This window comes from Coregonus lavaretus (assembly GCF_964263955.1).
Source record: "Coregonus lavaretus genome assembly, chromosome: 13".
Lineage (NCBI taxonomy): Eukaryota > Metazoa > Chordata > Actinopteri > Salmoniformes > Salmonidae > Coregonus > Coregonus lavaretus.
The window spans coordinates 36980728-37124906 of NC_140000.1; the positions used below are offsets into that span (position 1 = coordinate 36980728).

General features: G+C 45.1%; 3 protein-coding genes across 3 annotated transcripts; all 3 read left to right on the forward strand.

Annotated features, from left to right (window-relative positions):
* Positions 1–19489: 19489 nt before the first annotated feature.
* On the forward strand, positions 19490–21568 carry LOC311139451 (arg8-vasotocin receptor-like; the record flags this gene model as incomplete). The annotated part of the gene is made up of 2 exons (XM_084174327.1): positions 19490–20420; positions 21264–21568. The coding sequence occupies 2 exons, from the start codon at positions 19490–19492 to the stop codon at positions 21566–21568; spliced, it is 1236 nt and encodes a 411-aa protein (XP_084030453.1).
* Positions 21569–32400: 10832 nt separating this feature from the next.
* Positions 32401–36296, forward strand: LOC311140301 (peroxisomal succinyl-coenzyme A thioesterase-like). The gene is made up of 10 exons (XM_084175291.1): positions 32401–32775; positions 32932–33134; positions 33907–34006; positions 34118–34475; positions 34662–34781; positions 34944–35026; positions 35173–35266; positions 35330–35410; positions 35492–35633; positions 35740–36296. Exons 2-10 carry the CDS (start codon positions 32945–32947, stop codon positions 35868–35870), a joined length of 1299 nt encoding a protein of 432 aa, XP_084031417.1. The 5' UTR covers positions 32401–32775; positions 32932–32944; the 3' UTR covers positions 35871–36296.
* A 1098-nt stretch (positions 36297–37394) lies between these two features.
* Positions 37395–82349, forward strand: LOC311139529 (laminin subunit beta-1-like; the record flags this gene model as incomplete). The annotated part of the gene is made up of 34 exons (XM_084174414.1): positions 37395–37425; positions 37643–37672; positions 38177–38349; positions 46402–46540; positions 55475–55548; positions 55937–56125; positions 56280–56343; positions 56968–57170; positions 57393–57513; positions 57836–58024; positions 58331–58507; positions 58627–58739; positions 58823–58902; positions 59139–59274; positions 59371–59529; positions 59705–59841; positions 60022–60142; positions 60361–60547; positions 60893–61036; positions 61271–61502; positions 61681–61844; positions 62313–62537; positions 62626–62843; positions 65175–65271; positions 71448–71817; positions 71995–72179; positions 72308–72549; positions 72666–72872; positions 73119–73263; positions 73476–73683; positions 73895–74036; positions 80832–81008; positions 81188–81347; positions 81504–82349. The coding sequence occupies 34 exons, from the start codon at positions 37395–37397 to the stop codon at positions 81638–81640; spliced, it is 5376 nt and encodes a 1791-aa protein (XP_084030540.1). The 3' UTR covers positions 81641–82349.
* Positions 82350–144179: the final 61830 nt, after the last annotated feature.

The window sequence follows — 144179 nt, forward strand, 5'->3', positions numbered from 1 at the left end:
CCATGGGCGCTTTTGCCTCTTTCCCTTATCTCATTATATTGGTGGCATGGCTCAGACACTTTAAAAAAATAAAATACATACATTCATCAAAGCTATATTCCTTATTTAGACATGCATCTGGACTTATAAAATGTCAATCATGTTTACTATATTTTATCTTTGACATTTCCCAACATTTTCCTTAATGATACATAAAATATTACCATATAATCTACATTCCACCTCCGTCACTCGGTCACGTCGTTGCCATTGTTATCAACGTTCTACAGATGCCGTAGCCATATTGATGCTCAAAACTAGGACAGGGACTAATGACTTTAAACCAGGACTACTGACTGTTTCATTGAAATTACACTATAGGCACATATTTAGTAGGAAACAACTTTGACATCATCATCATGTTGTCAAATTTATTTTAGACGGATAGCAATGTTGTCATTAGCTAGCAAAGTTCGTCAAAAATAGCTAGCAATGCTAACATTAGCTAGCTAAAATCTGGAGGTCTCCCCTCAATCTTAGCTAGCTAGCTAACATTATACTGTAACTAAAGTCAATCTGGCAACATCAAAATGATGACAAAAGGTTTTGCTACTAATTATTTGCCTTCTTTAGAAATGTCATCGTGTTTTCAAGCTCCAGTAATGCACTTTAGACCAAATCTTCATCAGCGCCCAATGAGGATACATTGAGTAGAATGCACAGTTGGGCATCAGTCCATAAATGAACGTTCAAAACAATATTGTGAAGCAACGTGCAACCCATGAATATGTGTTTGCTATATAAATCCAATTTGATTCCATTTAATCAACTCCACTTTGGGACTGTTGGGGTTATATTACTGTCTCTGTATGAGGATGGGTTTGCAACCACACAAGACTCATCTTCACAATATGAAGGGAGGGAGAAGTAGGGATGGAAGGAGAGAGGGATAGGGTGAAGGGTCTGTTTATTGTCTTTGACCCTTCCATTTCTACCTCTGATTCAGGGTCAGATCAAAGGGTTAGACACCAAGGGGGAATAGGAAATAGGGAAGTTCAATGCTGATCTCAGCAGTGGATGGCCTATATTCTCTTCACTGTACATCAATTGAAAATTGTAATGACTTATTATGTGGTAATATTACAGAGGGTTACTACAGTGTATGTGTGTGTGTGTGTGTGTGTGTGTGTGTGTGTGTGTGTGTGTGTGTGTGTGTGTGTGCGCCAGTCCATAAAGATGATTTGGCTTTGACTGAGAGCAGGGCCGATCTGTTTGTACATATTTAGTGCTTAACAGCTCACCTGACTAACAGCTACCAGCTCCTCTTCATGGGCTAATGCACTCTCGCTCTAATTTCAAAAGTCACTGTGAAATGCCATGCAGTAAAACACACACATAAGAGTGCACACATGCACAGGCATACACACACAAGGGCGCACACACCCAAGCACACATATACACAAACACACACACACACACACAGTGACATCATCACGGAGTGATGATAAACTTCATTGGGGCCATATTTGCGAACATTAGAAACAGTTTAAACAGTTTCTCCGTCTCAAAATGCGAATCAGCCAATTAAAATCTTTGATTTACCTGCACGTGATAGAACGCTACATTGTAGCTGGTCCCATCAGATAACCTGGCACACATTAGCCCTATGCTAACCCCTGGAACAAAATTCCACATCAGCCTATCAAAGATCTTAAACTTCATATCCATCAACCAATGGCATTTCTTAAAATAAGTCAATCCTTGCCACCAGAGGGATATTTTAAAAAGGTCCAATGCAGCTGTTTGTATCTCAATATCAAATCATTTCTGCGTAACAATTAAGTACCTTACTTAGCAAAGGGCCATTTTTCTTGAGCAAGAACTTTGTCAGGATTGTCTGCGAGTGGTCTGAGTGGGGAGGGGAAAACTGAAAATTAGCTGTTATTGACAGAGAGGTTTGGACTTCTCTTTCTTATTGATCTATGAACTTATTTATCACATGGTGATGTCACCATGGAAGGCCAAAACTCCATCCCACCAAAACATGCAAAAATTTCAGGGGGTCTTTTCAAACAGCTCTTACACTAAAAGGGTATTCTCATAATTTTCACAATTTCACAGTATTATTACAACCTCATAGTGTGTAAATATATAAAAAACTAATTTTTGTTCTTTTGGTCTTTGGTCTGTAACAAAATGTAATGTGCCAATGTTGCATTGATGCATCCTTGACTAGGCTAATAGTACTAACGTTAGACAAAATGTTCACATTGCCGCATATATGACAAAATCCCACGTTTTTGTCTATCTGCTTCACACACATTTGTTTGCTTTCACAGCAATAAAGATGTAGGAGGATTATACAATATGTACATTTATATTCATACATCGTTTAAAACAAATGGTGGTCTTGTCAAATAGCTTTAAGTTACCTTTACCGCTATCACTAATTGGTGGCGTGATCCAATAATGTGGTAAGCCCAAAGACAGCATGGTACGATGGCTGTGAGTTCAAATCACCCTCTGGGCATTATCATTCGAGGATAAATGCTCCACTGCTGGTCCTCAAGTCAAATAATGCATATGTGACAAAGTAGATGATTATAAAAATGCATATAAAACGTAATCATTAGGGTAGCTTTTCAAACTGTGTGCCTGTGGGGACTGGTAGCGCAGCCTCGGTGTCACGATTGTTCATCGACGGGACGGACCAAGGCGCAGCGTGATATGCATACATGTTTATTATATAGAATAAACACCACGACAAAACAACAAATGAAACGAAACGTGAAGTCCAAGGTAGACAAATAACATACCTCACACGGAACAAGATCCCACAACTAACTCGTGCCAAAAGGCTGCCTAAGTATGGTCCCCAATCAGAGACAACGAGCGACAGCTGCCTCTGATTGGGAACCACACCGGCCAACATAGAAATAGACATACTAGAATATCACCATAGAAATATACAACATAGAATATACACACCCTGACTCAACAAATAAACGTCCCCTGAGTCAGGGCGTGACAGTACCCACCCCCAAAGGTGCGGACTCCGACCGCGCCACATAAACATAACAGAGTAGGGGCCGGGTGGGCATTCCGCCTCGGAGGCGGATCCGGCTCCGGGCGTGACCACCACCTATTCTCCGCCTCCCTGTTGCGCCCCTGGTCAGGTCTGGACCTCGGCGCGCTGCTTCCCCTCTCCTTCCTCCCACGAAGTACCAAGCCCTGTCTGGACCCTGGTGTGGGAGACCCCGAACCTGGAGAGAGGCTGACGTCTGGGTCTGGACTGGAACCGCTGACTGGAGCTGGACACGACGAAGGTGGAGCGAACTGCTCTGGCTCCGGAGTGGAGCCGCTGACCGGAGCTGGATCAGGCACCGGTGGAGCGGACTGCTCTGGCTCCGGAGTGGAGCCGCTGACCGGAGCTGGACTGGACCCCGGTGGAGCGGATTGCTCTGGCTCCGGAGTGGAGCAGCTGACCGGAGCTGAACTGGGCACCGGTGGAGCGGACTGCTCTGGCTCCGGAGTGGATCCGCTGACCGGAGCTGGACTGACCCCGGTGGAGCGGATTGCTCTGGCTCCGGAGTGGAGCAGCTGACCGGAGCTGAACTGGGCACCGGTGGAGCGGACTGCTCTGGCTCCGGAGTGGAGCAGCACGGGCCGTGCCGGACTGGACACACGCACCACTGGCTTGGTGCGGGGAGCAGGAACGGGCCGGACCGGGCTGACGACGCGCACCAATGGCTTGGTGCGGGGAGCAGGAACGGGCCGGACCGGGCTGACGACGCGCACCAATGGCTTGGTGCGGGGAGCAGGAACGGGCCGTACCGGACTGGCGACGTGCACCACTGGCCTGGTGCGGGGAGCAGACACAGGCCGGGCTGGCGACGCGCACCACTGGCTTGGTGCGAGGGGCAGGAACAGGCCGGGCCGGGCTGGCGACGCGCACCACTGGCTTGGTGCGAGGGGCAGGAACAGGCCGGGCCGGGCTGGTGACGCGCACCACTGGCTTGGTGCGAGGGGCAGGAACAGGCCGGGCCGGGCTGGCGACGCGCACCACTGGCTTGGTGCGAGGAGCAGAAACAGGCCGGACCGGGCTGGCGATGCGCACCACTGGCTTGGTGCGAGGAGCAGGAACAGGCCGGGCCGGGCTGGGAACACGCACCACTGGTTTGGTGCGAGGAGCAGGAACGGGCCGGACCGGACTGTGAAGGCGGACTGGAGGTCTGGAGCGGAGAGCTGGCACAACCCGTCCTGGCTGGCTGCCCACTTTCGCACTACACATGCGGGGCGCTGGCACAGGACGCACTGGGCTGTGCACGCGCACTGGCGATACAGCTCATAGAACAGGCGCAGGATATGCGGGACCGAGGAGGCGTACTGGAGACCAGGAGCATTGAGCCGGCACACCCCGTCCTGGCTGAATGCCCATCTTCACACGACACGTGCGTGGTGCTAGCACAGGACGTACAGGACTGTGCCGGCACACTGGCGACACAGTACGTAGCTCCGCATAACACAGAGCCTGCCCAGTCACACGCTTCCTCGCGTGAGTACGGGGAGTTGTCTCTGCTCTAACACTAGGCTCCGCCAACCACCCTTTTAGCCCCCCCCAAAAAAAAGTTTTATTGGGGCTGTCTCTCGGGCTTCTTCCTCGGCCGGCACCTTCTGCGTTGCCACTGCTCCTCTCTATACCGCACCTCCACTGTCTCCTCCCAAGGACGGCGATCCATCCCGGCCTGAATCTCCTCCCAAGTCCAGGATCCCTTACCGTCCAGGATCTCCTCCCAGGTCCAGGCTGTCTGCTCCTGGACACGCTGCTTGGTCCTCGTTTGGTGGGATCTTCTGTCACGATCGTTCATCGACAGGACGGACCAAGGCGCAGCGTGATATGCATACATGTTTATTATATAGAATAAACACCACGACAAAACAACAAATGAAACGAAACGTGAAGTCCAAGGTAGACAAATAACATACCTCACACGGAACAAGATCCCACAACTAACTCGTGCCAAAAGGCTGCCTAAGTATGGTCCCCAATCAGAGACAACGATCGACAGCTGCTTCTGATTGGGAACCACACCGGCCAACATAGAAATAGACATACTAGAATATCACCATAGAAATATACAACATAGAATATACACACCCTGACTCAACAAATAAACGTCCCCTGAGTCAGGGCGTGACACTCGGGCGCGCAGACAGTGTAGGCTACCTGGGATTTCGTTATCTGATTTTTTTTTTTTTATATTTCGCTGTGTTAGACCTAGACTTTATATGTAGGTGTCTTTCCCCATGCTGAACAAATTTGCCTCAAGGACCCATAAGGTCCATCAGGATAGATTTTCCTCCATCTTGGAAAACCTTTAAAAAACATATTGTCCAAATAACACAAAATTCGGTACAGTGAGGGAAAAAGGTATTTGATCCCCTGCTGATTTTGTACGTTTGCCCACTGACAAAGACATGATCAGTCTATAATTTTAATGGTAGGTTTATTTGAACAGTGAGAGACAGAATAACAACAACAAAAATCCAGAAAAACGCATGTCAAAAATGTTAGAAATTGATTTGCATTTTAATGAGGGAAATAAGTATTTGACCCCTCTGCAAAACATGACTTAGTACTTGGTGGCAAAACCCTTGTTGGCAATCACAGAGGTCAGATGTTTCTTGTAGTTGGCCACCAGGTTTGCACACATCTCAGGAGGGATTTTGTTCCACTCCTCTTTGCAGATCTTCTCCAAGTCATTAAGGTTTCGAGGCTGACATTTGGCAACTCGAACCTTCAGCTCCCTCCACAGATTTTCTATGGGATTAAGGTCTGGAGACTGGCTAGGCCACTCCAGGACCTTAATGTGCTTCTTCTTGAGCCACTCCTTTGTTGCCTTGGCCGTGTGTTTTGGGTCATTGTCATGCTGCAATACACATCCACAACCCATTTTCAATGCCCTGGCTGAGGGAGCTGAAGGTTCTCACCCAAGATTTGACGGTACATGGCGCCGTCCATCGTCCCTTTGATGCAGTGTTGTCCTGTCCCCTTAGCAGAAAAACACCCCCAAAGCATAATGTTTCCACCTCCATGTTTGACGGTGGGGATGGTGTTCTTGGGGTCATAGGCAGCATTCCTCCTCCTCCAAACACGGCGAGTTGAGTTGATGCCTTCAGACGGGCCTGTATATGTGCTTTCTTGAGCAGGGGGACCTTGCGGGCGCTGCAGGATTTCAGTCCTTCACGGCGTAGTGTGTTACCAATTGTTTTCTTGGTGACTATGGTTCCAGCTGCCTTGAGATCATTGACAAGATCCTCCCGTGTAGTTCTGGGCTGATTCCTCACCGTTCTCATGATCATTGCAACTCCACGAGGTGAGATCTTGCATGGAGCCCCAGGCCGAGGGAGATTGACAGTTCTTTTGTGTTTCTTCCATTTGCGAATAATCACACCAACTGTTGTCACCTTCTCACCAAGCTGCTTGGCGATGGTCTTGTAGCACATTCCAATCTTGTCCCTGACATCCTTGGAGAGCTCTTTGGTCTTGGCCAAGGTGGAGAGTTTGGAATCTGATTGATTGATTGCTTCTGTGGACAGGTGTCTTTTTATACAGGTAACAAGCTGAGATTAGGAGCACTCCCTTTAAGAGTGTGCTCCTAATCTCAGCTCGTTACCTGTATAAAAGACACCTGGGAGCCAGAAATCTTTCTGATTGAGAGGGGGTCAAATACTTCTTTCCCTCATTAAAATGCAAATCAATTTATAACATTTTTGACATGCTTTTTACTGAATTTATTTATTTATTCTGTCTCTCATGTTCAACTAAACCTACCATTAAAATTATAGACGAATCATTTCTTTGTCAGTGGGCAAACGTACAAAATCAGCAGGGGATCAAATACTTTTTACCCTCACTGTATGTAGGCCCATGGTACATCTCGTAACTTAGTTTGACAAAAGCTAAAGGATTGGTTAAGAGGTGGCTGATAAAAAGTGCAGATGAGATCCTCCCGACAGTTTTTGTTCTCTTGTCAGGACTAGAAAGAAAGAAACGCCGCTCAGGCATTTATTTTACACCTGCTACGTTAGGTTACCACCTTATTAATAGGCCTACAGCGTGCCATAGGATGTGTTGATCAGTTGATTGACAGGTGTACTGTAGAATGATAAACAATAAACTTTCCTCTAGTATGGATGCTCGCCAACGTGGGTTCGAGTCCGGACTTGCAATAAACTTCTTTAAAATAACTAACACTAGTACTGCAATACTGCCATCTGTAGGATGTTAACGAGAGTGTTTGACTTTGTTAAGGATGCTCTTATGGAAAGGTTTTTGTTCACGTCCATCTACGTCAACATTTGTGCAGAACTTATTCCAAGAAATAATCACTGTCATCTGGTGAGGTAAGTACGGAAGTCCGGAGAGGATAAATAAATAAATAAAAATAGTTCCCTCGTTATGTTGAGAGCACGACTTATTTATCTCATGATCACGACATAACAAAAGTTGTTTTGTCGAGATCACGAGATAATCAAAAGTACCACGCATTATCCATTTGTTTGTTCAGATGCACGATAACCACTTAATCAAGGAGTCCTGTGGATGCGTTGAGCACATTGCGCGCATTTAAGCCATGAACGATGCCTGACAGGCAACCCTTTCTCCCAGGCTGCGTGCCGCCAACAAGACCAAAGCCAATTGCCTGCAAGGAACCACACAGCTAAGTTGGCTAGTCTTGTGAGCTAGCTAGTTAGCTAGGTAGTCTTGTTAACTAGCTAGCAAGCTAGCTTGTTATCTATGCTGGTTGTTAGCTTGCATAACTGATATGTGTATAATTATAAGGGACACTTCATGTTTTATGGATAATATTTACATTTACAGTGGGTTAGCTCCATTCCTGACAGGCTGATCAGATTCAATTTCAGCCCCAGAGGCTGAGAAGTCAGAATGCTGCATTGTAGGCTTTTTCATATGTAAGGCTCCTTGCAGACAGCCTACAAGGCAGCATCCTGACTTATCAGCCTCTGAGGCTGATATTGAATCTGATCAGCCTGTCAGGAATGGAGCTCACCCGCTCTGTAAATTTAAATATTATCCATAAAACATGAAGTGTCCCTTACAATTATACACATATCAGCTATGCAAGCTAACAACCAGCATAGATAACTAGCTAGCTAACAAGACTACCTAGCTAACTAGCTAGCTCACTCACTCACAAGACTAGCCAAGCTAGCTGTGTTGTTGCTTGCATGTGATTGGCTGTGGTCTTGGGGGTGGCACACAGCCAGGGAGACAGTGTTGCCTGTCAGGCATCGTTCAGGGCTTAAATGCCCCACGAGGGCTTAGATGCCCCAAGAACTCTTAGCTCAAGGTAAGGGACATTTAGCTTGCTAAAATTCTAACTTATAAACTGATCATGCGCTCCAAACACAAATGAAAGCATGACGTTAGCATGAAATGTACCATCCCTTAGTGTAGCAATCAATAAAAACATATGCGCTGATCCACCGTGGGCTCTGCCACCTCAGCCATACTGTCAATCTATCATCACTACGTGCACTCCTATTTATAGAGTTTACCTCGTGATCTCGACAAAACAACTTTTGTTATGTCGTGATCATGAAACAAATAAGTTGTGATCTCGACATAATGAGGGAATTACTTTTCTATTCATATGTCCTCTCTGGACTTCCGTAGGTAAGCATAGGGCTAACCAATGATTTATATATGCACTAGATGACTGACAGTGGGCTCTGAAGCCACCACGCCTCCAATTTGGCACTCCCTCACCATTGTAAAAAATATTTTGGAAGCTATAGAAATTAATTTATTAATACCTACATTTGTTTTTGCCACGTTTATTTTATTACAGACACCTTAATGCATACTTTTAAATTATATTATGTGAGCTAAACATAACAATAAAAAATGAAAAAATATATTAAAACATTTTCCTTAAAGTATAGTTCTAATGTTACTGTCCCCTCTCCAACACAAAAATACTTAAATACATGTAATTTTGTCCATGAAACAATTAATACAAATATTCCTATGGAGGACTGCTTCTTCTGGGGAGTGCCAATATGGCCAAAATGTTGCTTCAGAGCCTCTTATTGGCCAATATATAGCACCTGGCTAATGTGTTCCAGGTGTTCTGATGGGACAAGCTACAATGTAGCGTTCTATCACGTGCAAGTAAATCAACGATTTTAATTGGCTGATGCGCATTTTGAGACAGAGGAACTGTTTAAATGTAAACTGTTTCTAATGTTCGCAAGTATGGTCCCAAAGTGTTTACATAATGGCATGTTCCTACACATGTAAGATTGTACAGGGTTTGCTAAAAGTATATACAATCTGATAGGGTACGCAATGATTCCCGAGTCTTGGTATGGGTGACAAATAACACTAACATGGAACCACGCTACACGCATAACGGAAATACATGCAAAAATACAAAAATACACACACAGTCACAAACACACGATCATGACACTAATAACTACAGCAACACCACACTGGCAGTGAGACTGATGGCAAACTGTTCTTTCACATTCTTCACTCATTAGAACACACTATTCAAACATCAAAACACACACAATACAGGAACTCCACACAAACAAAACATTAATTCACTAAGATCTCTCTAAAAACAAATGCACCCACATGATATGCAATGCAACAGACAGAATCATTAGGAGACCCTGCCTATTCCCCCTACAGAATAGGCTCTCTCATACTCCAGGACCAACCGTCAGCTATCAGTAAGTATTTTGTAAATACAAACCAGCTCATAACATCTCAAATAGTTCCCAGACTCGAGGAATGACAGCTCATGAGTGTGCACAGGGGAATGACACCTAGATATGTTCTCATTAGAACACTTTTGTTTTGGAGAAAACTCCAGTTGGCCGAAATTCCAACCAATCAAACTTAATTCCCTTCATACCCCTTATCTCTGCCTGGAAACTGTCACCATGACAACAGCATTGATAAAATGGCTTTGATGTTTTGCGGACACACACATATCATTCCAACCAGACAGTGAGTACATGTGTCTATGTATGTGTGTGTGTGTGTGTGTGTGTGTGTGTGTGTGTGTGTGTGTGTGTGTGTGTGTGTGTGTGTGTGTGTGTGTGTGTGTGTGCGTGTGCGCATACGTGCACTAGTGGGGTCCGCGGACCCCTGGGGTGAGTGAGGAGAGTAAGGAATGAGGGCAGATAGTCTTAAACGGGATGAGTGGAGAAAAAATAACTATTATTTTAAATGTGTCAGAGTTGTGCAGGATTGTCTGTCTGATGGATATGACTTAGGGCACAAGAGGAGAGGAGAAAGGAGAGGAAAGGGAGGAAGAGAACAATACAATAGAATACAACTTTATTGTCTAGTGTAAAACAGGAACTTGTCTTATCATTCCCAGAGAGAGAGGAAAGGAGAAAAGGAGAGGAGAGGAGGATGAAAAGGTGAGAGAGGATAAAGGTGAGGTGAGTTGAAGGAGAGGCTGTAACCTAACCTGGGGGGAAGCATCTGGAACCATAACCTAATACACGTCACAATGCTGGGAGGTATGGCTGGCGTCTGTCATACTATAAGAGACATGAAATGCTGTCATTACCTCATACAATGTGTGGCCTCTACTGTAGGCTGACTGACTACAAAACCATCTCATGATCATCTGTATTCCCCAGCAGAACATCTCAAAGACCTGTTCTGTCTACAGACCACTGGGCAATGTTGAGGCAACAGGGAGACTCTCCTCTCTCACTTTCACACACACACACACACACACACCCTGGTGAATTAAAACATTCAAAACATTTTTGTTTAACTTCCTTCCCGGAACATTGGTTCAAATATAGTTACGTCTGGGTTTGTTTTCAGTTCAGATTCAGATTCAGATTCAAGTGGAATGCAGTATTAATCTTTCTGAGCTTTGAGGAGTTTTTATATATTTTTTTAATTGAATAGGCTTTTATATCAGCCTTCTAGGTAGCTAGCCTCTCCTTCCCCCCAGACAAGCTCATTTACTCAGCTATTGTTCAGTGGATTCTGAGCCAAAAAAAACAGAACTATAGCTTCATATTGCATTGGTCTGACAGACCCAGACCTCTCTGCTAAACAAACGCACACACAACCCCATACACACACCACTGTCCCTCCTTGATTCAACAGTCTTCCACTGGGCTGTGCTCACTCACACAAAGGCCCGGTAATTTATTTGACACTGGTGGCGACTTAGGGATAAATACAGTGCATTCGGAAAGTATTCAGACCCATTGACTTTTTTCCACATTTTGTTACGTTACAGCCGTATTCTGAAATTGATTAAATAAATAAAAATCCTCATCAATCTACACACAATACCCCATAAAACTATTTTTTTGAAATTTTTTCAAATGTATTAAAAATAAAAAACATAAATACCCCATAATGACAAAGGAAAAAATGGTTTTTAGAAATTGTAGCAAATGTATATACACCACCAGTCAAAAGTTTGGACACACCTACTCAATCAACAGTTTTTCTTTATTTTTCACTATTTTTTACATTGTAGAATAATAGTGAAGACATCAAAACTATGAAACAACACATATGGAATCATGTAGTAACCCAAAAAGTGTTAAACAAATCAAAATATATTTTATATTTGAGATTCTTCAAATAGCCACCCATTGCCTTGATGACAGCTTTGCACACTCTTGGCATTCTCTCAACCAGCTTCATGAGGTAGTCACCTGGAATGCATGTCAATTAACAGGTGTGCCTTCTTAAAAGTTAATTTGTGGAATTTCTTTCCATCTTAATGCGTTTGAACCATTCAGTTGTGTTGTGACAAGGTGGGGGGGTATACAGAAGATAGCCCTATTTGGTAAAAGACCAAGTCCATATTATGGCAAGAACAGCTCAAATAAGCAAAGAGAAACGACAGTCCATCATTACTTTAAGACATGAAGGTCAGTCAATACGGAAAATGTCAAGAACTTTCAAAGTTTCTTCAAGTGCAGTCGCAAAAATCATCAAGAGGTATGATGAAACTTGCTATCATGAGGACCGCCACAGGAATGGAAGACCCAGAGTTACCTCTGCTGCAGAGGATAAGTTAATTAGAGTTACCAGCCTCAGAAATTGCAGCCCAAATAAATGCTTCACAGAGTTCAAGAAACAGACACATCTCAACCAACTGTTCAGAGGAGACTGTGTGAATCAGGCCTTCATGGTCTAATTGCTACTAAAGGACACCAATAAGAAGAAGAGACCTGCTTGGGCCAATAAACACGAGCAATGGACCGGTGGAAATTTGTCATTTGGTCTGGAGTCCAAATTGGAGATTTTTGGTTCCAACCGCGGTGTCTTTGTGAGACGCGGTGTGGTTAAACGGATGATCTCTGCATGTGTATTTCCCACCGTAAAGCATGGAGGAGGAGGTGTTATGGTGTGGGGGTGCTTTGCTGGTGACACTGTCTGTGATTTATTTAGAATTCAAGGCACACTTAACCAACATGGCTACCACAGCATTCTGCAGCGATACGCCATCCCATCTGGTTTGGGCTTAGTGGGACTATCATTTGTTTTTCAACAGGACAATGACCCAACACACCTACAGGCTGTTTAAGGGCTATTTTACCAAGAATGAGAGTGATTGAGTGCTGCATCAGATGACCTGGACTCCACAATCCCCTGACCTCAACCCAATTGAGATGGTTTGGGATGAGTCGGACCACAGAGTGAAGGAAAAGCATCCAACAAGTGCTCAGCATATGTGGGAACTCCTTCAAGACTGTTGGAAAAACATTCCAGGTAAAGCTGGTTGAGAGAATGCCAAGAGTGTGCAAAGCTGTCATCATGGCAAAGGGTGGATATTTGAAGAATCTCATAAAATATATTTTGATTTGTTTAACACTTTTTTGGTTACTACATGATTCCATATGTGTTATTTGATAGTTTTGATGCATTCACTATTATTCTACAATGTAGAAAATAGTAAAAATAAAGAAAAACCCTTGAATGAGTAGGTGTGTTCAAACTTTTGACTGGTACTGTATCTAAAAAAAACGTTAATATCACATCTACATAAGCATTCAGACCCTTTACTCAGTACTTTGTTGAAGCACTTTTTGCAGCGATTACAGCCTCAAGTCTTCTTGGGTATGACGCTACAAGCTTGGCACACCTGTATTTTATTTTTATTTATTTTTATTCTCTGCAGATCCTCTCAAGCTCTGTCAGGTTGGATGGGAAGCATCGCTGCACAGCTATTTTCAGGTCTCTCCAGAGATGTTCGATCGGGTTCAAGTCCGGGCTCTGGCTGGGCCACTCAAGGACATTCAGATACTTGTTCTGAAGCCACTCCTGCGTTGTCTTGGCTGTGTGCTTAGGGTCGTTGTCCTGTTGAAAGGTGAGCACTCTGGAGCAGGTTTTCATCAAGGATCTCTCTGTACTTTGCTCCGTTCATCTTTCCCTCGATCCTGACTAGTCTCCCAGTCCCTGCCGCTGAAAGACATCCCCTCAGCATGATGCTGCCACCACCATGCTTCACCGTAGGGATGGTGCCAGGTTTCCTCCAGACGTGACGCTTGGCATTCAGGCCAAATAGTTCAATCTTGGTTTCATCAGACTAGAGACTCCTTTAGGTGCCTTTTGGCAAACACCAAGCGGGCTGTCATGTGCCTTTTACTAAGGAGTGGCTTCCGTCTGGCCACCCTACCATAAAGGCCTGATTGGTGGAGTGCTGCCGAGATGGTTGTCCTTCTGGAAGCTTCTCCCATCTCCACAGAGGAACTCTGGAGCTTGGGTTCTTGGTCACCCCCCTGAACAAGGCCCTTCTCCCCCGATTGCTCAGTTTGGCCAGGCGGCCAGTACTAGGAAGAGTCTTGGTGGTTCTAAACTTCTTCCATTTAAAAATGATGGAGGCCACTGTGATCTTGGGGACCTTCAATGCTGCAGAATTGTTTTGGTACCCTTCCCCAGATCTGTGCCTCGACACAATCCTGTCTCGGAGCTCTACGGACAAGTCCTTCGACCTCATGGCTTGGTTTTTGCTCTGACATGCACTGTCAACTGTGGGACCTTATATAGACAGGTGTGTGCTTTTACAAATCATGTCCAATTAATTGAATATACCACTGGTGGACTCTAATCAAGTTGTAGAAACATCTCAAGGATGATCAATGGAAAAAGGATGTACCTGAGCTCCATTTCGAGTCTCATAGCAAAGGGTATACACAACAAAAATATAAACGCAACATGTAAAGTGTTGGTCCCATGCTTCATGATGTGAAATAAAAGCTCCCCAAAATTTTCCATACGCACAAAAAGCTTATTTCTCTCAAAGTTTGTGCACAAATGTGTTTACATCCATGTTAGTGAGCATTTCTCCTTTGCCAAGACAATCCATCCACCTGACAGGTGTGGCATATCAAGAAACTGATTAAACAGCATGATCATTACACAGGTGTACCTTGTGCTGGGGACAATAAAAGCCCACTCTAAAATGTGCAGTTTTGTCACTTAACACAATGCCACAGATATCTCAAGTTTTAGGGAGCGTGCAATTGGCCTGCTGACTGCAGGAATGTCCACCAGAGCTGTTGCCAGAGAATTTAATATACATTTTTCTACCATAATCTACCTCCAACATCGTTTTAGAGAATTTGGCAGTACATCCAACCAGCCTCACAACCGCAGACCATGTGTAACCACGCAGGCCCAGGAGCTCCACATACGACTTATTCACCTGGGGGATCGTCTGAGACCAGCAACCCGCACAGCTGATGAAACTGAGGAGTGTGTCTGTCTGTAATAAAGCCCTTTTATGGGATGGCTGCTCCATTGAAGGTCCCCAAGGCCTATGCCCTTCCAGGCCCACCGATGGCTGCGTCCCTGCCCAGTCATGTGAAATCCATAGATTAGGGCCTAATTTATTTATTTAAATTGACCGATTTCCTTATATGAACTGTAACTCAGTAAACTCGTTGAAATTGTTGCATGTTGCATTTATATTTTTGTTAAGTATATATTTATACTCCGGACTCTGACATTGCTCATCCTAATATTTCTATATTTCTTAATTCCATTCTTTTACTTTTAGATTTGTGTGTAATGTAGTGTATTGTTAGATACTAATGCACTGTTGGAGCTAAGAACACAAGCATTTCACTACACCCGCAATACCATCTGCTAAATATGTGTATGCGACCAATAAAATTTGATTGGATTTTGATTTGATACATGGAGTTGAATGGTGTATCACTGCCTACAGTGAGAGTCTGACATGCCTAGTGACTGGCCGGCTTCATAAATCCATATACTCTGACATTCCCATTACCCTCCATTGCTTGTAATCTAACAACACGTTACGTAACTCACCATCTGCAATCCGGTCTTCTCTCTCCGGTTCCGACTCTTTGACATGAGAAACACGTTCTTCCGTGAGAGCCACATCGCATCCTTCTCTGCTGGTTTTCAATCTCAGCATATAGATTGAACATTAGAGTTGTTGTAAAGGCCTTGTAAGGTTACAGGGAGAGCTCAGCGAGGAGAGGAGTGTTTAACACAACTCACACACGTTGTATCTTACGTTAGAAGACAAGAGAGGTGGACGAACTGACCAGGGATCATTTTCAGAAGTCAGAGGGAGACAGTGCCATGGGTGGGCAGGTAGAAAGATAGACATTTTAATATTTGAGAGGAGATAAGATGACACAATCTCCCTGCCCTGTGTGTCTCTACTGTAATGTGGAAACAATGCTCTTCTATTGCTCCACAAAAAGGTGTATGAATTACATTTACATTTGAGTCATTTAGCAGACGCTCTTATCCAGAGCAACTTACAGTTAGTGCATTAATCTTAATGAGGCAATCAGCAATTGCTACATCCATTTTTGTACTTATAAATGAAGAATATGTACAGTGAGGGAAAAAGTATTTGATCCCCTGCTGATTTTGTACGTTTGCCCACTGACAAAGAAATGATCAGTCTATAATTTTAATGGTATGTTTAGTTGAACAGTGAGAGACAGAATAACAACAAAAAAATCCAGAAAAACGCATGTCAAAAATGTTATAAATTGATTTGCATTTTAATGAGGGAAATAAGTATTTGACCCCCTCTCAATCAGAAAGATTTCTGGCTCCCAGGTGTCTTTTATACAGGTAACGAGCTGAGATTAGGAGCACACACTTAAAGGGAGTGCTCCTAATCTCAGTTTGTTACCTGTATAAAAGACACCTGTCCACAGAAGCAATCAATCAATCAGATTCCAAACTCTCCACCATGGCCAAGACCAAAGAGCTCTCCAAGGATGTCAGGGACAAGATTGTAGACCTACACAAGGCTGGAATTTCAGTCCTTCACGGCGTAGTGTGTTACCAATTGTTTTCTTACTCAAGAAAGCACATATACAGGCCCGTCTGAAGTTTGTCAATGAACATCTGAATGATTCAGAGGAGAACTGGGTGAAAGTGTTGGGGTCAGATGAGACCAAAATTGAGCTCTTTGTCATCAACTCAACTCGCCGTGTTTGGAGGAGGAGGAATGCTGCCTATGACCCCAAGAACACCATCCCCACCGTCAAACATGGAGGTGGAAACATTATGCTTTGGGGGTGTTTTTCTGCTAAGGGGACAGGACAACACTGCATCAAAGGGACGATGGACGGCGCCATGTACCGTCAAATCTTGGGTGAGAACCTCCTTCCCTCAGCCAGGTTATTGAAAATGGGTCGTGGATGGGTATTCCAGCATGACAATGACCCAAAACACACGGCCAAGGCAACAAAGGAGTGGCTCAAGAAGAAGCACATTAAGGTCCTGGAGTGGCCTAGCCAGTCTCCAGACCTTAATCCCATAGAAAATCTGTGGAGGGAGCTGAAGGTTCGAGTTGCCAAACGTCAGCCTCGAAACCTTAATGACTTGGAGAAGATCTGCAAAGAGGAGTGGGACAAAATCCCTCCTGAGATGTGTGCAAACCTGGTGGCCAACTACAAAAAATGTTTGACCTCTGTGATTGCCAACAAGGGTTTTGCCACCAAGTACTAAGTAATGTTTTGCAGAGGGGTCAAATACTTATTTCCCTCATTAAAATGCAAATCAATTTATAACATTTTTGACATGCGTTTTTCTGGATTGTTTTGTTGTTATTCTGTCTCTCGCTGTTCAAATAAACCTACCATTAAAATGATAGACTGATCATGTCTTTGTCAGTGGGCAAACGTACAAAATCAGCAGGGGATCAAATACTATTTTCCCTCACTGTACCTATTGATTATTGAAGAATATAACCCATAAATGCCTTATGAGCTTAGTTCAACTATTGTACCACATCATAATCCAAAATATACACTTGTTTTACTCCAATGTTTGTAAACAAAGTAAATGTAAACAAATACTGTATAGCCTAAAAACATGGTTAAAACGATGTGTTTGATATCATGTATGGTCAGTCCTTGCATCCATAGCTCTGTCTTTGAATTTGAGATTGGTTACATTTCTCCAGGCCCCCCCCCCCCCCCGACCCCCCCGCTTGTTACCGAAACAGTGGTGGAGAGTATGCTTTGTTATTGTTTCAACTCCTGATTGCCGCTTTAAGATAGCTACAGTAGGTGAGACAACCACATATCACAGTCCTAGTAAGTACATATTTCATCAATAACGTAGGCATCAGCAAAGTCAGAGCTAGTATGGGGGGGAAAAAGTCAAGTCAGAGTGTTAGTTCACGAAATCATTAAAAAATAAATATATATATATTATTAGAAGAGTCTTTCCAAACTTCACAATTACTGGATCTTCACCCCTGATTCAACTAATCATGGACTTGATGATTAGTAGATCAGGTGTGCTTACTGGAATAGAAGAAATAAATTGAACTGGCTGGGGGTACTGGAGGAGAGGTCTGAAACCCTGAACTAGCCCGTTCTTACAAATTTCTAAGCCCTCTATTACAGCTGTAACTAATCTCTAACTAATCTCTATCGCTGGGTCACAGTGATGAAATCTGAGCAATACTGGAGCTACAGGTTATCATCAGAGAACATCTACCTCATCAATCCCACAAATTCACGCAGACACACACCCTACTTCCCTCCACATCTGTGTGTATGCGCAAACATACACACACCAACACACACACAAACACACACACATTGTGTCATCTCCAGGAATAGATCACAATAAGTATAAATTGGACCCCTCGGGTGGGGGGTCAGATCTGGGTGGGGTCAGGAACATTTAGATCCGAGAACATAGGAGCCAACGATGTTACTGTAGCTAGCGAATTCATCTACACTCCCAATTTGACCTATATAGTAGCCTACTCACACATGTGTGACGCACAAGGCTTTGCTGCATTGTGTTGTGGACACCTAGTGCACGTGCAATCTGCCTGGGATTCTCACACATTCCCCAGGGTCCCAGGGGAGATGAGAGTAGTAGTGTGGTATTCCAGAAACTCCATACAGTCCATAGAGTTCACCATGCAGGAGAAAATGCTAAAACAGGCTTTGCATACACACATGCACACATACAGAGAGGGAGAGAGGGAGCCTGAGAGCGAGACCGAGAGTGAGAGAGAGAGTGAGTGCTCCTAATCTATTGTGCATAAAACATGAAAAAGTGATGTCATATGTCAGAATGTAATATAATATAAATAATTGTATTGTCCACACAATGTGGGAAAGTCCCTCTGGCTTCACAGTAGTATGATAAACATTACAGAAAAACAACATTGCATGACATCAGAACATCATCATCAAGATCATATTTACATTTTAGTCATTTAGTAGAGGCTCTTATCCAGAGCGACTTACAGTTAGTGAGTGCATACATTTTCATACTGGCCCCCCATTGAAAACGAACCCACAACCCTGTATATCAAAGACAAAAATGGGTCACCTTAGAAGTTTTTGTAATTTTTCTTGTTACCTTTTCAAAAAGGATTCTTAGAGGCATGATAAGTAAATGGATATGGATCATGGACCAGTAGCTCGCATAGTGAATATTTTTGCACTGATTGCACCATTAGTTATTTGGGTTTGCAGTACAGAATCTGGAGACATTTACATGGGAAAACATCAGTGTATTCCCTATTTACTTGCGAGTGGTAACGAGTCTTCTGAAGAAATTCCACCCATGCTAACTATTATGTTTTCCATACATGCTCTTTCTCTCTGCTGTTTTTGTGTCCAAGGCTGTTTAGCGGCGGTTAGCGATGTGGGGGCGGTCTCAGCAGTATAAGGGGATTTAAAAAGGGTTGGGGGCGACTGCGCACAGATACAGTTCCACACCATGAAGTGCTCCACATCTTTGCCAAGCCAACACATCTGTCGGTCTGTGCGCAATGAGCGGGTTTATGTAGACGATAGACTCTAAGAAATGGCTTGAATTAAAACAAACTCACACGTTCTCAATGCAGCCAGGTGGCAGCAGGTGATCGTGCGCGCGGAGGGGTTCAGGACAGCCATGCACTTCTCCGGAGACGCACTCTTCCCTTCAGAGAGCTCACTCAACCTCATGGATGACAATTTGAAGATAGGCTTCGACCCCACGAGCAAGCCGGGAATGATGGAGCCCCCTGGGAACTCCACCGGCGCTCTTGGGAACTCCAGCGACCCGTTTGGCCGGAACGAGGAGGTCGCCAAGATCGAGATCACGGTGCTTAGCGTGACCTTCGTCGTGGCTGTGGTGGGGAACCTGAGCGTGTTGCTGGCCATGTACATGAGCCGACGGAAGCCCTCGCGTATGCACTTGTTCATGAAGCACCTGAGCCTCGCGGACTTGGTGGTGGCCTTTTTCCAGGTGTTGCCACAGCTCTGTTGGGAGATCACCTTCCGCTTTTTCGGGCCTGACTTCCTGTGCCGCATCGTCAAGCACCTGCAGGTGCTAGGAATGTTCGCGTCCACCTACATGATGTTGATGATGACGCTGGACCGCTACATCGCCATCTGTCACCCGATGCAGACCCTTCACCAGCCCATGCAGCGCGCCTATATGATGATCGGGGCCACCTGGGTGTGTAGTCTTGCCCTGAGCATGCCCCAGTATTTTATCTTCTCCCTGAGCGAGGTCCACCCGGGCTCGGCGGTGTATGACTGTTGGGGACACTTCATCCAACCGTGGGGCGTGCGCGCCTACATCACCTGGATCACCGTGGGCATCTTCCTCGTGCCCGTGGCCGTGCTCATGCTCTGCTACGGCTTAATCTGCCGATCCATCTGGCAGAACATTAAGTACAAGACCCAGAAGGGCACGAGCGCGATGGCACTTGCGACCAAGAATGGGCTGATCGGAAAGAGTTCAGTCAGCAGCGTCACCACCATCTCACGCGCCAAGCTGCGCACAGTGAAGATGACTTTCGTGATCGTGCTGGCGTACGTGGTGTGCTGGGCTCCGTTTTTCACCGTGCAGATGTGGTCGGTGTGGGATGAGAGCTTCTCGTGGGATGGTAAGTGTTATACTTGGGTTCTGAGCCATGAGTCACTGGCAGCACACGCTGGTGCCATGTCTCCGTTCATTGTGTGACGCATGAAGTCTTTTTAAACATTCCATTATTGCTTAGGCCTACTTACTCAATAATACGTTGGTAATAGTGCACAGCTTCAGCACATATTTTATGCATTACCCCAGGGGCTTCCCTAAGAGCTGCTTCACCACTCTCCGAATATGGATAGCTTTTACGCAGCAGTTTACCACGGATGTAGTGAGACAACAACTGTATAACTCCTTCTCAGATACATAGACCAAACTGAAACAAATAAGCTATACAGACAGTGAAGACGTATTACTTAGGCTATAGACTGTGCAAACTGGAGGCCTGGTGTACATTGCGACCACAATGGAATAACTGCGCACAAAAATATATTATTGGAAGTAATTTGATTATCAGTTCTGTGCATGTGTTAACTCATAATTCATAGCCTTGATGACGTGTGAATGTAGCTGATGTTATTCCTTCTGCTTTGGCTTGAATTAACAGACAGTGCGCAATATTGAAAACCAACAGAATCACCTAAAGGGCATACATAAGTGTTAAACACGTGCCATATAACGCAACCATTGTGCAGGCGTAAACAGACAGTTGTGAAAACAACCATCGGTCTCCAAAAGTTAATTAAATATTTTGCTGGCGAGTCAGTGACCCTTCAGACCCAGTGGCTTGCAGAGACTCCCTCGAGAATACGCATAAATTGGGTGTGCCACTGCTAGTAGATAAACAGAACAAGCTTGAATGTTTTCTCCTTCACTGACTGACCAACACCCCCTCTTCCCCATTTCTCTCTCTCTCCAGACTCCGAGAACACCACAGTCACCCTCTCTGCTCTGCTGGCCAGTCTGAATAGCTGCTGTAACCCGTGGATCTACATGATCTTCAGCGGCCATCTCCTCTCTGACATGGTCCACTGTCTGCCGTGCTGCCGGAGGCTGCTCCACAAGTTCGGCCATCAGGACTCGAACAGCAGCATCCGCCGCACAACACTCCTGACCCGGGTACCGCCCCCGGCCCTACCCCAGCAGAGCTTGGAGCAAAGCTCTTGCAAAAATAGCATCCACCACTCCCACAGGAACTGTCAATCAATCCCAGTGGAGTCTTGACCGTGCACTCACACTGTCCATATACAGTACCAGTCAAAAGTTTGGACACACCTACTCATTCAAGGGTTTTTCTTTATTTTTACTATTTTCTACATTGTAGAATAATAGTGAAGACATAGTAACCAAAAAACTGTTAAACAAATCAAAATACATTTTATGAGATTCTTCAAATATCCACCCTTTGCCATGATGACAGCTTTGCACACTCTTGGCTTTCTCTCAACCAGCTTCACTTGGAATGCTTTTCCAACAGTCTTGAAGGAGTTCCCACATTTGCTTAGCACTTTTGGCTGATTTCCCTTCACTCTGCTGTCCGACTCATCCCAAACCATCTCAGTTGGGTTGAGGTTGGGGGATTGTGGAGGCCAGGTCATCTGATGCAGCACTCAATCACTCTCCTTCTTGGTAAAATAGACCTTAGACAGCCTGGAGGTGTGTTGGGTCATTGTCCTGTTGAAAAACAAATGATAGTCCCACTAAGCCCAAACCAGATGGGATGGTGTATCGCGTCAGAATGCTGTGGTAGCCATGCTGGTTAAGTGTGCCTTGAATTCTAAATAAATCACAGACAGTGTCACCAGCAAAGCACCCACACACCATAACACCTCCATACTTTACGGTGGGAACTACAGATGCGGAGATCATCCGTTTAACCACACCGCGTCTCACAAAGACACAGCGGTTGGAACTAAAAATCTCAGATTTGGACTCCAAACCAAAGGACACATTTCCACCGGTCTAATGTCCATTGCTCGTGTTTCTTGGCCCAATCAGGTCTCTTCTTCTTATTGGTGTCCTTTAGTAGCAATTAGACCATGAAGGCCTGATTCACACAGTCTCCTCTGAACAGTTGATGTTGAGATGTGTCTGTTACTTGAACTCTGTGAAGCATTTATTTGGGCTGCAATTTCTGAGGCTGGTAACTCTAATGAACTTATCCTCTGCAGAAGAGGTAACTCTGGGTCTTCCATTCCTGTGGCGGTCCTCATGAGAGCCAGTTTCATCATAGCGCTTGATGGTTTTTGCGACTGCACGTGAAGAAACTTTCAAACTTCTTGAAATGTTCCATATTGACTGACCTTCATGTCTTAAAGTAGTGATGGACTGTCATTTCTCTTTGCTTATTTGTCACAACACAACTGATTGCCTCAAACGCAATAAGAAGGAAAGAAATTCCACAAATTAACTTTTAAGAAGGCACACCTGTTAATTGAAATGCATTCCAGGTGACTACCTCATGAAGCTGGTTGAGAGGATGCCAAGAGTGTGCAAAGCTGTCATCAAGGCAAATGGTGGCTATTTGAAGAATCTCAAATGTAAAATATATTTTGATTTCTTTAACACTTTTTGGGTTACTACATGATTGCATATGTATTCTTTCATAGTTTTGATGTATTCATTATTATTCTACAATGTAAACAATTGTAAAAATAAAGAAAAACCCTTGAATGAGTAGGTGTGTCCAAACTTTTGACTGGTATTGTATATCTGTTTTTTGTGCATGTGGTTCCTGCGCCACACCACAGCGACGACGACTATCGTAAGTTTAGGGTGAGGCTTAATGGAAACAATGTGAACAGAGTCAGTGCATCCATCTCTCCTGGAGCTTGTGTTTCTGCTCAGAGAGGCATTCAACACACATCAATCCGTAAGTGGAAATGTGGTAGGCTATAGGTATAACTAGGCTATAACTAGGTTATCCTGTATCTTCTTGCTAAATGTGAACTGACTCAGTCAGGAGGCATCTAAAACCCAGACAGTGCTAATATTTATGCTCTTACAGGCTCTTATGGGCCCAGACTCATGCAGCGATCAGAATCATTGCCATTAACCGGTCATTCCAAATGAACCAAGAGGACAGGCCTGTCGGTATGTGTTGTTCAATATCTCATCATATGCCTAATATGCCTAATATATGGTAATTGCACTTTTTATATGACAGGTTGACTGTGACTTGATGATTGTTTGGTTATGTTTAGGTTTACAGTACATTGCCCCAGTAAATGGTTATGAAATGTTTATAAAAGGTTTAATAAGAAACAATAATATATTGGCACACATCACTCTTCTCTCCCCCAGTGGACCGCTCTCTACCCCTCTCCCCATCAAGCCCTTCACTCCATCTTTGTGAAGTATGGTGTTGTTTCCTTCATTGACTCTCCATCATCCCTTAGGGGTTTTCAGTCTGTGAGAGTTGATAAGCTTGAAATTAGTCAGTTTGTTGTTGAGTATTCTGTAGGGAGTGTCAGAGACTGGCCCCTAGTTTCCATTCCATTCTAAATACATTTAGATAAAAGCCACGCATTGACGTTTGATGTTGTTGCAAACATATATTAAATGCACAGTGTATACCAAAACAAACATCACTATTTCCTTTGTACTTTGAGTATTTTATGGTGCCATCTCAATGTGACCTCTTTCACCTGTACATTTACATTTTTAGTCATTTAGCAGACGCTCTTATCCAGAGCGACTTACAGTTAGTGAGTGCATACATTTTTATACTGTACATATTGTGTCTGAGATTGCAGGACATTATGCTGTAAAGATATGGAATATATAATGCGATCCGGCATGGGACTGTATGTTTTCATATGTCACAAGAGCTCCACACCTAAACCTTATACCAGTTATTCTAAACACGTACATACACAATAACGGATGTTTATATTCTTGGACTTATTACATATCAAGTACATATTCAACAGAGAGGGAGAGTGTGTGTGTGTGCTTGTGTGACATTAAGAGCAGATACAAACCATACACAGCCATGTTACAGAACCAGGCTGACTTTGTATTGATATCACATCCCAGTCCTCTCCTCATCCCAAGCCACAGCCACATGCGATGTTACAACACGTTACTCCTCTCAGTTAACACTTGGATCACAAGGCTCCCCCACAGGATCCCTCCCATCTGGATGCAGTATGCCGGGTTTGGGATGCCGTCCCTCTCATTTCTGGTGAGGAGTGAGAGATTTCCACAAGCTCATCCTGATCTGGCTGAAATGAGAGTTTGGATCAAACCGTAATCACAACCTAACGTAACGGATAAGATAAGATAGGCAGGGGAGGCGGGACTAGGGGTACGGGCATATAGCACAGCCTATCAGTGCTGAGGGTGGTGCTCTAAAAGTTCTAAAAGGCCCTGAAGTCATCTAGCACCAAGTAGTTCCCAAGGTGAAGGCCACACAGTACTCTGCAGGGGTTCCCAAACTTTTTCACTGGGGGGAACATCTCGTGCGTGTGCACGCCACATCTATTTCTATGGGCACAAGCACTGTTCATGACACAAACAGTTTACACCCCTCTTGTTTGTGGTTTTAAGGTTTTGCAGTTTTAAAGCTCATTTTCTTGCAATTGTATGCATTTTGCCATGTCTAATGTGCATTCATGTGATATTTGAGTGACTCAAACATTACAACAAAATCTATGGGCTAAAAAACGTATCTAAAAAAACATTAGCTGACATGGACTAGTTGATCTGGACATTTCTGACAAGTTATAAATAGCTATCTACTGTATGCAATGACTGACATGACAAGAGGAAAACTGATCTATAGAGACATGTCCTGCTGGGGGGCATATCCGAATTCAGTCAGAAGGTGTGATGGGTGGGGTGTGGAAGGGTGGGGGCAAGGATGCAGAGGGGGCTCTCATTTCCCCTGGGGTGATCTGATTAGTTTGGCCAGGGATGCACTATGGTTCACTGAGTTCTCCCTGTCCTTATGTTGCCCTGTGCCCTCAGGTGTGTAAGACTGTGTGTCTGCCTTCTCCCTTTCTAGGGTCAAGTTCACATTCTCAAAACGTGCTGCTGTGTCTGTGTTTCTTAAAAGACACACACACACACGACCCTTGGTGGAAGGTAGCCTAGCAGTTAGAGCATTGAGCCAGTAACCGCTAGGTTGCTTTTGAATTCCCGAGCCGACAAGGTGAAAAATCTGCGATGTGCCCTTGAACCAGGCACGTAACCCTAATTGCACCAGGGTTGCTGTTGATAATAGCAGACCTTGGCCGTGACCCCACTCTCAAAACACTTTTCCAATTCACACATGAATATAATACACACTGTTTTTTCTTTTGTACTTTAACTACATCTAATTGGTAGTTAGTCTTTTCCCATGCTTCAACTCCCCTATGGACTCGGGAAGGGCGAAGGTCGAGAGGCAAGCGAGCTGCACCAATGTGTCGGAGGAAACACTGTCCAGCTGGCAACCGAAGTCAGCTTGCAGGCTCCCGGCCCGCCACAAGGAGTCGCTAGAGTGCGATAGGACAAGGAAATCCCGGCCGGCAAACCCGGGTCTGTCGTGACGCCTCAAGCACTGCGATGCAGTGCCTTAGACCGCTGCACCACTCGGGAGGCCCCATATAATACACACTTTTACATGTGTGAAATAGGACAAATATAAGCACCCACCAAATTATTATTATCATTATCAGTAGCCTAGCGGTTAAGAGCGTTGTGCCAGTAACTGAAAGGTAGCTGGTAAAGAATCACAGAGCCAACCAGGTGAAAAATATGCCTTGCCCTTGAGCAAGGCACTTTACCCTAATTGCTCCTGTAAGTCACTCTGGATAAGAGCATCTGATAAATGACTAAAATGTCAATGTACATTTTTTTATCAGGATGTGGGGACTGTAGGCGCCAAAGGGAGGAGGGGGTCTGTTCTCCCGCTTGGTTATTTTCTGTTGTGTGTGAGAGAGAGAGAGAGAGAGAGAGAGAGAGAGAGAGAGAAGAGAGAGAGAGAGAGAGAGAGAGAGAGAGAGAGAGAGAGAGAGAGAGAGAGAGAGAGAGAGAGAGAGAGAGAGAGAGAGAGAGAGAGAGAGAGAGAGAGAGAGAGAGAGAGAGAGAGAGAGAGAGAGAGAGAGAGAGAGAGAGACGTGACGTGACGTGACGTGACGTGACGTGACGTGACGTGACGTGACGTGACGTGACGTGACGTGACGTGACGTGACGTGACGTGACGTGACGTGACGTGACGTGACGTGGCGACGCGACGCGACGCGACGCGACGCGACGCGACGTGACGTGACGTGACTCCAGTCTCTGGGGTCGAGGGCGTACAGCAGTACTGCGGCTAGGCGAGCTGGCGGTCTCCTGGGAATGGACGCTACGTCCCACTAGGAGGGCCGAACAGGCCAGGAAGAGGAACTACATTGTTTTGGAGGCAGGAAGTAAAAAAATGGCAGTGGAGATGGATTGGACCTAAGTGTCACACCTGGCTCTGGGGACTCTATATGTTGAGCCAGGGTGTGTAGATTCCATGTGTTTATGTTCTGTGTGGGAGTTCTAGTTGTTGCTTTTCTATGTTGGCCAGAGTGGCTCCCAATCAGAGGCAACGAGTGTCAGCTGTTGCTGGTTGTCTCTGATTGGGAGCCATATTTAAACAGTCTGTTTCCCTTAGTGTTTGTGGGATCTTGTTTCCGTTTGGTTTGTTTCCGTTTGGTTTGTTTCTGTGTTAACCGTAGGACTGCACGTTTCGTTTATTGTTTTGTTGTTATATTATCACTAAAGATAATAAAGTTAAGTATGTTTGCAACTAACGCTGCGCATTGGTCTACTCTCTACGACGATCGTGACACTAAGACTTTAAAATGGAAACACTTTCATTGTAAAAACGTTAGGGTAGAGTCACATTCTGCCTAAGACCAAAGTGGCATATACAGTTTCTAAACTATACATCATACTCAGTCCGTCTTTTATCGGTCTATCAATCTCGCTCGCTCTCTCCATACCCCTCTATTTGTCCCTCTCAGTTTACCCTACGTTATTTTGCTCACTCTCCCTCTTACCCTCCTCCCCCTTCTCTCTACAGTTTGCCTTTTTTTATAACAATTCCAGACTGTTTTTCTCTTTTCCTCCATTTTTCCTTCCCTCACTCATTGTTGTTTTGGATAAGGAGGCCTGTAAATCAGTCAGCACCTGGCATTGCATTGATTAGGAACAAGCTATGGCCAAAACAGATACCTTAAAAAAAAACAGCAAATCTACCATCACAAGGCCAATACTGCCAGTCAGTTGGTCTAGTCGTTTTAGCTCGACTGGTTTGGGGGGGGGGATTACTTATATGACGTATTTAGTCAAGTATTTTCTGCCTTATAAGAACATTGAGCTTTTGTCAGGAGAGCGCACAGTATAGCGGAGATTGGGTAAGAGTCTCACATGTGCTAGACATATTGCAGTGTAATGGTGCGTGTGAGTAAGGTTGAGAGAGAGAGAGAGAGAGAGAGAGAGAGAGAGAGAGAGGTTTTCATCTATGCATCTCTGGGAAAAGACTAGTGCTTTAGGAGGAATGGCAAAGAAGAGGAGGGCTAATCAGATACAGTGCTGCCTTTGGCTGCCCAGTCCCACAGAAGCTCTTCATCCTCTCATGAGGACAAACAGTACCTATCATATTGGCTATAGTACATCTGATTATATAAAGTTGACATCAAACACATTCTCATCTTCAACAATAACTAAGAAACCTATTCTGACAGACATATAATCTCATAGAACATCGGATTATCAACAACAATCTATTTATCCTCTACCAAGGATTTTTTATTTTGTTTATTTTTTATTTAACCTTCATTTAACCAGGTAAACCAGTTGAGAACAAGTTCTCATTTACAACTGCGACCTGGCCAAGATAAAGCAAAGCAGTGCGATAAAAACAAAAACAACACAGAGTTACATATGGGATAAACAAAAAAACGTACAGTCAAAAACACAATATAAAAATCTATATACAGTGTGTGCAAATGTAGTAAGTTATGGAGGAAGGCAATAAATAGGCCATAGTGCAAAAATAATTACAATTTAGTATTAACACTGGAGTGATAGATGTGCAAAAGATGATGTTCAAATAGAGATACTGGGGTGCAAATGAGCAAAATAAATAACAATATGGGGATGAGGTAGTTGGGTGGGCTAATTACAGATGGGCTGTGTACAGGTGCAGTGATCGGTAAGCTGCTCTGACAACTGATGCTTAAAGTTAGTGAGGGAGATAAGAGTCTCCAGCTTCAGAGATTTTTGCAGTTCGTTCCAGTCATTGGCAGCAGAGAACTGGAAGGAATGGCGGCCAAAGGAGGTGTTGGCTTTGGGGATGACCAGTGAGATATACCTGCTGGAGCGCATACTACGGGTGGGTGTTGCTATGGTGACCAATGAGCTAAGATAAGGCGGGGATTTGCCTAGCAGTAATTTATAGATGACCTGGAGCCAGTGGGTTTGGCGACGAATATGTAGTGAGGGCCAGCCTACGAGAGCATACGATCACAATGGTGGGTAGTATATGGGGCTTTGGTGACAAAACGGATGGCACTGTGATAGACTACATCCAATTTGCTGAGTAGAGTGTTGGAGGCTATTTTGTAAATTACTTCGCCAAAGTCAAGGATCGGTAGGATAGTCAGTTTTATGATGGCATGTTTGGCAGCATGAGTGAAGGAGGCTTTGTTGCGAAATAGGAAGCCGATTCTAGATTTAACTTTGGATTGGAGATGCTTAATGTGAGTCTGGAAGGAGAGTTTACGGTCTAACCGCAAATCTGAATATTGAGAGCTGCTAGAAAACGAATTATCAACAACACCTGTACACCCTATTACAAGAGAACAAGGGAGAGATGTCCAGTGATCAGACTAGTGACGGATCAGACTGATTGCTTCCTGTGTGGGTGTCAATCACCATCAGATGAGGCTGCCAATGAGACATCATCATAGGGGTTACCTATTACCTGTTCACTAATGAACTTCAACTCAGAGGGTCCTGGAAGGATACAGGCCATCTCCAAACCATGTCCTAACAATGAACTCATGTAACACTGCCACCAACACCCCAAAGGGGTCACATAGGTATGAGTTGTGTCTCTGCAGACTGACCGGACCAAGGTCAACTACCGCTATATAACATGTACTAATGGGGTACAGGATTCGATAGGATGCTCATTGCTCATAACAGAACATACTTAGAGTTAACAATGCAACATTTCTAGAGTAAGAAGAGAACCTGTCACCCTGGGAGAGACAGTTGTCATCTCCCAGGGCAGGTGAAGTCAGTGGGATAACTTTCAGTCAGATACTAGCATGCCTGCCTCTGCTCCATGTAACGTGAGAACACCTACAGCAATGTTATTTACAAGAACATACTGTACTGCAGGGTCCCCCAACAGGTAGCCCTCAATGTAATTTTTATCTAGTGGATGATCCCTGCTGTACTGCATCCTTCCCTTTTGAAATATGACCTTTAAACCACCTCCAGAAGGTGTTTGATGTGTCTGAATGAACTTTACCCACATTCTTCAATTATGAAAAGTTTAATGTTTCCACAGTAATACAAGACTTCTCTGCACTTACATAAGAGAAAATAAAGTGTCTGAAATGAAAGCTATGAGGGAGAGGGATTCATAGGATGTGAATCGCAGTGTTGGCAGACTTCTCTGTGCAGGCATAAAAAAACAGACAGGTCCTACATTAACAGCAGCCACATAAATCTGCAAAAACACAAGAAGATTTGTTTGATCATAATGTACAATTTTTCCAGGGTAAGCCTTTTGATGCTGGGGCTCATAACTCCTGTATTGTGTGTGTGTGTGTGGTTTTGTTTTGTATGTGGAGGGTGATTGTTCTTAGTTCCCTCTGATAAGGGATGTATGTGCGTATATGGGTGTACAGACCTGCAACTGTGATAGAATTAAAAGTGCCTTAATAATAAGAAAAGAATAATAAAGAATCATAATGTGTACCAGTAAGTAGTATGATGTTAATTTATCTAAATGCTGATTATACGATCTGTTTGCTCTATTGATGTCTGATCTGAGTTTGATTGGTTATACCTAGGAATTCCTATAGGGGCACACCTCACCCATTTATTTATATATTTCCTCCTTTCAGGTATAATTGCGATTTCGAATGTATTTGTTCATGTCAGAATGTTACAGATGTTACTGTGTGTTATTTAGTCAGCAGCAAAGATGTTTAAACCATTACATGTGTTATTTGTATGTTTAGACCACTTCGAAATTAGCCGTTTTGCTAGTTAGCTTGCTTGAAGGCTGCTCACTTTCACGAGGTGACTTCGTGATCAGAGCGTGCCCGAGAGAGACCGCGCGCACAGCTGCTGTGTGTGTGGGTGAATAGCAACGATGGAAAACTTTTGGGAAATGTGAACGTTGTTGTAATCTAAAGCACTACAGACGAATTAATACAAGGTTATACATGTTTGTGTTATTAGGATGAGTTTGCATACTGATAGGAATTAATACATACAGTATGAAATAAATATAGGAACAGTATATACCAGGATAATTAATGCTGATAATAAATAGTGGGATACGTGATGCGTTTAAAAAGGTTAAAAGGTTTGTCATTGCATTTCATAGTGTCAATTTAAAGAGGGATAATAAAGGATTCATTTTGCCATTGTCATGTATAAATGAGACAATACTGGGTTATTGAACAATTGTAACAGCTATGTATTTTGTGTGAATATATTTTGTGCATTTGTGAAACATTATATTTTGTACCTATGTAAATGGTTGATGATTTTATATGAAAGACTCATTACAAGTGACTTGAAGCCTAACCTACATCTCCTTGTGATTGATTTCTATATTTCCCCCTTTCGGGGGTCACCTTTACATTTTTGTCACAAATACACTTTTAATTTCATGCATCTAGAAATAAAATGGTACTTAAATATAGGTATACAGACACTTTCTCTAAACATAGACGTGTGCGTTACTGAAAGGACTGTGCTGCATATTTATAAAACATGAATGTATAGAGAGCTGCTGTGTGCTGATTTACATTTACATTTTTAGTCATTTAGCAGACGCTCTTATACTGGCCACCCGTGTGAATCGAACCCACAACCCTGGCGTTGCAAGCGCCATGCTCTACCAACTGAGCTACAGGAGGCGTGTGCCACTGTACCCCCATTGTCCTAACAGCAGCACAACAGCTTCACAGCACCCTCTGGTGGTTATTCAGAATGGACATAAAAGGTTGAATTGGAGATTCAGTAAAATAAAAATATTGTTTTATTTAACAGAAAATGGAAGACAAAACATTCAGGCATTGTTAATTTTTTGCCCTTTTGCCCCTTTTTTGCCCAATTGCATGCTCCCTCAAAACTTGAGACATCTGTGGCATTGTGTTATGTGACAAAACTGCTCATTTGAGTGGCATTTTACTGTCCCCAGCACAAGGTGCACCTGTGTAATGATCTGCTGTTCTTCTTGATACATTTGAGAGAAAAAATATTTGTGTGTATGGAACATTTCTGGGATCTTTATTTCAGCTCATGACACATGGGACCAACACTTTAAATGTTGCATTTATATTTTTGTTCAGTATAATATGACCCCACTATAGAAAGAGGAGACTCTCACGAACACAATATTTTTCTCCGTTTTGCTGTATGACCCCCACAAGTGTCATGGGACTCATCTGAAGGTAAACATATACAAATGAATGGAAGTATGGAGGTAGTTTTTTGGCCAAAAAAATAAGGAGTTAAATATGTGTCCAAAAAAACTACAATATTTCCTGAGCTTTCTTATATCTCCTAGATATAGGACAGACACTTCAAAACCTTATGATACATTTTTTGACTGTCCTTTTTGCCAATGCGTTTCTATGGGCTATAGTAGTAAAGGCCAAATTCAATATTTTATCAAATAATTTTTAGGGATACCTAAAGGTAAATAAAATAGCTAACTGATCCATGGTACGACCATACTAAAACAAGTCCATATGTGAGCCCCCCCCCCCCCCTTACACTTTTGTACTATTACGTGGGGGACTTTTATTTTGTTAATGTCCGAAATTCCATAACCCGGAAGTACCGTTTTAGTGTTGCTGACGACACGCTGATTAAGCGGACCCTCTAACCAAACAATGTATAAGCCCCTTAATTGTTGTGGATTTCATCGACCTTTGGACCGCTGCATCGTAGCCTACCGTCTATGTCGCTGTTATTAACCGGTTAAGTAACTGACCTTTGAGAAAAATCTTGCCGCCTTTATGAAGGTGAATAATGCATAGGCCTACAGTTCACCGCTATGGGTTTCTAGTTGCTCTAACTTTGTGAGCAGTGCTGCACGGACTTTGTACTTTCCTGCACGAGTAAACGTGTCTGCTCGCACATGAATCAAGTAGCCACACGAAGCGGTAACCAATGTCAAAATGTCTCTGACAGCTGTCATTATCGAATAACTCAGTGTAAGTAAATTTGGAGACGAAGTTTGAAGGGAATGTGACTCGTAGCCAATTTGTTCTGTCGCTAACCAGTTTTCATAAATTGAAGGTAGGACAAATGGAATGTCAATCCCACCATCTTTAGCAATGTTCGGTTGTTTCTGTCATGTCTTTGTACAGGTCTTCGTTCACCATGGTTGGGACTTTCCCGCTTCTAGCAGTGCAGCCCACGCGGGGGCTCGTGGATGAGAAGATCCAGGTGGTTGTGAGGAATTTACCTCCGGCGCTCTCGGTGACACTACGTTCCCTTCATCGCTCCGAGGATAAGGACTTTTGGGAGGCGTTCGGCCATTACACCAGCGACGACCAAGGCACGGTGACGGGTAAGGTTTGTGACGGCCGACCGGGCTGACAGACCGGGTTCTTCGATGTAGCCTTGGACTAATTTATGTGTGAAACCCATATATACTGTAGAATTCAATTACACTTGTCGCCAATAAGATCAGTGTCCCTGCGTGCTGAAACCTCAGATGTTGGCCAATGTTTTTGCCTGCTATTACTATGAAGTTAGTACAATATCACACTGTACAACACAGCAAAACTTGAGTAAATTATACTACAATAACGTTATTAAAACAACTATGGTTGTTGTAAAGGTCATGCAGTGGATATATAGTCGCAAGTAGGATAATCTTTATAATGCAACACACTTTGAAAGGCGTGACCAACGTTGGTCAACATCTTGACAAAAGTCATCCACTCTAACATGCCCAAGCATATGAATGCCAAGTTCAAAACAACTGGGAAATTGGAAATCTTCGAGTTCAGTGTGTTCAAGACAACCGGGATGAGCTCGACTAGGACAAAATTAGTTTTAAACGGTCATCTAACTCGGAATTCCAAGTCGGGAACTCAGCCTCTTTCTAGAGCTCAGACTTTCCTACCAGAAGATCACTGACATCATTATTTGACCTTGTTTTTTCAGAGTTCCCAGTTGTTTTGAAAGCACCATTCAGTGCGTTCATGACAACTGGGAACTCTGAAAAATGAGCTCCGACTAGGAAAAATCGTTTTGAATGGTCATCCAACTGCGAAGTCCAAATTGGGAACTCAAGCCTCTTTCTCTTTCTGCTATTTTTATTGTTGTTTATGTAGTTGCTAAGGATGCCAGTCTTGGAGGAACATATGAAGGCACAGAGCCCATGGGTCTACTGTGGAGCATGCAGCCTGTGCCAGGCAGTCGGACAGGCCTCAGGTAACACACCTATGGAATTAAATATTTGTGGTCAATTTTATATAGGAAAAACACATAATTTAGTGTGACCAGGCCCGGCTGGTCAAGTCAAATAAACTCTCTGTCTCTCAGGTTGAGAAAGATGGATGTCCTCACTCCTATGGTGGTGCACATCTCTGTGTACAGTGGGCACATGACAGAGGGCTTCAGCAAGCAGTCTCCCCTAGTGACCGTTGTCACAGAACGATGGTACATGGCACCAGGTGTGTGCAGAATTGACATCAGGGAACACGGGGTCCGAGGGACCCTCTTTTTACCCCCAGGTCCTGGACCCTTCCCTGGGGTGTTGGATATGTGGGGAGGGGGTGGGGGGCTGGTGGAGTACCGCTCCGGCCTCCTGGCGTCACATGGTTTTGTTTCCATGGCGCTAGAGTACCTTTTCCATGACAAGCACAGAACTTCAGACATCGACTCAAAAACCTACTTTGAGGTGATTCTAATACTGTATATGTGCCCGTGCAACCTGCATGTGTGTGTGTGTGTGCCTACATGCTTGTGCATATCTTAATATTCAGAGAGGGCAGAGTCCACTCCTGTGACCTTTTATTCAGACTCACTGTTAAAATACATCACCTCAAGGTATATTACCTCACATTGCATCCACTTGAATTTGTAGAAAGCGTTCAGGATTGTGCAGGAGCACCCCCTAGTGTTGAAGGACAGAGTTGCTCTGTTTGGTCTCTGCTTAGGCACATCAGTCACCCTCAACATGGCAGCCTACTCCAAAGCCATCAGCGTGAGTCTCTCCCTCACACTCTCCTCTTTTTCCTCCAGATTGGAGCTTTGTATGTATAGTGTGAATTCAGATTCAGAAAGCTTTATTGTCCCAACACTGACCATGTGTATAAGCTTATGAGCTTGTTTAGTGTGTAAACAATAAATATTGTGTGTATTCCAGCCCAGATGCTGTGTGTGTGTCAGTGGGAGTCACGTCCAACAGGTCAACAAGTCCATCCACGAAGTGTTTACGAAGATGAATGAGTGAGTGACAACCATCATGTGTGAATGAAAAATAAACACAAATCTGTTCAAAGTGAAGCTGTAAAGTACCGTGATTATGAAACTTGTGACATACAGACCAAATTAAGAAATATAGACTAAAAACATGATCATTATTTTATTGCAAGGGACAGATCTAAGACCCGATTTGATGAAGAGGGCTGTGTGATCTCGAGAGACATCATTCTGCCTATCCCAACCGACCCTGGAGAGAAAGTGGATGTAAGTCAACACACACAAACACACACAGTGGGTTTGTTTACTCATTGCTGAGTCTTCTGACAGATGGGGAGGATAAAGTGTCCATTGATGTTGGTCGTCGGGGAGGATGATCAGAACTGGGCGACAGTAGAATCTGCCAAGGACGTGAGTACACACACAAACACGATTAAAAGCTTATGAAATCAATCATTGTCATTGACGCTGAATGTGACCTCTGACCTGCAGATGTCCCAGATGATGCGTGCAGCGGGTAACGAGCACCTACTGACCATTCTACAATACCCTGATGCTGGACACCTCATTGAGCCGCCCTACACACCCCACTTGAGAGCCAGCAACTTCATAGTGCCTCAAATACAACAGAAAGGTACTGTACACACAGCTCACACCTATAGTATACACACTTGAACTAAGATATATGTATAACCAATTCTTTACTCGCAAAGTAACTAATGATTGTGTGTGTGTTCCAGTGATCATGTTATGGGGAGGGTACCCAAAGCCGCACGCCGATGCTCAAGAAGACTCCTGGGAAAAGAGCCTTGGCTTTCTACGGCAACACCTGTACCCCAATCATGACTCTGTCGCTAAGGCCAAGCTGTGATGTCACACCCGAGGAGCCTCCAGGACCTAGTATAATTGACTAAGCTATAACTTTATATACTATTTTATATGTTCATTTATTTAATTTGTGACAAGACTGAATGCTTGAATGAGAAAGTCGTCAGACCAGTGGACACAGCTGTAGAATATAAATTGAGGGCTGATGACCTGTAAGTCGCTTTGGATAAAAGCGTCTGCTAAATGGCATATTATTATTATTATTATATTATGATGTGTCCACAGTAGTGAGTCTCTCATTCACTGTACTGTATGAGTTTCAACCTGCCAATAGTATTAACACCTGTGCCTCTAACCTAACTGCCATAGTACACAGATGACTGATTCTATTTTTTGATTCATGAGGAAATAATAGGAAATGTATTGTTGATGATGTTTATAATAAATCAGAGGAAGAATATTAACAATATCTGTTGTTATGAAGAGCATGAGAGCTATTTGGTATGTCTCTTGCAGTTCTTCAATATACCACACGAGGGTGATGTATGCACATAGCACATGTGTATTGGTGGGCAATGGATTGGGGCTATATTTCAAATGTCTCAGAGTAGGAGTGTTGATCTAGTATAAGGATCCCCCTGTCCATTTAATCTTATTCATTATGATCTGAAATCCAGAACTGATCCTAGATCAGCACTCCTGCTTTGAGATGTTTCATACATAAGCTGCAGTCTAAACCAGGGTTTCCAAAACTCTGTGCATGTTTTGGTTTTGACCTAGCACTACACAGCTGATTCAAATAACCAACTCATCATCAAGCTTAGATTATTTGAATCAGCTGTGTAGTTTTAGGGCAAAAACTAAAATGTGCACCCAGATGGGGCCCCAACACCGAGTTTGGGAAATCCTGGTCACCCATCTCTCAATCTGTGCCCACCTGCTAAATAAACACTCCACTACAAGCACAGAAAATGGCCCGTGTGTCTGTCCCTCTGTCCGCCAGAGATGGATAATGTGGAGTTCTATGTTTGACATTGTAAAGTATCCAACTCTGGTAAAGTACCCAACTCTCCTTCTGAGGTCAGTCAGAAGAACAGTGAAGTTGATAGTGTAAAACATGGCAGGTACTGTATGTGCAGCTGTGCCTTCCAGAGCTACACATGTCTGTCTGACCTAGAGACCGACTGACATGTTCTTATGATCTCAGTAGCCTAAGCATACGGACCACAACTTTGAGTTGACAACACACCTAGAGCAGTCTATTGACTTTTATCTTGAGATTAAAATTAAAGTTATATACTTAAATGATTTAATCAAAGAAAGGCCTGGCTGAATCTGGTGCTCCAAGGGGGCGCGTTTATCTTCGTTAGCACGCTGCGCTGCATACCCAGCCAGGAGGGTTGGGACTCCGGAGCGAGTGGGGTGCATAGTTGGGGGCTCGCCACGACCTCTGAGAACAGAGTCAGAGACCACTCTTTCACACACAGAGACACACTCACGCACACAACTGCATCAGGACTTGCTGACAACACCCCGAGGAATAATTATCAATGTTTCACACTCGAAAATGTTGATATTACATATCGCATCACTTTTGAGTAAGTATTGTTTTTACATGGAACTGTTTCGTTTTATAGAGTGAATTTCCTAATGCGCAGGTAGCTATTCTCAATGACTTTTGAGGAGTAGCATAAAGCCAAGTATGTATTGTCTGAATAGAAAAAGAAAAACGTGAAGAGTTCCAATAGAGGATTTTATTTTCGGTTGCCAACAAAAGTTTCATTCCAGTGTTACTTTTCACTCTCACTTATCCAGGACCATGGGGACATTTAATGAGGAACACATGTAAGCCATTATTTAAACATTTAAAATGTGTTCAACAGCTTATAGATGTCAGATGTCTCAGTCCACTATGGTTGTTTAAAGATGTTTTGGGCACATTATTTTCCACTAGCTATCGTTTACAGAAGCTGTTTTGTACACTCAATAACTGTTTCCCACAGTCGATGTTGTTCCCGAACATAACAGCCTGTTTTCATAAACAGTCCCCCCACATGGGATCGATTGGAAAGCTAGTCCATGTGATTTCAATTGAATTAACCGAAGAGAAGCCTATCTTGTGACCATTATGTTTTTATACCCAGTGATGAATTAGACTAAAGGGAGACTGTGATCGCAATGGAGAGACACGCCTCTTAAGTCTAAAATAAAAATGTTCATCCAGATTTTTAACTGTGGGATACGATTAGTTCTATAGCATAATAGTTGCATGGGGAGATATATTCCAGACATGTTTTGCGCGCCAGTGCGCCATCATCACCTACACTCACCGCTTTTTCTGTCCCGCAGCCCTCGGGTGGCGCTCCTTTGCGCAGCTGCCGGAGTTTGGGGATGTGTGCACTGAGGGGAGCTGCTACCCCGCCACCGGGGACCTTCTGATCGGCCGCGCACACCAGCTCACCGCCTCATCCACTTGCGGCATTGAGAAGCCTGAGCGCTTTTGCATCGTTGGTCACCTGGAGGTAAGACACCTCACACCTGGGGCACAAATAGGTGCACTACACCTAGACAGGGACGGCCATCAGCATAAGCGAGATAAGCGGTCTTAGGGCCCCCAGCCACTAGGGGCCCCGACATAAGCGGTATTTATGAATTCAGTCGAGGTCTCAACTGTTCAGAGTTTGAATAGTAGAATACACAAGGTGCAATAGCATTGTATGTCAAAAACTTGACCAGGATGTTTTTTGGGGGGGTTGTAGAGTTGTATGGTTGTTTAAGGTTCCACAAATATGTCATTTTCTTAACCCATCTAGTGACTAAATGAAAACAGACTGTAGGTTTCAAGTATCATGCTAGCTAGTCTTGTGTGTTAGCCTGGGTGAAGTAACACAATGTTAACTGATGACCTGGAATAAAATAAAATAAATGTTTAAGCACAGGCCATTGTCTCCTCTAGTTCATATTGCTTTTATAATGTTAGAAAAATATCAACAAGTGACTGAATGTTTGAAAATTATACTGTATATGACATCCTTAGCATTATGCCTTAATCAATTGAATTGTTGGATCAGCTTCTCACGTAAGCTTTTATCGACAGGTTAGTGGTAAAAAATATCTTTATGATTCCGGGGGTCAATTACCTTGTGTCAAGCCATGAAAATGTGATTAGCATGATGAGTTTGCCGTTTGTGAAGAGAATAACAACTTTTATTCTATCAAGACATGAGGAGTGCGCATGACAAGGACAGCTGGAGCTAAGCATTGAAAATGGTGAAAAACATCTTCTACTACATTCCCATTAAAGTGAGATGAGAAGATTATGCCTTCGAAAAGTATTCAGAACCCCTTGACTTTTTCCACATTTTGATACGTTACAGCCTTATTCTAAAATGGATTAAATAAAACAATTTCCTCAGCAATCTATACACAATTCCCCATAATGACAAAGCGAAAACAGGTTTTTATACATTTTGCAAATGTATTAAAATAAAAAACCAGAAATACCTTATTTACATAAGTATTCAGACCCTTTGCTATGAGACTCGAAATTGAGCTCATGTGCATCCTGTTTCCATTGATCATCCTTGAGATGTTTCTACAACTTGATTGGAGTCCACCTGTGTTAAATTCAATTGATTGGACATGATTTGGAAAGGCACACACCTGTCTATATAAGGTCCCACAGTTGACAGTGCATGTCAGAGCAAAAACCAAGCCATGAGGTCGAAGGAATTGTCCGTAGAGCTCCGAGACAGGATTGTGTCAAGGCACAGATCTGGGGAAGGGTACCAAAACATTTCTGCAGCATTGAAGGTCCCAAAGAACACAGTGGCCTCCATCATTCTTAAATGGAATTAGTTTGGAACCACCAAGACCCTTAGATTTTAGGAGACGCTCTTATCCAGAGTGACTTACAGGAGCAATTAGGGTTAAGTGCCTTGCTCAAGGTTACATCGACAGATTTTTCACCTAGTCGGCTCGGGGATTAGAACCAGTGACCTTTCGGTTACTGGCACAAAGCTCTTAACCACTAAGCTACCTGCCGCCCCAACTCTTCCTAGAGCTGGCCGCCCCAACTCTTCCTAGAGCTGGCCGCCCTGCCAAACTGAGCAATCTGGGGGAGAAGAGCCATGGCCAGGGAGGTAACCAAGAACCCGATGGTCACTCTGACAAAGCTCTAGAGTTCCTCTGTGGAGATGGGAGAGCCTTCCAGAAGGACAACCATCTCTGCAGCACTCCACCTATTAGGCCTTTATGGTAGAGTGGCCAGACGGAAGCCACTCCTCAGTAAAAGGCACATGACAGCCAAAATGAACCTAAAGACTCTCAGACAATAAGAAACACGATTCTCTGGTCTGATGAAACCAAGATTGAACTCTTTGGCCTGAATGCCAAGTGTCACGTCTGTAGGAAACCTGGCACCATCTCTACGGTGAAGCATGGTGGTGACAGCATCATGCTGTGGGGATGTTTTTCAGCAGCAGGGACTGGGAGACTAGTCAGGATCGAGGCAAAGATGAAGTACAGAGAGATCCTTGATGAAAACCTTCTCCAGAGCGCTCAGGACCTCAGACTGGGGCAAAGGTTCACCTTCCAACAGGACAATGACCCTAAGCACACAGCCAAGACAATGCAGGAGTGGCTTCGGGACAAGTCTCTGAATGTCCTTGAGTGGCCCAGCCAGAGCCCGGACTTGAACCCGATCGAACATCTCTGGAGAGACCTGAAAATAGCTGTGCAGCAATGCTCCCCACCCAACCTGACAGAACTTGAGAGGATCTGCAGAGAAGAATGGGAGAAATGGGTTCATTTCCATACATTTCGAACCTAAAGGATTAATTATTCAAATCAACACAAACATGAAATTATGGCTGATAGTACATTTATTGAAAGTAACGAGCATTACAAACCAGAAACATGAAGATAAGAAAGATATTGTGCATTTCTCGCCCGCTGTTACTTCTATCCAATGGTTGTGTTACTCCCGCCCCGCCGGCAGGTACAAAAGTAACGTTGTGGTAATTCTGTTCTCTGTCTATTTAATTTCAGCTCATTTACCCTAGAAATTAAATGACAGTTGCTAATGGTAGAGGACATACAGTGCTTCAGAAAGTATTCATACCCCTTGACTTTTTCCACATTTTGTTGTGTTACAGCCTGAATTCAACATTTATTTTTTCTCACCCATCGACACACAATACCCCAAAATGACAAAGTGAAAACATGTTTTTAGAGATGTTTGCAAATGTATGGAAAATTCAATACAGAAATATCTAATTTACCCCTGAGTGAGTCAAGACATGTTAGAATCACATTTGGCAGTGATTACAGCTGTGAGTCTTTCTGAGTAAGTCTCTAAGAGCTTTACACACGTGGATTTTACAATATTTATTCAAGCTCTGTTGATTATTGCTAAACAGACATTTTCAAGTCTTGCCATAGATTATCAAGCCGATTTATGTCAAAACTGTAACTAAGCCACTCAGGAACATTCAATGTCGTCTTGGTAAGCTACTCCAATGTATATTTGGCCTTGTGTTTTAGGTTATTGTCCTGCTGATGAAAGGTGAATTTCTCTCTCAGTGTCTGTTGGAAAGCAGACTGAACCAGGTTAAACACTATTATTGCACACGGAGTGAGTCCATGCAACTTATTATGTGACTTGTTAAGCAAATGTTTACTCCTGAACTTATTTAGACTTGCCATAACAAAGGGGTTGAATACTTCAGACATTTCAGCTTTTAATTTTTCATTCGTAAAAATGTATAAAAACATAATTCCACTTTGACATTATGGGGTACTGTGTGTAGGACAGTGACACAAAATCTCAATTTAATCGATTTTAAATTCAGGCTGTAAAAATTCAAGGGGTGTGAATACTTTCTGAAGATATATAAGTTGTTTGTCATAAAATATTGTGTCTCTAGCTCTATCGATCTCTGAGTAATAAAAAAAAAGAAAAACATTTTACTTTCATCCCGGTTCTCCCCAAATCATGGGCGAATTACCGACCACGCATGAAGGGCCGTGTCACGACTTCCTCCAAAGCTGCCTCCTCTCCTTGTACGGGCAGGTTTCAGCGTTCGTCGTCACCGGCCTTCTAGCGACTGCCGCTCCTCATCTCATCATTCCATTTGTTTTGTCTTGTTTATTACACACACCTGGTTCATATCCCCTCATCAGTACTGGTATAAGTGTTCCCTCTACCCCCTTGTCTTTGTGTGTGATTGTTTATTGTGGAGGGTAGAGAAGCTCGGTGGAGCTCCGTGTATTTTGAATTACCGGGATATTTCCCCGTGTGCCTTGTTATTTCCAGTGCGCCTGTTTTGCGCACTGGAGTGTTTTGACGCATTTCTTCGTAACTCTTTGCTTTGGAATAAATCCTGTTCTTTTGTGATTTACCCTCCTGCGCCTGACTCTGTCACGCTCGTCGGGAACAGAGGAGGACCAAGGCGCAGCGTTGCAGGCAAACATACTCTTTATTTAGCGATACACCACCAAAACAAACAAAACGATAACGTGACAGTTCACGGTCTAACACAAACCAACTAGAAACAAGATCCCACAACTACTGTGGGAAAACAGCCTGTTTAAATGTGGTTCCCAATCAGAGACAACCAGCCACAGCTGACACTCGTTGCCTCTGATTGAGAACCACACTGGCCAACATAGAAATGAAACACCTAGAACTACAACACAGAAATCTACACACCCTGGCTCAACATAACAGTGTCCCCAGAGCCAGGGCGTGACAGTACCCCCCCCCTAAAGGCGCGGACTCCGACCGCGCCAACCAAATACCACAGGGGAGGGACCGGGTGGGCACTCCGCCTAGGCGGCGGATCCGGCTCCGGGCCTGATCCCCGCTCCCTCTCCAACCCCCCAAAGTATCCCTGGTCCGGTCTGGCCCCGCTGGCCGGAGCTGGACTGCACCCTGGTGGAGCGGATTGCTCTAGCTCCGGCGTGAAGCATCTGACCGGTGCCGGACCAGGCACCGGTGGAACAGGCACGGGACGTGCCGGACTGACGACGCACACCACTGGCTTGGTGTGGGGAACAGGCACGGGCCGTGCCGGGCTGACGACGCACACCACTGGCTTGGTGTGGGGAGCAGGAGCGGGCCGGACCGGGCTGGCGATGCGCACCATTGGCTTGGTGCGGGTAGCAGGAACGGGCCGGACCGGGCTGACGACGCACACCACTGGCTTGGTGTGGGGAACAGGCACGGGCCGTGCCGGGCTGACGACGCACACCACTGGCTTGGTGTGGGGAGCAGGAGCGGGCCGGACCGGGCTGGCGATGCGCACCATTGGCTTGGTGCGGGGAGCAGGAACGGGCCGAACCGGGCTGGCAACGCGCACCATTGGCTTGGTGCGGGGAACAGGAACAGGACGGGCCGGGCTGGCGACGCGCACCATTGGCCTGGTGCGGGGAGCAGGAACAGGACGGACCGGGCTGGCGACGCGCACCATTGGCTTGGTGCGGGAGCAGGCCGGGCCGGGCTGGCGACGTGCACCATAGGCTTGGTGCGGGGAGCAGGAGCGGGCCGGACCGGGCTGTAGACTCGCACCATTGGCCTGGTGCGGGGAGCAGGAACAGGCCGGACCGTACTGGGGACACACACCACTGGCCCTACGCAGGGATCTGGAACGGGCCGGACCGGACTGGTAACACACCCCAGTACCTCTCGCCGTGCCTCTACACCTTCCATCCCCTCTTCGACCAGTGGCCCCCGTAACCTGGCGGCCTCCTCTGCCAACCCGCTGGGCCGCTCTGTCGCGGTCTCCTGCTGGCCCGTCGTCCACGGCGTTAGCCCCCCCCTAAAAAATTTATGGGCTTCACTCCTACCCGTGGACCAGGTCTCCATACTTCTCGCCAGCCTTTCGCCCTTCTGCTTCCACGTCAAGCCCCTCTCTTCCTCACCCGGCTTGACCCAGTCGAGGAGGCGCTGGATATCCGCTAGGGATTTCCCTGGCGATGGCTCCTGGACCCGCTGCTTGGTCCAGTTCTGGTGGGATCTTCTATCACGATCGTCGGTAAAAGAGGAGGACCAAGGCGCAGCGTTGCAGGCAAACATACTCTTTATTTAGCGATACACGACCAAAACAACAAAACGATAACGTGACAGTTCACGGTCTAACACAAACCAACTAGAAACAAGATCCCACAACTACTGTGGGAAAACAGCCTGTATAAATGTGGTTCCCAATCAGAGACAACCAGCCACAGCTGACACTCGTTGCCTCTGATTGAGAACCACACTGGCCAACATAGAAATGAAACACCTAGAACTACAACACAGAAATCTACACACCCTGGCTCAACATAACAGTGTCCCCAGAGCCAGGGCGTGACAGACTCCTTTGAAATCACTCATCACAGAATCACACACCAAGACATGGAGTCAGCAGGAGAGGAGCACATGCCTGGAGTTGTGGTGCGGGTCCGGGAGCATTCTAAGATGCTAGCCAGCTTGGGAGAAGCGATGGATCGGGTTCTTCAGGTCGTCCAATGCCTGGAGAGGAGAGGACTCGATCTTTCGGGACCAGCTGATCGACCGGATCCAGCCACCCACACCCCAGCACCCAGTGGGATTCATATATCCCGACCAAGGGATTTTGACGGGACAGCTGCCCGCTGCCAGGGGTTCCTTCTGCAACTGGATCTACACCTCTCAACCATCAGCCCGAATCCATCGGAGCGGGAGAATGTGTCCGCCCTCGTCTCCTGCCTCTCGGGGAAAGCCCTGGAGCTCGGTGGAGCTCCGTGTATTTTGTATGACCGGGATAGTTCCCTGTGTGCCTTGTTATTTCCAGTGTGCCTGTTTTGTGCACTGGAGTGTTTTGACGCATTTCTGCGTAACTCTGTACTTCTGAATAAATCCTGTTATTTTGTGATTTACCCTCCTGCACCTGACTCATTTGAAATTACTCATCACAGGCCGTGCCCAGGGGCCCTGACCTCCAGGGGCCCCCAATTGATTTTGTTAGTCACTCTCACAGATATAATATTAATATGGCAAAATGTGTAGAATCTCTAGAAATTAGCTTGAAAACTGCTAAAATGTCTCCAATCCAAAATGGGTAGAATTGCATGAAATGTGTTATAGAATGGCACATTATTCTCTCTGCCCCCATGGCAAAATGTGAAGAATTGCAGAAAACTTGAGTTAACAAATGCAACAATTTCTCTACGCCCCATGGCAAAATGTGTACTGCGGGAAATTAAATTGATTAAAACTTCAAATCTTTCTCTATGCCGTCAAGAGGGGGGCCATTAAAATGTTATGCCCGGGAGTTGGGGGGACCCCCAACCAATTCTCGCTTAGGGGCCCAAAAAGGCCTTGCACCTAGAAGTAACACGTGGGGAACCCCAGGGGGTTCAGATAGGGGCATTACACCTCCAGTAGGTAAGGATATACAATATAACCATTACATTTGCAGCTAATAGAGCTGGGACACATATGATTGATACATTCACTGGTCCTCCGTAGTTCAGTTGGTAGATTATGGCGCTTGCAACGCAAGGATGGTGGGTTCGATTCCCTGGATGGGACCACCCATACATAAAACGTGTGCACGCATGACTGTAAGTCGCTTTGGATAAAAGCATCTGCTTAATGGTTATTAATATTATTATTTATTTTTTTATATTACAACTGACCAGCAGGTATATGGTATAACACTTCATTGTGTTGCAAAAAATAGTGTTGTAATGTAATGGTGTAGTACAGTACAGTGTAATGTTTGAGCAATTTGAGTGAATGAGAAAGACTATGGTATTGTGCTGTGTGGGAGTCTTGGCATTTCCCTCCACAATAAGTACTGTGTGCCACACAATCACCACCCTTTGTGCTTATCATGGGGTGGTGAGGAGGGGAGAGGGTGATCGGGGATATTCCGTTATTCCAGAATCCCCTCGGGGGTGAATGGCTACAGAATGTGTCCATGTGAAGGGGTTGGTTATCTACCATTGGGCTGTGGGATGATTAACGAAACATTGGAACATTCTAGGATGAGTCATCATAATGAGGAAGAGAACGGGGGATGAGGACAAGAGCCCCCCTGAGGGTCTAGTGCAAAGAATTCTGGGAGCAGACTTTGCCTACAGGGGCGTGAGAGTTGGACCACTTAGCGGTTACAACTGGTCACATTTCAACACAGTTAAAACTTGTGTGTCCATATAGATTGGACAACAACCGCTTGGATGAAATTAGAAGGTTGTGAAAGTCACACTGTGAGGTTGTGAAATCTTCACTCACACACAGTGCAGAGAGTAGGGCGTGTGTATGTGTGTGTGTGGAAGACAGAATCCAGAATCTGTGTGTGTAGGCCAAACCATCTGGAGAGCAGACCAACCTTCTGCTGCTAAGAGGGGCAGTGAACTTAGAGGGTAGAATAAACTATGATCTACACTACAGGATATACACACTCAGACACACATACACACAGACACAGACGGTGATGACATACTGAGTGGTAGCGTATGGACTCTTGCGCTATAATCAGAGGTGAATGGTCATGTTCTTCACAGTACTGAGACATTCTCTCTCTCTCCTCCCTCTCTCTCTGTAGGAGGAGAAGAAGTGTTTTGTGTGTGACTCCAGGGAGATGTATGATGAGAGGATGAACCACACCACCAGCCACAGCATCGAAAACTTGGTCACCACCTTCGCCCCCAACCGCCTCAAGACCTGGTGGCAGTCTGAGAATGGTGAGAATGTGTGTGTGGGTGGGTGTCTGTGTGTGTGTGCATGTTTTTGGTAGTAAAACAAGGAACATTCAGACAAGTGGGGACATTTCGCCGGTCCCCACAAGGAAAAAGGCTATTTTAGTCTTAGGGGTTAGGTTTAGGGTTAGGGTTACAATTAGGGTTAGGGTATGGACATCACATGTTGAACACGGAACGAGGGCGGAACGAGGGAGAGCTCGGTTTGTTGTTCAGAAAGTCTCTGAAAAAGTGTTCTATTGAAAAAGTTTGGTTACTAGCTACCTTTTGAATTTGGATCCCGCGACACTGGTAGCCTCAGTGGGTAGCCTATATAGTGGGACCACTATATCTGTCCAGGGATCCTGCCAACCAAAAGTTTGAAGAGCTGCTTGGGATAGCAAGATTTCCTTGACAGCTTGAACACAGCCCGCGATGCGGTTAGCCCTTGTGGCTAGGACTGAGGATTGTCCCAGGCCTGAGGCTGTCTAAATCCCTGGTGTTTGTTGCTGTTTAAATCTGCCCTGCGACCGGCCCTGTCTGGAACTGCGTGGAGTACCAGCGTTAGCCTACATTGCTATCATGGCATCCAAAGCCAAAGGTGGGAGTAATGGAGAGGACAGTGTTTCTCTATCACAGATGAAGGATCTTTTAAATGAACAAAAATGATTTTACAAGCAGTTGTTACAACAACAGGAAAATAGCTTCAAGAGCTTTGTCCAGATACTGATGGACTCAACTAACGAAAGAATGGATGATTTACCAGAGAGGTCCAGAACTGTAAGAACAGTTTGCAGTTCTCCCAGGGAGAGGTGTATGTCCTGAAAGAGACTTGCAGCAAGATGACAACAAACTGTAAGTCCTCTCGAGATGACATCAGCATGAATCATTATTAACAATGACTGGGAAAACAGACTATTTAGGGGGACAATCCAGGAGGAATACCATTGTTGTGGATGGCATACCAGAGTCTTCACAAGAGAACTGGGCCAAGTCTGAGGAGAAAGTATGAAAAATTATCACTGAAAAGCTGCAGATGTATCATTCGAAGATTGAGGTGGAGCGCGCACACAGGTCTGGAAAACATGAACGTTTGTAACCAGCCCAGGTGACAGACCCAGGCCGATAGTGGTCAAGTTCCTGAGGTTTAAGGACAAGATGGCAACCAACATATTCCTCAAAGAGGACTTCTCTGAACCTGTGTGCCAGAGGCGGAAGTAACTTATCCCAGCTATGAAAGCTGCCATACAGCATGGGAACATTGCTTACATCCACTACAACAGGCTCATTGTCCACCCTCCCTCCCAAAAGCTTGGGAGGAATGAGAGAGCCTCAGGGCCAGTAGCTTCAGCCCAACATCAAACACACACATATACAGTACCAGTCAAAAGTCTGGACTCACCTACTATTTATTTATTTATTACTATTTTCTACATTGTAGAATAATAGTGAAGACATCAAAACTATGAAATAACACATATGGAATCATGTAGTAACCAAAAAAGTGTTAAACAATTCTAAATATATTTGAGATTTGAGATTCTTCAAATAGCCACCCTTTGCCTTGATGACAGCTTTGCACACTCTTGGCATTCTCTCAACCAGCTTCACCTGGAATGCTTTTCCAACAGTCTTAAAGGAGTCACCAGCAAAGCATCCCCACACCATAACACCTCCTCCTCCATGCTTTACGGTGGAAACAACACATGCGGAGATCATCTGTTCAACCACACCGCGTCTCACAATGACATGGCGGTTGGAACCAAATATCTCCAATTTGGACTCCAGACCAAAGGACACATTTCCACCAGTCTAATGTCCATTGCTTGTGTTTCTTGCCCCAAGCAGGTTTCTTCTTATTATTGGTGTCCTTTAGTAGTGGTTTCTTTGGAGCAATTCGACCATGAAGGCCTGATTCACACAGTCCCTTCTGAACAGTTGATGTTGAGATGTGTCTGTGACTTGAACTCTGTGAAGCATTTATTTGGGCTGCAATTTCTGAGGCTGATAACTCTAATGAACTTATCCTCTGCAGCAGAGGTAAATCTGGGTCTTCCATTCCTGTGGCGGTCCTCATGAGAGTGTCACGACTGTCTGTGAGATGCGGTAAACGAAGTCAGGTGCAGGACACAGAACTCTCGGATACGTACTTTTAATACGAAAAGGATCCAAAAGGACACAGAAAATAACTCCACGCAGGGAGGAAATAACCCGCTCACAAAATAGACAACCGTGAAGGGGAAAACAATCACACACAAAGTACAGATGAGAGACAGGGGTAATTATAAGGGAAACAATTAACATAATGACGAACAGGTGTAAACAATACAGACAAAACTAAACAAACACGGATAACATCGAACGGCAGTAGCTAGTACTCCGGGGACGACGAACGCCGAAGCCTGCCCGAGCAAGGAGGAGGAGCAGCCTCGGCAGAATCCGTGACAGAGAGCCCATTTCATCATAGTGCTTGATGGTTTTTGCGACTGCACTTGAAGAAACTTTGAAAGTTCTTGACATTTTCCGTATTGACTGACCTTCATGTCTTAAAGTAATGATGGACTGTCGTTTCTCTTTGCTTATTTGAGCTGTTCTTGCCATAATATGGACTTGGTCTTTTACCAAATAGGGCTATCTTCTGTATATTCCCCCTACCTTGTCACAACACAACTGATTGGCTCAAACGCATTAAGAAGGAAAGGAATTCCACAAATTAACTTTTAAGAAGGCACACCTGTTAATTGAAATGCATTCCAGGTGACTACCTTATGAAGATGGTTTAGAGAATGCCAAGAGTGTGCAAAGCTGTCATCAAGGCAAAGGGTGGCTATTTGAAGAAGTTCTGATGTCTTCACTATTATTCTACAATATAACAAATAGTAAAAATAAAGAAAAACCCTTGAATGAGTAGGTGTGTCCAAACTTTTGACTGGCAGTGTATATTCTTTTCTCAGATAAGCTACCAAGGAAATGGGTAAGAATAGCCCATATTAATATACACTGAGTTTACAAAACATTAGTAACACCTTGCTAATATTGAGTTGCACCCCGTTTTGCCCTCAGAGCAGCTTTTATTCGTCGATGCATGGACTCTTGTAGCGGGTGATTTGGACGGAGTCAGGCGTAGGAGGGTAAATCACAGAATAAATGGTTTATTCGGCAAATACAGCAGTACGCAGACAAGCATAAAACACTACAGTGCAATATAACGGCACACTGGAGAAGACAAAGCACACGGTGAATATCCTGGCAATACAAATATATAAAGCTCCACCGAGCTATCGTCATCTCCAAAATAAACAATCACACACAGATTTAACAAGTGACATCAATAAGGGATCATAGCTTTCACCTGGATTCACGTAGTCAGTCTATGTCATGGAAAGAGCAGGTGTTCCTAATGTTTTGTACACTCAGTGTATGTAGACTTAGAAATAAGATTCATGCAACCAATAACTTGCTAACATCGGATAACATTCCTATACTGGCCATCTCTGAAACTCACTTAGAAAATGTCTTAGATGATACAGCAGTAGCAATATATATACTTTATGTTCAGAACCATATTCCGGTAAAGCTTAGAGAAGATCTCATGTCAAATGTTGTTGAAGTGTTGTGGTTGCATGTTCACCTGCCTCATCTAAAGCTTCTTCTTTTGGGGTGCTTTTGGCCACTAAGTGCTAACAGTCAGTATTTGGATAATATGTGTGCAATGCTTTATAATGTGTGTGATGTTAACAGAGAGGTCTATTTTCTGGGTGACCAGAACATTGACTGGTTAGCAATTAGCTGTCCTCTCAAGAGGAAGCTTCTAACTGTGACTAATGCCAGTAATATGACCCAGGTTATCGCTCAACCAACTAGAGTGTATAGCAATAGTGTTGGATCTGTGACATCCAAAGCAATATCAGTTTCCATTGGCTATAGTGATCATAACATTGTGGCTATAACAAGGAAAACCAAAGTGCCAAAGGTTGTGCCTAAAGTAATTCATAAGAGATCATACAAAATGGTTGACATACTGTAAATTGAGAAATGTTGTGACTAAATGTAAAAAAAGAAGAAGAAATGATATCACCAAACAAAGATAAATGACATAAAACTCAATGGAAAAAGACTTTGGAGTACCTTAAATGATATTATGGGCAGAAAACCCAATACATCTCTATTGTTCATTGAAGTTGATGGGTCATTTATAACAAAACCTTTCGATATTGACAATCATTTCAATGACTATTTCACTAGTAAAGTGGAAAAACTCATAAGTGAAATGTGAACAGTTAACCATCTTATTTTTGTATAAAAGATCTAATTATGAAAGAGAATGATTGCTTTTTTGAATTTGGTCAAGTTATTGTGGGAGAGGTGGAAAACTATTGTTATCCATCAATAATGATAAGCCACCAGGTATAGACAAGCTTGATGGGAAACTATTGAGAATGGTAGCAGACTATGGGTGCATTCGTAAATTGACTCTGGCTATCTACTCCGATTTCAGAGCAGAGCGCAGAATAACTGATACATTTACGAACACTCAACACCCGTTGAACATGGCCTGTGTCAGTAAACGTCTGCAAAAAAGCTTAGTTAAATTGTTTCCAGTAGCACAGTTAGTCACCAACGCTCTGGATAACATGAAAACAGCCTAACCAGCTCTGCTAGGGCAAGTAAAATGGTCAGAGTGAGGTGTTCTCTCATTTGTGTCTGGAAGTAGCTAGCAAGCTAGCCAACGTTAGCCAGTTAGCTTAGGTGCTTGACTGCCGTTGTGAGGTCAGAACGTTCGGATCAACCCTACTCCTCGGCTAGATCGTCCAGTGTGCGCTCTGAACGCTCCAAGAGCGAAACGCTCTGAATTTACGAACGGACAATCTGACAACACTGAATTTACGAACGCCCAGAGCGCACTCTGAGCACGCTTTGGCACTCCAGATTGAATTTACGAACACACCCTATATTGCCACCCCTATTTGCTATATCTTTAACCAAAGACTAAAGGGAGTGTGTGTGTCCACAGGCGTGGAAGGAAGCTAAAGTAATTCCACTGCCTAAAAATAGTGAAGCACCTTTGCTGGCTGTAACAGCCGCCCAGTCAGTTTGCTGCCTGTTCTTAGTAAACTGATGGAGAGGATTGTGTTTGACCAAATACAATACTATTATTCTGAGAACAAGTTAACTACTGACTTTCAGCATGCATATAGAGAAGGGCACTCAACTTGTACTGTGTCCATCAGTGGACTCAGATGACTGATGATTGGTTAAAATAAATTGATAATAAGATGATAGTTGGAACTGTATTGTTAGATTTCAGTGCAGCCTTTGATGTTATTGATCATAAATAGTTACTGAAAAAAACTTTACATCACTTGCCTTCACATGTTTGGAAAGTTATTTATCCAATAAAACCCAGAGAGTGTTTTTTGATAGAATCTTCTCTAACATCAAATATGTACAGTGCAGTGTCCCTCAGGGCAGTTGCCTGTGGCCGTTACTCTTCTCTGTTTTTACAAATGATTTGCCACAGGTCTTACACAAAGCTAGACTGACTATGTATGTGGATGATTCTACACTTTACATGACAGCACCCAAAGCCAGTGAGCTCACTGAAGTTCTAAATCAGGAGTTACAGTCAGTATCAGAATGGGTGATTAATAATAAACTGGTCTTAAATACATCTAAAACTAAAAGCATTGTATTTGATTCAAAACATTCTCTAAGACCTAAACCTCAACTGGAGTTGTACTTAAAGGCTGTGACTATTGAGCAAGTTGAGGAAGCTAAACTCCTTTGGATGGTCAATTATCATGATCAAGTCATATTGACAACGTTGTTGTGAAGATGGGGAGGGGTATGTCTGTTATAAAAAGATGTTCTGCGTTTTTGACACAAATCAACTGTACTAGTTGTTCAGACTCTCGTCTTGTTCCGTCTTGATTACTGTCCAGTAATATGGTCAAGTGCAGCAAAGAAAGACCAAGCAAAGCTGCAGCTGGATCAAAACAAAGCAGCACGCCTTGCCCTTAACAGCACATACAGAACTAACATCAACAACGTGCATGGCAGTCTTTCCTGGTTCATGGTTGACGAGAGATTAACTGCTTCTCTTCTAGTTTTTATAAGAAATATTACTGTGACGAAAATGCCAGATTGTCTGCATAATCAAATAACATTCAGCTCAGACACCCATACATACCCCACAAGACATGCCACCAGGGGTCTCTTCACAGTCCCCAAGTCCAAAACAAATGTTATACAGAGCCATGATCGCATGGAACTCCCTTCCATCTCCAATTACTCAAGCAAACGGCAAAATGATCTTTAAAAAATGGATTAAACAACAACTCATGGAACTGCAGGGACTGTGATTGGACAAACACACACACACACATAGACACACTCTAACACACACATTATTTTTGTTGTTGTATTGTTTGTATTATTTATTTGTTGTATTGTTTGTATATCGTTGTGTGACTGTGTCACGATCGTCGGTGAGAGATGAGGACCAAGGCGCAGCGTTGAATGTGAACATATTTATTAATGAATGATCAAAACAACAAAACGATGACGTGACAGTCAATGGTCATACACAAACCAAAATACGAACAAGAAACCACAATGAATGAGTGCCAAACGGCTACCTAAGTATGACTCCCAATCAGAGACAACGAGCTACAGCCGTCTCTGATTGGGAGCCACCCTGGCCAACATAGATATACAAAACCAGAAAGTGAAACCTAGAACACACATAGACTATACACACCCTGGCTCAACATATTAGAGTCCCCAGAGCCAGGGCGTGACAGTACCCCCCCCTAAAGGCGCGGACTCCGACCGCGCCCACCAAATACCACAGGGGAGGGACCGGGTGGGCACTCCGCTTAGGCGGCGGATCCGGCTCCGGGCCTGATCCCCGCTCCCTCTCCAACCCCCCAAAGTACCCCTGGTCCGGTCTGGCCCCGCTGGCCGGAGCTGGACTGCACACTGGTGGAGCGGATTGCTCTAGCTCCGGCGTGAAGCATCTGACCGGTGCCGGACCAGCCACCGGTGGAACAGGCACGGGCCGTGCCGGACTGACGACGCACACCACTGGCTTGGTGTGGGGAGCAGGAGCGGGCCGAGCCGGGCTGTCGAAGCGCACCCCTGACTTGGTGCGGGGAACAGGCACGGGCCGAGCCGGGCTGACGAAGCGCACCACTGTCTTGGTGCGGGGAGCAGGAACGGGCCGAGCCGGGCTGACGAAGCGCACCACTGACTTGGTGCGGGGAGCAGGAACAGGCCGGACCGTACTGGGGACACACACCACTGGTCCTACGCAGGGATCTGGAATGGGCCGGACCGGACTGGTAACACACCCCAGTACCTCTCGCCGTGCCTCTACACCTTCCACCCCCTCTTCGACCAGTGGCCCCCGTAACCTGGCGGCCTCCTCTGCCAACCCGCTGGGCCGCTCTGCCGCGGCCTCCTGCTGGCCCGTCGTCCACGGCGTTAGTCCCCCCCTAAAAATTTTCTGGGCGTCTCTCCCCGTGGACCAGGCCTCCATGTCTCTCGCCAGACTCTCACCCCACTGCTCCAAAGTCCACCCTCTCTCCTCTTCACTTGGCTTGGCCCAGTCGAGACTCTTACTCCACTGCTCCCAAGTCCATCCTCTCTCTTCTTCACGCTGCTTGGTCCTGTTATGGTGGTTTCTTCTGTCACGATCGTCGGTGAGAGATGAGGACCAAGGCGCAGCGTTGAATGTGAACATATTTATTAATGAATGATCAAAACAACAAAACGATGACGTGACAGTCAATGGTCATACACAAACCAAAATACGAACAAGAAACCACAATGAATGAGTGCCAAACGGCTACCTAAGTATGACTCCCAATCAGAGACAACGAGCTACAGCCGTCTCTGATTGGGAGCCACCCTGGCCAACATAGATATACAAAACCAGAAAGTGAAACCTAGAACACACATAGACTATACACACCCTGGCTCAACATATTAGAGTCCCCAGAGCCAGGGTGTGACAGACTGTCAGTGTATCAGTGTTTTGTTACTTGTCATGTTTTGTGTTTTTTGTGAACCCCAGGAAGAGTAACTGCTGCTTCTGCAAAAGCAAATGGGAATCCAAATAAACAAATAGGGTTAGGTTAAGGTTTAGGGTTAGGTTTAGGGTTAGGGAAAATAGGATTTTGAATGGGAATCAATTGTTTGGTCCCCACAAGGATAGTAAAACAAACAAATGTGCACGTGTGTGTGTCATGGTGAAGTCCAGATGTGCGAGAATGGTCAGTGTGTGAGAGTGTGCTAAATGTGTTCTCATGGGAACAGGGGAGCGGTACGGTGAGTAGAGCAGGCTTCAGGGCAGAGGATATACAGGTTAGAAGCAGCTGTATATCAACACTGCCGACACGACATGACTGCATTGTTCCCTGTAATACACACACGCACACACACTCCCTCGCATACATACTTGCAACTGGACAACATAAAAAGAGGTATTCTTGTCTGAGAGCATGGGAATTGGACTGGCTTTCCCACATACACACACACACAATCGTAACACTAACACAGACTCACATAGCCCATGCACACACGAACACACAAACACACACACTCAGTGGGTTTGTTTATTAATGGGGAGGATAAAGTGTCCATTGTTGTTGAGTCATGGAAGGAACCGCAGCCAGATGCACAGATGGTCCGGGAATACCAGGGAGGACGAAACACAGAAAAGCAGATGGGATTTCCTTATCCCACTGCATTAGTCCATATGAGGTCCCACTACGCACATGTTACCACGGCAACAGATCAATTCATCACATGGGTGTGGCAGAATGTCAAAATCGGCCCATTTCCTGTGTGTGTGTCTCACTAATGTGTAAAGCAGGATATGTCTATAATGGGATGTCTTTCTCAGTGTATGTGTTGTGTGTTTGTTTCCCTGTGCAGGTGTGGAGAATGTGACCATTCAACTGAACCTGGAAGCTGAGTTCCACTTCACGCATCTCATCATGACCTTTAAGGTGACCACACACACACACACACACACACACACACACACACACACACACACACACACTCACAGCTGTGTTCGAGGTATGTGGAAAATCGCCCTAGTCTCTTGAGATGGATGGGAGAGAGGGCTGCTGTAAAACACTATATTCAGTACTGTTGGCATCAGTGTATTGAGTCTCTCCAGCTGCCTTTAGAACCCTCAATGTATCTCTGTTTCTGTCTCTGGTCTGGACTCTCCTCTCTCTTTCATTCTTGTTCTCATTCTCTCTCTTTCTTTCTGTGTTATAATATTAGGACCCAGAGTTTTCCCTGGTCGGGTCACGTGGTCAAGAAACTATTCCTTTATATTTGTTGTATTTCTATGTTACAACTTAGAATGATCTCTTTGATTGATAGACGTTCCGTCCGGCTACCATGGTGATCGAGCGTTCCATGGATTTTGGAAAGAAGTGGCAAGTGTACCGTTACTATAGCTACGACTGTGAGTCCGCCTTCCCTGGGATATCCGTGGGACCATTGGTCAAAGTGGACGACGTCATCTGTGACTCCCGCTACTCTGACATAGAGCCATCCACAGAGGGAGAGGTGTGTATCTGTGTGGTCTTTGAGCTTTTGCAAGGGAGGGGGTAGAAGCTGTGGCTCCAGAATGCTTCAGAGTTAGTCTCTCATTGGTTTATAACCTAGTAGACTTTTATTTTTACAATCCTTCTCTCCATCCCCCTCTCCCCCTCTCTATCAGGTGATATTCAGGGTGCTGGACCCAGCGTTTGAGATTGAAGACCCTTACAGTCCCAGGATACAGAGTAAGTGCTGTAACTACAGTACAACACCAGGCCAGAGGTGGCATATCTCATTAGCTAAATACGATCCAGTTAGTACTGCAACAAATCATTTTCTAAGTGTAATAACCACAGTCTGACTAGTGGCGGTAGTCAAGGCAACACAGCAGGGCAGGGGTTAGAGGTCAGGTTATCCTGGCACCTCTTATGGAATTTCACATGTAGAAGCTACACACGCACACGCACACACACACACACACACACACACACACACACACACACACACACACACACACACACACAAACACACAAACTTTTGGGCCTCATTCATACCCAAACTCACCCATACTCACACACACACACACTTACACAGAGGGCCCCTCATGTTAAGTATGTGGTGAATGTGTGTGTAGGGTGTAGGGAGTCTTCAGAAGGAGGATCCCACATCTTTAGAGTCAGAGGTCGTAGAGATGAGCTTGGAGAAGATCCAGAACCTAATATAAAGACACAGTAACCTATAGAAACATTCCTATAACGTACCACTGCTGTTTTAGATGGGCCATTACATTAGGACTGGTAATAAGTGTGCATTTATCCTGATTGTGTGTATGTGTGTGTTTGTGTATGCGTCTCCATATGTGTGTGTAGACATGCTGAAGATCACTAACCTGCGTGTCCAGTTTACTAAGCTCCACACACTGGGTGACAACCTGCTGGACTCCAGAGACGAGGTCACAGAGAAATACTACTACTCCCTCTTCGACATGGTCGTCCGCGGCAACTGCTTCTGCTACGGACATGCCTCCAAATGTGCCCCTGTAGATGGGATACATGTAAGCACAGAGGGCATGGTGAGTGAAACACAGACGCACACACACACGATACATCATACACACACACGACATACACACATTCTCCTAACAGGTTGTGTGACCGTTAAGAGAGAGATGGCTCAAGTAGTAGTTTCTCTCTAGTATTTGGTACTAGCGCCTCTAACACTAGTGTTTATCTCTCTCTCTCTCTCTCTGTGTGTGTTTATGTGTGTTTGTATGTGTTTGTGTGTGTGTATCCAGGTCCATGGTCGCTGTATGTGTAACCACAACACAGAGGGTCTGAACTGTGAGCACTGTAAGGACTTATACAACGACCTGCCCTGGAGGCCTGCAGAGGGACGCAACACCAATGCCTGCAAGAGTGAGATACTTACCTAACCCTAACCCACACACACACACACACACACACACACAAACTGATCACAATCATCACACTGTGCCAGATGTATACTGTGCCTGATCACAATCATCACACTGTGCCAGATGTATACAGAGTCTGGATAATTCTGTTCCGGATATATAAAAAATATTCAACATCATTCCGTCCTGTTGGTAGTGTCTTTTGAAGTGACAAAATTAGTTTCATCAAAATATTCTCTCTATTTATTTATCTCTCTCTCTCTCTCTGCCCCCCTCTCCCTTCTCCATCTCTCTATCTCTCTGTCTCTCTCTCCTTCTCCCAGTGTGCGAGTGTAACTACCACTCCAGGTCATGTCACTTTGACATGGCTGTGTATCTGTCTATGGGGAACGTGAGTGGAGGAGTGTGTAATGAGTGTCAACACAACACCATGGGGCGTCAGTGTGAGCAGTGCAGACCCTTCTACTACCAGCACCCCGAAAGACACTTGAGAGACCCCAACATCTGTGAACGTATGTCACCGTCTGTCTGTACCTATGACAAGGGCCAGGAGTTTGCTGGCCTCACCTACGACCTCAGACCTGTCAAGTTTCAACTCTCAACTCTCCCTTTGATCTCTGTCTCTGAACTTAACAGTCTGAATTTACTGTTGGAGTCTCTGTTCTCTTCTCTCTCGCTCCTTCACCTCTCTCCCTCTCCAATACCCTCCTCAAACTCTTTCTGTTTCTTTTTCTTTCTCCTTCAACTACCTCTCACCCATCCTGTCCCCCTACATTCCTTCTATGTCTTTTTCTCTCACTCTCTCCCTCTGTCTGTAGCGTGTAGCTGTGACCCGGCGGGCTCCCTGCAGGGTGGTGTGTGTGACGACAGGACAGACGTGTCTGCTGGTCTGATAGCAGGACAGTGTCGCTGTAAGGCCAGTGTGGAGGGAGAGCGCTGCGACCACTGTAGACAGGGACACTACGGCCTGGGACAGGGACCAAACGGCTGCCTGCGTGAGTCTAATACACACACGAATGCATGCATGCACGCACACACACACAAACACACACTCACACACTCCTATTTTTTTGTCTCTCATTGTTTAATTGATGTGTGTGTATGTTTTTGGCAGAGTGTACCTGTAACCCCCTGGGTACGCTGCCTGGAGGAAGCCCATGTGACATGGACACAGGAAACTGCTTCTGCAAACGCCTTGTCACCGGCAGGAACTGTGACCAGTGTCTGGTGAGGGACTTACCGACCACATCACTGTGAGTCTGCAGTGTGTGTGTGTGTTTATTTATAACTATATTCTTTTTTTCCTGCAGCCGCAACACTGGGGGCTGAGTACTGACATGGACGGCTGCAGATCATGTGACTGCGACCAGGGCGGAGCCGTTAATAATGAGTATGTTTTAACCAATCACATCATGTCTCTACTCATATGATCCAATCACAGCACAACTACTCTTCCTAATTCCACCCCGCCCAAAATGCATTGTTGCAGAAATGTATTTGTAGGTATTGGATATTTACTAACAATCAGTTTTCCTCATTCTGTTGCTCCCCCTATTTATCTCTCTCCCCTCTATTGTCCCCCCTGTCTGTCTCTCTCCCTCCCCCTCTCTCTCCCTCCATCTCTAGTTGTTCTCCAATATCAGGCCAGTGTCAGTGTAGAGGACACATGTATGGGAGGCGTTGTGACCAGGTGGAGTCAGGATTCTACTTCATCGCCCTGGACCACTACACCTATGAGGCTGAGGACGCCAAGCACGGCCGTGTGAGTGTGTGTGTTGACCTCTCGCTTTCAATCTCTCTGTCTCTGTCTTTCTAAATCTGTCATATCTCTCTTTCTCTCTCCCTCCCTCCCTCTCAGGGTGTGACAGTGGTTCCCAGGCCTTATCCTCTGGACCGTAGTCCTACCTGGACAGGGGCAGGGTTTGTCAATGTACCTGAGGGAGCCCACCTGGAGTTCCACATCAACAACATACCTGACTCCATGGACTACGACATGCTGATCCGCTATGAACCACAGGTAAAGCACACACACACAGACAGACACATGGACACATACACACACACTCGTATATGAACATGCAAACATACACAAATAAGAACACGCAAACACACACATACTCAGACACAGTTTTCTCTACTGTCTGCAACGTGTGATATTGTGTGTCTGATGTGTGGTACATGTGTTGCTGTAGTTCCCGGAGCAGTGGGAACAGGTGGAGATCAGAGTGATGCGTCCTTACTCAAAGAGAGTGGGACAGCCATTCAGTCCATGTGAAAACACGCTACCAGGAGGAGATCAGCAGTTGGTGTCTCTTCCTCCAGGATCCAGGTAGGTACCCAAGTGACACACATCTCCTCCCTAGTCTCTACAATACACCCCTACCTCCACCTTCATACACCAACTTTACACAGACGCACACACACATGCATGCACACAAACACACACCCACACACCACCTCTACCGTTCCAACCGTACACCTTATTCTCCTCTGTGTGTGTGTGTTTCAGACATGTGGTGCTCCCGAGGCCCGTGTGTCTGGAGAAGGGGCGGAACTACACCATGCATCTCAGTCTACCTCTCTACTCCTCTCTCAGTGACGTCCAAAGCCCATACACACTCATCGACTCTGTAAGTAACAGTCACAAACCACACTCCATACATTCTGATAAACTGTAGTTTCCAGTAACACACACAGACACACACGAGTCAATATGGAAAACATCCCTACAGTAGTCATGATATTGTCATTGTAGTGTGGAATAACAGACTTGTAGTATCTCTAAGACAAGCCCTCTGTCTTTATCTATCTCTTCCTTACTCCCCTCCTCCCCTCTCTCTCCCTCTAGTTGGTGCTGATTCCGCGGGTGCGTGAGCTGGAGTTGTTTGAGGGTTCTCAGGGCGAGGGGGCGTGGGATACGTTCCAGAGGTACCGCTGTCTGGAGAGCAGCCAGAGCGTCATCAAGAGCCCCATGACAGACATCTGTAACGACTACATCTTCAGCGTGTCTGCCCTGCTACACCAGGGGGCTATGGGTAGGAGATTGGGTCTGGGAGGGCTGTGTGTGTGTAGGGTTTGGAGGGGGCGGGGGTAGTCTGTATGTTTGTGTATGTGTGTGTGTGCATGTTTTCGAGTATGTCTCTGTTTATCATTAGTAAACAATAATTTTCTTCCTGAAGCATTCCTTGTACTCATACAGCAACAACTCACATTGCTGCATTCCTCTCTCTCTCTCTCTCTCTCTCTCTCTCTCTCTCTCTCTCTCTCTCTCTCTCTCTCTCTCTCTCTCTCTCTCTCTCTCTCTCTCTCCTCTCTCTCTCTCCCTCTCTCTCTCTCTATCTCTCCTCTCCTCTCCCCCATTTCTCTCTTCTGCTCTGTAGCGTGCCAGTGTGACTCCCAGGGCTCTCTCAGTGCGGTGTGCGACCCCAGCGGCGGGCAGTGCCAGTGTCGGCCCAACGTGGCGGGCAGGAACTGTGACCGCTGTGCCCCCGCCACCTTCCTGTTCAGCCCCTCAGGATGCAGACGTGGGTGACAGACAAGCATGGGGTCAGGGGTTAGAGGTTAAAGATCAGGGGGAGAGTTATGTTAAGACTGGGGTTGAGATTCCGACTTCAAAAGTGTGGTATTTTATATCCCTTTCTCACTCTTTTCTCCCCTCTCTTCTTCCTCTTTGCTCCACCCCTCCTTCCCCTCTCCCTCTCCCTATTACTCCCTCCCTCCCCTCCCTCCTCTCCCTCCTCTCCCTCCTCTCTCCCCAGCCTGTGAGTGTAGTCCTACGGGCTCTGTGAACGCTTTCTGCCACGAGGCCACAGGTCAGTGTGAGTGTGTACCAGGGGCGTCGGGGCGTCAGTGTGCCCACTGCCTGCCAGGCTACTGGGGCTTCCCTCAATGCCGGCCCTGCCAGTGCAACGGCAACAGCGACTACTGCCACCCTCAGACTGGGGAGTGCCAGGGCTGCCGAGCCTTCACCACCGGACACATGTGTGAAAGGTACTGTGTGAAATTATACCATATACCATATTAAATAATAGCTAGCTAATATACCACCCACCAAACCACAGTGTAGGGCACAACTGCATATTTCACTCTTATCAGTACCAAGCGTGTTTGTGTGTGTGTATGTGAGTGTTTTCCGTGCCTCTTGTCATGTCTTATCCCGTGCCTACAGGTGTCTGGGTGGTTACCATGGCGACCCAGTGTTGGGTTTGGGGGGTAACTGCCGCCCGTGCATGTGTCCCGACGGGCCAGGGAGCGGACGCCAGTACGCAGACGGCTGCTACCAGACCGCTAACAACTACCAGTTGGTCTGTGTCTGCAGCCCTGGATACAGAGGTTAGATACACACACATACGCACACTTACACACACACACACTTACACACACACACCCACACACACACACATATACACATATGGCACATGCACACACACACACCACGTCACACATTGTTCTCCCAGTCCTAGTACACATTTCCCCTGTAATTACAGCGCTAGCAGAATCCCCTCTGCTCTTGGTCATAATGGGCAGGTAGTAACTACAGGGACAGTGAGTGTGTGAGAAACCCCACAGATACCTCTCTCACTGGAATAGGAGGCCAGTCCACTGCCTGTAACTGTTTACGACTATTTACGATTGTTCTACGACTGTTTTATGAGTGTTTACAACTGTGCCATGACTGCTCTATACTAAACACTGCAGCCTATGGACAGTTCTGCTTCCTTACAGATCTATAACTGTAGGTGTGTGTGTGTGTGTGTGTGTGTAAACAGTTCTGAATTCACCTTTCCTTCTCTTCTGTAGGAGCCAGGTGTGATGAGTGTGCCCCAGGTCACTATGGTAACCCCCAGGTGCCCAGCGGGCGCTGTCTGCCCTGCCAGTGTAACGACAACATCGACCAGCTGGACCCGGGGTCCTGCGACGCTCGTACGGGCGTCTGCCTCAAATGCCTGCACCATACCGAGGGCTATGGCTGCCAGCGCTGCAAACTTGGTTACTACGGCAACGCCGCCACCCAGAGCTGCAGTAGTGAGTACAATTAGACAGTGTGTGTATATATGTAGTTTGTGTGTGTGTGTGTGTGTGTGTGTAACTGTCTTTTTCTCTCTCTCTATAGGGTGTATGTGTTATTCAGTGGGCACGACGTCGGAGGTGTGTCCGTCCCCGGGGGAGTGTCACTGTGACCTGCAGACTGGCCAGTGTCCCTGCCGGCCTAACGTGATTGGCCAGAATTGCGACCGCTGTGCCCCTGATACGTTTAACATAGGAAGCGGAAAGGGCTGCCAGACCTGTGACTGTGACCCAACCCACTCCTTTGGGACGTCGTGCAACGAGGTGAGGGCCACAACTGACCTCACCCTTACCCCATCCTTCCAAAACAACCCACACACCCCATGTTGTCACCCAACCCATCTACACACAGCAAATTGGCCAGTGTTACCTAGTGTTGATTTTCAGTGTTACACTTTTTGTGTTGATTCAGGAGTTAAATGAACTCTGTAAGTGTTAAATTAACATTCAGTGGTGTAAAAGAACCCCAGGGTTGGTGTAAGTAACCAGAGTTGAACCAAAACCACGCCCATCATTATCTTGTTTCCCAGCATGCTCTATTGCAGGTTGATTTTTAGAATTTTTTGTTTCGATATCTATGTTTTTGCATGTGAATTGATTAATTAATATTATGCTAAACAAATATAAAAAACATACATTTTTCTAACCTAATCCAATCTGTTACTTTGATTTATTGCACCCGTTACTGAAAAGGTCAGGGATCATCAACTACATTTAGCTGCGGGACGATTTTTTCTTGTAGACTGCAAATTGACCACAAGAAGCCCAAACAGATATAATATTTGACTAAAACATAATCATTTCAAAGCTTGCTTACATTTGTATTCAATCACAAATATCTCTTTATTATGCATGGGAATACTTTGGAACAGATTTCCAAAATACAAATCACTTGGAGCTGATTTGCTGGTGTATTTACAATATTTTATGTCCAACAGTAATTTACAAAATTGGCTCAGAAAACTTGGTGGGCCAACTGTGGGCCACCAGTTGAGGAACCATGGTAGTCTCATATCTTAGTTTTCCCAACCCTGGCAGTTATTCTGAATGCAGGTTGCTGGTGAATACAAATTCAAAATGTTGGATATCCCCACTCTGGCTGAATTCCAATAGGAATTACACAACACTTTGCAAGCCAGCATAATGTGACTTGCAGGCCTGATGTGGCCTGTAAACCATGAGTTTCAAGCCACTGTATTAGGGTAAAACTAGGTGTGAGGGGGGGGGGGTGCTGTGGGATTATTTAAGATACTCTTTGAAGATGTAGGGATGGGAGGGCCAAGAGACTAGAGGTGGCAGAATGGAGTACTCAGGTTGGGGTGTAGGATTTGAGCATAGCCTAAAGGTAGGGAGGGGCAGTTCCTCTTGCTGCTCCGTAGGCGAGTACCATGGTCTTGTAGTGGATGCGAGCCAGTGGAGTGTGCGGAGGAGCGGGGTAACATGGGAGAACTTGGCAAGGTGTTCAATCAGGCGGGCTGCGGCATTCTGGATAAGTTGCAGCGGTTTGATGGCACATGTAACTAGGGCTTGGGCTGAGAGTTTTCATGATTAGAAAACACACAATTTTCCTGGTTGGGAAAAACTAGCTGTCGGCAGGAGTGGTGTGTTTACTGGCTGAGTTCCATAGAGGAAGGAAGGCTTAGAATACACTTTGGGGTTACTAAACACACATTCCACTCAGAGACAGAGAGAGAAACTCCATCAACCATTTATGGGCTAAGAACAGGAGAGAGCTAGACCCAATAGTAATTCATTATTATTTTGTAATACAGACATGTTTTTTTTTTGTGCTGCAGACACCCTGGACCGTATTCACAAATCGTTTCAGAATTGGAGTGCTGATATAGGATCAGATTTCCCTTTTAGATCATACTGAATAAGATGATATGGACAGAGGGATCTGATCGTAGATCAGCACTCCTACTCTGACTCTATATACAATACAGGCCACTGTCCGTTGTACAGTGTGTAGCAAGGAGACCCTCCTCTAACCTAGAGATGGTACACTGAGTCTACAAAACATTATGAACACCTGCTCTTTCCATGACATAGGCTGACCATGTGAATCCAGGTGAAAGCTATGATCCCTTATTGATGTCAAATGTTAAATCCACTTCAATCAGTGTAGATGAAAGGGAGGAGACAGGTTAAAGAATGATTTTTAATCCTTGAGACAATTGAGACATGGATTGTGTATGTGTGCCATTCAGAGGGTGAATAGGCAAGACAATATATTTAAGTGCCTTTGAACAGGGTGTGGTAGTATGTGCCAGGCGCTCTGGGTTTTTGCCAAGAACTGCAATGCTGCTGGGTTTTTCACACTCAACAGTTTCCCATGTGTATCAAGAATGGTCCACCAACCAAAGGACATCCAGCCAACTTGACACAACTGTGGGAAGAATTGGAGTCAACATGGGCCAGCATCCCTGTGGAACACTTTCAACACCTTGTAGAGTCCATGCCCAACGATTTATTTGAGGCTGTTCTGATATTAGGAAGGTGTTCTTAATGTTTTGTACACTCAGTGTATACTGCATGTTCATAATGCTGACGTGTTGTGTTGTCTTGTATTGTCTTGTGTTGTGTGTTTTCTAGCTGTCGGGGCAGTGCTCATGCAGGCCAGGTTTCGGGGGAAGAAAATGCAACGAGTGCCGAGATATGTTCTGGGGAGATCCTGAGGTCAAATGTCAAGGTAAGTAACTAAAACTGGCTGGGATTATGAGTAGCAGTAGAAAGTACAAAGTATGTGTGTTGATTTGTTCCCATGACTGCCTTAAACTTGTACGCAACAGGGTATCTAAGAGCGTCATTGTTTCCTCTCCAAGTGGGTCTCTCTCTGAATTTACTGGGGTCTGGAGAAACGCTCTTAGAGAGGGGTTCTGTGTGTTTTGAATCTGTCTATTAGAGTTTGAGTAAACAGTCTCTCATGGTCTCGTTCTCATGACCGGTGGTTCCCCTGAGTGACTGGGCTTGTTTTTAGCGTTATAGAGTTTTCTCATAGTGTGTGTGTATGTTTGTGTGGATGTGGATGTCTCTGGAGATACTAAAGTGGCTTTCATGCTTCCGTGTTGTTTTAACATTGTGTGTTTGCATGTGTCCGTCACTGTGTGTTTGTGTGTGTGTATGTGTGTGTGCCGGGACAGCCCAACCTTCAACAGAGATGTGATGGGAGCAGCGACCTTGCCAATGCCCCGGATAAACCTCCGATAGTAGTTGGCAAAGCCAATAAAGCGCTGCACCTCCTTAACCATGGTTGGAGTCGGCCAATTACGCACGGCTGAAATGCGATCTCCCTCCATCTCCACACCTGAGGTGTTAATGCGGTATCCGAGGAAGGAGACGGACTGTTGGAAAAACAGACACTTTTCTGCCTTGGCATAAAGGTCATGTTCTACAGTCGGCCCAGCACTTTGCGAACCAGGGACACATGCTCGGCGCGCGTAGTGGAATACACCGGAATATCATCGATGTAGACCACTTCACCTTGACCAAGCATGTCCCGAAACACCTCGTTCACAAAGGACTGGAAGATGTATGGAGCATTCATCAAACCGTAAGGAATCACCAGGTATTCGTAATGCCCTGTGGTTGTGCTGAATGCCGTCTTCCGCTTGCCCCCCTCTCGGCACCAGGTTGTACGCACTCCACATGCACCAGGTTGTACGCACTCCGGAGATCTAATTTTGTGAAAAAGCGCGCCCCATGCATTGACTCGACCACAGATGGAATGAGGGGTAGAGGATAAATATAACGTATCGTCCCCTTGTTCAGTGCTCGGTAATCAATGCAATGGCGCAGACCTCCATCTTTCTTCTTCACGAAAGAAGAAGTGGAGGGACGTATGAACCCCTGGCGCAGGGACTCGGAGACGTATGTCTCCATAGCCTCCGTTTCAGCCTGCGACAGGGGATACACATGACTCCTGGGAGGCACAGCGTCTACCCAGAGGTTTTATCGCGCATTACCCCACCCGATGAGGTGGTAATTTGGTCACCTGCGTTTTGGAAAACGCGTGCGCCAAATCGAGGTATTCGGGGGAATGCGCACGGTGGAGGTAGTGTCTGGACTTTCCACCGTGGTTGCACCAACGGAAACACCTAGACACCTACCCTGACACTCTCGCGACCACCCCGTGAGAACCCTCTGCGGCCATGAAAAGGTGGGGTTGTGTAGTGCTAACCAGGGAAGACCTAACACAACAGGGAAATCAGGAGACTCAATAATAAAAAAAGTGACTTGCTCTCGATGAGTCTTGTGCGTAACCATAGTGACTGGTGCTGTAACTTCCCTAACGAACCCGGACCCTAATGGTCGACTGTCAAGTGCTCTGATGGGGAATGGAATGGATAGGGGAACCAATGTAATGCGTAGACTATGTGCAAATGACCTGTACATGAAGTTCCCAGCTGCGCCTGAATCGACCAGCGCCTTACACTGGGGAACTACCGCGTATTCAGGAAAGTGGATGTGTAGGGTACAGTATGCAGCAGAGGGCTCTGAACAAGTGTGGGTGTTCAATACCTGGGGTGACGTGAGAGTGCCCTGCCTGCCGCCTCCAGACCCAAAAGAACGTTGACGACAGCGTGCAGCAGAATGTCCTCCCGTGCCACAAGAGTGACACTGGCGCTGTTGTCCTCCGCTCTCCCGGATCTCCGCTCCACCCAGCTCAATCATCTCGTGATCCGGGTTGGGGGGGGGCAGGCCCCTTCCAGGACGTCCTCTAGAAGCCAGCAGGTTGGCCATGTCCACCAGTTGATTGAAGGACAACGTGGTGTCCCGGCAAGCTAGCTCCCTTCGGACGTCCTCTCACAGGTGGCACCGGAAGTGGTCGATGAGGGCCCGCTCGTTCTACCCGGACCCAGCCGCTAGAGCACGAAACTCCAGGGTGAAGTCCTGCGCGGTCCTCGTCCCTTGCCTCAGGTGGACCAGCGAACTCCCCGTAGCTTCCTTTACTCCAGACCGCGTTGGCCCACTCCAGGGCTTTCCCCGAGAGGCAGGAGACGAGGACAGACACCTTCTCCTGCTCCGATGGAGCCGGGTTGATGGTCGAGAAGTATAAAACCATCCCTGGCAGAGGGCAGCTGTGCCATCAAAATCCCATGGTCGAGATATGTGAATCCCTCTGGGTGCTGGGGTGTGGGTGGCTGGATCCGGTCACTCAGCTGGTCCCGAAAGATCGGGTCCTCTCCTCTGCAGGTGTTGGACGACCTGGAGAACCCGATCCATCGCTTCTCCCAAGCTGGTTAGCATAGTCGAATGCTCCCGGACCCGTGCCACGACTCCAGGCAGGTGCTCCTCTCCTGCTGACTCCATGTTCGGGTGTGTGATTCTGTTATGAGGTGATTCTGAAGGAGTCAGGCGCAGGAGGGAAAATCACAGAATAACAGGATTTATTCTGAATCACAGACTTACACAGTAATGCGTAAAAACACTCCAGTGCGCAAAACAGGCACACTGGAAAATACAAGGCACACAGGGAATATTCCCGGCGATACAAAATACACGGAGCTCCACCGAGCTTCTCTACCCTCCACAATAAACAATCACACACAAAGACAAGGGGGCAGAGGGAACACTTATACAGGTACTGAGGAGGGGATATGAACCAGGTGTGTGTAATAAACAAGACAAAACTAATGGAATGATGAGATGAGGAGCGGCAGTGGCTAGAAGGCCGGTGACGACGAACGCCGAAGCCTGCCCGAACAAGGAGAGGAGGCAGCCTCGGAGGAAGTTGTGACAATGAGGTAGTCACCTGGAATGCATTTCAATTAACAGGTGTGCCTTCTTAAAAGTTAATTTGTGGAATTTCTTTCCTTCTTGATGCGTTTTAGCCAATCAGTTGTGTTGTGACAAGGTAGGGGGGTATACAGAAGATAGCCCTATTTGGTTAAAGACCAAGTCCATATTATGGAAAGAACAGCTCAAATAAGCAAAGAGAAACGTCATCAAGGCAAAGGGTGGCTATTTGAAGAATCTCAAATATAAAATATATTTTGATTTGTTTAACACTTTTTTTGCTTAATACATGATTCCATATGTGTTATTTCATCGTTTTGATGTCTTCACTATTATTCTACAATGTAGAAAATAGTAAAAATAAAGAAAAACCCTTGAATGAGTAGGTGTTCTAAAACTTTTGACCGGTAGTGTATATCTCATAGAAGTTGGCACACCCTCAGAGAGACAGTGAAAGAGACAGAGAGGAGATAGGGAGGGAGAGAGAGGAGAGAGGGAGGGGAGAGATTTTGAGAGTGAAATTTTGGAAATAGCTCCTTGGTTCATGTGAGAATCAGAGCCAGATGTTCCAGAAATCAGAGGCATCCTGTCTTCGTCATGGTCTTATTCCTGTGGCATTCCCAAACTGCCTGTAAAGTTAGTCTCGCCTCTTGTCGCTGTCCTCACCCTATCAGCTGTGATGGGTGATTTGAAGGAGTCAGGCGCAGGAGGGGAAATCACAGAATATCAGGATTTATTCAGGAATACAGAGTTACGCAGTAATGCGTCAGAACAGTCCAGTGCGCAAAACAAGCGTACTGGAACCAACAAGGCACACAGGGAAAATAACCTGGCGATACAAAATACAAGGAGCTCAACCGAGCTTCACTATCCTCACAATAAACAATCACACACAAAGACAAAGGGGCAGAAAAATTGAAAAAAAAGACTAGGGGGCAGAAGGAACACTTATACAGGTACTGATGAGGGGATATGAACCAGGTGTGTGTAATGAACAAGACAAAACCAATGGAATGATGAAATGAGGAGCGGCAGTGGCTAGAAGGCCGGTGACGACGAACGCCGAAGCCTGCCCGAACAAGGAGAGGTGGCAGCTTCGGAGGGAGTCGTGACATCAGCGCTCTGTGTATACTGTATGCATATGTATGCAGTCCCGTGTAGCTCAGTTGGTAGAGTATGGCGCTTGCAACGCCAGGGTTGTGGGTTCGATTCCCACGGGGGACCAGTATGAAAATATATGCACTCACGTCTGCTAAATGACTAAAATCTAAAATCTATGTGTATGAGCGTGTGTGTGTGTTTGAAATAGAGAGAGAGAAAGAGAAAGAGAGAGAGAAAGAGAGAAATTGTTGATGATTGACACCATGGCTTGGTTAAGAGAATCATGTCACAGTCTGATTTAAGAGGTATGAGGTTAAAGTGACAGGCTTGACGACGGCGTCTGTGTGTGTGTGGTACGAATTAAGATGTCATGGTCATTGGCACAAGCGCAACCCGACCACATGTGTGTGGTTGTGATTATGGTGTTACCTGTTCATGACCGCCTTTGTGTATAGTGGTGTGGTCATGCATCTTACTGTCAGCAGTTCATGTCATGTTTAGGTTCACTACCTTAACAGTAGGTATCAGTAGTATGTGGTTGTGTTGACAGTGTAACAGTAGCGGTTGCAGTCCTAAGCCTGAGCACTCTGGGTCATGCTGACCGTAAAAGCAGGGAGTATATGTGTGTCTGTGTGTGTGTGTGTGTGTGTGTGTGTGTGTGAGCTGTTCTCAGATAAAAAGGACTAACTAAGAATGACTATCCTGGCAGCCGTTGCGGGTGATTAACTCCAATAGGAATTACACATCACTTTGCAAGCCAGCGTAATGTGACTTGCAGGCTGTAAAACAAGAGTTTCAGACCACTGTGTTAGGGTGTAACTAGGCCCTCAAAGAAAGGCTTTAAGATATATGTAATGTATTGTCATAAAGAGTTAATTTTACACTGGGAAATATGCAAATAAGGTATAATAAATGTCAACTTGAATTGTATGTTCACTCAACCTAAAATTCTAAGTTGAGTGAATATACAATTCAACTTAAGAATGTATGTTGGTTCAGCTACACTGAGTGTACAAAACTCCAAACTTTTGCACTCAGAACAGCCTCAATTCGTCAGGACTCTACAAGGTGTTGGCTGGATGTCCTTTGGTTGGTGGACCATTCTTGATACACACGGGAAACTGCTGAGTGTGAAAAACCCAGCAGCGTTGCAGTTCTTGGTACAAACCGGTGCGCCTGGCACCTACTATCATACCCCGTTCAAAGGCACTGAAATCTTTTGTATTGCCCATTAACCCTCTGAATGGCACACATACACAATCCATGTCTCAATTGTCTCAAGGCTTTAAAATCCTTCTTTAACCTGTCTCCTCCCCTTCATCTACACTGATTGAAGTGGATTTAACAAGTGACATCAATAAGGGATCATAGTCAGTCTATATCATGGAAAGAGCAGGTGTTCTTAATGTTTTGTACACCAAATGTTGAGCAAAGTCACGATCCTATTGCAGCTGGTTGCCTTACAATTGTACATTGAATTAACTTTAATGGTGTTTTGTTGAGCAAACTCACAATCCTATTGCAGCTGGTTGCTTTATAATTGTATGTTGAATCAATTTGGTTTTTTTGGTGCATCAATCATCCTCTTCAGAAGCTCAGGGAACACTAATGGGTGTTAACCACTTATATACACCCTTTCCTATTCTTCATTCCCCACATTCTTTCACTGTGACTTACTCCATCACTCCATTCCTCTCCTTCTCCTCTCCTCCATTCTAGAGGTTAGAGGGTTTGTCTCTGATGTGCTTCAGACTGGGGGTTCAAAAGGGGGATAGAGTTCAGAGGTCAAGGCTACCTGTTGGCTTATTTACTCGTATCGCAGGACTGTTGAGCCGTTAATAATATAGTTTTGCAATACCTCTGTTTCCGTAGGGGGCTTTTAAAGGGCACAGACCTGTTCTCATATTACTAGGAGTTCATTTCCTTTCCATCATCACCACTGTTTTCACCTCAAGTCAACTCTAGGTATGTGTATGTGTTTAACCCTTTTCTCTCTTCTCCTCTTCCGCTTTCTCTCTCTCCCTCCAGCGTGTAACTGTGACCTGCGTGGCATCGCCAGCGAGCAGTGCCACCGTTCGTCCGGCCAGTGTGTGTGTGTGGAGGGTGTGTCTGGGCCCAGGTGTAACCAATGTGCCAGGGGGTACCATGGGGAGTTCCCTGCCTGCGAACGATGCCACCGGTGCTTCGCCGAGTGGGACCGCGTGGTAGGGGAACTGACCAATCAGACGCAGCGTTTGAAAGATCATGTGACAGAGCTCCAGACCAATGGGGTGACGGCACCATACAAAGACACCGTTAGCAGTCTGGAGATTAGTGCTAATGCTATCAGTGCGATAGTAGAGAACAACCCTGCTATACAGAGGATGGAAGATGTACAACAGATGTTGCAGCAGGCCACGTATGTACACACAAACACGTGCACTTCCACACACACACAAACACGCACATGCATACACACATTTACGCATTGACACACACAGCCCCAAGGGTTCTGTTTGTATGCTTAATGTTATGATCAGCCCATGTCAACACTAATGAAAATACTATTCTGTGTGTGTGTGTGTGTCTGTAACAGTGAGCTGGTGGCAGACCTGAACGAGAGGCTGAACGTCTCAGAGGATTCCCTGTCCCGTCTCGTTGCCAATGCCAACGACACCAAGGCCAGTATGGACACACTGAGAGAGCAAGCCCGAGAGCTGGAGAGAACAGTCAAAGACATGAGAGACCACATAAAGACTGTGAAGAACTCTAACATAGAGGGTGAGAGAGGAGGGAGAGAGGGGTAGAGGGTGAGAGAGGGGGTACAGTATGCATGACATCATTACTAGTTCTGACACACCCCTGTGCCCTGTGTGTGTGTGTGTGTCTGTTTTATTTGTGTATATCAGGAGCGATGGACACCATCACCGAGGCCCACTTGGAGTCTAAGAGGGCGGAGATCCGTGCCAATCAGACCACCAGTTACCCCGACAACACTTTGGAACAGTCGGCTACACTACGGCGCGAAGCGGAGGCCAGACTGAGCCAGAACCAGGCAGAGTTTGACCTGAGACAACAGAAACACACAGAGAGACTGGAGCGGCTCGCCATGGAGCTCGACACTCTTGACCTATCAGAGCTCAGCAAGCAGGTAAGTCTGACCTATCAGTAGCCAATTATCATAACACTTCTTCACCATACTGCTTTTTGATTGGTCCCTGGTTTTCCAGGGCTCTAACCCGATTGGTGTGTTTTCTCTCTGTGCAGACATGTGGAGTGGCTGGAGGGGAGGAGGGGTGTGCTGCGTCCCCCTGTGGAGGGGTGGGGTGTGTGTCAGATGATGGCACCAATCGCTGTGGTGGAGAGGGGTGTGACGGTCTGGTCACACAGACACAAAGCGCTCTGAAAACAGCCAAGGACCTCGACCAGGAAATCCTGTCCACCATGCAGGAAGTGGACAAGCTCTCTAGGATGGTGGGAACTGTCATTTTGTATTCTCTGGGACGAATCCTAACTTGAGATTCATGCATATAACTTTGTGTAATAGAGCTGATGTTTAGTTATGATTCAGCCCTTCATGAATATAGTCAGGTCATCTTACATTATCATCATAGTTACCAAAGAGCATAGAATATCTGCTTGCTCCGGCACAAGCGTTGATCTGTTGAGGAGTGTTTACCTTACTGTGTTTGAGTTAACATGTCCCGTGGCGCCCTCTAGGTGTGGGAGGTGAAGGTGCGTGCAGACGAGGCCAAGCTGAGTGCTCAGGAGGTGCTGCTGAAGTCCAACCAGAGCCGAGATAGAGTGGAGCACAGCAACGAGCAGCTCCGCAGCCTCATCAAGGAGATACGAGACCTACTCACTAGTGAGTATACATACATTTTTCCAAAGAGCAGGCCTCAATCTTTTAATGTTCTGTAAATTATCACTGATTCATAGACAATCAGGGCTCCAGCTCTTCTTTCCCCATGTGAGTGATAGGTAATGATTGTGATTAGAATGGATTAGAATTGATTGTGATATTTCACCTATGTATGGTTCTCTGAGTCTAATTAGCTCCTTTTTCCACGGTGACAGACGACCGTGCCAACGTGGAGGTTATCGAAGCAGTGTCAAACGAGGTGTTGGCCCTGGAAATGCCCACGTCGCCCGGGCAGCTGGAGGCCCTGACCCAGGAGATCAGAGACAGGGTGGGAACCCTCACCAGAGTGGAGGACATCCTCAGTCAGAGTGCCAACGACATACACACTGCAAAGAGGCTGCTGGAGCAGGCCCGCACCGCCAGGTAAGATGCACGCATGCATGAATGCATGCACGCACACAAACACATGCACACAAACACACACACATAGCAAGCACGAACGCAGGCAGACACAAACACACACCCACACACACACACACTAATAAATGCACACACTAATGAACCACATTGATAAGACACACGCGCACACATGCACACACACTCACATTCAATCTCCTCTCTCTCTCTCTCTCAGTCAGGAGGCGTCTGAGATGAAGGCGACAGCTGCCCTGGTGAAGGAGGCTCTGGAAACTACTGAGCACGCTCAAAATGCTGCCATCGACGCCGTCAAACAGGCCCACAACAACACCAGGGGAACACTTGACCTCATCACCTCTGTAAGTCACCTCTGACCTCTGACCAGGGCTTCAATTGTGTCTAAGCACACAGGGGCAATTCTCTTGATTGTGGTATAATCTTTATTATAAACTGGGTGGTTTGAGCTCTGAATGCTGATTTGTCATACCACGGGTATGACAAAACATGTATTTTTACTGCTCTAATTACACTGATAACCAGTTTATAATAACAATAAGGCACCTCAGTGGTGCGTTGTGCCTAAGAACAGCCCTTAGCCGTGGTATATTGGCCAAATACCACATGTTTTTAGGGTTTTCAGCCTATGCATTGTAGAGAGAGCAATTTGGGAGTTTTGTAGAAATGCACATTCCATAAAAGGTCTCTAAAAGTGTGTGCTTGCATCTGTGTGTGCATGCTTAGATGTGTGTTTGCTTTTTTATTTTTTTATTTTTTTATTTCACCTATATTTAACCAGGTAAACCAGTTGAGAACAAGTTCTCATTTACAACTGCGACCTGGCCAAGATAAAGCAAAGCAGTGCGATAAAAACAACAACACAGAGTTACATATGGGGTAAAACAAAACAAAATCAAAAATACAACAGAAATACATATATATACAGTGTGTGCAAATGTAGCAAGTTATGGAGGTAAGGCAATAAATAGGCTATAGTGCAAAATAATTACAATTAGTATTAACACTGGAATGATAGATGTGCAAGAGATGATGTGCAAATAGAGATACTGGGGTACAAATGAGCAAAATAAATAACAATATAGGGATGAGGTAGTTGGGCGGGCTAATTTCAGATGGGCTGTGTACAGGTGCAGTGATCGGTAAGGTGCTCTGACAGCTGATGCTTAAAGTTAGTGAGGGAGATAAGTGTCTCCAGCTTCAGAGATTTTTGCATTTCGTTCCAGTCATTGGCAGCAGAGAACTGGAAGGAATTGCGGCCAAAGGAGGTGTTGGCTTTGGGGATGACCAGTGAGATATACCTGCTGGAGCGCAGACTACGGGTGGGTGTTGCTATGGTGACCAATGAGCTAAGATAAGGCGGGGATTTGCCTAGCAGTGATTTATAGATGGCCTGGAGCCAGTGGGTTTGGCGACGAATATGTAGTGAGGACCAGCCAACAAGAGCGTACAGGTCACAGTGGTGGGTATTATATGGGGCTTTGGAGACAAAACGGATGGCACTGTGATAGACTACATCCAATTTGCTGAGTAGAGTGTTGGAGGCTATTTTGTAAATGACATCGCCGAAGTCAAGGATCGGTAGGATAGTCAGTTTTACGAGGGCATGTTTGGCAGCATGAGTGAAGGAGGCTTTGTTGCGAAATAGGAAACCGATTCTAGATTTAACTTTGGATTGGAGATTCTTAATGTGAGTCTGGAAGGAGAGTTTACAGTCTAACCAGACACCTAGGTATTTGTAGTTGTCCACATACTCTAGGTCAGACCCGTCGAGAGTAGTGATTCTAGTCGGGTGGGCGGGTGCAAGCAGCGTTCGGTTGAAGAGCATGCATTTAGTTTTACTAGTGTTTAAGAGCAGTTGGAGGCTACTGAAGGAGTGTTGTATGGCATTGAAGCTCGTTTGGAGGTTTGTTAACACAGTGTCCAATGAAGGGCCAGATGTATACAAAATGGTGTCGTCTGTGTAGAGGTGGATCTGAGAGTCACCAGCAGCAAGAGCGACGTCATTGATATACACAGAGAAAAGAGTCGGCCCAAGAATTGAACCCTGTGGCACCCCCATAGAGACTGCCATAGGTCCAGACAACAGGCCCTCCGATTTGACACATTGAACTCTATCTGAGAAGTAGTTGGTGAACCAGGCGAGGCAGTCATTTGAGAAACCAAGGCTATTTAGTCTGCCAATAAGAATGCGGTGGTTGACAGAGTCGAAAGCCTTGGCCAGGTCAATGAAAACGGCTGCACAGTACTGTCTATTATCGATCGCGGTTATAATATCGTTTAGGACCTTGAGCGTGGCTGAAGTGCACCCATGACCAGCTCGGAAACCAGATTGCATAGCGGAGAAGGTACGGTGGGATTCGAAATGGTCGGTGATCTGTTTGTTGACTTGGCTTTCAAAAACTTTTGAAAGGCAGGGTAGGATGGATATGGGTCTGTAACAGTTTGGATCTAGAGTGTCACCCCCTTTGAAGAGGGGGATGACCGCGGCAGCTTTCCAATCTCTGGGGATCTCAGACGTTACGAAAGAGAGGTTGAACAGGCTAGTAATAGGGGTTGCGACAATTTCGGCGGATAGTTTTAGAAAGAAAGGGTCCAGATTGTCTATCCCAGATGATTTGTAGGGGTCCAGATTTTGCAGCTCTTTCAGAACATCAGCTGTCTGGATTTGTGTGAAGGAGAAGCGGGGGGGGCATGGGCAAGTTGCAGCGGAGGGTGCAGAGCTGGTGGCCGGGGTAGTGGTAGCCAGGTGGAAAGCATGGCCAGCCGTAGCAAAATGCTTGTTGAAATTCTCGATTATTGTAGATTTATCGGTGGTGATAGTGTTTCCTAGCCTCAGTGCAGTGGGCAGCTGGGAGGAAGTGCTCTTATTTTCCATGGACTTTACAGTGTCCCAAAACTTTTTGGAGTTAGTGCTACAGGATGCAAATTTCTGTTTGAAAAAGTTAGCCTTTGCTTTCCTAACTGCTTGTGTATATTGGTTCCTAACTTCCCTGAAAAGTTGCATATCGCGGGGGCTATTTGATGCTAATGCAGTACGCCACAGGATGTTTTTGTGCTGGTCAAGGGCAGTCAAGTCTGAGGAGAACCAGGGGCTATATCTGTTCTTAGTTCTGTATTTTTTGAATGGGGCATGTTTATTTAAGATTGAGAGGAAATTACTTTTAAAGAACAACCAGGCATCCTCTACTGACGGAATGAGATCTATATCCATCCAGGATACCTGGGCCAGGTCAATTAGGAAGGCCTGCTCGCTGAAGTGTTTTTGGGAGCGTTTGACAGTGATGAGGGGTGGTCGTTTGACCGCGGACCCGTTACGGACGCAGGCAATAAGGCAGTGATCGCTGAGATCCTGGTTGAAGACAGCGGAGGTGTATTTAGAGGGTAAGTTAGTCAGGATGATATTTTTACATTTACATTTACGTCATTTAGCAGACGCTAAATGACGCGACTTACAAAACATTTTATTATTATTTTTTTTTTGGGGGGGGGGGGGGGGTAGAATGATTACTTTATCCTATCCCAGGTATTCCTTAAAGAGGTGGGGTTTCAAATGTCTCCGGAAGGTGGTGAGTGAATCCGCTGTCCTGGCGTCATGAGGGAGCTTGTTCCACCATTGGGGTGCCAGAGCAGCGAACAGTTTTGACTGGGCTGAGCGGGAACTATGCTTCCGCAGAGGAAGGGGAGCCAGCAGGCCAGAGGTGGATGAACGCAATGCCCTCGTTTGGGTGTAGGGACTGATCAGAGCCTGAAGGTACGGAGGTGCCGTTCCCCTCACTGCTCCATAGGCAAGCACCATGGTCTTGTAACGGATGCGAGCTTCAACTGGAAGCCAGTGGAGAGTGCGGAGGAGGGGGGTGACGTGAGAGAACTTGGGAAGGTTGAACACCAGACGGGCTGCGGCATTCTGGATGAGTTGTAGGGGTTTAATGGCACAGGCAGGGAGCCCAGCCAACAGCGAGTTGCAGTAATCCAGACGGGAGATGACAAGTGCCTGGATTAGGACCTGTGCCGCTTCCTGTGTAAGGCAGGGTCGTACTCTCCGAATGTTGTAGAGCATGAACCTGCAGGATCGGGTCACCGCCTTGATGTTAGCGGAGAACGACAGGGTGTTGTCCAGGGTCACGCCAAGGCTCTTCGCACTCTGGGAGGAGGACACAACGGAGTTGTCAACCGTTATGGCGAGATCATGGAACGGGCAGTCCTTCCCCGGGAGGAAGAGCAGCTCCATCTTGCCAGGGTTCAGCTTGAGGTGGTGATTCGTCATCCATACTGATATGTCTGCCAGACATGCAGAGATGCGATTCGCCACCTGGTTATCAGAAGGGGGAAAGGAGAAGATTAGTTGTGTATCGTCAGCGTAGCAATGATAGGAGAGGCCATGTGAGGATATGACAGAGCCAAGTGACTTGGTGTATAGGGAGAAAAGGAGAGGGCCTAGAACTGAGCCCTGGGGGACACCAGTGGTGAGAGCACGTGGTGCGGAGACAGATTCTCGCCACGCCACTTGGTAGGAGCGACCGGTCAGGTAGGACGCAATCCAGGAGTGAGCCGCGCCGGAGATGCCCAGCTCGGAGAGGGTGGAGAGGAGGATCTGATGGTTCACAGTATCAAAGGCAGCAGACAGGTCTAGAAGGACAAGAGCAGAGGAGAGAGAGTTAGCTTTAGCAGTGCGGAGAGCCTCCGTGACACAGAGAAGAGCAGTCTCAGTTGAATGACCAGTCCTAAAACCTGACTGGTTTGGATCAAGAAGGTCATTCTGAGAGAGATAGCAAGAGAGTTGGCTAAAGACGGCACGCTCAATAGTTTTGGAAAGAAAAGAAAGAAGGGATACTGGTCTGTAGTTGTTGACATCAGTGGGATCGAGTGTTGGTTTTTTGAGAAGGGGTGCAACTCTCGCTCTCTTGAAGACGGAAGGGACATAGCCAGCGGTCAAGGATGAGTTGATCAGCGAGGTGAGGTAGGGGAGAAGGTCACCGGAGATGGTCTGGAGAAGAGAGGAGGGGATGGGGTCAAGCGGGCAGGTTGTTGGGTGGCCTGCAGTCACTAGTCGCAAGATTTTATCTGGAGAGAGAGGGGAGAAAGAAGTCAAAGCATAGGGTAGGGCAGTGTGAGCAGGACCAGCAGTGTCATTAGACTTAACAAACGAGGATCGGATGTCGTCAACCTTCTTTTCAAAGTGGTTGACGAAGTCATCCACAGAGAGGGAGGAGGGGGGGGGGGGGGGTGGGGGGGAGGATTCAGCAGTGAGGAGAATGTGGCAAAGAGCTTCCTAGGGTTAGAGGCAGATGCTTGGAATTTAGAGTGGTAGAAAGTGGCCTTAGCAGCAGAAACTGATGAAGAAAATGTAGAGAGGAGGGAGTGAAAAGATGCCAGGTCGGCAGGGAGTTTAGTTTTCTTCCATTTCCGCTCAGCTGCCCGGAGCTCTGTTCTGTGAGCTCGCAATGAGTCATCAAGCCACGGAGCTGGAGGGGAGGACCGAGCCGGCCGGGAGGATAGGGGACACAGGGAGTCAAAGGATGCAGAAAGGGAGGAGAGGAGGGTTGAGGAGGCAGAATCAGGAGATTGGAGGGAGAAGGATTGAGCAGAGGGAAGAGATGATAGGATGGAAGAGGAGAGAGTAGTGGGAGAGAGAGAGCGAAGGTTGCGGCGGCGCGTTACCATCTGTGTAGGGGCAGAGTGAGTAGTGTTGGAGGAGAGCGAGAGAGAAAAGGATACAAAGTAGTGGTCGGAGACATGGAGGGGAGTTGCAGTGAGATTAGTAGAAGAGCAACATCTAGTAAAGATGAAGTCAAGCGTATTGCCTGCCTTGTGAGTAGGGGGGGACGGTGAGAGGGTGAGGTCAAAAGAGGAGAGGAGTGGAAAGAAGGAGGCAGAGAGAAATGAGTCAAATGTAGACGTAGGGAGGTTGAAATCCCCCAAAACTGTGAAGGGTGAGCCATCCTCAGGAAAGGAACTTATCAAGGCGTCAAGCTCATTGATGAACTCTCCAAGGGAACCTGGAGGGCGATAGATGACAAGGATATTACGCTTAAATGGGCTAGTGACTGTGACAGCGTGGAATTCAAATGAGGAGATAGACAGATGTGTTAAGGGAAAAATTGAGAATGACCACTTGGGAGAGATGAGGATTCCTGTGCCACCACCCCTCTGACCAGATGCTCTCGGGGTATGCGAGAACACATGGTCAGACGAGGAGAGAGCAGTAGGAGTAGCAGTGTTTTCAGTGGTAATCCATGTTTCCGTCAGCGCCAGGAAGTCGAGGGACTGGAGGGTAGCATAGGCTGGGATGAAGTCAGCCTTGTTGGCAGCAGAACGGCAGTTCCAGAGGCTGCCTGAGACCTGGAACTCCAGGTGTGTGGTGCGTGCAGGGACCACCAGGTTAGAGAGGCAGCAGCCACGTGGTGTGAGGCGTTTGTGTAGCCTGTGCGGAGAGGAGAGAACAGGGATAGGCAGAGGCATAGTTGACAGGCTGTAGCAGATGGCTACAATAATGCAGAGGAGATCGGAATGAAATGAACTAAACATCTGGGAAAGGAGAGAGCAGGGCCTCCCTCACCAAAAAAAATATAACTCTCCCAACTTCCACCTCAGAAACTATAATTGTTTCACTGAACCACCCGAATAAAACTCTCCCAACTTCCACTTTAGAAATTAGAATTGTTGTAAACTACAGCGGTTCAATGTTTCAAGGAATAGACTCAACTTACTTTATTCAGCTAGCTAACTATGACGCCATAGCTAACTAGCATGCTAGCATCCAATAACACACAGTTTAGCACCAATACTTGGTTACAACAAACTACCAATAGTGTGTTAACACACTAAACAGATAATTCGTGTCTGTGTCTAGTTCTTTCATAACGCAGCAATAATTAAACGTTGGCTAGCTAGCACAAAGATATTGTATTTAGCTACTACAGTACAACTTTGTTTGGGTTAGGGTTACAGGTTAGGGTTAGGGTTAAGATTAGGGTTAGGCTTGTGGGAAGGGTAAGGGTTAGGTTTAGGGAAAATAGGATTTTGAATGGAAATTCATTTTAGGTCCCCACGAGGATAGAAGAGCAATACATGTGTGCGTGTGTGTGTGTTTGCGTCTGTGCATGAATACATGCTAATATGTGTTTGTGTGTTTATAGGTGGAGTCGGAGACGGCGGAGTCGGAGCTGCGTCTGAGTAACGCCACACTGCGTCTGCTGCAGCTGGAAAGAGATGTGACTCTGCTGAGAGAGAGCAGCCTGGGCACCAGCCACCGCACACAGCACACTGAGAGACTGTCTGAGACCGCGAGGCAGGACGCAGAGCAGGCCCAGCAGGTACACACACACACACACACACACACATAGACGCACGCACATGCACACACACAGCCCAGCATTCTAGCTGCCAATTATATTGTTACCCATTCTCAATGTGTTTTCTGCTTTGTGTGTGTGTGTGTGTGTGTGTGTGTGTGTGTGTGTGTGTGTGTGTGTGTGTGTGTGTTTGTGTGTAGGAGTTTGACTCGGAGGTGAAGGGTAAGTACAGTGTTGTGGAGGGCTTGGTGGTGACGAAGGCAGAGGGCGTGTCCGTTGCCAGGAAGAGGGCGGAGCTACTGCAGCAGGAGGCCAAGGAGCTGCTCACCCAGACCAGCGAAAAACTACAGAGACTCAGAGGTAACACACACACGCATGCTCACACACACAAACCAACGCGCTAACACACAGAAGCATGCACGCACAAGCGCACATTCACACATGCATGCATATACACAGGCACACATGTGCGCACACTCACACTCTCTCTCTAATGACACCACTGTGTGTTTCCAGAGTTGGAGAGGTCATATGCGGCCAACCAGCGTACTCTGGAGGCCAAGGCAGGTCAGCTGGCCGGGCTGGAGAAAACGGCACGCCAGCTGCTCAATGACATCAGCCAGAAAGTCACGGCCTACAGCACCTGTTCTTAGGGTAACCATGACAACAGCATCCCTGGTAATGCCTACCCTGATGTCATACCAGAGATTATGACAATGCCTTCTTTAGTGCCAAAGAGATAATATGACAACCACTCAGGAGACTCCAAAGACCAAAAGCAGTATTTTACCACTAAGAACAAAGTATTCCATAAAAAAAACTGTTTCTGTATGAAACGGTTTCTAAGCCATATAAGCTATTATCACATATGTTTTAACCATGACTGCACATAGATTTCATGATTTTAGATTCTATGGAAATATTTTTTAAATCTTGTCTGTAAAGATACAAAAATGTGTTAGGACCAAAGCAAACGAGAGCCTATTCAATTGTATGATACAATTTGTACCCATCAACCTACTGCTGTAATTGAACTTTTTAATATAAAGTAACAGCTGCATCTTAAATGGTTTCCACTCCCTATTTTTTGTTGTTGTTGCAATTTTGCAAAAAATGCCTAGTCAACATGACCTATTTCACCTCTAGCTAAAATTAGATCCTTTTACAATTTACAGTATTTGGTGTTTGCTTTCCCCTAGTGGCAATCTGAAAAAACTGCACCCTCTTTTTGCTGCATTATCATCAGTAGCAGCACATACACAATTTCAGCTTAGTTTTCCCTTATGGAGTCCAATTCAATTACAGGCTAATGTTCTTCTATCACTTTTAACTGTAATAAAATGCTGTTCACTCTGCCAACTGAAACAACCGTACTCATTCACTGTCATTGTAGGCTTAACTAGACTATCCATTTCCTACATTTTAAAATATACTCTAAAACAGCCTACCTTCTAATCAGTTTGTACAGTCAGTCTTCTGCTTTTCTTTCTCCTGCCTTTTCTCTTACACCCTCAGTGTCTCTCCGCCCACCTCTCTCTCTCTCTGTCTCTCTCTCTGTCTCTCTGTCTCTCTCTCTCGCAATATTGATGCGAGGTGATTTTGTAGATCAGTGATTCTGAACAGCTCTTTCCTCAGGCAAAGAGGAACACAATGAACATCTCTCTCATCCTCCCATGAATCCCTCCTTCCTCTCCGGAGGGTTTCCTCCTCTGTGACCATCACACTGTGTCTCCACCCAGTGACTCAGATTTGCTCTGAGCAAATGAGATACAAATGGCACCAGCAGTGTTCCTCCTGGACCTCTTCATCAAATGAGATAGGGCAGGAAGCAATCAATATGGCAGCCTTCCCTCCCTCTGAAATGAGCTCTTTCCATTTAGTGCTGCAACTCAGTCAGGTGTCACTGTTTCCCCCCACATTTTGACCCTACCCCAGCATATCTGTGAGATAAATTGCTTTAGAAAGTGGTCCAGACGGTCCCTTCCCCTTTGTACAGTGGTTTGACTGTGTGATGTGAATGCTTGTGCTGTGAGGTCATCCGTGACCTTAGGTGACGTTATTTAATTCTGTGTAGGTCCCTTGTGACAAACCAGTTTTATGTTTATCCAACCCAGCCACCTGAGGTCTCCAGCACACTCTGCTCATCTTGACTAAAGATGGACCTGGTCAACAGTCTAGGTACCAGACAGAGTGTTTATGTACATCTACTATTATATCATTTTAATACATCACAAAAGTCATACTGCAGTGCAATGCCTCATTCTAGACACATATTTTTTCATCAGCTTGCATGGATGCCACCCCACAAACTTTATACCATGCTTAACCATCATCCATTTGCAGAACAGCTAAATAGAGCTGTCCTGTAGAACAACACAGCTGTGCCCTGCAGGCCAAGATCAGTCCATCCATCGTACAACAGTAAACTGCCATTGACCTTAACCGGCCCTAACATCCACTTCCTGTCTGGACCATTTGATTGGCAGCCACTGGGCCCTGAGACGGCTACAGCTGCTGGGCGGATAGGAGAACGCTGTCGTTCCCATGGAGCTGGCCACAGGGCACGTCTCAATATCAGCATGCGTCTGCAAGTGTGGTAGAGTGTGGTTTTCCTGAATTGACATGAGATATTAATTCAATATGACTCCTCTCTCTCCTTGGCCCATTCCCACTGGGGTCTGAAATGCCAGTGTTTACCTTTCTTTGTGCCGAGTCATTGTGCTGCTGATGATGCTGCTCTGATCTCTCACACTTACAGCAGGAAGTTGGTGAGGAACCATTTTAGAGAAGACACCAGACCATAGAAGGGCTGCAGAGAGGAGAGAACGTTCGAGAGAGAAAGAAGGAGAGCAAGATAGAGGGCGTGGGAGAGAGAATCAATCAATCAAATATATATATTTTTTAAATTAGCACTTTTGAAAAAAACATTTGTCACAAAGTGGTTCACAGTAACCCAGTCTGCTCCATGACAAGGCAGGTTGTTACAGAGGAAAGCTGGAAAGGGATTGGAAGTGAGTCAGGTTTCTTTATGGTTAATGGCAATGGAATGGATGTCACTTTCCTATGAGGATCCGCTGTAATTTCTCATGACATAGGTAGGTGTCTGCTGAATTAAACGTGAAATGGCATTGTTGATTAAAATCATTGGACACTGTGCAACACACCTTATTTTAATTTCAAACAAAATCTACATCAGAGCTAGCCATCATACATCATTTGACTCATTAGTGGAATGTACGAGGTGCTAAAACATTCAACTATCAACTATTGGATATAGTTTTATCCAAATAAAAGAGCAAAAAGCGTATAGTAATGTCACGACTTCCTCCGAAGCTGCCTCCTTTCCTTGTTCGGGCAGGCTTCGGCGTTCGTCGTCACCGGCCTTCTAGCCACTGCCGCTCCTCATCTCATCATTCCATTTGTTTTGTCTTGTTTATCCACACACCTGGTTCATATCCCCTCATCAGTACCTGTATAAGTGTTCCTTCTGTCCCCATGTCTTTATGTGTGATTGTGTATTGTGGAGGTCTATTGTATTTTGTATCGCCGGGATATTCACCCGTGTGCCTTGTTTTCTCCAGTGCGCCGTATTACCGCACTGGAGTGTTTTACGCATAGCTACGTACCGCTGTTTTGCCAAATAAACCATTTGTTCTGTGATTTACCCTTCTGCGCCTGACTCCGTCCAAAATCACCCGCTACAAGTAAGTAATGTCTGTGGTTTCCCTCTGTAGTGAATCATCTAAACTAATGTGTTCATTAAAAAGGCTCCTCTGCCAGAGGTCTATTGTTGATTGATGTGGTACATTTCAGTGGGCACCAAAAAAAGTGGGCTGGGTTTCAAAAGTGGGCTGGGTGTCAAAAGTGCTTTGAAATCAAAAGCTGAACTTTGGCAGACGTTCCAACGTTGCAGGCTGGGTATAAAATTTTTTGCATTTGAAATATTCAGAATGAATTTTGTTTGTTGTCATTGAAAGCTCACTCACAATGAAAGACACCCCTGGGCTCAAGACGTTTTAACAAAATGCTGCATGACTTTGATAAAGGGAGTAAGTTACATGCATACTGTGATTTTGAAACGGTCCAAACCACTGACTTGCTATGAATCTCAAACACAATTGACATTGAACCTCTGAATGCTTCCTAGTTACATTCTAATCCCTCTGTTATCAACCCAACAAGCAATTTATATTTGTATTAAGCCTGAAGTTAATTAGTCTGCTTATAGTGACAATGATATCTTTACTAAGGGAATCAATGGGAGTCAGCATCTGTGAATGTACTGAGGTTTTTCACTGGAAGGATGAACAAGGCCGGAACTGCTCACTAAATTCTAATTAGCCTATAAGCAATCAAAGATTTAGGCTTGAATTAATTCAGTCAGCTTTGTTTGAATTAATTAAACGTTTCCAATCCAGTCACCCTGGAAGGTTTCCAATATGAGGCAACCTTGTTTCATATAGCCTACCAGAAGAGGTGTTTCCCAATACAAATAAAAAATGTTAATGTTTATAATAAAAATCATGAATTCACGTCCTATATTATTTGTTACACAGCACTGAGCAAGGGCATTAAGTTTGAGAGTTAGAGCTTTGACTCATTCAATCCCGGAATGGTCATTCAAAGTTCCCATCATGGGAGTAGTGGTGAAGTATACTCTTGTGACAGATTTTCTGGCCCTACACACTTAGAAAAAAAGGTGCTATCTAGAACCAAAAAGGGTTATTCGGCTATCCCCATAGGAGAACCCTTTGAATAATCCCTTTTGGGTTCCAGGTAGAACCCTTTTGTGTTCCAGGTAGAACCCTTTCCACAGAGGGTTCTACATGGAACCCAAAAGAGTTCTACCTGGAACCAAAAAGGGTTCTCCTATGGGGACAGCTGCAGAACCCTTTTGGAACCCTTTTTTCTACGAGTGTATGGAATAGGGAGCCTCGAGACAGTAAACAAGTATGTGTAATTGTGGAGGGCTTCATTTTGCAAAGGTAATTTAATGAATATTTGCCATAAAGAGATTGTGGTCTGACTCTGGAAAGGCCAAAACACATTGGTGTCCCAAGAATATACATAACAGAAATTATGACTTCTGTTTAAATCCAAATAATGATTAAGCCTACACAAGCTATATGATTCCAAATGAATATAAATATTTTCTGTGGTGTGTCTGTCTGTGTGTTTTCAAGGAAAGAGGGCTTCCCTGGAAATCAGTAGCCCATAAAACACCTGTCTGGAGTCTTTCTTATCTCTCAGCACTGTACCTGTCTGAACTGAAAATTCAATGCTGCCACATCCTAGAGATATACAATATTTATATTCCACAATTCAAACAAATTATGAGGGATGCTATTAAATACCACAAACGAATCGACCAATGAGGTGGGTCGCGAACCAACAGATCAGAGGACTTGCGGAGCCTCATAAATGGCGTCCCTTGAGAAAGCAAGAAGCAGATGTATGTCAGGAGAAGTGCAGTATTATCATAAGGAGATGTATACTTGGATGACGGAGGAGGAATGGAGGGAAAAAGAGAGGCAGAGGAGGTCTGAGAGAGAGAGGGAGGAAGACTGTGAGCTTGAGTTGGTAAAAAATGGCGGGGAGAAGGTTTGTTAAAGAAATGTAAGTGAATGAGGGTGAAGTATCGAAGGTGGTAGGTGTGGTGAAGTACTCGGAGCCCGAGGCTTGCACAGAGGGTCAGGATAAAGATGAGTCTGTGACAGTAGGAGTGAAGTTTTTGGAAAAAGTGGACCCTTGCCTTTTGGCTGATCCATTTGTGGTTTCAGGATGGGTGAAAAAAGCGTTGGGTATAGTGGAATCGGTGAGGGTAACCAGAAGTGGTCTAGTGTCTTAGGTCAGTTAGGATCACCACTTTATTTTAAGAATGTGAAATGTCAGAATAATAGTAGAGTGATTTATTTCAGCTTTCATTTCTTTCATCACATTCCCAGTGGGTCAGAAGTTTACATACATTCAATTAGTATTTGGTAGCATTTCCTTTAAATTGTTAAACTTGGGTCAAACGTTCCGGGTAGCCTTCCACAAGCTTCTCACAATAAGTTGGGTGAATTTTGGCCCATTCCTCCTGACAGAGCTGGTGTAACTGAATCAGGTTTGTAGGCCTCCTTGCTCGCACACGCTTTTTCAGTTCTGCCCACACATTTTCTATAGGATTGAGGTCAGGGCTTTGTGATGACTACTCCAATACCATGACTTTGTTGTCCATAAGCCATTTTGCCACAACTTTGGAAGTATGCTTGGGGTCATTGTCCATTTGGAAGACCCATTTGCGACCAAGCTTTAACTTCCTGACTGATGTCTTGAGATGTTGCTTCAATATATCCACATAATTTTCCTTCCTCATGATGCCATCTATTTTGTGAAGTGCACCAGTCCCTCCTGCAGCAAAGCACCGCCACAGAATGATGCTGCCATCCCTGTGCTTCACGGTTGGGATGGTGTTCTTTGGCTTGAAAGCCTTCCCCTTTTTCCTCCAAACATAACGATGGTCATAATGGCCCAACAGTTCTATTTTTGTTTCATCAGATCAGAGGACATTTCTCCAAAAAGTACGATCTTTGTCCCCATGTGCAGTTGCAAACCGTAGTCTGGCTTTTTTATGGCGGTTTTGGAGCAGTGGCTTCTTCCTTGCTGAGCGGCCTTTCAGGTTATGTCGATATAGGACTTGTTTTACTGTGGATATAGATACTTTTGTACCCATTTCCTCCAGCATCTTCACAAGGTCCTTTGCTGTTGTTCTGGGATTGATTTGCACTTTTTGCACCAACGTACGTTCATCTCTAGGAGACAGAACGCGTCTCCTTCCTGAGCGGTATTACGGCTGCATGGTCCCATGGTGTTTATACTTGCGTACTATTGTTTGTACAGATGAACGTGGTACCTTCAGGCGTTTGGAAATTGCTCCCAAGGATGAACCAGACTTGTGGAGGTCTACAACATTTTTCTGAGGTCTTGGCTGATTTTCTTTTGATTTTCCCATGATGTCAAGCAAAGAGGCACTGAGTTTGAAGGTAGGCCTTGAAATACATCCACAGGTACACCTCCAATTGACTCAAATTATGTCAATTAGCCTATCAGAATCTTCTAAAGCCATGACATAATTTTCTAAAATTTTCCAAGCTGTTTAAAGGCACAGTCAACAGTGTATGTAAACTTCTGAACCACTGGAATTGTGATTATGTCACGGATTCTGCCGAGGCTGCTCCTCCTCCTAGTTCGGGCAGGCTTCGGCGTTCGTCGTCCCCGGAGTACTAGCTGCCACCGTTGAATGTTTCTATGTTTGATTGCTTTTGTCTGTCTATTACACCTGTGTCCGTTTGTGTCTGATTACGTGTTCTATAAGTTGCCTGTTTTGTATTGGTTAGGTTGTGTGTTGTTTTTCGCCTGTCCGTAGTGCTGCGTGTTTTTCTCTGTTTTGTTGTTTTATTGTTTTACGCATAGTTTGCGTAATTGCTCGCCTCTGTTTTGTTTGAGGCCGATCATTGTATCTTTGCCTTGTGGTTTCACGAGTAAACTTTGTTGGACTAAGCTTCGGTGTCCTGCGCCTGACTCCCACACCACATACACCTCAGCCTTGACAGATTAAGTGAAATAATCTGTCTGTAAACAATTGTTGGAAAAATTACTTGTGTCATGCACTAAGTAGATGTCCTAACCGACTTGCCAAAACTATAGTTTGTTAACAAGAAATTTGTGGAGTGGTTGAAAAACAAGTTTTAATGACTCCAACCTAAGTGTAAACTTCAGACTTCAACTTTTTAAAGTTATCCTATACGAGCTTATGTGCAGAATACATTATGATGTTACAGGTGTCAAACTTATGGGCATGTGGCAGCAGTGTGTAGGAGGGAGGTTCCAAGGTGTGAGAAGTGTGCAGAAGGGCATGAGACAAAGGAATGTGTAGCATTGGGGAAAGTAGTGGTATGTGCTAATTGTAGGGGTGCCCATGGGGCAGGGGATCAGAAATGTCCTGTGCGAGAGAGGCAGGTTGAGGTTTCCAGGGTAAGAGTAGTGAAGAAGTTGTCATATGCTGAGACAGTGAAGAAAGTAGAAGAAGATGGGTCAAGGGGGAGGAGTGGTGAGAGTAGTAGATATGTACCAGTACAGAGGGATAGGCCAACAAGTGATATGTGTTTCAGTAAGATTGGATTTTTAGCATTGGTTATTAATTGTACTGCAGGGATTGAACGTAAATCGAAGAAAATGGAGGTTGTGGTGGCAGCTGCAGAGAGGTATTTGGGTGTGCGAGACTTGACATCAGAAGAGTTACAGGGAGTGTTAAGTGGTGATGCCCCATCATTTCAGGTTGAGGGCATGAGGTAGGAATGAATATGTTTAAATAGTGGAGTAGGGTGGTGTTATTTATTAATAATATTTTTGAATTTGTGAGTGTAGTGTTAGATGGTAGGGTATTTCTTTATTTTATTTTTCAAGCAAAATATAAGGGAGTTGTACTCCAGTCTAGTAGGTGGCTGTAATGCAACAAAGTGGATGCCAACTTCCGTTAAACCTCATCGAAGAAGAAGTAGAGGACCAATGAGGTAAGAAGGGGATCTCAGGAATGGATGCATTTTGCGGCTCCCAGCATGCATTTTTGGATACGGAGGAGACTGGTGGATGCTGAAGCTGAAGCGGGAGCTTCTGAGGATTGTGACACGAGCGCAAGGGGATCATCATCCAAACACTTTGTGATACCAGATACCCAGGTAAAACATTACAGAAAAATGAATGAAAATGTTCACTGAAATATCGATGCTGCCCCAATTCAATGTGGTGTCTCTGTGCATGTATATATATTTTTTGTTATCGCCACGTCATTCTCGGTCCACCGCTCTCAGTTGAAATGGATCATTCACCATACAAACGAAACGGTTATTTCGACCACATTAGCTTATTTCAGCCGCTGATTATAATCATTTGCGCAGGCTAATGAGCGCGTTGCAGTCAGGGCTGTTTGCTTGCTACATGGGTTGTCTGTGACGGTGTGCGGCAACGATCTGTTCATGAATATCTTATGATTTATGGATTGGTTTGGGGTGAAAAGGGAATTCCCGCATGCAGCCATGACTCCATTGTCCTAATTAGGCTTATCAGTCAGTTTTGTTTGTATTTAGTGAATCCCAACCCTCTGTATCAACATTTGGCATGTTTTATACAACAATTATGTATACCAAAATTGTATAATATACCAAAATGATGCTATTTTATGCAGTTAGTGAACGCACTTGTTGAAATTGTCATTGTTCCTGTTTTCTTTTTCGTTGAAGTTGATAGGAACTAGGCTGTTTATCATCAGGCTATCATATAGTATGTATTTTAGACTACTGAAGGCGTTATGATCATGCATATCTTTTATCTATAGAATCCTATCCATGGTAATTTTACAGCTGTCTAGAGATGCTGTCATATCTGATTTAACTCAACGTTGTGCAAGTGCTGTCAGTCTGACTGAGTAGATAGCAAGTGAGCTGTAGCCTGTATCCTCTCCGGCCAGTGTTTCCCCTTGATTCTTTAGTCAGTCTGTGAATCCAAAATGTTCAATTGAAAGAATTGACTATGTAACACATAGACATAGTCAGTACTAGTGAGTCTTGCTTTAGGCTCTGATCCGGGATTCTTGATGATCTCAACAGGAAGCCATGTTCTGGTGAATAAACACCATTCAATATTTAATAGCTTCTCCTTGAGATAGCTGGAGTGTTCTCTGAGTGTTCAGTCTAATGCAAAGCTGTTAATGTTTCATTTGCTGATCTGGATATTTGCTCAATTTAGCAGTTTTTGCCTAGTCCTTGTTGCAAATGATAATACAATAAGCCCAAACTGTGGCAGGCTGATGGGCCATCTGCAGTGAGAGGCGATCTGAGGTTGACACCTGTTATGTCTTTCTGTGGCTGAGAGGTGATGATGATGCCATGCCTCTGACTGACGCTCTTGTCTTTCTGAGCCAGTGCCTCATTCACTGCTGCCAGGCCAAGACTGCATGCAGGGAAAGGCCCAGTCCATTCCAGAGCCAAAACATGCTGCGTAAACACCTCATGGGTAAGACAGAAGACATCGAGCAAGGAATATTAAGCTGTTAATGACGTTATCCATTTTCTATGCCTCAGCTGTATTTTATACACACACACAGAAATCCCAGTCCATGGAAAAGCCTTTAGTCAAGGAGATAACTGTTGATGTGGATTTAGGTTTAAAAATAGAAGTATCCTCTTCTGCCTCCTAACTCTGCAGGACTGGTTGCTTATGATGAAGTGGTGAGGGATTGGTTAAGCGGTTTGTGCCCATGGTTGTGTAGCCCTGGCACCGTAGTGGCAGGCTGATAGGCCATCTAAGGTTGCCACCCTCTCGTCTCTCTGTGGCTGGAAGGTGATGATACAATGAGGGGATTCGATTAATGCCCCGGGCCTGCCCTGGGTGAACCGGGTTAGCGTTGATTGCATTTGTTTTGGAACCGGGTTGCCTCATGGGCGTGAGCCAGGTGCCCCGTTTTGGCTGATGGCGAAGTGATGTAGGTTAAGCACGTGGAGTAATGAGTAATGTTGTTCCACCTCAAAAAGCACAAGAGGATTTTGACACCCACCATCTCAGATGGTTCTGAAATTGTTTCTGTAGTTAGAAACAGATAAGATGAGCATTCCTGAAACATTATTTTGTTGAAAGATTATTTGAACTCTGACAAATTTAAGCTAATTGATTGTACCAAAATTGTCTGTTTACATTTTATAGGATTCATATAATATTCAATAAATATTGTACCCAACATCCGATTTGGACCAAACCTCTTTTTAGTAATGATTAATGTGAGAAATACAAATAAATTGTTAAAAGCCACCCACTGACCACCCCAAAGGCCAGTTCTCTGTGTTTGACAATAATATGACAGTGTGGCTTGGAGTATTGTTTATTCATACTATGTAATGTATTCTCAGTGAATTTGGTGATGGAGTTTTCCCCTGTACAAAGAAATTAGCCATAGAAGTCGCTTGCATTCCCCCCATAAATTATTGTGAAGGTACTATGTTTTGCCCACTAGATGCTGCTATTCCTGCTGTTACTGCCACACCCTTTTATCCATTTTGCTGGTTTTCTTGAAATGTATTATATGGATCACAATTTTTTTATGCAACTTTGGGTAGAAATCGAATAGCTTTTGCTCATGATGAAAAGAAATGGTGTGGTCATCCTCACAAGTCAAGCCAGTCCTCCATTAAAGCAATTCAGTTTGTCCTTCTCTTAGCAACCTAATGCTTTAACCCAACTGTTCCAGAATAGTCCAACAAATGGCAGCTGTCTAAGAGGACTATCCCTATGGTGCAATTCTCATTTGAAGACTTTTCCTACAAGCCAGAAATGTGATGGAAAAATGGGCTAGTGACTCAAATGTTTTGACAATCCTAATAAATTAATACAAGTATAAACCTTTACATTTACGTCATTTAGCAGACGCTCTTATCCAGAGCGACTTACAAATTGGTGCATTCACCTTATAGCCAGTGGGTTAACCACTTTACAATATATTTTTTTTTTTTTTTTGGGGGGGTGGGGTAAGGGGGGTAGAAGGATTACTTTATCCTATCCCAGGTATTCCTTAAAGAGGTGGGGTTTCAAGTGTCTCCGGAAGGTGGTGAGTGACTCCGCTGTCCTGGCGTCGTGAGGGAGCTTGTTCCACCATTGGGGTGCCAGAGCAGCGAACAGTTTTGACTGGGCTGAGCGGGAACTGTGCTTCCGCAGAGGTAGGGGGGCCAGCAGGCCAGAGGTGGATGAACGCAATGCCCTCGTTTGGGTGTAGGGACTGATCAGAGCCTGAAGGTACGGAGGTGCCGTTCCCCTCACAGCTCCGTAGGCAATCGCCATGGTCTTGTAGCAGATGTGAGCTTCAACTGGAAGCCAGTGGAGTGTGCGGAGGAGCGGGGTGACGTGAGAGAACTTGGGAAGGTTGAACACCAGACGGGCTGCGACATTCTGGATTAGTTGTAGGGGTTTAATGGCACAGGCCGAGAGCCCAGCCACCAGCGAGTTGCAGTAATCCAGATGGGAGATGACAAGTGCCTGGATTAGTACCTGTGCCGCTTCCTGTGTAAGGCAGGGTTGTACTCTGCAAATGTTGTAGAGCATGAACCTACAGGATCGGGTCACCGCCTTGATGTTAGCGGAGAACGACAGGGTGTTGTCCAGGGTCATGCCAAGGCTCTTCGCACTCTGGGAGGAGGACACAACAGAGTTGTCAACCGTGATGGCGAGATCATGGAACGGGCAGTCCTTCCCCGGGAGGAAGAGCAGCTCCGTCTTGCCGAGGTTCAGCTTGAGGTGGTGATCCGTCATCCACACTGATGTGTCTGCCAGACATGCAGAGATGCGATTCGCCACCTGGTTATCAGAAGGGGGAAAGGAGAAGATTAGTTGTGTGTCGTCTGCGTAGCAATGATAGGAGAGGCCATGTGAGGATATGACAGAGCCAAGTGACTTGGTGTATAGCGAGAATAGGAGAGGGCCTAGAACTGAGCCCTGGGGGACACCAGTGGTGAGAGCACGTGGTGCGGAGACAGATTCTCGCCACGCCACTTGGTAGGAGCGACCGGTCAGGTAGGACGCAATCCAAGAGTGAGCCACGCCGGAGATGCCCAGCTCGGAGAGGGTGGAGAGGAGGATCTGATGGTTCACAGTATCAAAGGCAGCAGACGGGTCTAGAAGGACAAGAGCCAGAGGAGAGGGAGTTAGCTTTAGCAGTGCGGAGAGCCTCCGTGACACAGAAGAGCAGTCTCAGTTGAATGACCAGTCTTGAAACCTGACTGGTTTGGATCAAGAAGGTAATTCTGAGAGAGATAGCAAGAGAGTTGGCTAAAGACGGCACGCTCAAGAGTTTTGGAGAGAAAAGAAAGAAGGGATACTGGTCTGTAGTTGTTGACATCAGAGGGATCGAGTGTTGGTTTTTTGAGAAGGGGTGCAACTCTCGCTCTCTTGAAGACTGAAGGGACATAGCCAGCGGTCAAGGATGAGTTGATGAGCGAGGTGAGGTAAGGGAGAAGGTCACTGGAGATGGTCTGGAGAAGAGAGCAGGGGATAGGGTCAAGCGGGCAGGTTGTTGGGCGGCCGGCCGTCACAATTCGCAAGATTTTATCTGGAGAGAGAGGGGAGAAAGAAGTCAAAGCATAGGGTAGGGCAGTGTGAGCAGGACCAGCAGTGTCATTTGACTTAACAAACGAGGATCGGATGTCGTCAACCTTCTTTTCAAAATGGTTGACGAAGTCATCCACAGAGAGGGAGGAGGGGGAGGAGGATTCAGCAGGGAGGAGAACGTGGCAAAGAGCTTCCTAGGGTTAGAGGCAGATGCTTGGAATTTAGAGTGGTAGAAAGTGGCTTTAGCAGCAGAAACAGATGAAGAAAATGTAGAGAGGAGGGAGTGAAAAGATGCCAGGTCCGCAGGGAGTCTAGTTTTCCTCCATTTCCGCTCGGCTGCCCGGAGCTGTTCTGTGAGCTCGCAATGAGTCATCAAGCCACGGAGCAGGAGGGGAGGACCGAGCCGGCCGGGAGGATAGGGGACATAGAGAGTCAAAGGATGCAGAAAGGAAGGAGAGGAGGGTTGAGGAGGCAGAATCAGGAGATTGGAGGGAGAAGAATTGAGCAGAGGGAAGAGATGATAGGATGGAAGAGGAGAGAGTAGCGGGAGAGAGAGAGCGAAGGTTGCGACGGCGCATTACCATCTGAGTAGGGGCAGAGTGAGTAGTGTTGGAGGAGAGCGAGAGAGAAAAGGATACAAAGTAGTGGTCGGAGACATGGAGGGGAGTTGCAGTGAGATTAGTAGAACAACAGCATCTAGTAAAGATGAGGTCAAGCATATTGCCTGCCTTGTGAGTAGGGGGGGACGGTGAGAGGGTGAGGTCAAAAGACGAGAGGAGTGGAAAGAAGGAGGCAGAGAAATGAGTCAAAGGTAGACGTAGGGAGGTTGAAGTCACCCAGAACTGTGAGGGGTGAGCCATCCTCAGGAAAGGAACTTATCAAGGCGTCAAGCTCATTGATGAACTCTCCAAGGGAACATGGAGGGCGATAAATGACAAGGATGTTAAGCTTTAATGGGCTAGTGACTGTGACAGCATGGAATTCAAATGAGGAGATAGACAGATGGGTCAGGTGAAAAAGAGAGCATGTCCGCTTGGGAGAGATGAGGATTCCGGTGCCACCACCCCGCTGACCAGATGCTCTCGGGGTATGCGAGAACATTACATAGCAGTCGCATGTTTTTCAATGAAAATATCTGTTTGATTAGTGAGTGACATTTATTATTAAACCCAACCCAATACCATTACAAAATACTATACATAGGGCCCTATAAAATATGCGTAGTGGCGAACGCAGACGGAATCATGGAATCCTTAAAACATTAAACATTAAAATGGAATTCAACAGTATAAAAAATGTATTGAACTTATTAGAAAATTCATTCATTTGCCCAAGTTAATCATAAGACATGCATTAGTGATTTGTATTTTCCTGCAACTTTCTGAAATGGCACAAGAATGCACTTGTCTGTGTGTGTGTGTTTGCGGCGCACACGTATGTCTGCACTTTGTGTAGCCGTTAGCAATGATCCTAATGATAACCTTCTTCTGGTAGAGATGGAAAGGCTTCCCCAAAAATATTTTCAATTAAATGCCTACCTGGCAGAATATCATGATCATTTGCATATATCCAGTGGCCATTTGTTTAGGGAACTCTGCAATCAGATGAGCTCTACAAAAACATTGCTAACCAAACAACTGTATATTGCTGGTGCATACTTGCATTAAAGGTTAACTACACCTAAAAATAAACATTTCTTACATTTTTCCTAGACCTCAAAATGGGTCTCCTGATTTTGGTGTTTTTCTATTTAAAAAACGTGTGATTTTGAGAGCGAAAACCTGAAAAAAATCTGTAGAACAGAAACAGAGTAAGCCTAAGTGAAGGACAGTTTATGTATGTTTTGAATTGCTTTCATGGAGGACTGGCATGAATTGTATGGGTGACCACACCATTTATTTTCATTTTACATTTACATTTACGTCATTTAGCAGACGCTCTTATCCAGAGCGACTTACAGTTAGTGCATACATTATTCTTTTTTATTTTCATACTGGCCCCCTGTGGGAATCGAACCCACAACCCTGGCGTTGCAAACGCCATGCTCTACCAACTGAGCTACCTCCCTGCCGGCCATTCCCTCCCCTACCCTGGACGACGCTGGGCCAATTGTGCGCTGCCCCATTGGTCTCCCGGTTGCGGCCGGCTACAGCAGAGCCTGGATTCGAACCAGGATCTAGTGGCACAGCTAGCACTGCGATGCAGTGCCTTAGACCACTGCGCCACTCGGGAGATAAAGCTATTGGTCATGAGATAAAGCTATTGGTATTCTACCCAAAGTTGCAGTCAATTTAATAAACACACGACACCAGCAAAATGGATAAAGTGGTGTGGCAGTAACAGCAGGAACAGCGGCACCTAGTGGGCATAACCTGGTACCTTCACACTAATTTATGGGGGGGAAATGCAAGTGACTTCGATGGATAATTTCTCTGAGCAGGGGAAAAAAACACCAAATTCACTGAGAATACATTACGTAGTATGGATAAACAATACTCCAAGTCGCAGCTTCATACTGCATTGCTCTCGCAATGTCTTGTTTTGCATGTCTTATGTAAAACATTTAAAATAAACATTGTTTTTCAGTTAGGGATTTTTGTTTCGCGTCAACGATCCCAATTTCGTAAAAACGTTTTAACGTTTACACGTTCACACCCCTACTGTGTGGACTATGATTTATGCTTAAGACTGCGATTACAAAGGCAGCCCAATTCGTATCTTTTTCCACTAATTGGTCTTTTGACCAATCAGGTCAGCACTTTTGTCAATCAGGTCAGCACAGGGCGCCAGTGGCGAATTTGCCAATCTTGGTGTTCTCTGGCAAATGCCAAACGTCCTGCACGGTGTTGGGCTGTAAGCACAACCCCCACCTGTGGATGTCGGGCCCTCATGGAGTCTGTTTCTGACTGTTTGAGCAGACACATGCACATTTGTGGCCTGCTGGAGGTCATTTTGCAGGGCTCTGGCAGTGCTTCTCCTGCTCCTCCTTGCACAAAGGCGGAGGTAGCAGTCCTGCTGCTGGGTTGTTGCCCTCCTACGGCCGCCTCCACGTCTCCTGATGTACTGGCCTGTCTCCTGGTAGCGCCTCCATGCTCTGGACACTATGCTGACAGACACAGCAAACCTTCTTGCCACAGCTCGCATTGATGTGCCATCCTGGATGAGCTGCACTACCTGAGCCACTTGTGTGGGTTGTAGACTCCGTCTCATGCTACCACTAGAGTGAAAGCACCGCCGGCATTCAAAAGTGACCAAAACATCAGCCAGGAAGCATAGGAACTGAGAAGTGGTCTGTGGTCACCACCTGCAAAACCAGTCCTCTATTGGGGGTGTCTTGCTAATTGCCTATAATTTCCACCTGTTGTCTATTCTATTTGCACAACAGCATGTGAAATTTATTGTCAATCAGTGTTGCTTCCCAAGTGGACAGTTTGATTTCACAGAAGTGTGATTGACTTGGAGTTACATTGTGTTGTTTAAGTGTTCCCTTTATTTTTTTGGAGCAGTGTATATAGAAATATCACATTTACATAAGTATTCAGAGCCTTTACTCATTACTTTGGTGAAGCACCTTTGGCAGCGATTACAACCTCGAGTCTTCTTGGGGATGACACTACAAGCTTGGCACACCTGTATTTGGGGAGTTTCTCCCATTCTTCTCTGCAGATCCTCTCAAGCTCTGTCAGGTTGGATGGGGAGCGTCGCTGCACAGCTATTTTCAGATATCTCCAGAGATGTTCGATCGGGTTCAAGTCCGGGCTCTGGCTGGGCCACTGAAAGACATTGACACTTGTCCCGAAGCCACTCCTGCGTTGTCTTGGCTGTGTGCTTAGGAAGGTGAACCTTCGCTCCAGTCTGAGGTCCTGAGCACTCTGGAGCAGGTTTCATCAAGGATCTAGCTGTACTTTGCTCCGTTCATCTTTCCCTCGATCCTGACTAGTCTCCCAGTGCCTGCCGCTGAAAAACATCCCCACAGCATGATGCTGCCACCACCATGCTTCACCGTAGTGATGGTGCCAGGTTTCCTCCAGACGGGACACTTGGCATTCAGGCCAAAGAGTTCAATCTTTGTTTCATCAGACCAGAGAATCTCATGGTCAGGGTCCTTTTAGGTGCCTTTTGGCGAACTCCAAGCGGGCTGTCATGTGCCTTTTACTGAGGAGTGGCTTCCGTCTGGCTACTCTACCATAAAGGCCTGATTGGTGGAGTGCTGCAGAGATGGTTGTCCTTCTGGAAGGTTCTCCCATATCCACAGAGGAACTCTGGAGCTCTGTCAGAGTGACCATCGGGTTCTTGGTCACCTGCCTGACCAAGGCCCTTCTCCCCCGATTGCTCAGTGTGGCCGGGCGGCCAGCTCTAGGTAGAGTTTTTTTTTTGAGGGGGTAGATCAGCTTAATATTGCAGATGGATTGTAACTTCTATCAATGTAATTGTCTGCATCACTTCCAATCCCCCATGTTTTTTTATATATATATACAGTTGTGGAAAAAAGTATTTAGTCAGCCACCAATTGTGCAAGTTCTCCCACTTAAAAAGATGAGAGGCCTGCAATTTTCATCATAGGTACACGTCAACTATGACAGACAAAATGAGGAAAAAAAATCCAGAAAATCTCATAGTAGGATTTCTAATGAATTTATTTGCAAATTATGGTGGAAAATAAGTATTTGGTCAATAACAAAAGCTTCTCAATACTTTGTTATATACCCTTTGTTGGCAATGACACAGGTCAAACGTTTTCTGTAAGTCTTCACAAACTTTTCACACACTGTTGCTGGTATTTTGGCCCATTCCTCCATGCAGATCTCCTCTAGAGCAATGATGTTTTGGGGCTGTCTCTGGGCAACACAGACTTTCAACTCCCTCCAAAGATTTTCTATGGGGTTGAGATCTGGAGACTGGCTAGGCCACTCCAGGACCTTGAAATGCTTCTTACGAAGACACTCCTTCGTTGCCCGGGCGGTGTGTTTGGGATCATTGTCATGCTGAAAGACCCAGCCACGTTTCATCTTCATTGCCCTTGCTGATGGAAGGAGGTTTTCACTCAAAATCTCACGATACATGGCCCCATTCATTCTTTCCTTTTACACGGATCAGTCGTCCTGGTCCCTTTGCAGAAAAACAGCCCCAAAGCATGATGTTTCCACCCCCATGCTTCACAGTAGGTATGGTGTTCTTTGGATGCAACTCAGCATTCTTTGTCCTCCAAACACGACGAGTTGAGTTTTTACCAAAAAGTTCTATTTTGGTTTCATCTGACCATATGACATTCTCCCAATCCTCTTCTGGATCATCCAAATGCACTCTAGCAAACTTCAGACGGGCCTGGACATGTACTGGCTTAAGCAGGGGGACACGTCTGGCACTGCAGGATTTGAGTCCCTGGCGGCGTAGTGTGTTACTGATGGTAGGCTTTGTTACTTTGGTCCCAGCTCTCTGCAGGTCATTCACTAGGTCCGCCCGTGTGGTTCTGGGATTTGGTGGCTGACTAAATACTTTTTTTCCCCCACTGTATACTCCCTTTTATTACTTTTCAACCCCGCCATCCTTTCCCTACTTGGGGTAAATTAGTGAACAACAATGCCCAGGCCTCTACTTCCAGCCTATACTTACTATCTACACCTTATGGACCCAGTCAATTTTACAATAATTATATATATATATATTTTTTTGCTCCTGAACTACTTCTACTCAACCTCTCCGATCATTTTCATGATGTCCATCCAGTTTGCTTCTATATGCCATATCTTTCTAACTGTTCTCTTTCCCAAAAGCTCCCAACATACAACCTATATACTTAATATGGACACAGTATGCTTACATTATTAGTTATCTTGTTATTATTTGTTGTTATTTGTCCCATCCTTCAACATTCAATACCTCCCATCTATCTCTTAACACCATCCATATAGGATTTCTATTTGCCATATATATTTCAACCGTACTGTGATGTTTTACAAAAGTTCTGAACCTTTCTATTCTCATTGCTTCTACAGATTCTACACATTTTTGCTAAAAGTATTATTATATTATTGATATATTGACTATGACTTTTCAGATCACCCAGTAATGCTATCTGCAAGGTTAGCTCCAGGTAAATATTGCAATCCTTTAGCCATTCCTGGACCTGTGTCCAAAAACAAGCTACAAATGGACAGAACCAAAACAAATGATCTAATGATTCTGTCTCTTCACAGTAAAATCTGCAGAGCTGGGAAGATTGTATCCCCCATATAAATAACATTCTATTGGTAGCAAAATTTTTATATTATTTAAATTGAAAGATTCAAATTTTTGAATCCGGTGTCCTTTTGCGTGTCAGTTCATAAACACTATGCCATGGGATCGATACGTCAAAAATCTCTTCCCAACTATTTTGCAGTCTATATGGGACGGCTGTCAATCCTTTGGTCCTTAAGTGAAACTGATATACTTTTTTATTTATCACAGTTTTCCTTAACCAATTATGTTCTTTAATGCAAGGCCGACAGACAAGTTCCTTACTTTCTCCCCCTTCCACTTTCCTCTTCCACTTTTGCGGTAAGGCTGCAATTATTTGGTTGTAATTTTGGGTAGAGCAGATATTTCCATATGTTTTTGTTAGCTGCATGTGCGACATAACTCCACCAGTCCTATCGATTATATAATTTACGAAGATTATACCTTTTTTAAACATTCTGTCAAAAAATAAAGGTTTTTTGTCAATTAGTATATTTGAATTTAACCACAATATTTGTTGCATTATTTGTTCTGTCGTTTCTGGAGGATTAAATTGAATTTGCAACCAACTTTCTATGGCTTGTTTTAGAAATAGTGATATTTGGGAGATTTCCTTTTCAAATAACTGAAAATGAGTTGTTGTAATCTGAATAAAGGGAAAAAGGCCATTCTTGAACATTACTAATTTGCTTGAGAACCAGTTCGGATTTAAGTATAACTTTTGTATGACTGAAGCTTTTAGTGATAGGTCTAATGCTTTAATATTTAATAATTTCTGTCCTCCGAATTCATATTCATTATATAAATAGGCCCTTTTAATTTTGTCTGGCTTGCCGTTCCAAATAAAATTGAATATTTTTTTCTCATATAATTTAAAAAACTGTTCGCTAGGCGTAGGCAAGACCATAAGCAAATAGGTAAACTGGGATAATACGAAGGTATTTACCTTTCCATGGTAGCAAGATCTTATCTATTTTTGCTAACTTTCTATTAACATTTATTTTAGTGAGATCATTTATTTCCTTTGGGATATGTATTCCGAGTATATCCACATCACCATCAGACCATTTTATTGGTAAACTACATGGTAATGTAAAAATTATTTTTTAGTGATCCAATACGTAATATAATAATATACAGAAGATAGCCCTATTTGGTAAAAGACCAAGTCCATATTATGGCAAGAACAGAGAAACTACAGTCCATCATTACTTTAAGATATGAAGGTCAGTCTATACGGAACATTTCAAGAACTTTGAAAGTCTATTTTAAGTGCAGTCGCCACAGGAATGGAAGACCCAGAGTTACCTCTGCTGCAGAGGATAAGTTCATTAGAGTTACCAGCCTCAGAAATTGCAGCCCAGATAAATGCTTCAAGGAGTTCAAGTAACAGACACATCTCAACATCAACTGTTCAGAGGAGGCTGTGTGAATCAGGCCTTCATGGTCTAATTGCTGCAAAGAAACCACTACTAAAGGACACTAATAAGAAGAAGAGACTTGCTTGGGCCAAGAAACATGAGCAATAGACATTAGACCGGTGGAAATTTGTCCTTTGGTCTGGAATTTGTCCTTTGGACCGCCGTGTCTTTATGAAATGCGGTGTGGGTGAACGGATGATCTCTGCATGTGTCTTTCCCACCGTGAAGCATGGAGGAGGTGGTGTTATGGTCTGGGGGTGCTTTGCTGGTGACACTGTCTGAGATTTATTTAGAATTCAAGGCACACTTAACCAGCATGGCTACCAGAGCATTCAGCAGCGATACGCCATCCCATCTGGTTTGGGCTTAGTGGGACTATCATTTGTTTTTCAACAGGACAATGACCCAACACACCTCCAGGCTGTGTAAGGGCTATTTTACCAAGAAGGAGAGTGGAGTGCTGCATCAGATGACCTGGCCTCCACTATTCCCCGACCTCAACCAAATTGAGATGGTTTGGGATGTGTCGGACTGCAGAGTGAAGGAAAAGCAGCCAACAAGTGCTCAGCATATGTGGGAACTCCTTCAAGACTGTTGGAAAAGCATTCCAGGTGAAGCTGGTTGAGAGAATGCCAAGTGTGCAAAGCTGTCATCAAGGCAAATGGTGGCTATTTGAAGAATCTCAAATATAAAATATATTTTGATTTGTTAAACACTTTTTTGGTTACTACATGATTCCATATGTGTTATTTCATAGTTTTTATGTCTTCACTATTATTCTACAATGTAGAAAATAGTAAAATAAAGAGAAAGCCTTGAATGAGTAGGTGTTCTAAAACTTTTGACTGGGAGTCTATTTCTGTTTTTGTATTTTGTATACATTTGCAAATATTTCTAAAAACCGGTTTTCACATTGTCATTATACGGTATTGTGTGTAGATTGATGAGGATAATTAAAAAAAAAAAACATTTCAGAATAAGGCTGTAACGTAACAATGTGGAAAAAGTCAAGGGGTCTGAATACTTTCAGAATATACTGTATCCTCTGTTTCCTTATTTTCATGGTTACTAATGATGAGAAAGTAAGTGTATTAGTTGAAGATGTTCATGTGGTATGTGACAGCAGTCTGTGTAGATATAGAAATTTGATTATAACATTTTTGGCACTAGTGAGAATAAAACAGAGCTGACTCTTCGTTGGTAACCCAATGGCATGCCATGTGGTTGATGTATCGTGATGACTCACAAATACTGTATGTCATCACACTCATCTGATACCATGCCAGGAACTGGTTGCTAAGCGACTGCTGTGTTAGTTATGTCACTAAGTACTAGGGGACCAGAAACGTGTGCTACGTACAGGTTGGGTATGAGTGTGCGCATGTGTAATCTTTTGAAGTTGGATGAGCTATTAATATAAAGCGGAATTGTAGAGGGAGTCCCAAACCCCATTGTATCGTTATGCTCTTGCTATTTAGATTGCTTTTAGATGTGCTACTATTTGTTATTCATGGTATTTTTCACATATATTGTTACAGGCAATGCATTTCATATCAGGCAGAAATTCCCATACAACTGTTATCCTCCACAGTGCTTATGCTCTTTCAATTCCCAGTCAGCTGTACTCCTACTCACCATCGTGATTTCCCCTCATTTAAATAATGACCCTATATAACGCTCCATATCCCTGACCTCAGACACATTGACCGCCATGAATAATACAAACTCTGCAATGCTGCTAACATGCTAAATGCACGGAAGGGAGACACTCAAGCCCCCTCTGCTCACTGCATGTACTTTAATATGGAACATATTCTCTACCATCCACTTGAAAGCAAGATTATGGACTTTTCTAGGTTCAGTTAGCCGTTACATATCCACCTCCCTTCACATACAAACTCTGCCAGAACACCTCAGGGCTATTTCTGTGAGTTATCATGATAATCACCTATATAATCACCTTTTTCTCTTCTATTGTTACCTCTGTCTGATAAACATGCCCCGCTTAAGAATCACAGAGTAAGAAACCGAACCAGTTCTTGGTTCTCTCCTGAATTGTCAGGTCTTTTTCTGCAAAAGAATCGGGCCTGGGCCTTGGCGAGGAAAACAGGTACTCCAGCTGATTGGCTGTTTTTTAGGCAATTGAGAAATAAATGTACTGCAGCTGTCAAAAAGGCAAAATCAAATTACTTCCTTAATGCGATGACAGATTCTGCAGGAGATCCTGCAAAATTCTGGAAAACCGTTAATTCACTGAAACGGGGGAATTCTGCTGTTTCTCTTCCTAAGCAACTTAGCTCAGACTCCTGTATTCTAAGTGAAAAAAATGATATTTGTGATGCTTTTAATAAGCATTTCATCTCTGCTGGTTTTTTATTTGAAGAGAAAAGTGTCCATTGTGGTACTGGCCAGTTAGTTGATTTTTCGTCTTGCTTTTCAACCGTTACTCTGAAAAATGGTAACCCTGTTTTTAGTTTCCAGAAAATAACTGAAGCAGAGGTTCTAGCTGCCCTGTGTGCCATTGATACTAAGAAATCCTTAGGCGCTGACAATGTAGACCCGTACTTACTTAAGTGTGACACACATTTTTAATCTAACATTAAGCACAGGAAATATCCCTAAGGTGTGGAAAGCAGCTTTTGTTCTGCCATTACATAAGGGAGGTGACGGTAGTGATTTGGATAACTATCGACCCATCTCTAGGCTCCCTTGTCTGGCAAAGATCCTAGAATCTATAGTAAACAAACAGTTACAATCTTTTCTTTCTGTTAACAGTATTTTTAGCCCCAATCAATCTGGTTTTAGATCTAAACACAGTACCACATCGGCCACTATGCTTGTTGTAAATTATATTGCAAATGCCTTAGATGATAGAAAGCACTGTGCTGCGTTGTTTGTAGATTTGTCAAAAGCTTTTGACACTGTAGACCATGCTATCCTTTTGAGTAAGCTGTCATCTATAGGACTGGGCACTGATGCCTGTCGATGGTTTTATGACTATTTTAAAGATGGAACTCAGGCCGTCATGGTCGACGGGGTCAAGTCTGACCCCTTACAGTTACTTAAAGGGGTCCCTCAGGGTTCAATAATTGTCCCACTATTGTTCTCACTTTATATAAACAACATTGGTGATGATGTCAGATATTGTAAATTCCATTTAGATGCAGATGACACAGTGATGTACTCTATTGCTCCAACAGCGGACCAAGCTTTAATGTAGTTGGAGTCTGATTTTAGGATACTACAGGGGTCTCTTTTACAGCTTAAACTTTTTTTAAACGCTAAGAAAACAAATGTCATGTTTTTTTCTAGGTCTAAACTCTCAATTAGAAACACTTTTGTAATCACTAGCTTGGATGGTACTCAAATCAAACAGGTCTCTGCATATAAATACTTAGGGGTATGGTTAGATGATAGGCTTTCTTTTAAAAAACATGTTACTGAATTGGGAAAAAAGCTCAAATTCAAGATAGGGTTCCTTTACAGAAACAGGACCTACTTGACTGTCCTCCGTAAATAGAAAACAAATTGTGCAGGCTACTTTTATGTCCGTTTTAGATTATGGTGATATTATCTATATGCATGCATCGGCAAACACATTAAAACCACTTGATGCTATTTACCATTGTGCACTCAGGTTTATCACGGGTGATAGTTACAAAACTCATCACTGTTTCCTATATCAACATGTGGGTTGGGCCTCTCTATCTGTGAGGCGAGAGCAACATGCTCTCTTGTTTATTTATAAAGCACTTCTTTTAAAACTACCTCCATATATATCATCATTAATTTCCACTAGATATACTAATTTAAAACCAGATCACAGATGTGGATTACATTAGAGACTTCTGTGGTCTCCACAGAGTTGGGTAGGACTGCCTTCAGTTCCTTGGCACCTTATTTATGGAACAAACTGCAGATCCAACTTAAGTTAGACACTCTGGTGTCCCTTGCCCATTTAATTTTTTTTATGGAGGATCAATATGATGTTGTCTGTGATTGTTTCTGTTGAATTGTGTTTTTGTTTTGTATGTTTGAAATGTTCTTGTCTGTATGTCTAAAACTGTACATGTCAACATGTTTACACAGGGCACAGCCGTAAAAGAGATCCAGGTCTCAGTCTGTTTTCCCCTGTTAAAATAAAGATAAAAAAATATATAGATGTATACAGTGGGGAGAACAAGTATTTGATACACTGCTGATTTTGCAGGTTTTCCTACTTACAAAGCATGTAGAGGTCTAATTTTTTATCATAGGTACACTTCAACTGTGAGAGACGGAATCTAAAACAAAAATCCAGAAAATCACATTGTATGATTTTTAAGTAATTCATTTGCATTTTATTGCATGACATAAGTATTTGATACATCAGAAAAGCAGAACTTAATATTTGGTACAGAAACATTTGTTTGCAATTACAGAGATCATACATTTCCTGTAGGTCTTGACCAGGTTTGCACACACTGCAGCAGGGATTTTGGCCCACTCCTCCATACAGACCTTCTCCAGATCCTTCAGGTTTCGGGGCTGTCACTGGGTAATACGGACTTTCAGCTCCATCCAAATATTTTCTATTGGGTTCAGGTCTGGAGACTGGCTAGGCCACTCCAGGACCTTGAGATGCTTCTTACGGAGCCACTCCTTAGTTGCCCTGGCTATGTGTTTTGGGTCGTTGTCATGCTGGAAGACCCAGCCACGACCCATCTTCAATGCTCTTACTGAGGGAAGGAGGTTGTTGGCCAGGATCTCGCGATACATGGCCCCATCCATCCTCCCCTCAATACGGTGCAGTCGTCCTGTCCCCTTTGCAGAAAAGCATCCCCAAAGAATGATGTTTCCACCTCCATGCTTCACGGTTGGGATGGTGTTCTTGGGGTTGTACTCAACCTTCTTCTTCCTCCAAACACGGCGAGTGGAGTTTAGACCAAAAAGCTCTATTTTTGTCTCATCAGACCACATGACCTTCTCCCATTCCTCCTCTGGATCATCCAGATGGTCATTGGCAAACTTCAGACGGGCCTGGACATGCGCTGGCTTGAGCAGGGGGACCTTGCGTGCACTGCAGGGTTTTAATCCATGACGGCGTAGTGTGTTACTAATGGTTTTCTTTGAGACTGTGGTCCCAGCTCTCTTCAGGTCATTGACCAGGTCCTGCCGTGTAGTTCTGGGCTGATCCCTCACCTTCCTCATGATCATTGATGCCCCACGAGGTGAGATCTTGCATGGAGCCCCAGACCGAGGGTGATTGACCGTCATCTTGAACTTCTTCCATTTTCTAATAATTGCGCCAACAGTTGTTGCCTTCTCACCAAGCTGCTTGCCTATTGTCCTGTAGCCCATCCCAGCCTTGTGCAGGTCTACAATTTTATCTCTGATGTCCTTACACAGCTCTCTGGTCTTGGCCATTGTGGAGAGGTTGGAGTCTGTTTGAGTGTGTGGACAGGTGTCTTTTATACAGGTAACAAGTTCAAACAGGTGCAGTTAATACAGGTAATGAGTGGAGAACAGGAGGGCTTCTTAAAGAAAAACTAACAGGTCTGTGAGAGCCAGAATTCTTACTGGTTGGTAGGTGATCAAATACTTATGTCATGCAATAAAATGCAAATGAATTACTTAAAAATCATACAATGTGATTTTCTGGATTCCGTCTCTCACAGTTGAAGTGTACCTATGATAAAAATTACAGACCTCTACATGCTTTGTAAGTAGGAAAACCTGCAAAATTGGCGGTGTATCAAATACTTGTTCTCCCCTCTGTATATAATCTTGTGCTGAGGGTATGAGGGCACCATTCCTCTTCAGCAGTGCGACATATCATTATTCTATGATACTCTCTCCCACAAGGTCACAGAGCTTCTAATCCACCCCTGATACCCCCTTTACCCATGGCCTGTGGTCCTCTTGGTCCGCCCCTCGCCTGACCCTTGTGCCAGCAACCCTATTATCGTCACCATGCATCAACATAGCCCGTCCACGGTCTTTAACATCGCCTTAGTCTAGCATTATCCTGCTGTATCCATTAATTACAGAGGAGAGACTACCATTACTGCCTTCCCTAGCGCAATGCAAACCATTGCTGCCTGCCTTGGTGCAGTACCAGTCAAGGCTCTATCTGTCATTTACAGAGAAGGCTAAGAGAGAGGTGATCAGTTGGGGGCCTGGGGGGTTGATTTATTAGTTATTTGGTAGGGCAAGGGTCGGGACCTCTAAATGTGTGCCCCCTCTCCTTTCCCCTCGCCACTCTTACTGATAACCTCTTATTGCTAATGTCGGCTCATCAGATTGGGAGTGACGGGGGCAGGTTTTATAAGCCTCACTTCCTGCAGGGCCTTGTTGAAACTGTCTCTGTTGTCTTTAAAAGAGAGAAAGGATTGGCCCCTAAGGCTTTAATAGCATCAGATACTGTATGTGCAGAGGGATGAGGGTAAAGCTGCTTTAAGGCTGGTTTAAGGATGGTGAGAAAGTGGGGGAATGCGCCAGTGGTGGTGTAAAGATAGTGATTTCCCCCTGCCTTTAGTGGCGATTGATGGATCTCTAAGGATTGGCTCTAACCGTTTCAGCACCACAGAGAGTGGACAGCTCCCTGAGTAATATCTGTGTTAACACTTTACAAGCAATTCCCAAATGTTAACTTTCACATATGTCCTTTGAGGGCCATGTTCTCTACAGTATTCTGCTGCTGCAGCTATAGCAACATATTCTACATGTCTTGTGCAGGCAAGTTGCCATTGAACATTTCATATGAAACTGTTTGTAATTGATTTTATGCTCCTGAGAGTGCTATGCAGTCTGGTAGGCCGTCTGTGGTCTGAGCTAGTGCCCTTTATAAAATTGATGTTTTTATTTCCCACAGTGCCTTGTCATATCCTATTCCCACAATCCTTGCTCCTCTTATTCACCCACACAATCCAATTCTGTATCAATCAGCGTCTGATAGTCAGCAAACCCATCCCATAAAACGCCTTATCTCCCCCACCCAGCCCCCTTCTTTCACTATAGAGGAATATATTCATGAGGCTTATTCAAAGTGTCATAACTCAAGCTTTCACTCTAAGCAGCACACCTCTACATCGTCCTCTTATTCAGTGCAGCTGATCTGAGTGACATTCTTCTGGATCAAGCCCAGTGTCTCACTACCTCCACTCTGTATGCAAAGCAGATTGTTAGCAGTTTGATGGTTAGAATCAAAATGCATTAAGGCAGCTACAGTCTCCTTAACCAGGTTTGAATTGTGAATCCCCCTCCCTACATCATTCCTGACATGAGGCTACTCCCTATACTAGTACTGTACAAACTGTTTTTAATATGCAGATAGTCAATGGTTAGATTTCAAATGCACGAGGTGATTCATTGACTCTAAGTAGGCTTGTATAAAGGCCCTCAAGTCAATCCCACCTAGAATCCCAACCTTAACATGAGCCTATTAGTAGTACCTCTGTTCAATATGCAAAGCCATTGTTTAGATTCAGATTCAAAATCTAGTCTTTGACTAGGTTTGTGAATGTGAATCCCCCTGCCTTCCCCCTACCTCCCCCACCCTGCCTCCCCCAGCCTGCCTCCTCCTGTGCCTAAGGCAATAGCTAATGTATGTGTCTGAGGCTGCCACTGTGGTTCCAACGGGGTTGCGCAATCCTACTTTCCTTCTTCATGAATGATTGGTGGCTGGCTGCGTTTTATAGCCCAGTGTGTTCCTATGAGAGCTAAGCTGACATCAATGCTGCATCAATGATGCTGCCTACTGCTTGTTCCAAATGCATTTAATATGAAAAACATAGTTTTTTACATTAACAGTAGCGTATAGAATTTGTGTGTTGTATTGTGCCTGAGGGAACACAAATTATTGTTATAAATGTATAGTAATAAAAATGATCTCACTCTTCCTTTCTCTGTCTCTCTCGGATCCCACTGTCTACCGCTAGTCCAGCTGGCCTGACCGACCGACCCACCAGTCAGCATGAACTACCTACGCAGGCGTCTGTCTGACAGCAGCTTCGTGGCCAACCTCCCCAACGGCTACATGATGGATCTGCAGAGTGGGCCTCGCCCCACCCCACCGTCCTCCACCTCCAATCCTGCCTCCCCAGCCACGGAGAGGCGAACGCCTCCCAGCCTGCCACCACAGGCCCCGGCATCAGGCTCGGCTTCAGGCTCGGCCCCGGCCCCGACCCCGACCCCCGGGGGTTTCCTCAGCTCCTTCTCCAGCGTGGTGAAGACCGCCCAGTTGGCACAGAACGCCGCAGCAGCAGCCAAGGCTTCAGCGGCGGTGGCAGAAGCTGCCCCAGTAGCACCTGCCAAACCTGTCATACGGAAGCCCAAGATTCTACTGGTCATCGACGACCTGCACACAGACTGGTATGTTTCTCTCCTTTGAAAGTGACCACTACATCAGTATATTACACAAGCCTAGGCTATATTGCAAGTATTACTTGATATCACAGCAAGTAAAAACAACCTATTTGAATTCGGATTAAATGCGCTGTGCTTAAACAGTGTTTCACATACCCCCTGTCCACTTGGCCAGCACATGGAATTTATCAGCAAATAGCTCAAGTCTATTCTTGTATGCAGCATTAGTCATACTAATAAAGCGAAGCCAGTTCAGAAAGGGAACAGCTGAGATGGCACCAATTAGATGCTAGTAACAATCATACATTGCATTGGTGGTCTATTTAATCCCCTAGAGTCAATGTCCACGTCCCCGCGGAAATCGAATGAGCATAATATAAACATCCCCATAAAAATCTGTCAGTTTAAGCCAGAGATATGTGTTTGGATGCGTCTAAATCCACCGCAACCGCTGATGTCACACTTCCGCATCTGCGGTGAAAGGTGACAGAGCTAGACCATGAGACAATCCCGAAAATTGGTCTTCTCATAAAATCATCTGTAGCGTCCGAACGGTTTGACCTACAAACTATTATTATTTTGCTCTACGACCCCCACAAGCGTCTTGGGATTTGTCTGAAGTCGGTACAGCCGATCTGCCAACTTCTGTCTGTAGCTTCCAAACAGTTTGGGCTACACACTAATATGAAAAAGGTGGAAAGGTGAGACTCTTACGAACATGTACATGCAGGTTGTTTTGCTCTAGGACGCCCACAGGCCTCACAAGACTCGTCTTGAAGTATAAATGGAGACTGTTTAGTGCCAAAAATAAGACGTTAAATACATGTAAAAAAAGAAAAAAGAATTACACAATTTTTCCTTATCTTTCTTATATCTCGCAGATATAGGACAGACACTTCAGAACAAACTTCCTTTTGATTTTTTTGGGGGGACGGACTATCTGTTGTTCCATGTAGTGAATCTGTTATTCAATGCGTTTGTATTGGCTAATAGGCCCCAAAAACTTTTTCATAAAATAATTTGTTGGGATTTTTGGGGGATACTTCAAGGGGTCTTAAAATTCTAAATCAAATAGTAAAATGATCCATGGTATGACCTTTTTTAAAATTCCATATAGCTTAGTAGAACCCTCCTCCGCTGGCTTAGACAGGGCTTAGACTCTTATGTGTTAAGACTGACTAGAATATCTCTCCCTCTGAACTTGGCCGCTGCCCTTAGCTCTCCATTAAGAATCTACATGGAGGCCTGACTGGTCTTAGAATTATTACAAAGTCATGTCCCAGCAGACTATGCTGTCAGTGTGCAGGACTTTTCTTAAATTCACTCCTTTTAAAGCCCATCTGGGATCCCAAAATGTCTCATTCCCTTTCATCTTATCGTGTAGCTGTAATTAAGCTGTGCAGAAGAAGCCCTTCAGTATCTACTGTAGATCCTCTAGGCTGAGTCAATCACTCTGTTCTCCAAGGAGCTCACTGCAGCTTTAAACAGTACACTCCGCCTATGGCAACTCAACAGTGTTTTTTGATATTTTGCCCACTGTATAATTATTTGTAGGAGATGACCATAATACATGTTACTGAGGATGTATTATAGAGCTTTTTTTACATGTAGTTTGAGTTGCAACCAGACTTAAGAAAAAAACAGTGCATTCGTTAATGAGGCATGTTCAGATTCAGTTTGACAGCATCTTTTTCATAACAGTATGAATGTTTCATAGGTCCTCTGTGCAGACATGGGCCAAACACAAAAACAAACATACTGGATACAATACAGTGGGGAAAAAAAGTATTTAGTCAGCCACCAATTGTGCAAGTTCTCCCACTTAAAAAGATGAGAGAGGCCTGTAATTTTCATCATAGGTACACGTCAACTATGACAGACAAAATGAGAAAAAAAATTCCAGAAAATCACATTGTAGGATTTTTTTATGAATTTATTTGCAAATTATGGTGGAAAATAAGTATTTGGTCAATAACAAAAGTTTCTCAATACTTTGTTATATACCCTTTGTTGGTAATGACACAGGTCAAATGTTTTCTGTAAGTCTTCACAAGGTTTTCACACACTGTTGGTGGTATTTTGGCCCATTCCTCCATGCAGATCTCCTCTAGAGCAGTGATGTTTTGGGGCTGTCGCTGGGCAACACGGACTTTCAACTCCCTCCAAAGATTTTCTATCGGGTTGAGATCTGGAGACTGGCTAGGCCACTCCAGGACCTTGAAATGCTTCTTACGAAGCCACTCCTTCGTTGCCCGGGCGGTGTGTTTGGGATCATTGTCATGCTGAAAGACCCAGCCACGTTTCATCTTCAATGCCCTTGCTGATGGAAGGAGGTTCTCACTCAAAATCTCATGATACATGGCCCCATTCATTCTTTCCTTTACACGGATCAGTCGTCCTGGTCCCTTTGCAGAAAAACAGCCCCAAAGCATGATGTTTCCACCCCCATGCTTCACAGTAGGTATGGTGTTCTTTGGATGCAACTCAGCATTCTTTGTCCTCCAAACACGACGAGTTGAGTTTTGACCAAAAAGTTATATTTTGGTTTCATCTGACCATATGACATTCTCCCAATCCTCTTCTGGATCATCCAAATGCACTCTAGCAAACTTCAGACGGGCCTGGACATGTACTGGCTTAAGCAGGGGGACACATCTGGCACTGCAGGATTTGAGTCCCTGGCGGCGTAGTGTGTTACTGATGGTAGGCTTTGTTACTTTGGTCCCAGCTCTCTGCAGGTCATTCACTAGGTCCCCCCGTGTGGTTCTGGGATTTTTGCTCACCGTTCTTGTGATCATTTTGACCCCACGGGGTGAGATCTTGCGTGGAGCCCCAGATCGAGGGAGATTATCAGTGGTCTTGTATGTCTTCCATTTCCTAATAATTGCTCCCACAGTTGATTTCTTCAAACCAAGCTGCTTACCTATTGCAGATTCAGTCTTCCCAGCCTGGTGCAGGTCTACAATTTTGTTTCTGGTGTCCTTTGACAGCTCTTTGGTCTTGGCCATAGTGGAGTTTGGAGTGTGACTGTTTGAGGTTGTGGACAGGTGTCTTTTATACTGATAACAAGTTCAAACAGGTGCCATTAATACAGGTAACGAGTGGAGGACAGAGGAGCCTCTTAAAGAAGAAGTTACAGGTCTGTGAGAGCCAGAAATCTTGCTTGTTTGTAGGTGACCAAATACTTATTTTCCACCATAATTTGCAAATAAATTCATTAAAAATCCTACAATGTGATTTTCTGGATTTTTTCCCCTCAACTTGTCTGTCATAGTTGACGTGTACCTATGATGAAAATTACAGGCCTCTCTCATCTTTTTAAGTGGGAGAACTTGCACAATTGGTGGCTGACTAAATACTTTTTTCCCCCACTGTATCACCAGAAATGTGATTAAACGTCTCAATGAAACTTGGCCTTGACCTTATTATACACAGTATAGCAGACATCCCTTGTATGTACACTGTAGTGGACCTTTGTGTTCATATCTGTTTGCCCAGGCACCATATCCATTTGAAGGTTAGGTCTATAAGTGAACATACTAAGTGCATGTATTCAACTACAAGTGCTCAGCTGTCAGTGAGAAGTTGAGTGAATTCTTTACCAAGCATACCGTTATGTTTGTGTGTATTGTATCAACCATGCATTCTTCTCTTTATTGTTGGCGATGTGTGGCAATGGCTGGTAAAAGGCTGTAATAAATATACAGTACCAGTCAAAAGTTTGGACACACCTACTCACTCAAGGGTTTTTCTTTATTTTTCTTGACATTTTCCATATTGACTGTCGTTTCTCTTTGCTTATTTGAGCTGTTCTTGCCATAATATGGACTTGGTCTTTTACCAAATAGGGCTATCTTCTGTATACCACCCCTACTTTGTCACAATACAACTGATTGGCTCAAACACATTAAGAAGTAAAGAAATTCCACAAATTAACTTTTAACTAGGCACACCTGTTAATTGAAATGCATTCCAGGTGACTACCTCATGAAGCTGGTTGAATGAGTAGGTGTGTCCAAACTTTTGACTGGTACTGTAGGTCTTAAAAAAGTGTTTTTATGCATATTGTTTGATATAAACAGCATTGGGATATTACCGTTTGAAAACTGAGTTATTTCATTTTTGGCCACACTGAGGCACTGTAGTCCACCTGGCGCAAGATCACAACCTACTTGAGCACTGATGTGTTTTTCCTCATTCACTGCATCTCTGTATAGAGTAACACTGAGTTATGAACAGCAGGTGGCGTTGCTGATAACTATTGGAAAACTGAGAGAATCTGTAGCTGTGCTGAGCATTGCTCCCTGGGTTACCTCTAACCATTCAATACTACCTGTGAACACGTATATGGTCTGCCACCACAATACAGATCTGTTCAAGCGGCACATACATGGCCTTATTCTGTTGTAATTGTTCCATTTCAAACACATGGGGATTAACTTGTTTACTCAGTATAGAGTGAGCAGTGCAAAATCAAAGATTGAGCTTTGTAGTAGCAGCATGGACCTTTTCATGTAGGCCTACACTTGGTGTAATTTGTCCCTTGAGGCTCTTTTATTTTTATCATCATCTTTGTAATTCAGTACAATAGAAGTGCCTTGCCAGATTGAGTCTACAGCCACTTCAATAGCCTGGTCCCAGATGTGGTTGTGCTGTCTTGCCAACTCACAGTAACCATATTACATTTTAATCATTTAGCAGACGCTATTATCCAGAGCGACTTACAGTTAGTGAGTGCACACATTTTTCATACTGGCCCCCCGTGGGAATCGAACCCACAACCCTGGAGTTGCAAGCGCCATGCTCTACCAACTGAGCTACAGGAGGGCCATATGTGTTGGCAAGACAGCACAAACACATCTGGGACCAGGCTACCATACCAAAGGTGGAGTTAGAGGAGAATAGCAGCAGCTCAACAGTTAACCATTGAGAAATACCCCTGAGCGAGAAGTACAACTCATAAAAGCCTTTAAATGCCAAATATTTGACTGCTGCTTTGGCAACGTGTCTGGATCATGGTGCCGATTCTTCCCCCTCCTCACTATTTGTTTAAGACAATGTGAAACGAACGTGCATTTAGGCATGCTAGTTTTCTCTCCCTCAGTTTAATGAGTGGATGAATTGATTGCTGTGTAGCGCTACTACAGATGTCAGTTCTCTGTGAACCCTGCTGCTACTGTCTGTCTGTCTCCATTCTATTCCATGCACTTGGCTGGCGTTGTAGGGGAAACTTAAAGCTCCAGAAGTGTTTGAATGGCCCTCCATTACCACAACATTAGTTTTAGTGGAGGACACTTGCGAGGGATGCTATGGAAAACTTTATAAAACCCTTAAGATATAGTAGTAGATCATGATTTTAGGTGAAATATAGGGCTTTAAATCTGTGATTCCCATCTGAAAGTCTGCAAGGTACAGTAGTTCATGAAAAGTGCACTTTGTGGCTGCCTAAGCTTTCCAATAGTCCTCCGATGCTTTGTGTTTTTACTGCATCTCCATAAATCAACATTAATCCTATCTCCCGGCACTTTTATTGTTGCTACGGTTGCCAACACAAGTATTTTATCTGGAGCAAAAACTATTATAGACAACACAAACCGATAGTTTGGAGAAGGTTGCCCCGGAACGCGGGCGAACGGCCATGAGATAAATAACCACAATAAAACCTTATGATGACAGTCATCCATTCCCACCAGGCAACCAAAAAAGAGCTGTGTTTGGAATTCAGGATCAATGTTTGTCTGATGGGAGGCCAAAAACTGTTGCGCCATTTCGTTTCAAACTCCCAGGTTTCATTTGTAGACAAAATGGGACTTGTGAAATTGGTCAATGTTTTCCCGCTATGTCTCTGTCAGTACCTCAGTGCATTAATCTGATTTTGATCAATATGAGGATATGCTTTAATGCCAGGTTAATTCTGTATCAACATGAGTTATTGTATCACCATTTGACCTATATTCAAGCCTTGGGATCATGTGGTGTAATGCAGACATTGAAACTTGAAAAGCTTAAGTGATCCATGATTACCCAAATATCTTAGCCAAATATTCGATTTATTTTTATGATGCATTAGTAGATGGCTGATAGGTTATCTTATCTGAAATTGGTTCATGTGTGGTGGCTTTGCAACAGTCTTTCTGTATGTGCCCTGAATTGACCTTTCTCATTGTTAATATTTAATATAATCTCATAGCTGACAGAACATGACAGTAATATTTATACCAGCATGTCTCCTCTTGGGAGGTGGTTGCACAGACAGCTGTATTAGAACTAGTAGCTCATTAGTAGTATACTGTATATCCAAGCTATTAGTATCTTTAGTTGTGGGTTAGTGTTGGTGAGGGTGTCCCATGTCGGTCCATCGTTGCCCTCTGCCTCGGGGCCACATTTCCTCCAGGGCATTCCAGAGGAGAGGCTGCTGGTCTCCGGGGAAACGCTGGGCTCCCCTGACAGGCCTGGCCTCCAGATCTGACTGGGGCACAATAGTGGTACACACACAGCAGCTTTCACCACCCACAACATCACCATCCACCATCCTCATCACTTTTTGTCTCTCTCTCATCTCTCATTCCTTTTCCCTCTCTCTCTTTTTCTCTCTCCATTTCTCATTCTATCTTTCGCAAGCTCTCCACCTCTCATTCCTATTCTCACCTCTTTTTCTCTCACCGTCTTTCGGAATCTCTCATTCCCAGGATTCCCTCTCTCCTTTCTCTTGCTTGGCCGCCTTGTCCCTCTCTCTCACAATCTCGCCCTCCTTATCTGACTTGTAATTTGGTTCTCTGTCATGCCATGCCATACCCTCCTCAGAATGCCATGCCACATGACATTCTGCAAGCCAAGAAGCTGTCAGTTTGTTGTTCTAATCTGAGGAATGTACCGGCTCTTGAATGATTCTATATTAGATGACCCTATCCAACTGCTCTTTGGTAAATGCAATACAATCACTGATGTCATTATTGTCATATCTGCTGTCAAAGTGATGGTAATTGACGGCTGTGGGAAAAATCTGCCTGTGAGTTCTCGTTGTCATATAGCCTAACACATGTTTTCACGTATAAGAAAGAATTGCAAATTCCAGATTTCATCATCTGTCAAAATACATGACTCAATTTGGCTTTATGGGAGACTAATGCAATGGAGGGAAAAGTCTCATGGTAAAGATTCTGGATTCCTCTGTATGATGTTTTTACAATGGGTGTGTGACTGTGTGTAAGAGTGAGCATTTGGGGAGAACATTGGCCAAATCCTGTCTGGGTGTTTACTCTTAGAACCATGCGAAGGGCTGCTCACCCCAGAACTTTCAAAGGCTAACTGACAGTACATTTTATTGATCATTTGAAGTGATGACAGGTTGTGCAATGAATGCCTTGGCTTGAAAACATACCAGTCATTTTTAGCCCATACGCGAGCCTCCTGGTCTTGCCTCATGGCTCATGCTCTACTACGGTCATGGTGAAGGTAAGTTTGGCCCTGGGTGACTGCGCATTGGTCTTTACTGTATCTAGGTCAGACGTTTTCAAAGGTTCACCGCTAACTAAATGACAGGGAAGGATAATAATGGATCGTATAGTCAACAGCTCAACAGCTGGAAAACCTTGAGAAGAAGATCGGTGATGAGATTAACCCCATTCAGTCAGTTACTGTAAAGCGGCATATGGAAAGCAGGGATGGAGGGAGACAAAGCGGTACAGCAAGCAGAGACGTAAGGAGAGAGCTAGTATGATCTTATACTGCCAGAGAAGACAAACACCAAGGCAAAGAATCAGGGCCGGCGCTATGGGTGGTCCTTAGGGGGCCTGGCCCGCCCTACCATACTTCCTTGCCCGTCCAAATAAAATATTGAAATATTAATAATTTATTGGACCGAGACGAGCGCAGACAGAAAGAGGTTTCAATCTACGATAAATCAGCCGAGTGAGCGAAACAACGCCCCGCTGTCTCAGTATGTGTAGCCCATGTATCTGATGCTGTCTGGACAAAAAGAGTATGGCCTGTCATACTCTCTTTGTCCAGACAGCATCAGATACATGGACTACATATAGTAAGACAGAGGGATGTTGTTTAGCTCGCTCGGATGCTTTCACCGGTGAGAGAGTTTCTTCTCCTGACAGTAGAGCCTGCTCTGCTCCTTCTCCCGATAGTTAAAGGTGCCATGCCCAGTTGATAATCACCCCGATAATTGCCTCAAAACTGAACCTAAACTATACCGAAACCAATTTAACAGATATAGATTAACAACATTAAATAAATGAAGTAATGTATGGTGGGGGAGAAAGGCAGAAATTGGGTGAGTTGATGAGCGAGGGGAAGCGAAAGATGCATAATTATGGAATCACCAATTGTGAATGAAGAACAGGGCAGGCCATTCAATTGTTTTGATCTATTATAGTCTCAAAATGATATGTACCTTATATCAGTCCACCAAATCCAAGCAGTCTACTCTGGCCTAATTGGAGTACACAGTGAGGGCGTGCGTAATTTACAAATGGCAAGAAGACCAAGATGAATGGATGCACATGGTGGCAGGAAGCTTAGTGGTTAAGAGCATTGTGCCAGTAACCGAAAGGTCGCTGGTTCTAATCCCTGAGCCGACTAGGTGAAAAATCTGTCTGTGCCCTTGAGCAAGGCACTTAACCCTAATTGCTCCTGTAAGTCGCTCTGGATAAGAGCGTCTGCTAAATGACTAAAATGTAAATGTAAAAATGTTAGCATTGCTACAAAATCTGAATGAAAACGTGATGGTGGGGAAGAAATGAATTGCGACATTTCTGATGATTATTCTTCGGATTCTGAGCCCCAGTCTGAACCAATACCTCCGAGGCCTAAGCGTAAAAAAGCCAGAATGGTGCGCGCTGACCAGGTGCCTGCGCCACCACCAAATGAAACGGTGAAACAGGAGAGAGGAGGGAAGGCACGGTTTGGATTGAACAAGCCGGTGACAATGCTACGGGCCGATTATCAGCTCAAAATGTCATAATTGAGAGACCAGGCTCTACATCTCAAGGAAAAAACAACATTAGCAATGCCTTCACAAGCTTTTCTTGTTTATGTGACATGGACATGCTCCAATGAGCTGACAATAATTGACTTTTTGACTGCTGTCATATCGAGACATACTAATTATACATTTACATTTTAGTCATTTAGCAGACGCTCTTATCCAGAGCGACTTACAGTTAGTGAATACATATCTTTTTATACTGGCCCCCCGTGGGAATCGAACCCACAACCCTGTCTCTATCAACTGAGCTACATCCCTGCCGGCCATTCCCTCCCCTACCCTGGACGACGCTGGGCCAATTGTGCGCCGCCCCATGGGTCTCCCGGTCGCGGCCGGCTGCGACAGAGCCTGGATTCGAACCAGGATCTCTAGTGGCACAGTTAGCACTGCGATGCAGTGCCTTAGACCACTGCGCCACTCAGGAGTTTTGATGATGCCATTATTGCTTTTGTGCTGATTTTCACTATTTATCAAGCACACTTGGCGCTTATAATAATGTTTAGGCTACTGATGTTTTCATTATTTGACCGAGCATCTTGTGCGTCTTGGTGGTTGGGGTATTTTTTTTATTTTGTCGTTATAAAAATAAGCTCTTACCACGTTCCAACACATATGCTTTCTGTTTCATAGTTCTCTAGGGATAAAATGTATTGAACACTTGAAATGTAGATGTTTTTAGTGTTTAAATATATCCTACAGCAGGGGTCTCCAACAGGTCGATCGCAAGCTACCATTAGCTCGCAGCCCACATACGAGTAGCTCGCCAAATCATTCTGAAAACAATTTGTGATTAATTTCAGCACCATTTTGTTTGGGACAGCGCCATCGCGCTGATTTGCGACAATCATTAATTCATACCATTACACCGCATAGGAGTTTAGTCATTAATGCCTATTTAAATACAATCAAGCATTTTATTATGTATATAGCCGGGCGGTCAGGCCCGTCGGGTTTGGGCTGGGAATGAGAGCTCTACTGCAAACTGTCAGTATCAGTCACCTTAAGCTCCCGGCTACTATCCAATCAAATCCATTTTGACATTATTCCTAGTTAGTTACAATTGGCTTAAAAAAGTAAATGTAACACAATATCTGTCAATACATTTCCAGCAATATTGCCCCTGTATGTCTGTGTGGTGTGGATGGTGTGCGTGTTTGTATATCATTCACTTAGCCAGTTAGCGGTGATGATGCAAAGTAGGCTTACCTGGCAGGACTATATAATGATTATTTGTATCAATCGGATGGGCTTTTGTTTTGCAAACTGTCATGACATATACAGCAACAAAAACATCACTAGACTAGCACATTCCTCTCTCGCAAAATGCATAATTAAAGGGGTATTACACAGAAACCCCAATTTGTACGTTTTTTTTCCCGCTCTCAAAAATGGTCTTCTGATGCGATTTAAGCATTGACATGGACTCAGAACGTCAAATTTTATTTTCTCTATGAATAATTTTTATTTTGAGAGTGAAAAACTGAAAAAAATCCCAAACCAGGAAAAATAAAACGGAGCAAATGGAATTGTGTGCCTATTTGAAAGCTACAAAAAAACATCTGAGTATCTCGCAACATTTTAAAGTAGCTCTCATGCTAGAAAAGGTTGAAAACTCCTGTCCTACAGTAACAAACTAATGAAATTTTTTTTTATTCTAATGTTACCTAAGACAAGTGATGGCATATATAAAATGTATTAATTACACTGTTAGAATGTTGCTGTCATAATGACTGCTCATTAGCTTGAAGAAGGGTCCTGTCACGGTTTCGGCCGAGACTGCTCCTCCTCCTGGTTCGGGCAGGCTTCGGCGTTCGCCGTCCCCGGAGTACTAGCTGCCACCGCTCTATGTTTCGTTATTTGATTGCTTTTGTCTGTCTGTTACACCTGTGTCCATTTGTGTGTTGATTACGTGTCGTATAAGTTCCTTGTTTTGCACTAGTATGATTGTGTGTTGTTTTCACTGTCATGCTGTTCGGAGCTACGTGTTTGCACTCTGTTTGTTTTATGTTTAGTGTTTACGCGTGTATGCGTAATTCTCCCTCGCCTCTTGTTTTGTCGAGGTCGTGTTACTTTTGGACATTAGACTTTGGATTATTAAAGTCTGTTGGACTTAACCTCTGTGTCCTGCGCCTGACTCCTCCACCACATCCACATCGGTTCCCTTCTGACAGAACAACACACCTACATGGAGTCAGCAGGAACAGCGGCGGCACCCGAATCCCTGGAAGACCGGATCAACTACCAGGACACCATGATCCGGCAACTCGGGGCCGCCATGGAGGATGTGTCCAACACTCTGCGCCGATTGGTGAATCGAGAGGTGCCCACGCACTCTTACAACATCCCATCACCAACGGCCAGTCCTCCTCTCTCAGCACCGGAACCCAGTGGCATTCGGCTCTCGCTCCCGAGGGCATATGACGGTTCTGCAGCCGGGTGTCAGGGATTTCTCCTGCAGGTGGAACTTTACCTGGCCACCATACACCCGGCGCCCTCGGGATACGAGAGCGTCTCCGCCCTCATCTCCTGTCTATCCGGCAAGGCGTTGGAGTGGGCCAACGCCGAATGGAGGGGAATGGACGCCGCAACCATCACCTACGCGGAGTTCTCCCGCCGCTTCAGGGCTGTCTTCGATCATCCACCTGAGGGGAAAGCGGCGGGAGAGCGTCTGTTCCACCTCCGACAGGAGAAGAGGAGCGCACAGGAGTTCGCACTGGAGTTCCGGACACTAGCAGCGGATGCGGGGTGGAATGAGAGGGCCCTCATCGACCACTACCGATGTAGCCTACGAGAGGACGTTCGTCGTGAGCTGGCCTGCAGGGACACCAACCTGTCGTTCGACCAGTTGGTGGACATTTCCATCCGTCTAGACACCCTGCTGGCTACCCGCGGACGTCCCGAGTGGGGGTCGTCCATTCCGCCCTCCAGCACCTCCGAGCCGATTCCCATGGAGCTCGGGGGTGCTGGCGCTAGAGAGAGGAGGAGAGGTAACCCGAGGGGGGCCATCCCCTGCACCACCTGTGGTCGTGGAGGACACACCGCGGCCAGGTGCTGGGGAGGGTCTCCTGGGAGAGGTGACAACAGGCCACGCATTGGGGAGTCATTTCAGGTGAGCAGGCGCCCCACTTACCCAGAGCTTTCTGTTGGTCACATGAGTATTCCTGTGAAATTTCCACAGGTGGCACCTCATTCCCAGCATAAGGCGCTAGTAGATTCAGGCGCAGCTGGGAACTTTATTGATCGGGCATTTTGTTGTAGGTTAGGAATTCCCCTTCGGCCGGTAGAAGCTCCATTTCCTGTCCACGCATTAGACAGCCGGCCGTTGGGGTCGGGCCTGATCAGGGAGGTCACAGCACCACTGACGATGACGACGCAGGGGGGTCATGAGGAGATCATTCAGTTTTATCTGATTGACTCTCCTGCGTACCCCGTGGTGTTGGGCCTTCCCTGGTTAAGCACCCATGATCCTAGGATAGCGTGGCAACAGAGAGCTCTTATGGAGTGGTCTGCCCAGTGTGTAGGGAGATGTTTAGGTGTTTCCGTAGGGGAGACCTCGGTAGAGAGTCCGAACCAAGTGCCCGCACTGCGCATTCCCCCTGAGTATGAGGATTTAGCACTTGTGTTTAGCAAATCGAGGGCAACACGGCTACCTCCTCATAGACAGGGGGACTGTGCGATAAATCTCCAAACAGGAGCGGCTCTGCCACGGAGTCGTGTGTATCCCCTGTCTCAAGAGGAGACAGCGGCTATGGAGACTTACATAGCCGAGTCCTTGGCACAGGGATACATACGGTCCTCCACTTCCCCGGTCTCCTCGAGTTTCTTCTTTGTGAAGAAGAAGGACGGGGGATTGCGCCCGTGTATTGATTACCGTAGTCTCAATCAGATCACAGTTAAATACAGTTACCCACTTCCACTGATTGCGACGATGACGGAATCGTTACGCGGAGCGCGGTTCTTCACAAAGTTGGATCTCAGGAGCGCGTATAATCTGGTGCGCATTAGGGAGGGGAATGAATGGAAAACAGCATTTAGCACCACCTCGGGTCATTACGAGTATCTCGTCATGCCATACGGGTTAATGAATGCTCCTTCAGTCTTCCAATCCTTTGTTGACGAGATTTTCCGGGACATGCATGGGCAGGGTGTAGTAGTTTACATCGACGACATCCTAGTGTATTCTTCTACACGAGCCGAGCATGTAGCCCAGGTGCGCCGAGTGTTGAGAAGACTGTTGGAGCATGACTTGTATGTCAAGGCAGAGAAATGCCTGTTCTTCCAGGAGTCCGTCTCCTTTTTGGGTTATCGGTTGTCCGCGTCTGGTGTGGAGATAGAGGTAGACCGGGTATCGGCCGTGCGTAATTGGCAAACTCCAACAACGGTAAAAGAGGTGCAGCAGTTCTTGGGTTTTGCTAATTACTACCGGAGGTTTATTCGGGGTTTTGGACAGGTTGCAGCTCCCATTACGCCCCTGCTAAAGGGGGGTCCGGTTCGTTTGCAGTGGTCGGCTGAGGCGGACAGGGCATTTGTCAAACTAAAGAACCTGTTCACCTCGGCTCCTATGCTGGCGCATCCGGATCCCTCTTTGCCATTCCAGGTAGAGGTAGACGCGTCCGAGACCGGTATTGGGGCAGTTCTGTCACAGCGGTCCGGCACGCCACCTAAACTCCGCCCCTGTGCGTTCTACTCCAAGAAGCTCAGCTCGGCGGAGCGCAACTATGATGTTGGGGACAGGGAGCTGTTAGCCGTAGTCCAGGCCCTAAAGGTGTGGAGGCATTGGCTTGAGGGGGCTCAACACCCTTTCCTCATTCTGACTGATCACCGTAACCTGGAGTACATCCGGGCAGCTAGGAGATTGAACCCTCGTCAGGCTAGGTGGAACATGTTCCTAACCCGGTTAGTTTTTAAGATCACATACATCCCTGGGTCCCAGAATGGTAAGGCAGATGCCCTGTCCCGGCGGTATGACACAGAGGAGAGGTCCAACGAGCCTACTTCCATATTGCCGGAGTCTTGTTTGGTGGCTCCGGTGGTATGGGAGGTCGATGCGGAAATCGAGCGGGCACTGTGTACCGACCCTACTCCCCCCGAGTGTCCTGTGGGGCGGACGTACGTGCCGCTCGAGATTCGTGATCGTCTTATTTATTGGGCTCATACATCACCCTCCTCTGGACATCCAGGTATTGGCCGGACCGTGCACTGTCTTAGCATGAAATACTGGTGGCCAATGTTAGCTAGGGATGTGAGGGTTTATGTCTCCTCCTGCTCGGTGTGTGCCCAGTGTAAGGCGCCTAGACATTTGCCCAGGGGTAAGCTACATCCCCTGCCCGTTCCACAACGACCATGGTCCCACCTATCGGTGGATTTCGTAACCGACCTACCCCCCTCCCAGGGGAATACCACCATTTTGGTCGTTGTGGATCGGTTTTCCAAGGCCTGTCGTCTCCTTCCCATGCCGGGTCTCCCTACTGCCCTACAAACCGCTGAGGCCCTATTTACCCATGTGTTCCGGCACTATGGGGTCCCCGAGGATATAGTGTCTGACCGAGGTCCCCAGTTCACCTCCCGAGTTTGGGGGGCGTTCATGGAACGGTTGGGGGTCTCGGTAAGCCTTACCTCGGGGTATCACCCAGAGAGCAATGGGCAGGTGGAACGTGTCAACCAGGATGTGGGTAGGTTTTTGAGGTCCTATTGCCGGGACCGGCCGGAGGAGTGGTCTAGGTTCATTCCCTGGGCAGAGATGGCCCAGAACTCTCTCCGCCACTCCTCCACCAATTTAACACCTTTCCAGTGTGTTTTAGGTTATCAGCCGGTCCTGGCACCATGGCACGAGAGCCAGATCGAGGCCCCTGCGGTGGACGAGTGGATTCGGCGCTCGGAGGAGACGTGGGACGCTGCCCATGTCCATCTGCAGCGTGCCATCCGTCAACAAAAGGCGAGCGCCGATCGCCACCGCAGTGAGGGACCGGTATACGCACCGGGAGATCGAGTCTGGCTCTCGACTCGAAACCTGCCCCTCCGCCTGCCCTGCCGGAAGCTGGGTCGGCGGTTTGTGGGGCCCTTCAAAGTCCTGAGAAGATTGAACGAGGTGTGTTACAGGTTACAACTGCCTATAGAGTATAAAAATATTAACCCCTCGTTCCATGTGTCTCTTCTCAGGCCGGTGGTAGCTGGCCCACTCCAAGAAGATGAGATAGGAGAGACCCCTCCGCCCCCTTTGGACATCGAGGGGGCCCCGGCGTACAGAGTCCGGACCATCTTGGACTCGAGGCGCCGGATGAGTGGTCTCCAGTATCTCGTGGAGTGGGAGGGGTACGGTCCGGAGGAAAGGTGCTGGGTGCCCAGGAGGGACATACTCGATCCATCCCTCCTGACTGAGTTTCACCGTGGGCATCCCACGCGCCCGGGTCCGCGTCCTCCTGGCCGTCCCCGAGGCCGGGGTCGGCGCACGGCTGGAGCCGCGCGTCAAGGGGGGGGTACTGTCACGGTTTCGGCCGAGACTGCTCCTCCTCCTGGTTCGGGCAGGCTTCGGCGTTCGCCGTCCCCGGAGTACTAGCTGCCACCGCTCTATGTTTCGTTATTTGATTGCTTTTGTCTGTCTGTTACACCTGTGTCCATTTGTGTGTTGATTACGTGTCGTATAAGTTCCTAGTTTTGCACTAGTATGATTGTGTGTTGTTTTCACTGTCATGCTGTTCGGAGCTACGTGTTTGCACTCTGTTTGTTTTATGTTTAGTGTTTACGCGTGTATGCGTAATTCTCCCTCGCCTCTTGTTTTGTCGAGGTCGTGTTACTTTTGGACATTAGACTTTGGATTATTAAAGTCTGTTGGACTTAACCTCTGTGTCCTGCGCCTGACTCCTCCACCACATCCACATCGGTTCCCTTCTGACAGGTCCCTCGAGGCCCAGCGGTTCTATTTTTATTTGTATTTTATTTATTTGTGCAGTGTGGTTCCATGATTTTTTTTTGGAAATGAAATGTCCTTCTAACTAATTTGTTCTGGCGCTGGCCCTGCAAGGAGTGATAGTAGAAATGTGCAATTGCAAGAAGAGACATAGGAAAGAATGTGAGAAGCTTGGATGACCTTTTTCTGTCACAGAAAAGACACCAAGACAAAAATGTGTGAGAAGAGAAGAGATAGTGAGTTGAGTTTAGAGGCAGTTACTCTAAATCCCTAACAGCCTGTGCCCTACTGATCAGGAGCTTCCAGCATGTAGAGCGCACACACACACACACACACACACACACACACACACACCACCAGCAGCTAGCATGTAGCCCTTGACAGATTGATAACCGGCCCACGCCTGCTAGGGGTGAGAGTTCACCGGCTGGACCCACAGTGTTGGCAAAGACACAGGCTATAAACGTAGCGCTCTGAACGCCCAATAGTGTTGCACCAGAGGTAGTATATCTGAAATGTCCAGATTTACAGTGGGGGAAAAAAGTATTTAGTCAGCCACCAATTGTGCAAGTTCTCCCACTTAAAAAGATGAGAGAGACCTGTAATTTTCATCATAGGTACACGTCAACTATGACAAATTGAGAAAAAAAATCCAGAAAATCACATTGTAGGCTCTCACAGACCTGTAACTTCTTCTTTAAGAGGCTCCCCTGTCCTCCACTCGTTACCTGTATTAATGGCACCTGTTTGAACTTGTTATCAGTATAAAAGACACCTGTCCACAACCTCAAACGGTCACACTCCAAACTCCACTATGGCCAAGACCAAAGAGCTGTCAAAGGACACCAGAAACAAAATTGTAGACCTGCACCAGGCTGGGAAGACTGAATCTGCAATAGGTAAGCAGCTTGGTTTGAAGAAATCAACTGTGGGAGCAATTATTAGGAAATGGAAGACATACAAGACCACTGATAATCTCCCTCGATCTGGGGCTCCACGCAAGATCTCACCCCGTGGGGTCAAAATGATCACAAGAACGGTGAGCAAAAATCCCAGAACCACACGGGGGGACCTAGTGAATGACCTGCAGAGAGCTGGGACCAAAGTAACAAAGCCTACCATCAGTAACACACTACGCCGCCAGGGACTCAAATCCTGCAGTGCCAGACGTGTCCCCCTGCTTAAGCCAGTACATGTCCAGGCCCGTCTGAAGTTTGCTAGAGTGCATTTGGATGATCCAGAAGAGGATTGGGAGAATGTCATATGGTCAGATGAAACCAAAATATAACTTTTTGGTAAAAACTCAACTCGTCGTGTTTGGAGGACAAAGAATGCTGAGTTGCATCCAAAGAACACCATACCTACTGTGAAGCATGGGGGTGGAAACATCATGCTTTGGGGCTGTTTTTCTGCAAAGGGACCAGGACGACTGATCCGTGTAAAGGAAAGAATGAATGGGGCCATGTATCGTGAGATTTTGAGTGAAAACCTCCTTCCATCAGCAAGGGCATTGAAGATGAAACGTGGCTGGGTCTTTCAGCATGACAATGATCCCAAACACACCGCCCGGGCAACGAAGGAGTGGCTTCGTAAGAAGCATTTCAAGGTCCTGGAGTGGCCTAGCCAGTCTCCAGATCTCAACCCCATAGAAAATCTTTGGAGGGAGTTGAAAGTCCGTGTTGCCCAGCGACAGCCCCAAAACATCACTGCTCTAGAGGAGATCTGCATGGAGGAATGGGCCAAAATACCAGCAACAGTGTGTGAAAACCTTGTGAAGACTTACAGAAAACGTTTGACTTGTGTCATTGCCAACAAAGGGTATATAACAAAGTATTGAGAAACGTTTGTTATTGACCAAATACTTATTTTCCACCATAATTTGCAAATAAATTCATTAAAAATCCTACAATGTGATTTTCTAGATTTTTTTTTCTCATTTTGTCTGTCATAGTTAACGTGTACCTATGATGAAAATTACAGGCCTCTCATCTTTTTAAGTGGGAGAGCTTGCACAATTGGTGGCTGACTAAATACTTTTCTTCCCCACTGTATGTGAATGTCCACCCCTTTCCTCTTCTCTAAACATACACTCCCTCGCTTTTTAAAGCAACACCATCACCGTCGGTTTCTGCCTCGTGCCTTTGTGTTTGTTCCTTGTGTTTTTGTGTTTGTTTGTGTGTATGTGTTTGTTTATCAGGGCTGTTTAAAAGTGTAATAAGGTTTCCTGCCTGTGGTGTGTGACAATGCCAGTGAAGCCTGATGCCTGGCCTGTAAAGATGTCATGGTTAGGAACAGGAAATGGGTTTTCAGACAGACTCGGACTACAAAAAAAGGACATCACTGTTACTGTTTGTGTACAGGGACATTGAGTCATAGCTCTGTAATATCCTGTTGATTTGAGATCCGCCTCTTTCTCCCCCCATCTCTCTCTTTTCTCTCCTCTGTTGCTGTTTCTTGATGAGGTGCCTAACAGCCTAATAGGTGGGGGATATGACTGATTATGATGCTCAGATGTTTTTTTTTTGTCTGGGAAAGTTTGCTTGTATGGTACTACAGAAGGACCACATAATGCTGTAATCATGGAAACAAATAATATTTGTCAATGGTCTCAGGCTATTTTGGAAAACTTGAGTTTCAGCCTTTTTCAGACTTCTTCAATCAAATAAACAGATTATTTTTAGGTTGTTTTGACTGTATACTGTTATGACTACATACTTTTCTCTGTTGGTGAAAAAACAGAAGTGTACTGGTATACACAGGTGGCCACAACAACAGATACCTTTTTATAATTATACAGAATTCAGGTGATACTGGAGAACCTATTTTTTAGTCGTCTCGACACAGGTCATTTCAAGCCTGTAGACAATATTTTCCTGTCTAGAAACTCACCTAGGCTACTGTGTGAAAAAAGTTTAGAAGCTCTGAAAGTTGTGATCGCATTTCATCTTGTCTCATTAGTCTCTTTCCCATTTATTTCCTCAAAGGGCCAAGTATTTCCGAGGGAAGAAGTTGAACGGGGAGTACGACATCCGAGTGGAGCAGGTTGGTGGTGTTCTATTCATCCTCTGTTAGAGCTGGAGGGACTGATGACTTCTCCATGTGGCTGGGGATGGCTCAGATGAGGGATTTTATTTGTATTTTTTAGCTCAGCTGATGCCACTCCTGGGTGACTGACTTGACCCACATCATTTTTTTACCCCATCATCCACAAGGAATCCAAGCTGTTTTATTCAAGCACCATTAGGATAGCGTGTGAGAGCTTTAACAGCTGGGTAGCAGCAGGTATTACATACTTATTAGACACTAAGTACGAGGCCTTTTTACTCCCATGCCCCAGTTAGCCTGTTATCATGTTAGCATGCTGTATGTGTGTACAGTGTACATGTGCTTGGCTTTCTGATGGAATGTACTTATTTTTATGTACTCGTCTTCTCCGCATTGGATTACATGCAGGGAGGATTTAAATGTTTTCTGGACTCATGTCAGAAGCAGTCCCTTACAGTTCTGAGTCTATGCTTTTTATTTTAATCAGAAGCTAGCAATGATTAATTCTGCACTGTGTTAACACATCCTAATGGTCTCTCTGACTCTCCCATCAGGTACAGTGGCTTGCGAAAGTATTCACCCCCCTTGGCATTTTTGCTATTTTGTTGCCTTACAACCTGGAATTAAAATGGATTTTGGGGGGGGTTGTATCATTTGATTTACACAATATGCCTACCACTTTGAAAATGCAAAATATTTTTTATTGTGAAATAAACAAGAAATAAGACAAAAAAACAGAACTTGAGCATGCATAACTATTCACCCCCCCCCCAAAGTCAATACTTTGTAGAGCCACCTTTTGCAGCAATTACAGCTGCAAGTATCTTGGGGTATGTCTCTATAAGCTTGGCACATCAAGCCACTGGGATTTTTGCCCATTCTTCAAGGCAAAACTGCTCCAGCTCCTTCAAGTTGGATGGGTTCCGCTGGTGTACAGCAATCTTTAAGTCATACCACAGATTTTCAATTGGATTGAGGTCTGGGCTTTGACTAGGCCATTCCAAGACATTTAAATGTTTCCCCTTAAACCACTCAAGTGTTGCTTTAGCAGTATGCTTAGGGTCATTGTCCTGCTGGAAGTTGAACCTCCATCCCAGTCTCAAATCTCTGGAAGACTGAAACCGGTATCCCTCAAGAATTTCCCTGTATTTAGCGCCATCCATCATTCCTTCAATTCTGACCAGTTTCCCAGTCCCTGCCGATGAAAAACATGTTGGGTTTGCGCCAGACATAGCGTTTTCCTTGATGGCCAAAAAGCTCAATTTTAGTCTCATCTTACCAGAGTACCTTCTTCCATATGTTTGGGGAGTCTCCCACATGCCTTTTGGCGAACACCAAACGTGTTTGCTTATTTTTTTCTTTAAGCAATGGCTTTTTTCTGGCCACTCTTCCGTAAAGCCTAGCTCTGTGGAGTGTATGGCTTAAAGTGGTCCTATGGACAGATACTCCAATCTCCGCTGTGGAGCTTTGCAGCTCCTTCAGGGTTATCTTTGGTCTCTTTGTTGCCTATCTGATTAATGCCCTCCTTGCCTGGTCCGTGAGTTTTGGTGCCATATTCTTTGAATTTTTTTAATAATGGATTTAATGGTGCTCCATGGGATGTTCAAAGTTTCGGATATTTTTTTCTAACCCAACCCTGATCTGTACTTCTCCACAACTTTGTCCCTGACCTGTTTGGAGAGCTCCTTGGTCTTCATGGTGCCGCTTGCTTGGTGGTGCCCCTTGCTTAGTGGTGTTGCAGACTCTGGGGTCTTTCAGAACAGATGTATGTATGTATGTATGTATGTTGCTCAAACAAATAAAGGGAACACTTAAACAACACAATGTAACTCCAAGTCAATCACACTTCTGTGAAATCAAACTGTCCACGTAGGAAGCAACACTGATTGACAATACATTTCACATGCTGTTGTGCAAATGGAATAGACAACAGGTGGAAATTATAGGCAATTAGCAAGACATCCCCAATAAAGGACTGGTTTTGCAGGTGGTGACCACTTCTCAGTTCCTATGCTTCCTGGCTGATGTTTTGGTCACTTTTGAATGCTGGCGGTGCTTTCACTCTAGTGGTAGTATGACACAGAGTCTACAACCCACACAAGTGGCTCAGGGAGTGCAGCTCATCCAGGATGGCACATCAATGCGAGCTGTGGCAAGAAGGTTTGCTGTGTCTGTCAGCGTAGTGTCCAGAGCATGGAGGCGCTACCAGGAGACAGGCCAGTACATCAGGAGACGTGGAGGAGGCCGTAGGAGGGCAACAACCCAGCAGCAGGACTGCTACCTCCGCCTTTGTGCAAGGAGGAGCAGGATGAGCACTGCCAGAGCCCTGCAAAATGACCTCCAGCAGGCCACAAATGTGCATGTGTCTGCTGAAACGGTCAGAAACAGACTCCATGAGGGTGGTATGAGGGCCCGACGTCCACAGGTGGGGGTTGTGCTTACAGCCCAACACCGTGCAGGACGTTTGGCATTTGCCAGAGAACACCAAGATTGGCAAATTCGCCACTGGCGCCCTGTGCTCTTCACAGATGAAAGCAATTTCACACTGAGCACGTGACAGACGTGACAGAGTCTGGAGACGCCGTGGAGAACGTTCTGCTGCCTGCAACATCCTCCAGCATGACCGGTTTGGCGGTGGGTCAGTCATGGTGTGGGGTGGCATTTCTTTGGGGGGCCGCACAGCCCTCCATGTGCTCGCCAGAGGTAGCCTGACTGCCATTAGGTACCGAGATGAGATCCTCAGACCCCTTGTGAGACCATATGCTGGTGCGGTTGGCCCTGAGTTCCTCCTAATGCAAGACAATGCTAGACCTCATGTGGCTGGAGTGTGTCAGCAGTTCCTGCAAGAGGAAGGCATTGATGCTATGGACTGGCTCGCCCGTTCCCCAGACCTGAATCCAATTGAGCACATCTGGGACATCATGTCTCGCTCCATCAGGAGACCATCCGCCACCTCATCAGGAGCATGTCCCGGCGTTGTAGGGAGGTCATACAGGCACGTGGAGGCCACACACACTACTGAGCCTCATTTTGACTTGTTTTAAGGACATTACATCAAAGTTGGATCAGCCTGTAGTGTGGTTTTCCACTTTAATTTTGAGGGTGACTCCAAATCCAGACCTCATGGGTTGATAGATTTGATTTCCATTGGTAATTTTTGTGTGATTTTGTTGTCAGCACATTCAACTATGTAAAGAAAAAAGTATTTAATGAGATTATTTCATTCATTCAGATCTAGGATGTCTTATTTTAGTGTTCCCTTTATTTTTTTGAGCAGTGTATATATGTGTGTATGTATGTACAGTGAGGGGAAAAAAGTATTTGATCCCCTGCTGATTTTGTACGTTTGCCCACTGACAAAGACATGATCAGTCTATAATTTTAATGGTAGGTTTATTTGAACAGTGAGAGACAGAATAACAACAAAAAAATCCAAAAAAACGCATGTCAAAAATGTTATACATTTATTTGCATTTTAATGAGGGAAATAAGTATTTGACCCTTCTGCAAAACATGACTTAGTACTTGGTGGCAAAACCCTTGTTGGCAATCACAGAGGTCAGACGTTTCTTGTAGTTGGCCACCAGGTTTGCACACATGTCAGGAGGGATTTTGTTCCACTCCTCTTTGCAGATCTTCTCCAAGTCATTAAGGTTTCGAGGCTGACGTTTGGCAACTCGAACCTTCAGCTCCCTCCACAGATTTTCTATGGGATTAAGGTCTGGAGACTGGCTAGGTCACTCCAGGACCTTAATGTGCTTCTTCTTGAGCCACTCCTTTGTTGCCTTGGCCGTGGGTTTTGGGTCATTGTCATGCTGGAATACCCATCCACGAGCCATTTTCAATGCTCTGGCTGAGGGAAGGAGGTTCTCACCCAAGATTTGACGGTACATGGCCCTGTCCATCGTCCCTTTGATGCGGTGAAGTTGTCCTGTCCCCTTAGCAGAAAAAGACCCCCAAAGCATAATGTTTCCACCTCCATGTTTGATGGTGGGGATGGTGTTCTTGGGGTCATAGGCAGCATTCCTCCTCCTCCAAACATGGCGAGTTGAGTTGATGCCAAAGAGCTCGATTTTGGTCTCATCTGACCACAACACTTTCACCCAGTTCTCCTCTGAATCATTCAGATGTTCATTGGCAAACTTCAGACGGCCCTGTATATGTGCTTTCTTGAGCAGGGGGACCTTGCGGGTGCTGCAGGATTTCAGTCCTTCACGGCGTAGTGTGTTACTAATTGTTTTCTTGGTGACTATGGTCCCAGCTGCCTTGAGATCATTGACAAGATCCTCCCGTGTAGTTCTGGGCTGATTCCTCACCGTTCTCATGATCATTGCAACTGCACGAGGTGAGATCTTGCATGGAGCCCCAGGCCAAGGGAGATTGACAGTTATTTTGTGTTTCTTCCATTTGCGAATAATCGCACCAACTGTTGTCACCTTCTCACCAAGCTGCTTGGCGATGGTCTTGTAGCCCATTCCAGCCTTGTGTAGGTCTACAATCTTGTCCCTGACATCCTTGGAGAGCTCTTTGGTCTTGGCAATGGTGGAGAGTTTGGAATCTGATTGATTGATTGCTTCTGTGGACAGGTGTCTTTTATACAGGTAACAAACTGAGATTAGGAGCACTCCCTTTAAGAGTGTGCTACTAATCTCAGCTCGCTACCTGTATAAAAGACACCTGGGGGCCAGAAATCTTTCTGATTGAGAGGGGGTCAAATACTTATTTCCCTCATTAAAATGCAAATCAATTTATAACATTTTTGACATGCGTTTTTCTGGATTTTGTTGTTGTTATTCTGTCTCTCACTGTTCAAATAAACCTACCATTAAAATTATAGACTGATAATTTCTTTGTCAGTGGGCAAACATACAAAATCAGCAGGGGATCAAATACTTTTTTCCCTCACTGTATGTATGTATATATGTGTGTATATGTGTATATATATATATGTATGTATGTATGTATGTATATGTGTGTGTGTGTGTATGTGTGTGTATATATATATATATATATATATATATATATATATATATATATATATACTGAGATCATGTGACACTTAGATTGCCCACAGGTGGACTCTATTTAGCTAATTATGTGACTTCTGAAGGTAATTGGTTGCACCAGATCTTATTTAGGGGCTTCATAGCAAAGGGGATGAATACATATGCACGCACCACTTATTTATTTTTTTATTTTTTATTTTATTTTTTATTTCACTTCACCAATTTGGACTATTTTGTGTATGTCCATTACATAAAATACAAATCCATTTAAATGACAGGTTGTAATGCAATAAAATAGGAAAAACGCCAAGGGGGATGAATACTATTGCAAGGCACTGTAGGTCTTTTACAAATGTTTTGTCAGACTAACTTTTCCCTGAAGTAACCTGTTCATAACCCTGTAGCATAAACACGGCAGTCTTAATGGCCATTTATTAATTTTTTATATGAAAAGATGCCGTCAGTGCCAATGTATATGCAAAAATACGCAACCGTCTAGACATACAGTATTTTCGGTGGGTAGATAACATCTGATTTCCCTCCTAAAAGCTTGGCCATACATCTGCAAGCGATTGGGCAGACCGGAGTCGTTGTCTTTGAAATTAAGTGGTGGTATTTATTTGGAGAAGGAAAAAGCGAACCACAAAAGACCAGACCAGGGACTTTATAGGCTGTCAGTTTGCTCAACTCTCTACTGTTGTGGTCACATCTCATTCTTAGTAATGTTGAGACCGTAGCTGGGCTGGTGGGGCTTGGAGTTTAGTTAAAATCATGATTTTTTAAAGAAATGTGAAATATGAAGCTCTGCGTTTTTGTAGCCGTTCTCGGCGTTGCTGAGAGCGAACCAAAATAAAAACATGTGGCGGCTCTTAATTAGGACCCTTAAATCAAGAGTGAAGGGACCGCTATGGGGGTCGCACCCTCAAACCCCCCTAGCCCCAACAACCCTTTTTATTTTTGCCAGACCCTCCGCTGTTTCCCACAAGCCTCCTCTGCTCCTCGCAGGGTAACGAGTCAGATGCTATAATTGCCCTCCGCCGCCAGCCTTCCCACCCCACACAGCCCAGCCGGACCCCTCGCTGGCAGTGTTGCCAACTTAGCGACTTAGCGAGTATTCAGACCCCTCTAGCGACATATTTTCAAAAAAGCAACTAGCGACAATTCTAGCGACTTTTTCTGTTGTTATTGGAGACTGACATGAAAGCACGTATCGTTCTTACTCTTCTCAACGAGCAGCGGGTGCTGCCGTGCCAAAGCACTCAGTCCTCGCGCAGCTTTTTACTCACTTTTTGTCTCTCCCACGACGTTATTCCTCTTGCCTACAGCGTCCATCACAATTACATGCACATGGCCAATTATGCAAATTAGGTGATGACGTCATTTAGCAACTTTTAGGACAGCCAATAGCTACTTTCCTTACGGAGGAGTTGGCAATACTGCTCGCTGGGTGTTTGATGTACTAACATAAAGCTCAAGGAGGAAGGAAACCCAATCCCTGTGTGAAAAGTCAGATCAATGCGATGGGATGATGACCCAATTTTAGAAAACAACAATAAAAACAGAGCCCCCTTGCGCTCTCCCTCTTTCCCTCTCTTTCCCACCTCCTCAGCTTAGCGCTGCAGTTTTGTTGTTGTCCCTCACCCTGCTCTGAACTCAACTGGTGCACACGTGCCCAAAAGCCAAACTAGCTAGCTCTCTCCTGCTCTTCGCCCAGCTGCTGCCATATAAGGTGCCAGTCTGAGGCACAGGCAGTGCACAGGCCACACATAGCAGCTTCTGATGAGGATGAGGGAGAGGGAGAGGGATTCACTGGAACTAAGGGGCCAACCCAAACCATGAAAAACAGCCCCAGACCATTATTCCTCCTCCACCAAACTTTACAGTTGGCACTATGCATTAGGGCAGGTAGCGTTCTCCTGGCATCCGCCAAACCCAGATTCGTCCTTTGGACTGCCAGTTGGTGAAGCGTGATTCATCACTCAAGAGAACGAGTTTCCACTACTCCAGAGTCCAAATGGCTGCGAGATTTACACCACTCCAGCCGACCCTTGGCATTGCGCATGATGAACTGTGTGCGGCTGCTCAGCCATGGAAACCCATTTCATTAACCCCCCTGAATAACAGTTATTGTACTGACTTTGCTTCCAGAGGCAGTTTGGAACTCGGTAGTGAGTTTTGCAACCGAAGACATGCGATTTTTACGCACTTCAGCGGTCACGTTCTGTGAGCTTGTGTGGCCTGCCACTTCGCGGCTGATCCGTTGTTGCTCCTAGACGTTTCCACTTCACAATAACAAGACTTACAGTTGACTGGGACAGCACTAGCCGGGCAGAAATTTGACGAACTGACTTGTTGGAAAGTTGGCATCCTATGACGGTGCCACGTTGAAAGTCACTGAGCTCTTCGGTAAGGCCATTCTACTGCCAATGTTTGTCTATGGAGATTAAATGGCTGATTGCTCAATTTTTTTTTTTTTATACTTGTCAGCAACGGGTGTGGCTGAAATAGCCGAATCCACTCATTTGAAGGGGTGTGCACATACTTTTGTGTGTATGTACAGTGGGGAAAGTTTTCACACACTGTTGCTGGTATTTTGGCCCATTCCTCCATGCAGATCTCCTCTAGAGCAGTGATGTTTTGGGGCTGTCGCTGGGCAACACGGACTTTCAACTCCCTCCAAAGATTTTCTATGGGGTTGAGATCTGGAGACTGGCTAGGCCACTCCAGGACCTTGAAATGCTTCTTACAAAGCCACTCCTTCGTTGCCCGGGCGGTGTGTTTGGGATCATTGTCATGCTGAAAGACCCAGCCACGTTTCATCTTCAATGCCCTTTCTGATGGAAGGAGGTTTTCACTCAAAATCTCACGATACATGGCCCCATTCATTCGTTCCTTTACAGTCGTCCTGGTCCCTTTGCAGAAAAACAGCCCCAAAGCATGATGTTTCCACCCCCATGCTTCACAGTAGGTATGGTGTTCTTTGGATGCAACTCAGCATTATTTGTCTTCCAAACACGACGAGTTGAGTTTTTACCAAAAAGTTCTATTTTGGTTTCATCTGACCATATGACATTCTCCCAATCCTCTTCTGGATCATCCAAATGCACTCTAGCAAACTTCAGACGGGCCTGGACATGTACTGGCTTAAGCAGGGGGACACGTCTGGCACTGCAGGATTTGAGTCCCTGGCGGCGTAGTGTGTTACTGATGGTAGGCTTTGTTACTTTGGTCCCAGCTCTCTGCAGGTCATTCACTAGGTCCCCCCGTGTGGTTCTGGGATTTTTGCTCACCGTTCTTGTGATCATTTTGACCCCACGGGGTGAGATCTTGCGTGGAGCCCCAGATCGAGGGAGATTATCAGTGGTCTTGTATGTCTTCCATTTCCTAATAATTGCTCCCACAGTTGATTTCTTCAAACCAAGCTGCTTACCTATTGCAGATTCAGTCTTCCCAGCCTGGTGCCGGTCTACAATTTTGTTTCTGGTGTCCTTTGACAGCTCTTTGGTCTTGGCCATAGTGGAGTTTGGAGTGTGACTGTTTGAGGTTGTGGACAGGTGTCTTTTATACTGATAACAAGTTCAAACAGGTGCCATTAATACAGGTAACGAGTGGAGGACAGAGGAGCCTCTTAAAGAAGAAGTTACAGGTCTGTGAGAGCCAGAAATCTTGCTTGTTTGTAGGTGACCAAATACTTATTTTCCACCATAATTTGCAAATAAATTCATAAAAAATCCTACAATGTGAGTTTCTGGAGAAAAAATTTCTCAATTTGTCTGTCATAGTTGACGTGTACCTATGATGAAAATTACAGGCCTCTCATCTTTTTAAGTGGGAGAACTTGCACAATTGGTGGCTGACTAAATACTTTTTTTCCCCACTGTATGTGTGTGTGTATGTATGTGTGTGTGTGTATATATATATATATATATCTTGATATACCCCTCTCCCCAACCCCATTAAAATATTTCAGTTGTGAGCATGTTGTCATAAATCCCTCCTCCACACGGACGAGGCCCTGCTTTGAAGGTTTACTTTCCCGACGCCTCGACATGTATGAAACACTTAAACACAGAATACAAAAGGTCTTCAACACACTCTCCATTGCACTGTACAGATTACTAACAGAGCTCTGAGCCTTTTTTATATTAAGCTTATAGCTAAGCTCTATGTCAGTGTCACCTTGTGCCTGAATAGCATAGTTTCAGAGGGAACGTCATGCCTCCTTTAATATACTACTCACGCTCATATTTCACTGGGTTGCATGAATAGAACGGAGAGCAGTGCATCAATTGAAAGTTAGGTCCCACCTAACATTAATCAATTGATTCATTGTGCGCCATAAATTTCACGAGTTTCATAAGAATCAGCGTTATCATCTAGCGTGAGGCTAGCTTCTTCATGCTTGTCCAGTGACAGCTTCAGCAAAGTTTGAACGTCTGTTGTGTGGTGCACATCTGCAAGTAGGCGTATATGATACATGAAAAGAGTGTGAACAAATCCCATCACTGTCATAGTTTTTCAAGCTGCAAGTTCAAGTTCAACAAGTAAAAGAAGACGCTGTGTCTGATTTGCTAGACCTTGAGGCCAGATGTTGCCCTATGTACCACAGGTATCCTGCCTCATGCCAGGCACGTCCAACTGAACTCGTTCCCATGGTTTTCCTTTGGCACTGATCAACCTTGACTTGAGCTGCTGCCCAGATCCTCATTGACTTACCCTCTGGGAGTCTTATCAATCTCTTAATAAGTGCTCCAAGATACCCAGCGCCATTGACTGTGCCCACTCTTATCTCTACACACTTGTGCCAGGAGATCCTGTGTGTGTGTTCAGATTGGAAGACATACTCCCCCATACTTTCTGTTTGTGCTGGCCACAATTGAGCATTTTGAATAGGATTCTGGAGTATATTGGTTGCAACAAACTGTACATGTGCTCTAAAGGGGCATACACGGGGCTTATGGGTTTTTTCACGATCTCCCACAATGCCTTTTGTGTCTTTTTTTAAGTCTCTTGGATGTGTGCTGCCCTTCTCTGCTCGGCGGTTAAGCAGTGCCAAGCGGAGGATCTCGGTCATGACATCCAGTTTCTTTCCCCTGTGAGTAATGTTTTTTTCCAAGGCTGCTTGCTCGCTTCATCTGCGTCAATGCGATACTAACGTCACAGACATGATTCAAATGGAATAATAGCCGTCCACTGGGTACGTGTTGGTACTCGACAAGCCTTGTTCATGAGTAAAAAGTACTCAATTACGCGCAATTGGACAAATTATGTGATTAGAACGTCCAGGAGGTTCGATCGTGATTGCAAATGTATAAAGGACAGTTTCTCTGGGTTCCCATCCACTGTCCAACTAGTTCTAGACGGGTCAGCAGGGGCAACATCTGCTCACCAGGCCTATGACCTCAGTGAGGACAGAATGCCTGCTCTGCTTCGCTCCCCTCCACCTTGTCGTTCCACGCTCCTCTCCTCTGCAGTAATGGAGATTCACAGCCAATTGGGTCTGTGTAATCCGTACCCTTAGTAATCGCCTCACGTCTCCACCCCCAGAGGTTCAGGGCATCTGTGTTGACGTTGTTCCAAGGTTGATGTTCAGTTGGAAATATTTTGCAAGGGTTCAGCACTGGTAAACTGTACAACGTTTGTTCAGATAAATGAGGTGAAGTGTATCTAGGCCAAGTAAACAGTAATTTCTACTTTAGAAAAACGTCTGTGTTTGGACCCAAAGGAAACCACAAGATAGGAACCTTCCTTTGTCTACCCCACGTCTACGTTTATCACCAGGAGCTATTTTAGGTTTCCCACTCAGACTGTTGCTTTTGTATATATCGAGAGGGATCTGGTCAGGGTGACGGTTTCTTTTACAGGAGATATAATGGGCCATTTAATGATTGGGGGTGGGGAGGAGCAGGAGGTTTAGCTAAATGCGTCTCACACATGAAGAGGTCAGCAGAGAATCCTTTTTGTGAAAGAGGGTTTGCCACAGTTCTAGGAGAGCTCTTGTCATTGTTTATCAGTACCCTGTGTCCTAAGAGCATGACACCTCATACAGGATTTAATTGTTCTTGAACTGTTGCCGATGTCAATATCGGTCACATGCTTTTTGCCAGCAGAAGCCGGCATAGTTGGAGTAAAATCACTTATCACGTTATGGATAATGCTTTAAATTTGCATGTGGTTTTACTCCAGACCACCAAAGTTCTCGTTTACAAGTTTGACACCTGGCCATAGCGAAAGGCACCTTGTACACCTGAACCTTGATGACACCCATTGTCAGAATTCAAAAAATACTCCCAAAGATTTCAGATGAGCTTTGTGTTGTGTGAGACTTTAATCAGTTAAATCATGGAACACTCTTCTTGAGGCCAGGGTAGGGCTTTAAAAACAATACATTTAGGACAGTTGGTACTTCAGATCCTGTTCCTTGAATATTAAGAGGATGTGGAAGACAACTGTTGCCGTTATCTGGTGTGAGTATAATTTACGCACTCAGAAAGATGGCTCTCCAGCCAGACTGCTTGTTATGTTGGATACCAGCATCAAAGACTGTACTGCAGCCTCCTGGCACATTTAGAAGTACTGCAACTGGTCTGGCAACACAGAGATCCACCGTTAAATTACATCAATGGCGATAGCAGTGGCGGTTATAGAGGAAAGAAGAATCGTGTGCTGGGGGCAGTTAAAGGGGAGAGAAGGCAGTTCTCATGTATCCTGTCCTGTTTTCCTTTCCCAGGGTACGAGCTGCTCTAACACAAATCTGAATATATTACCCTGATGGTAACCATGGCAATGTCAAACGGGCCCTGCGTCCCGGGCACTCGCCCCAGTCACACAAACGGCTCATCCATAACTGTCCAATGATAGGGGGCCTCACTGAGCCAGCCAGCCAATAGCAGGAGTTGTGGAGCATTTTTGGTTGTTGCCAGAAACTAGCCCACTCTTCTGGTTTTATCTGGTCATAGCAAATGTCAACGTAGGCCCCTGCTGAGGGATTGCAATTTGACAGGGGGATGAGTTGCAGATCTGTATACTGGAATGTGTGTGTGTGTGTGTGTGTATTTCTCTTTGCATTTGTGTGTGTGTGTGTGCGCGCCTCTGTGTGTGTCTGTTACGTCTTTAAGAGTCTTTCTTGGTGACGGCAAAGCATTGTGCCGAGCACACAGATGTTTTGTTGAGGTGGGTATCAATGGAGACTAACTGAGGAGAGGAAGGGAGCCAAGTTCCAGTGTGTTGTGTCTTTGAGGCGCATTGAGAGTGAGTGGCGCCTCACTGTCCCGTAAATGAGATTAGGGCATTTACTCTCCCCCTGTTCTCGTCTTCTCCACTGTGAGTGCAACACAATAAATAAAAAGAGGAGTGCGGGTTTCACAGAAAAAAATACTGTTTTGTTAAGTTGGCACATTGTTCTGGAAACGAACGAATGAGGAAGACATACTCCCCCATACTTTCTGTTTGTGCTGGCCACAATTGAGCATTTTGAATAGGATTCTGGAGTATATTGGTTGCAACAAACTGTACAGAAGACACTGTTTTCTATTCAAATAAATGGAGGCCTTAGCCTGCATCCTTTCCTACAAAGTATCCACTCTGCAGAGACCCAGATAGATAGCTGAAGAGCAACACTGGTGCTTCACAAACAACAAACACTGGAAGTTAAGGAAAGTCATGGTGTCTTCAGGTTGTGGCCTTTCAGTGAGGTGCTTCTCAGGTTAGAGGACAAGCTCATGTTTCTCCATCATAACTTCAGAGGCTGAACTCACAATGCCTGAATGGGAACTTCAAGTCATCCATGTTCTGGGGAGTTTCAGTCATCCACGTTAATCGGCCAAATACAATGCTTACACAGATGGCTTTTGTTTTTCTATTTGCATAGCAGATGTTCGAACAACGTTCTGTGGCTTTACTTTGACTAAGTTCGTATTAACACTAGAGCAGCTAAACAATGTCAGTCCCATCCTGTGTTTGTGACTCCACCACAATCTGAATATACACGGAGTGTACAAAACATTAAGAACACCTTTCTAATATTGACTTGCACCCTCCCTTTTGTCCTCAGAACAGACTCAATTCGTCGGGGCATGGACTCTACAAGGTGTCGAAAGCATTCCAGGGATGCTGGCCCATGTTGACTCCAAAGTTGGCTGGATGTCTTTTGGGTGGTGGACCATTCATGAGACACAAGGGAAACTGTTGAGCGTGAAAAACTTAGCAGCGTCACAAACCGGTGCGCCTGGCCCCTACTACCATACCCCATTCAAAGGCACATAAATATTTTTGTCTTGCAAAATCCATGTCTCAAGGCTTTAAAATCCTTCTTTAACCTGTCTTCCTTCATCTACGCTGATTTTGAAGTGGATTTAACAAGTGACATCAATAACGGATCATATCTTTCAGCTGGATTCACCTGGTCAGTCTATATCATGGAAAGTTCATAATGTTTTGTACGCCTCAGTGTACCTTGTTTATTCAGAATAGTGTCTCATGTTTAACTATGTAGCCTATAGGAAGAGTGAATTATTGAATTTTGCCCACTACGAGCCCATGTATGTTCCTCGTATGACAAATGATATCACCAACACGCTCTCTGTAATGTTGTGTTTGGGAGTTAACCAGATCCGCCAAATTTGAATTTTTCATAGTAGAAAAGTTGCAGGACTACACATTAAAATGCCTACATTAGTGTCACTCTAAATACTTGAAAGTGATGTTAAGTCTGACAAATGTTACCACTAGAAGTCTGAGGTCAACATCTTGCTGGTCTCTGGGGCTTTTGGTTCCTAACCTCTAATGGGAGCACCTAGCTAGGATTTGGAGTGCTTGAGACAAGCTCTACTCTAACTCTGTAACATTGGCCTGTAACATCCCACAGTGCAGTATACGGACTGAAACCAATCCTTATTGACCTTTGACCCCTAACCCTTACCTCCACTTCCATCCTGAGTAGACTGGCCTCCTCAGTGATGGGTCTGCATGTTCACAGTAAAGTAGGGCAGGAATGTTGTCTTTTCTTTAGGGTTCATTAGCTTTTTGGTCCTCAGTGAAGCTAAATATGTTAGGGTACCAACACCCAAACAAGGTCACCAAGGCCAAAAACAAAGACATGAACCCAGCATATGATCAAATAAAATCCCAAACTGAAATGACTGCAGTGATTTTGTTATTTTATTATGATCTGAAAAAATATGTAAAATGTGTTTTAAATGTAGCGTTTAATTCCTTACTGATTCCTGGCTTAGGACAGCATCATTCATTGGCATGTCTGTCTCTGTGGTTCTCTATCATAAATATGGCGTGTATTTTATCAGCCCTGACTTTAGCAGACATGCCATACATAGAGGATGTCATGTGTTTGGATATTATGCTCTTGGGTTCGCCATGGAAAGGAAAGCGGCTGTGTGTCTCAATACCAAGTTTCCCCAAGGGGCCACACCCATTGTGCATGTGCCTGAATGTACAGTATTTATCTGCAACAAAATATACTAATGGCTAATAATGTATGTGATCTGTGTCTGGGCTGAAGTGGATGTAGGTAGATTTGGAATCTGCTATGAATGTATTACATTTAGGTACAATATGCATTTAACACGTCCCCTTGCAAGGTACTGTGCTGAGAACACAGTCAGCCAGTGAGAGACTAATAAAACCAGATTCATGGGAGCTAAATCTCTGGAGCAAATCTATTTCTAACCTGTAATTACATGAGAGACAATGGAGGCACTTGGCCCCTAATGCCCCATTCTCTCTGTTCCCAGAGCTCTCTCCCAGACAGGCCAAGCTGCAGTGTCCCTTCCCCTTCAGAGAGGATCTCTGCTCTGCCTGGGAGTTTGATCAAGTCATTAAGTAGCTGCCTGGGCTAAAGCCTCCCTCCCTGTCACAAGGCCTCTGCTGTCCTGTCCTGTCCTCTCCGGGAGGCCACAGATAGACTCTGGATAACTTGATTAGTCTGTCTTTCTCTCTCTCTTCATCTTCCTCTTTCTCTCTTTCTCTCTCTCTGTCTCTGTCTGTCCCCTACCCCTCACATAGAAATAGTATTACCACCCATTGTGGCCTCATTGACTTGGGGTTTCTCGTTATAGTAACTCTATTTCTATGGCCCCTCATGCCCCTAGAGAAGGGGTGACT

What these genes read in the sequence shown, in the direction of transcription:
- LOC311140301 (XM_084175291.1), top strand. Translation starts at nt 32,945, where the DNA reads ATGGTTGGGACTTTCCCGCTTCTAGCAGTGCAGCCCACGCGGGGGCTC. An exon ending in ACCCTGGAGAGAAAGTGGAT is followed by an intron (nt 35,267 to 35,329) that starts GTAAGTCAACAC and finishes GTCTTCTGACAG; the next exon opens with ATGGGGAGGATAAAGTGTCC. An exon ending in CAGTAGAATCTGCCAAGGAC is followed by an intron (nt 35,411 to 35,491) that starts GTGAGTACACAC and finishes TCTGACCTGCAG; the next exon opens with ATGTCCCAGATGATGCGTGC.